General features: G+C 38.9%; 1 protein-coding gene across 3 annotated transcripts; it reads right to left on the bottom strand.

Moving 5' to 3' along the window:
- Window positions 1–18,751: 18,751 nt before the first annotated feature.
- Window positions 18,752–68,350, bottom strand: LSM14A (LSM14A mRNA processing body assembly factor). 3 transcript variants are annotated; one of them, XM_033127409.1, is made up of 11 exons: window positions 68,036–68,337; window positions 47,085–47,248; window positions 44,385–44,514; window positions 34,883–35,005; window positions 31,018–31,194; window positions 30,674–30,739; window positions 27,908–28,090; window positions 27,631–27,802; window positions 26,366–26,591; window positions 21,649–21,705; window positions 19,966–20,702 (listed from the first exon to the last, which is right to left on the bottom strand). In XM_033127409.1, exons 1-10 carry the CDS (start codon window positions 68,154–68,156, stop codon window positions 21,682–21,684), a joined length of 1,386 nt encoding a protein of 461 aa, XP_032983300.1. In that variant the 5' UTR covers window positions 68,157–68,337; the 3' UTR covers window positions 19,966–20,702; window positions 21,649–21,681. The 3 variants fall into 3 exon arrangements, with proteins under 3 accessions (XP_032983299.1, XP_032983300.1, XP_032983301.1); XM_033127408.1 differs by lacking the exon at window positions 21,649–21,705 and having other exon boundaries at window positions 18,752–20,702; window positions 68,036–68,350; XM_033127410.1 differs by lacking the exons at window positions 21,649–21,705; window positions 31,018–31,194 and having other exon boundaries at window positions 20,579–20,702.
- Window positions 68,351–121,820: the final 53,470 nt, after the last annotated feature.

Below are 121,820 nucleotides of genomic sequence, written 5' to 3'. Positions count from 1 at the left end.
GGAAGAAACCCAGCTGTCCACCGATGGATAAGTGGATAAACAAAATATCCACACGATGGAATATGATTCAGCCTTAAAAAGGAAGGACGTGCTGGCTGACATGCTACAAAGGGATCCGCCATGAAGACATTATGCTAAGTGAAATAAGCCAGTCCCAAAAGCACAAATATTCTATAATTCCACTTATATGAGTATCTAGAGTACTCAAGTCTATAGAGACAAAAAGTAGAACGGGAGTTGCCAGGGACTAGGGGGGCGGGCGGGGAGAGGGAACATGGGAAGTGTATATTTAATGGGGACAGAGTTTGAGGTTGGGAAGATGAAAACCTTCTGGAGGTGAATGTGGTGTTGGTTACACAACAAGGTGAACTTACTGCCACAAAGCTGAACTAATGTCAGGGCCTGGCATCTAGTCAGCGCTCAATAGGTCAGTCAGGAGGCTATTTCCATTGACCGAGCAAAAGGTGATCCTGATTGAGATCAGGACCGCCACTTTTTTTTGGTTCTTGAACATCTATCAAAAAAAAGCTTGATTATCACCTAGATCTTATTTATAAATTATATCAATGCACTGCACTACTAATATACTATTTACATTATGAAACACACATAAAAAAAGAAAATTTAAAAAGAACAGTATGTAGAGAAGTTCTGATAGTTTCTTCCTCTTCCTCTGCTGACACTAGTGGGTATGTGAACGTCACTTTCAAAGCCACTCAGACTATGTTAGTGGCAATGGGGAATAAAGCCAGCGAAGCAATAGATAGGACGGTCAGGAAAGGGAGGGAATCCTAAATCTCTCTTGGGCTTCTGGGACAAGCCATTGTAGTGGTGACACTCACAGTAATGGGAAGCCCCTGAAGACCATTTTTGGAAGCGTAGAAAATAGGAAGAAGGCCGTGAGTGCTATTGTGAACATGGCATCAGAGGAAGCACCAGGCAGGTGGTTGGGGATGGGGGTTTGGAGCTCAGGAAGAATGCTGGAGATGTCACCGGGGCCCACGTGGTCACTGAACTGTGAGTAGGAGCTGCAGGTGGGTGTGGGTTGAGGGGAGGCTATTTGGTGGTTGGTTGTTTAAGGTGGAAGAGACTTGAAGATGTTTCAATGCCAGAGAGGAGGATCTGGTGGACAAAAAGAAACGGTATACAGGACAGAGATGCTCTGGTTCATCTTGTGTGTTTCTGAAAAGGCTGGAGGGGCATCTAAAATGCTTGGCAATGGGTTTACCTCAGGCTGCAGCAAAGAGTGAGGGCAGCCTGTGGACAGAGGTGCGAAGAGGGGAAAAGGTCTGGAAGCATAAAGGTGAGTTGACAGGAAATGTGATAGAATTTCCAAAGTGTCCTGAGGATCTATTTCACGTTGATAACCATTAATTCAGAGTCCAACCCTCTTTCCCAATAAGTGACTTGCCCCTGGGAACTTTCAGGTAAAAGTGAAGAAGGCAGAGCAAAGATTCACCTGGGGGTTGAATAACAGAGAGAAGGGTAAGAGTGTTACTGACATGATGGGCTGCGGAACGGGAGGTACGGGAGGAGGGATATGAGGTGGAAGAGAGCAGCTGGGTTGGAGAAGCGTTCCTTGGTGTTGGTGTCATCTTACCTAGGCAGGCTGGAAAGGGCCCAGAGATGATGGCGGCTGGCTTCGGAGTGGGTCACCTGTGTCTCCTGCAGTCTCAGCACAAGCCCATCATCTCTTACTCAGAGGTCCTCCTAGCTCCCACTACAGGCCCCAGAAGGCTCCAGTGGCCATGTCTAAAGGCACCTGGTAAACACCAGATGAGACCTTAAAGAGGTTCCCTCCCCATGTGGCAGGTTCTGCCCACATGCCCAGCCATCACTGCTCAGTTCACTCCAATAATGGTTCCATGGTAAGGTGCTGGAAACCGCTTGTGACTGGCACCCTCTGGGCCCCTTCTATAGACTTCAATCCAGGGCCAGGAGGTTTTGGTGACTCTTATTTGAGCTCAGTGTGAACAGTGTCAACTTTGGGTGGCCTCTGTGGAACTCTGAGCACCAGGCGGCCTTGGACCTCTCCAATTAACTGAGGAAGTTTTGTATCATGGACATAGCAAGTCTGCTTTGTGAGCACATCTAGTTATCCTACTCCTAGAGGTCTGAAAGACTTGTTTTCACTTATCAAACACACATACATATGGAGAGGGAGGGGAAGACACCCACGGACCCACCACACAGGTGGTGATATTTATCACTTCATGTCATCTCTTTATTCTAAGTGCTCTTGCACCAGAGTGCTGAGAAAACAGGATGGACCCCACCGGGTCTGGAGATGGGGCCGGGCCATCCATCGGGGCCGGAGCACCGATGTTCGGGGACGGAAGCTGTGATCCTCCAGCTCTGCAGAGAGGGCTATGATTGGAGCCTCCACATGCACACAGGGATGGGATGGCACCCCAGAGACTGCTAGACCAACACCTCCATTTGCCACTTCAGAGGCCAAGAAGGCCCAGGCCCGGGAACAGGGTGTGTCCCTGAATCCACCCAGCACCCTGTGTATTTGGTTACAGGCAGAGTTGGAGCCAGATTCTGTGGATGGATGATAGCCTCGGAGGTCGTTGCCCGTGAGAAGAGAGCAGAAAGGATTCAGGAGCTCCTCAATGACCGAAGAGCCCTGCATTAGTGAGATGGGTCAGAGATGCTCCTTGACCTTGGCATGAGATGCCTCCCCTTGCTGAGAAAAAAAGAAAAAAAGATGTGTTATGGCCAGCTTTCATGAGGGCTTCACATTCCTCAGAATACGAACGTCCCACCTAGAGGGCTCATAAGGGATTAGAGACAGGATTTTCTTAAGCAGCCAAAGTTCTTACTGTTGGCTTGTGTACTCTTCATGGCAGGGCTTCCAAGCTGGGTTTTTACATGTTAGTTTTAGTGAGCCTGCCTGAAAGAAGAGTCTTCAGAGTTTTCACAGCCAAGTGTTGGGGGAAAGGGAGGAGAGGGGCAATGGGCTTGAGTTTGGAGAGAGTAACTTTTCTACTTTACCTTATCAGTCTCCCTTGGGTAGAGTGTGAAAACTGCAAGATGGGCTGTGAGCCCCAGGAAGGGTAGCTGCATTCCAGAAAGTCTGGAGAGGGCTGGCCAGACGTTCTGCACACAGAGCAGCTGGCTGTCTGCTGAGTACAAGAGGCTAGCGTGAGGCCAGCCAGTCCAGTCTAGCTCGGGTGGCATGGCCAAGGCAGGAAATGGGGTGAGCATGGCGTGGGTCATGTGCTGGAGAGGAAACTTCTCCCTCAGTCTCCAGATCGCCTCCCTGAGGAAGTCACTCCATACCCCTCCCTTTCCTCTGTATGTAGCTATTTGAGCATTCTGCTGTCCTGTCTCCACTCCACCCTCCACTGGCTGGGAATGGCTGTGCTGTGGCCAAGAGGCCCTGGCTACGCAGAACCACCTGCTTTTGCCTCACCCCCACCTCTGAGATCCCAGGTTGCCTTTGATTGTTTCGAGGGTTTCGGTTTGGCCGGGGGCCTGGAGATCCCTGATGGGTGGTCTGGACTCCAGGACTCCAGGCCCCTACCCCTGGAAGCAGGACAGGATGGCTGGTACCAACTTAGAGAACACGTAAGACACAGGCAGGAGGAGCTGCCAGGGGACTTCATGAGGGCTCTCCAGGGCTTGGTGAAGCAGAGGGACCTGGATGTATGGGCAGCTGCGGATGGACTAGGGACCACCCTGGAGGCTGTGCCCTTCAGCTGTGAAGGGCCGCACAGTACAGAGGATACTCTCCAGGCCCCACAGACTGTCGGGGGTCCAAGGGTTTAGGAACAGAAAAGGAAGGAAAGGTGTGCTGGGAAGGGAATTAGGCAAGGTTCTGGTGTTGCTGGAGCCATAGGGGCTGTAGCCTCAAGGTCAAGCTAGAAAGCCAGGGGCAGCTCCAGTCTATCTCCCAGCCGACAGAAGCCAAGGCCCTGCTCTCCTCAGTTTCCGCAGGCACCACCCTAGCTCAGTGTGTGTATCCTGCGGTCTCAGTCCAGCAGGACTCACAATTCTCCCAAGAATTGTGAGACGGTAATTTCCAGAGTCAATTCTGTGGCCTTATCAACTTGGAGTTCTGAACAATTAAATGAGCAATCCCTCAGATTTGTCAGCTCACCAAGGGGCCAAGATTGAGGGGCATAAGAGACCTTCTTGGGTCCATTTGGTTGGAGAAACCAGAACTCTGTCCCCTCTACTGAGTATGGGCAGACTCTCCCCTTGGTTATCGAAATGTAATAACCCTAACTCCTTGTCACGGAAACAAGAGGGGATTTATTAGCCCTCACAAAAAGAGCACTGTGGCCACTAGAATGGCTGTCCTTGGCAGCAGGCCCAATGCCTGGGCCTACTCACAGACTGCCACCCTGCAGTTTGACTGCTGCCTCTGGGCACAGTGGGAAAGAGGACCTCAGGGGCTGGGTCTTGTTTCTTCAACACATAATGTGGGAGTCCTCCAACCTGACAACTCTGAAGTTGCTATGTGGTCGTAATCAGAGAGTTTTACACGTGGTTGCCCCTAGTTACAGTCTAGTTAGCATCCCAATTGGGTCTTCAATGGCTAGCAAGCAGGAAGTGTAAAGCTGTCACTGGCTGAGTTTCTGGTGGCAATGGGACTTGTGCAGACTTAGGGAATGGTCACAGAGCCTGGACTCCCTCCCAAAGAGATCTGGGATACTCAGCTCAGGTTTGATGTAGGTGCTGGATGGCAGAACCACACACAAGACTCCGCTTCATCAAACAGATTCGGGGTGTTCCAGCCAGGTCAGACAGCAGTGTGTGTGTGGTGAATGGGGGGAAAGGGGTTTCCCCCCAGCGCACCCCCACTCACTCCATAGGGAGAGATCAGTTCAGAGCCCAGACCTCTAGCCTCCTCACTACCCTCAACACCCCATGTTGTGTGCAACCTTAATCCTAACCCACATTGCTGCCAAAAACTCACACCTTCCATTTAGGGGCAAAGCCGGGCAGAACCAAATAACAAGTTACTACAAATATTTGGGGCAAGGATGAGTTCATAAACTAAAATTTGGCTCTTAACCCACCATGGTTTCACTACCATGAAACATTGCTGTTAAAGCACAAACCAATGAAGCGTGATCACTGTACATTGCAACAAATGAGTCTGTGCAACACCAACCAGTTCTGAGATAACAATGAGGATCTCAGAGGGAGCTGATGAAACTAAAAGCCACCTCGGACTTACCTTAGCTCTGAGCTTCCGACCAGCCAACACCTACAAGAGTCACCAAGCAGATTGGGTTTACTGAAAAGGGAGCCAGGTGGCCTTAAAAATATATGGAGAAATCCTGAATGTAAAACATCACCTCGCATAAAGTCTATCAGCTCAGTAAGAAGAAATGAGATTACTTCTCAAAAATCCTGGGATCTCATAAAATTAGCAATTCAAGTTGTTTCCACATCTGCACAGGCGCAGTTACAGGCAAATCCAAGAGAACTGAGTCCAGAAGCTGTGACAAGTCTGGCTCCCTCCCAGAACGGGCCGCTGGTTGTGGGGCTCTAAGTTGTTTGAAAGCATGATCTCATGGGCCTCCTCCTCCAGGAAGACTTCTCTAAAATCCCCAATTCTATACTTTACCAGTCATAGTATTTGTCTCACAAAACTATAAGTTTTGCCCCTTCTAGGCTGTGAGCTTGGACAATATCCATCTTGTACTCACCTGCATCTCCAGCATTTGGTGCTGCATATAGCAAACAGCAAGAATTCACTAAATGACGTCATCATGTCTTCAACAAATTTCTGAGCACCTACTGTGGACCCGGCACATTGCCATGTACTGGGGATAAAGTGGTGAACGAGACAAAAGTGATCATTATGCCCACTTGATGGGGAAGACAGATTTGAACAAATAAAAATGACAAAGATACACATAACATGAACATGCAAGCACAATTAGGACAGGAAGAAAAAGTGGAGAGCTAGAAGACTATTGAAAGGAGAGCTTCACGCATTCTGGAAGGTGTTGGAAGGCATCCCTGAAAATGTAATGATTAAGTTGACTTTTGAAAAATGAGAAGCCGTTACATAGTTGGGGAAGAGATCTGCCGGTGGAAAAAATTGCCTGTGCAAAGGCTCCGAAGCAAGGGATTTGGCTCATTTTAGGAAGCCAGGGAAGGCTAGGGGAGTTTCCCAGGGACTAGATCTTCCAAGGCAGGCCCTTAAGAGAAAACAGAAAGTCACTGGAGAGTTTGACACAAAAATCTGTTTCCACAGCACTGGGGTGGGGAGTGCAGAAGCAGAGGGAGCTAGCAAGGCACTCAGGGGCACTCAGGGGTCCTGTGTGTGGTAAGGGGGCAGAGCAATGGGCAGAATCCAAGGTCCTCTTCCATGTATCTTTTATATTGATATTTTTTTTTTAAAGATTTTATTGGGGAAGGGGAACAGGACTTTATTGGGGAATAATGTGTACTTCCAGGACTTTTTTTTTCCAAGTCAAGTTGTTGTCCTTTCAATCTTAATTGCGGAGGGTGCCGTTCAGCTTCAAGTTGTCCTTTCAGTCTTAGTAGTAGTGGAGGGCACAGCTCAGCTCCAGGTCCAGTTGCTGTTGCTAGTTGCAGGGGGCACAGCCCACAATCCCTTGAGGGAGTAGAAACCAGCAACCTTGTGGTTGAGAGGACACGCTCCAACCAACTGAGCCATCCGGGAGCTCAGTGGCAGCTCAGCTCAAGGTGCCGTGTTCAATTTTAGTTGCAGGGGGCGCTGCCCACCATCCCTTGCGGGACTTGAGGAATCAAACTGGCAACCTTGTGGTTGAGAGCCCGCGCTCCAACCAACTGAGCCATCCAGGAGGCAGCTCAGCTCAAGGTGCCGTGTTCAATCTTAGTTGCAGGGGGCGGAACTCAAGGAGTTGAACCTGCAACCTTGTGGTTGAGAGCCCACTGGCCCATGTGGGAATCGAACCGGCAGCCTTCGGAGTTAGGAGCATGGAGCTCTAACCGCCTGAGCCACCGGGTCGGCCCAATATATTGACATTTAATTTACACAAAGCACACAAATCTTAAGTACACAGTTCAAATTTTCACTTACGTATATATATACTATACCCACCACCCCAATCAAGATATAAAGCACTTTAGCAGGCCCTGCCTTCTCCAAAGATAACTACTATTTCATCTCTATCGCCATAGATTAGTTTTACCGGTTTTGAGTTTCATGTAAATGGAGTCATACAGTATGTACTCTTTTGTGTCTGGTCTATTTCAGTCATGATGTCTGAGATTCATTTATGCTGTAAAGCAAGTTTTAATTTTTTTCACTGTATTCCATTGATAAACATACCACCATTTATTCTACTGTTGTTGGACATTCATGTTATTTTCAGGTTTCGGCTATTATGACTACTGTGAACATTCTTGTACAGTCTCTTGGTGGACACAAGCCAGTCACTTCTACTGGGTATGTACCCAAGGGAAACTGCTGGGTCATAAATACATGTATTCAGCTTTAGGAGATACTGCCCATTAGTTTTAGGAGATACTGCCCAAAGTGACTGAAGCAATTTACACTCTCACTATTAAAGTCTCAGTTCATCCACTTCCTGACACTTGACATTATGGTCTTTTAAGAAAAGTTTCATTTTTGTGGGGCTCTCTCTGTGGCTTTAATTTGCATTTCTTTGATGACAGTGTTAAGAACCTTTCATACGTTTATTAGATATTTGAATATCTTCACTTATTGTGTGTTAAAGATTAAAAAAATTGAATTGTTTGGTCCTTTTTAATTTTTTTTAAAAATGATTTTATTTTTTTTAAGGAGGGCACAGCTCACACTGGCGCATGCGAGGATCGAACTGGCAACCTTGGTGCTACCAGCATCATGCTCTAACCAATTGAGCTAACCGGTCACCCTCTGAAAATGATTTTCAGTTCTATATATATTCCCGGTTATGAACCCTTTGATGGAAGATTTTACATAACGTAAATTTCTTCTTCGAGGCTGTGCCTCCCATTTTCATTCTCTTGATGTCTTTTGATAAATTTTTAGTCTTCATGAAGTTCAGTTTATCAATTTTTTTTATCTTTTATGGTTATCACTTTTTGTGTCCTCTTTGCCTAGTACAAGGTCTTGAAGATATGCTCTTTTTCTCAGAAATGTTTTATAGTTTTCAATGTAGAGGTCTGCACATCTTTCATTAGATTGCTAGGGATTTGGTTTTTGGCAGGGTACTATTATATATGGTAATATTTAACTCTGCATTTTCCAATTGTTTGTTGCTTGTATATAGAAACTGATTTTTTGTATGTTGATAATTCACCTATTAATTGTAGTTGTAAACTTGACACCCGTCTCAAGAGGAAAAAGAGTTCAGTATTTCACCATTACATGTGATGTTGACTATACATTTTTTGGGTAAATATCCTTTATTAGATTAAGGAAATTTCCATCCATTCCTAATTTGCTTAGAGTTTTTTTTCTCTCTCTCCTCTTTCATTTTGAAAGGCTGAAGACTGTGTGCACACCGTTTGTTCATTTGGTGGTGGTGGTGGGGAATCAAACATGAAAATGTTAGCCTGCTCTAGAAGGCACGCTGGGACTCATGCCCGCAGTCGTGGGGGTACTGCCAGCCTTTCCACCAAGTCTCCTTAGGCGTATCATTGCCAGGTCATTTGGCTGTCCTTTTCTGGTAGTTGGCTGTGACAGACATTACTTGTGCTCACTAATATTTGATTCTATACTTCTCTGCCTCAAATGAGAACAAGGTAAGTTCAAGTTGGGATAATACAAAAATGAGCATGTCTGACAGCTCCTTTCCTTTCCTGAGGAAAGAAAAAGCAGCTCATTTGACCATGCTACAGACAGACACCAGGACAGTGTCCCATCTCAGTTCAATGGAAGTCTAAAGGCTCTAGGATTTCCAGATTTAACCTAAGTAGCAGCTGGAAGAGAGAAGTAAGCTAGCCCAGACAGACACTAGGTATGTTTTCAGCATGTCATGACCTAGGCTGATGAAAGCTGCAGAGCAAATCCAGCGACAATCTGGAATCCAGACACAGGGAGGCATCTGATCCAAGGATACATCCAGGGAGAGGTTGTACTAGTAAGTATGGGTTGGCCTGGCATTTCTCGCTTTGTCAAGAAGCCCTTTAGACACTTGCAGAGAATCGGCCTGGGGTTCTGGTCGTTCACAACCCAGAGATAAGCCCTGCTGGGTTATGAGCAGCTCCGAGGCCCACGTGGAAGCTGAGCTGAATCTCTAGGCTGTCCAGAGAAGTGGCAGCATTAGACATGGGGACTCATGGCTGCTGAACACGGGCAGGCCACAGAACCAGAGGTGTGCAGCTGCCCTGCTAGCTCATAGCCCTGTGACTTATTTTTAGATCTGTGACTCAGAAGCCTCGACCAGGACTGTGGCCTTGGGGAGAGAGGCGGCCCTGCTCAGGGGCTGGCTCTTGTGAGTATGGGTCTGGCTGGCTGATGCCACGATCACATCCTTATCAGACTAGATGCCGTAAAATGATTTCCAGGTGGACACCATCTCTTGAGGCCTCCAGATCAGATGCCTTCTGTCTAATTTGACAGTGAGATTTGTGTTCCCCAAAGTTCATTCTGGCTACTGCATGGAAAATGATTTGTGCTGTGTGGATGCAGGGAGACCCATGAAGAGAGAACACCACCGGCAAGAACTGAAGGTGTTTCACACTAGAGGCAGATTCCTGCTTCAAGATGGTAAACCAATTACAAATGTTTCTTTTCTTTTTAAAAAGACTATATTAAAATGTCAATAAACCAAATGATATTTATAATATAAATAGAATTGGACAAGGAGGAATCTGTGAGGTATTTTTCAACAAATTTCTAGATTGATGAGAACAGATGAAAGAAGTATGGTGACCTAGGGCAGAGCAGAGGGTGCTGCCACCGGCACCAGCCCCGGAGGGCTATTGTGCAGGAGGAGCCACTTGCTTGGAACTCTGAAATGTTTCAGACTCTTAGGCAGCAGGTATGGAGGTATGACAGGACAAAAGTGAGGAGGAGGCTTGAAAACAGGAACCCTAATCTAAGGTCTGACTGTACAACAAGCAGTGAACAATCCTGTTTCTCACTGCTGCAATTAGAATGATCTATAATTAGGCCACATCCTCCGAGGCAAAACAAACAAGTAAAAGGAAGACTTCTCTGTAGGTATCTGTGGGATCTGGGAATATTGGCACCTCTGAACAAGACCTTTGGAATTCAGAGATCTGAAGGATAAAGATCACTACCTTAAAGCAAACCCTGTCAGGTGACAAAGCCTGGCCACACACACAGCTCCAGGGAAACTAACTCTTCTGCTTCCTCCCATATTTGAATAAAGTGTACTACAGGAAGGAGATCAAGATTAACAATCAGGAGAAGTTAAGAAAATGAGGAAAAACTAAGACACAATGGAAGGATTTGACAGCTCTTATATCTGAGTAAGAGGGAGACCTAGTGAAAGGACATGGGGACTGGCACTGATGATTAGAACTGTAGGGAAGGCAGACCACTTGGTTCTGTGCGGCGGAAACCTTACAAAATCATAGCAGAATATTGTTTATTAGTTTTCAGCTTTTAAAGTCAACCAACATGTGTAAACACGGCAATTGTTAATGGCAGGAAGAATAAAACATTTGGTAAGAAAGGAAATATAGATGGGATTTATACTACTTAGCTCATTCATGATATTTACTTAGTTGTAGTGTTACATATTAACTATAATCAAGTATTATGGTAAGTATATTAATAAAATACAGAGCAAGGATGTGTGAATCTGTGTGCGTGTGTGTGTGTGTGTGTGTGTGTGTGTGTGTATGAAGACAGTGTATCTTCGTATCTGGTGGTCTGCAGTTGATAAACTGGTGGGGAAAAAAGTAAAGAACAGTTTGTATAGGCTCTTCCTACTGTCATATTAGTAAAAGGGGGATGTGGGTATCTCTCTCTCTCACACACACACATGCGCATGCACACGCACACACAATTTGGAGAGGAATTCTTTCCAGAATACAGATAAACAGTTAAAAGTATATGCTTTTAAGGAAGAGAAGTACTATACTATTTTCTTTCATTTGCAGTAATGTATAGGTATTATTCAATTAAAATTTCTTCCCCGGGATTCATAGATGATGTAATACAGAATTGTACACCTGAAATCTATGTAACTTTACTAACAATTGTCACCCCAATAAACTTTAATTAAAATTTTTTTTTTCCCTAATAAGAACTGTAAATAACTAAGAAAAAGATTAACATCTGAGGAGAAAAATAATCAAACAAATTTATATAAAGTTCACAGAAAACCAAGTACTAATAACTCAAATTTATGAAAAAATGTTCAACCTCACACAAAGTGACATGCATGGGGCACTGAGATAACATTTTACATTTATCAGACTGGCAAAGATTTTCAAAAGTTTGATAACACCGTACTATTGCCAATATGGGACAATAGGTACCCCTAAAAACTGGTTCAAGTTTAAATTGCTATAATCTTTATTGAGGGGGATACAGAAACGTTAGAATTACAAAGCTATGTCTCCTGTTATCCAGATTTCCAGTTACTGGATTGATTTTACAGATAAATTCACCTATTTGTGAAGTGTCTCATGAAGGTGCATTTCAGCACTGTTTGTACTAGCAAAAACTGGGACACCCTAGCTCCACGTGGGGAGGGTATCTTTACGCTAAGTCTGAGGGACACTGAGAAGAGGAAGACTTTTGACTGTATCCTATTATTTATTGTTTAACTGTGTGAATGTGTACATTAAGGCCTGGGCCAGAGGGTCAATCTCCTGAGGACACCACTGGCCCCTCTACCAGAGGGCTCCACCACAATGGCCTCTGCAACAGATTCAGGACTGGAAGTCCAGGTTCCATGTTCCCACTGCCAGGGCGCAGGGAGAACCACGCTGGACTCCCTGCTTCTTGCCCTACGACATGTAGTTTATTCTCAACCCAGTAGCCCGAGATTCTTTTTAAAATAAGTCAGATTGTCACTCCTCTGTTCCAAATCCAATTGCTTCCACTTCAGAATAAACAACGATCACGACACTTGCCTCCACTCCCTGCCTGACCTCCACTTACTCTCTAACCTGTTGTCACCTCCTCCCTCACTCCACTCCAGCCATGCTAGCTTCACTACTGTGTCAGGAACATTGCAGATACCATTTCTTCTGTTTGAATATCCAATCACCTTCTTGAGTCATTTCTCCAATGTCAGCTTCCCTAATTTATTTTAAATTGGAAGCAGAAATCTCCTCTCCAGCGCAAACATTCTTTCTTGTTCCCCTTCCTGGCTTTTTCTCCAGAGCAGTACCATGTTTCCCCGAAAATAAGACCTAGCTGGACAATCAGCTCTAATGCATCTTTTGGAGCAAAAATTACTGTAAGACCCAGTCTTATGTAATACCCAGCCTTGTATTACAGTAAAATAAGACAGAGTCTTATATTAATTCTTTCCCCGAAGATACATTAGAGTTGATTGTCCGGCTAGGTCTTATTTTCAGAGAAACATGGTACAAGCATCAACATGTTTTACCCATTTGTCTCCAGAATACAAGCTCCCATAAAGGCTGGGTTTGTTTTGTTCACTGCTGCTACTTTGCAGTTGGAACTTTACCTCTTCCACAGTAAGGGCTCAAATATTTGTTGCATCAACTATTTCCCCTTTCCCATAGAAAATCAGCAAAACTGAAACCAGAAGACTAGGGGTGGGAAGGGGTAAGATTATCAGCACGACTGCTGGCTTTCATTTATAAACCTATCTGAGGGGTTTAAATTAGAACACATACGTGCACACATATCTCCTATGAACATAATTAAACATTTTTTTTAAAATAAAAGAGGCATTGATATATTTAGGAAGTAGAACTGACAGCACTTCGTAACAGGTGTGATGATGGTGCAATTGAAGGAAAGGGAGTGTCAAAGGTGACTTCCGGATTTCTGGCATACTCAGCTGAGTAGATGGTGCTGCTACATATTGGGATCAAGAACACTGAAGAAAAGTAGAGGGAAACATTCAACTTCAGAAACTACTATAAGACCTTCAAATACAGCTAGCAAGAGGTCAGATCTAGGCTCAGAAGAGATCTGCGCTAGGTTTATGAATTTGAAAATAACACCATATAGTTAAGGTCAGAGGGATTGATGCCAGAAAGAATGCAGCTTAAAAGAGCAAAAAGCTGAAGCAGAACTCTGAAGAACACAATCATTTCAAGATGGGGTGGTGGAACAATCAGGTAAACAGACTGAGTAGCAGCAGCTAGAGGAGGAAAACCAGATGAATATGGCAGCCAGGAACGTTAAGAGTATTTTAAGAAGGAAGTGGTCAATTGTACAGAATGCTTCTGTAAAGCAACCAAGGGAGGAAAACTGGAAAGGCTCACTGGAGATCACTGGGGAACTGACCAAAAGGTGTCGATCAAGTGGGTTAAGAAGTGAAAGGGAGATCAGGCATCTTGACAGGTAAAGAGCTACATGGGAACTGGATTCAAGTATTATTTTCTTAAAATAATAGGAGTTCGTGTGCTACATAAATAATAGGAGTAAATATGCTACATAATTACAATTATATATTAATATATGATTAATCCATTAATATGTTATATGTCAGCATAAACAAAACTAGAAAGGATCCATTATAAAGAAGTTGAAGATATAGGTAGAAAAAGAGGTAAACTGATTAAGTCTGGCAATGGTGGGAATTAGGGAGCTGGAGCACATGCAGTTTTTTGATGTTTTTTTCCTCTATTTTTATAGGGTCACCAGGAAAAGGCTGGATGTAGACGAGGTTGGTTTATAGTGTGGTGTAAGTGCTTGAGGCAGTTTCTTTCCAATGTCCTCTAGTTCTCTTTGAAATAGATGGCAAAGCCATTTGCTGCTGACAGCAAAGAAGGGATTACAGAAAAGTACTAAGTTTTGCTGGCAACTGTCGTGGGCCCGGCAGAGAGCAGTCATCAGATTTACAGTGGTACTAAGTTCCTCAGCTGTGATTTCTCACCCGCAGGACTCAGCCCTCTGGGTGAACGCTGACAAAGTGGATGGGGGATGCTTTCAGGCGGGAGCACAAGAAGCTAGAGAGGAGTTTAGGGTATTTGCAAGATAGAGGGTCATGCAGTCTAGGCTGGTTGGAGATGGTGGTGGGGAAAGCAAAAAAAAGGAGGGAGCTAAGGAATCCAAAATAGAAAGATCCCTGACCTGGAGGTCTGCACCAGGCTAAAAAGAGTTACTGAGCAAGGGAGTGGTTAGATAACTGTTTTTTTTTTCACTGTACTTTAAAAAAAAGTCATTTCTTGAGCAAGCCAGTTGGAAGATCAAAGTGTGGGGTGACTGAATCCATGATTCAGAGGTGATGCACTTGAGGTTGATGGATAAGGTCCAGCTGTGTCCACAGCTTTGGGTGGAAGGGGATGAGAGGAAAAGATCACAGGATCAGGAACGGGAGGAACCAGGGTGTGGGATGGGTACATAGCAGGCTTGAGTGCTATTCTTTATAAGGCCTGCTTACAAGTTGGGCCCTAGGTTGACATCTGGAAACTTGGATTTCAGGAGGGTTCCCACCATTCCCAGAACTGATAAAAGCGGCTCACTGTGCCTAAAGTGTTTGTACAAACAATGTGGTTTACTTGTGCATTACTTCTGGGAGTCTGGGATTTTGGTCTGTGCCAAGCCAAGAGTGCCTACATAACCAGCCCCAAAGCACAACCCTGGGAAAGGAGTCTCTAATGAACTTCCCTGGTACACAACATTCTACACGTTGCAACAACTCATTGTTGGGGGGATATTTCGTGTGACTCCTTTCAAAGTCCCCTCTGCAAGTTTGAGTCTGGTTTTCTTCCAACTTTGCCTATTCAACTTTGCCTATTCATCTTTTCCCTTTGCCAAGCTTGCTTTGTTATCTTTTAGCTGTAAGAAATCATAGCCACGAGTATGGTTATCTTGGAGAATCCCAACACAGAAGCTGAAGTCATTTGGGAAGACAGAAGTGTAGAAGAAGACGAAGTCAGGTATCAGGTTTTTCAAGTTGACGGGCAGTAGTAAGATCAAATCAGGTGAGAGGATCACATGAGACTCAAGAGTAATAGAAGTTTTACCAGAAGAGGGGAGGAAGCAAGGATACCAAGCCCACATCTGAAACACAGGTTTGTAGGGCAAGAAAATGTTACCACTGAGAGAATCGTGGTGGGAGCAGTGTCCTTTCACAGGATTAACCCTGAATCTGCTCTACTATATACATCTATGTCTACATTGATAGCACATCAGGGTTTTCTGGTACTTTATGGTTAGCAACAAATCACTTGCAGTAGCACACTGGTATAGAGTGGCACCATAGCCGGGCACTGTCTTTCACCATACCCCAAAAAGTGTCAATCTGTTCCTCTCACCGGCTCTAGCTCTGGCTTCTCTTGTGGAGGAAAAGACATTGCCAGCATTATTTTAACAGCCAAAAGCTAGAAATTACGCAAATGTGGCATCAACAGAATGGATAAATTGTGGTCTATTAACAAAATGAAATATTATACTGCAATGAAAATGAAGCCCACAGCCAAATGCAACATGGCCGACTCCCACAAACGTAATATTGAGCAGACGCTAAGTACAAAAAAGTATCTATCATAATTCCATTTATATAAAGAACAAAGAAAAGCAACCTGTGCTGTTAGAAGTGAGGATAGTAGTTACCTTTGAGCATGCAGGGGGCGACTGCAAGTTAGTTGTTTGTGTGTGGTACTTCTGGGGATATTGTTAATATTGATTCTAATCTGGGTGCTTGTTATGTTGTCACTGTGATATGTTTACTTTTCTGTATGCATATTATATTTCAAAACAAAACGGTGCTGCTCAATGTATGTGAAAACGCAAGTTTCACAACAGTACATATACCATGAATCCATTTTGGTTGACAAGCACACACCTGTACAGAACGCCAGGCAGAATATACACTCAAATAGTGTTAAGTCTGGGTGGTGAAATTGTAGACGATTTTTTTTCTTCTTTTATTTATTTTTAAAAACCATCTTCAGTACTGCCTGTATTCTTTTTATAATGTATTACTTTTACAAAAACAAAACAAAACTATACCTAATACCATAAACTGCAACCTGGAAGGCTCCGCGCTCACTTTGGGACAAAGAAATGCAATTAAACACTGGGACTGGAACAAGGGATAACCATTATCCAACCAACCACTAAAGAAAACATTTACAGAACAATTTCGGCACAAGCAAAATCCTGAATTGCAATGTAGGGATTTGCATTCTCATCAACAATCCTTCACGAGGCTAACACCCAAGGATTATCAGGATTAGGTGAGGACCAGGATTACAGAAGCACACTCTAGACTTCTAGTAAACATGTCTCTGTCCTCTGTACTGGGATGACTGCAGACCATTTACTGGAATTCATTACGATCTTGCCTGGGCCCAGGCTTCTCATACCCCCTCAAGGCTGGCACTCTGCTCTCTCTCTTACTCCCAGACTGCTCTACAAGTCTGGAGGCAAAGGCGAAACTTTCTGAGCTATGAGCTCCTTGCTGGCTGCTCTCCGTTGTTTCTGTGCACCTAAAGTATGAGTCACCCTACAAAAACCTCATTATTGAACAGAAATATGCTTTGGTCTCACAGAGAGCTGCTTTGTTTCTTTATAAACCACAACATTGGACAACAGCACATTTTAAAGCATTTCCTTAAAACCAACATTCATTATGAACTGGAATCAGATTCAGGTCTATTTTGATATGTTTATGAGCTAAACCTAAGAACATTTTTATCAGTCAGCCAAGTTTGTTAAATGTGAACCCAGCTGGAACGTAAAGGACACCCAGACCACTGGCTCATGGCTCTGCACCATCACAGAACAGAAACCACATTACATTCAGTCTCACCACGTGCTCTTGGAGCCAGATTTATAAATGTCTCCAAACCACAAGCTTGCTTTTACTAACACTGACTCTGAAAAACAGGATAAGAACCTTTGCATCACTCGTCCTCAGACGGTTGGGATTACCCCAGGCGCAGGGACTGCGACCTGCATCTGCTTCTTAGTGCACACAGGCTGGCTGCTGCTGGCCTCTCCGAGCCTCTACTACTCAAAGCTACACTCTCCTTTACTTGCCTCACTTGACCAACTGCTACTTGGGATATCTCTTGCCAGAAATTGTCCCTGTGTCTTCATCTTGGGAGAAGCTAAGGCAGTCTGCTCTGAGCAAATCCCCATTTAGCTTCCTCTGATTCAGGGATAAATGGCACTACTTTACTTCCCTAAGTTTGATTCCAATTGTACTAATACTCGTCATCTTTAAAAACCAGAGTCAAAACAGGCAACCTAAGCAAATTGGTGACATCTGAGCTCCTTTAAGAAGAGATCACTCACCTTGATTACTTTATATTGTTGACACTCTGTCAGTTTAAATCAGCTTATAGTCTCTAAACTAGTAAGGCAGGGGCATCCTGCAAGACGGAATCCAGACATGCTTAGGTCTGAGCTACTAACACGGGCTTGCAGAAGAAACAGCTTCTGTCAGGTCTCTAATCCAGAGGCAGGGACAACAGCCATGTAAAACTGAGACACAGACACAACACACAGCCACTTCCTGTAAATTAGGAATAAAAACTGTCCCAAGACGCAAAGCAAACCCTGGAGGAAACTTCAGTCTCAATCTCTGTTCCCGATTCTGTCCTGTAGGAATCCCCCTCCTTCCACTTAGTTTTTTTCCTCTCTTCATGTCCCATTCACAACCTGGATACACTGGATTTGGAAGGATGGGGAAATGAAAAAGTCCTCCTACTGAGGCAACTACAAGGCCCTGAAAGGAAGGGCGCTAGAGTAGATGAACCAGCCGTGATGCTTTAAACTGTCTTTCTAAGCCTGGCCGATCAGAACTATCTGTGGGACTTAGACTGATTCCCAGGTTCAAGTACAGAACTTCAGAATCAGACGCACTACCTGTGGGACATGAGAATCTGTACTTTAAAAATACTACTCGGATGACTCTGATAAGTCACCTGTGCGCCACCGAGAGAGAACTGGATGGAGCAGTAACTCCTACCATGGTAACGGGTTTCCAAACTGTTGACAATGCTACTAGAAGTAAGGTCCCCTTTATACCTGTTCTTTCACGTCCCATGTAAATTTAGTGTTTTTAAAAACTTGTGGGGAGGGGAGAATTAATTCCCACTCAACGTCTTTCCATGTGGAGCATGGTCAGCTAGTATTTCTCAAAGGGGAAGCGCCACTGCTGCACTTTGGGCTGGATAACTGATTATGTGGCACTGTCCAGCAGAGTGTAGGACATTTACCACCCCTGACCCTACTCTTAAATTCCAATGGTGGTCCCTAGTCATTGTGACAACCCAAAACACATCCCCTCACATTCCTCAATGTTCCCAGGATGTCAGTTCAACCCGTTTAGGAGCCACTGAGCTAAATTAACATTCCTGACCTCTCTCCCTACACCTCACATTAAGTTCCGTTTTGGAGGGAGAAATGGTCCATTCAATAGGTGAATTGAGGAGTAGTCAGCCCTTCCCTCTCTCTTTTGCACCTGCCTGCCCACAGAGGGCGCATTCTAGCCTGAGGTTTCCCACCTGGCTGTCTCCTGTCACAGATTTTCACTTAGGTGTGGTGTGCACTCTAGAGGGGGAGGCTTTCCACCTTTACTTAAACACATATAACAATAAATCAATCTTAGAAAAAGAGAAATTTGGTTCTTTTAGGGAACATAAACACGATCAAAATTCCACCTGACATTTAAAAGATGCCTCTCATTATGTTTCTGTTGTATTACTGTTTAAAGAGAAAGAACTTTGACGAACATGTTTTTTATTGAAGAGTTTTATTCTGTCTCAGAATAAAAACCTTGCTTTAATATTGTAAGGTGCACTGCAGGTATGCCATGCTGCCAGTTATTATTGGGGCACCAAATGCCCTAGTCAAGTTGACCCAGAGGGCTTGGAAAATGCGTGAATTCATACTTTCAGAGCATGTAGAACTGGTATTTACAGTTTTTCTTCTTGAAATCAGCCCAGGACATCTCAGTCTACACAGGAATAGCCATAGCACTTGCTCTGATGTTCAAAATGGCTCAGAAATGTGTCGAATATCATGATTTATGGGTCCTCTGAAAGGTTTTGTTAACATGCAAGCAAACAGTATTAAACAATATTATCTAAATTATGGCTGCGAAGTACTCAAACTTAATAATGAAACCAAATTACAAAACATTTTCTTGTAGAGCTATACAAAAGATATAAAATTAAAATTAAAAATATCAGCCATCCTTAAATATTCCAATTCTCTCACAGTGCAGCTTTCCATATCTTTATCACTACTGAATAGTTTAAGGAGAAAGTTAACAAAAATCAAGAGATAAAAATATTTAAATCTTTGGATCCCTTTATTCCATGGCCTTCACAAAAACACAAAAGTGGCCAGACTTTTTATTTTCACTACAGCTTAAAATATCAAAAAGATTTACTAGTAATTTATAATTAGCAATGAACTCTGTACTGAGTTACCTGTGGGTCACAGGCCCAAAGACCAGTGCTATGATATCATAGGTTGCCAAAATGATTTCTAACACTCTGAATCCTCCTGAAATATAATGGAATGAGTCAACTTATATCACTACAAAATTCCAGGCATATCAGGAAGAACAGGTTAACTGATGCCTAGTTTTACTGTCTTAAAAGGGGGGGGGGTAACTTATTTGAAAATACAGCTAAGTACATTCTTATCTATGATTATTTACATTTTTATACTGAAAATATTTATTATTTGGACAAATCCTGTGATGTGCCATATACTACAAAATGAAGTTCTTATAACGAGCACAAGTAATTTAACCTTTTTAGATAACAAAAGAATGTATCAAATCTTCAGCTGTGTTCCAAACATTAAAAAACAAAATAAAACTAAAAATCTGAATCCTGGAAAGCTATGAATAAAAGACCCACCCATAGCTCTGCTCCTCGGCACATCAACGTCTGCAAGGACACAGTATGTTTGCTGACTTTAAAATGTTTATTCTTTAAAAAATTAGTTGCTTTTTATACAGCTATACAAAGTTCTTAATGTTTCTTTGGCAATGGAATATAATGGAATTTTACAACTATATAAAAAAGTTACCTTTGCCTAAGAAACAGTATTTACTGTGTATACATAGTTGACTGACAAAATTCTCTACCATCCAGCACCCTAACTAACGAAATAAGCTACCTCAAAAGGGATATTACAGGATTTCCAAAAAGAAAGGGTGAAAGACACACACACACACACACACACACACACACACACACACACACACACAACCTTCTGTGGCTCAAAACACAGTATCACGGCCCTATCTGCAGGCAACTTGCAATAATTGCCAAATACAATTTAGTGATAAGAAAAATCCTTTCAGTGATGAAAAAATACTTATAAGTCTCATTGAAGTACTTACTGCTTTACTTTAACTATACATAAGAAATTACTTAACCTTCTGCTATTCCAAATATATTTAATGCTCATTTTTGAAGATGAGCCATCCCCCCCACCCCCAAAGTAACTGCATCGTATCTTTGAAATTAAGCAGAAAAACAAACAAACAAAGAAACCCAGTGCTGGTGACAAATATACAGCGAATTCACTTCTTCATTCTTGGTAAAGACTGAAACCAATTCTCAGGACCATGAAGAGCTAGAAATTCACCTATTTTCAAAGACTTGTTTGTAGACTACGCAGCAACTTTGTTGTCTTTCTAAAAAGGAAAAAAAAATTAGTTCATGTTTCAAATTATTAGTTAATAAGTACTTCTAATTTGCTTAAGTATATTTTCCATCACATTTAAATATATCCTCCTTTTACTTTCATGTACAAATCTGTACCACTGATTTCTAGGAAACACTTTTTACAACTTCCGCACCCAGCAGGAGCTCATTATTTGTTAACTGCATTTTTCTAGTTAGTAGAGTTTAAAGCAGTGGTGCTGTGGGCTGGTCCCAGCAAGAACGTACCCCTCTCCCCAAGATATAGGCGAACCTCACTATCTTTGATTGCCATCCTAATAATCTTCAAGAACAATAATAGAACTTCATCAAACCTTCAACATACTAAAACTCATTAAATACAACCAACAACATACTTTGGAAGATTAATTAAAAATGCCTAAGTCTTTGATGTCTTTACTAAGTAATAAAGAATCTAGACAATAAAATAACATTTTTCTCCAAAGTTTTATGCGAGGAGAAAGCATGGTTTAGAAATTCATTTTAAAGGATAACTTTTAAATTTAAAATAAGTTCTGAAAATCACAGAGGTGACTGGGAAATTTTAAAACGTAACGAGGGAGAAAGCAGTAAAACATCTCCAGGAGTCTCTAACGTTGCCGTGAGACTAATCATCAGCCAAAGGCCTGTACCCAGCATCAGGGGGCCAGGGGATTCTATCTTCCTCAGGACTAGCTGTGACCACACCCGACTTTTCCTGCTGATTCTCACCCTGTTAGAAACACACATTTCCTATGTTAAAGACTGCACTTCATCTGTGCATACAACACCAAACCAGTCATACGATGTTATGAAGTTGGAATACACATGGCCTGGTGTCAGTTGGTGCTGAAAGAATGAAGCCGAAGATGACCCTGCTGTCCCCCACCAAAGCCAACCGGCACATGCCTTGATTTTTTTTTTTTTTTTTTTTTTTACCTTTCAGAAAGCTGTTCAATCAGTCCAGACCTTTTAGGGTCCAAAAGCTGTGGTTTTCTGAAAGGTTAAAAAAAAGGGGAAGGGGACAAGAAAGAGAGGGAGAGAGGAAAAGAGGGAGAGAAGGGAGGAGAAGGAAGGGGGAGACAGAGGTAGAGGGAAAGAGAAAAGAAAAGGGTGAAAAGGGGAGAGAGAGAACCATGCTGAGTCATTTCAGAAACCTCATTGTCTCTGGACCTCAGGGGAAACAGACTCAAACCGAGAGCAATCTGTTTCACCGACCCTGGCGGCTTAACATCTTAGCAGCAGCATATAAAATAGGAGCTGGCTGCCCTCTTATTATCCTGCCCTGATCTCCTCCCAGCCAAAAAAGAACGAACCATAGGACCAAACTCAACACAAGTTTATGATTCTAACATTGTCCTTAAGGAAAAGTGGTCTGCAAGTCAAAGAGAGTGAGTTTTGGCTTTATTAGCTTGTACCTAGATCAAGACAGTTAACTGCTCTGGGTCCTTGGTTTCCTAAGTATATACTGGGGGTAGGGTGGGATAGAGGTTCTAGTTTGGCTAATATTTTTAAAGAGTCCTAAAAATTAGCGATCATATCTTACCCATGTTTTCACTAAACAACCAGATTGCTGATGCTCACCCCAAAACTGGAATGAATCATGCCAATAGAGCATAGAGAACAAAGCCAACCATTACACGAAGGCTGCTGCAAATGCCACTGACATCCACCTCTGAGAAGTATGAGATGTTGTTTCAGAAATGAGTTTAACCCCTGAAAGTAAATCTCCTTTATGTAATAGTGATCACTCATTACTGCTACCTTTAAAGGTGTCAGATGGTATGATTTAGAAGGCACCGTCTCCTGAGAAGTTCAGGGCTCTCATGGCAAACAGAAGGGTCCTTCAACTTTGGAATGGACAATCAAGGGCTAGCCACACTGATGAACTTGTCCTCACTGAAGGCTAAAGTAGTGTATTCCTAATCAGCATGCTAAGCACTTACTGCAAGCCCGTATGGCTCCATGCTGAGCAAGGTGTTTCGGTGGAAAGTAGAATCTATCTATTCACTAATGCCAAGCAAGGGGCTCCCATCTAGCTGGTGATATAGAACAAAACACATGCAAAAGGGAAAATGAATGTATTTAAAATGTGTGATGAAAGCAGATACCACAGGAGGTAAGAAATAGAAGAAATCAGTGGAGGAAGGAAGAGAAGTTTCTGAGGACAGAGTAAATCCTGGGCAAGACTGTGACGGGTCAGTGAACGGGAGCCCGGCTGTGAGCTGTGTCTGACTTCCCACTGGACTACGACTATAAACACCCAGAAGGCTGGGGCTGCATCTGTTCTGCTCACCACCAATGTCAGAATCGTGCTTGGCATGTATGAAAAATGCACTATGTTTGGTCGATGAATGAGGTTAGAGTTGGAAGCAAGCACAGTGTGTATAAGAAGTGACTTGAGTCCACTTGCTTGAATCAGATAAGTGAAAGGGTGGTGAGAAACGGGGCTGGCTATATCAAGTCGGACCCTCATAGTAAGACGAGGAGGCAGTGCAATGTCATATTAGAACCTTTTAACCACCAGGGCAATGCCCAAGGGTCCAGTGAATCTATCACTCCTATAAACACCCAAGCAGAGGTTGGATTACCTGTTAGCGATACACTTGCAGATAAAGACTCATGCAGACAACCTCTACAATGCATTCTAATTCTGCAATATATGTGATAGGGGTTTCAAATAAAGGCCTAAAAAAACTGAACAGTGAGACATGGCTTCAAAAAAAAGTTTGGATTAATAAAGTGCATATAGTGGTTACTCAAAGATCAGGTAAAGTGAAGTAACAGTCTAGTCTTATACAGACAACACGACAGCTATTTTTTCAAATATCTGAAAAATTATGAAGAAGAGTATACATATTCTGTGTTTACAAAGGTAAACTAATAGCTTGAAAAAAAAATTTTCACTCAAATTGTGTGCATGTCTGTGAAATTCAAATAATCAGAGCACCCTGGGGATGGGATGCATGTTCTCAGGAAGAGTCCGCTCCCAGCCCCTGTGAGGGAGGCTACAGAAGAGGCTTCCAGCTTGGCCAGGAGGTCAGACCTCTCAGATGCCTTCCAACTCTTTCTTCCACCAATGTCAAAACTGAGCCTACGAGGTTTAATGACTCAACTGAGGTCATACTAGCAACAATTATTAAAATTCTCAGTGGGATCCAAGTCTAATTTAAATGTACTTTTTCTCAAACTGAGTTGACGCAATGTAATCTTCAACCAGTTGTCATAGGTTTTTCAACAGGTAGCTGATATGCCTGAAGTGAGGTAAGGGGAGGCTGAAGGTTTGAAGACCAATCAGTGGGCTCCTGTGGTAGTCAGCAGGGACATGTCAAAGGGAAGAATGTAGTGATGTGGAAATGGCCAGGATTACTGATACCCGCACTTCCCGGGAGACAGAAAGAATGGCATACCGTTAGCCAATGCAAACACGGGGAGGAGGCTGAGATAATGGGAAGGCAAGCAGATGATGAGGTCATTCTGAGGGAGGTTCAGTTGATCACAGGATACAATGCAGGTGAAGACAGAAATGCAGGTGGAAGCATACAAGGTCCAAGCTGAAAACTGACCAGAAACTATGAATTGATAAGCTCACAAAAGGAAGGGGGAAGGAGAGGGGAGAGGATGAAGAGGGGAAAGAGGGAGAGATAGGGGAAAGACGGAGAGATGGAGGAAGAGGAAGGGAGAGGGGGGAGAAGGAGAGAGAGAGAATGTGTGAGTGCACACAGGCAAGCTTGAGCATATGCAAGAGCGCAAACACGAGCATGAATGCTTGCAAGAAACTGAACATTCCAGGCAGAAGGAATGGGTAAAAAGGTCCTGAGATAGGAATAAGCTTGTTACTAAACAAGAGCAAGAGGCTCACATATCTGTGGCAGAGTGAATGAAGAAAAGAGTCCCATTGGCAAAAAACGCTTGAGACAGCACTAGACTTCTAACTTAGAGAAGCAGGCAGATCATGAGGTGCCTTATATATTTAAAAAAAAAAAAAAAAAAAAAAACTAGGAAGAAATACTCTAAGTTGGGTGGGTGGTCATCAGTGTCAAATATTGCAGAGGAGTTATGGGCAAATATTTGTGAAAGGCTACTGAATTCTGTAAACAAACAAACAAAAAAAATCAGTGGCAAGAGCAACAATAAGAGCAATAATAGTGAGAAGCAAAAGGCATTTTCTAGTTTCTAAGACTCAGTCTCCCAACCGGAATGGCGATTTTGCAAGTCAGAAGCCTGCAGCTCCATCAGACCACCATGGCTGGACAGTCTGAACTAATGACTTGAGGCTAATTTTTAGCAGTCTTGGCTGTGATGAGACAGTATCAAAGGCATCAAAATTAAGAGACCAGACCCAGAAGCCACTGACACTGACCCTTCAAGAGGAATCGCAACAGTGGCCAGTTTCAAATATTGGACAATGAAATTCCTGCCAGCAGATATTTTTGTTTCTAGGTGCCCTTTGCAATTCCAGGCAGACCTCTTTACAAGGGGATTTTGATCCTTTCTGTGACTATATACACCTTCCTCTCCACTTTCCCTGAAAATCAATAAACTAGGATACCGACACTGAGTTAATTTATAGACTCCTTTAAATAAATACATATAAACATACTATACAGAGCTATACAATTTTCTAGCAGCAGATCCCAAATGTCAACATATCTTGAGATTTTAAAGACCATGGCAAAATAAGAAAAACAGGGAAAATGTAGCTGAGTTTTCCACAAAACTAATTAAGAGCACTGACTCAGGAACAACTTGACTAGATTCAAGGCCCCACATCATCACTTACTAGCTGACCTAGGACAAGTTATTTAATATCTCGGGCGGCTGGTTAGCTCAGTTGGTTAGAGGCCAGTGCTCTTAACAAGCAGCTTGCCGGTTCGATCCCTGCATGGGCCACTGTGAGGGGTGCCTTCCACAACTAGAGTGAAACAACTACTTGACTTGGAGCTGATGGGTCCTGGAAAAACACACTTAGAAAAAAAAAAATCTCTATAGCTATTTCCTCATTTGTAAAATGGAGATTATAAAAAGAACCTACACTACAGAGTTGCTGTGAGGTTTAACTGAGTTAGCATGTGAAAAACATTTAGAATAATATCTAGTATACGCAAAATACTATATAAATGTTTGCTGCTATTAAATGTATAGGTTTGCTTTCCATTCTGAAGTATGTCCTTCTAAGACTCTTTTGGTGTTAAAGCATACTTTGTAATCTGAAATAAAGGTGGTATTATATAATTCTTTTTTTGGATAATGCTTTTAGTGATCCCCTCTGTCTCCAACAACAAAAAATTTTTTTAAAAGAAACAGAAAAATAAATAATCCTAAGTCAATCTCTAATAGTTTTGGGGAAAACTTTTACCAGTCCATGAAATCTAAAACCATGGTTCAATAATAAAAAGACAAAAAAAGAATATCTCATTTCTCTCTTTTAATTCCTCCAATTGAAAAGAAGATAGTTAAAAAAAAAAAATGGACTTATTAGCCAAGAAGTTACAACTCCTTAAAATTATATAAATATCCTAACCGGGTCAAAATGGAAGTTATACAAATGACCTAAAAATATTCACCCCAAATAGATAAAAGTAAAAACACTGTGACTTTCACTTGAAGGCATGCTGCCTGGTGTGCAGCTTGAGGAAAAGCACGCAATACTCACCCGATATTCAAAATCTGCAAACTCCCTGCCCCCACGGCCTCTGTATCCGCCCCGAAATCCCCGAGGGCTGGGAAAGGTGCCACCTCTGCCACCACCACGCCCTCGGCCACCACGGAAACCAAGACCTCTGCCTCTGTACCCGCCCCGGCCACGGTTTGGACGAAGTGGGATTCCAAATGTCTCAGCATTCAGTCTTCTTTCTTCAGCCCAGGTTGGTCTTCGTTCTCTGTTACGAGGACAAGTAATCGTCAGTAATCTACATTCAGTAATCTACATAGCAAAACTATGTAGCACTAATTCCCAAATTAAGACAAAGTAATTCCAAAAGATCAAATAAAAATAAGTACCTTATCTAATTCATCACATGCTGTCCATGGCAATATGTTCTATAATATTCTGTCAAACTTCATGTGAAAATGATTGGTATCAGATTCTTGCAAATATAGTTGATAAAACAAAGAAACACAGTAACAGCCCCAATATAATGGGGACTCAGATATAATGGGATTGGGAATGAACTCCGCCCTCCGCTCGGCCCCAGTGGAAGAGAAGGCAAAGTCAGGCAAGGAAACCCCGTCTCAGGAAACTGGGAGGCGAAAGGTAGGTCCCTGAGTTCCCAGCATGATCCCGGCCCAATTTCTGGACCTGATGCCTAAAGCACGTGTCTACATTGCTGCTGCTGCTGCTGCTACTGCGGCTGTCCTAGAGCCCAGACAACCCTCGTGCTCAGCATCCCCATCCAGGTTTAAATTGAAGTAGACAACTGCCACCAGGTGGCACTAAACTGCAGCCAGGAGGACAATTTGGACTGGGCAGCAGAAACCCAGGAACTCTGCAGTTTGCTACACCAGGTGGGTCCTTTAATTCACCTGACAATTTCTGGATCCACATTTACTTCAATGGGGCAGCATTTTACTGTATCAGCAAACTTCAAAGTGAGATTAGCACTCTTGGCCCTGCCTTTATTTGAACTATATTGTAGAGGGGTTAAAGTAAAAGATCTTATTTAGATGTTCAATGAATGCTTCTGTTTTAATCACTAATTTTCAAATGTGAATGCAGCCCTAAACCAAAGTGTGTGGTTATTTCTTCTTTTCAAGGAATCATATTTAAAATTTTAGCATAATTATTTTCTTTTAGCAAAATAAAACATTAAAATATTGCCATGACATATTTTTAAGTATTCATTAAACATGGTGAATTTATAAGAAATCATTTCACACTTCAACTTCCTAAGAGCTTAAGAGCAGCTTAAAAGACTGTACCTATTATCATCACAAGAAATATTATCAAAGAAGGATTTAGTTTTGTCATAATAGCAATTAGGTCCAAGTGGGTCTTCGTCATCAGCGTTTCCTTCACTGTTTTGGGTATCAACTCCTGAGTCTCCTTTATCGTCACCATTTACAGGTTTCTCCTGTTTCTCAAGTTTATCCTCTAATGAAAAACAAGCACATACCATAAAAGTCAAGACTTGTAGTAAACATTGATAATTCCCAAGTCAAGCGAAAGAATTTTCTGAGTAGCAAAATGAAAATTCACCTTTCAATTTGAGTTTATTATGAAATTCTCTGTCGATTTCCTCCTTGTTAAATTGTGCATTCGCACTTTCAAAGTCAAAGTCTTTCTCAAATTTCATAGGACCATCTCGTCGAATACCAAATCGTCCTCTGCCACCTCGATGACCCCCACGCCCTCTCCTTGGAGCTGAAGGAGCACCTGGAACTATGTTACAAAGAATAAGCTGATTTAGGACAGAACTATTATTGAGGTTTTTATATTAAATGGTCAACAGAAATGCTTACAAGTCTCTATACATTACTATATTTCTATTTTTTATATAAAAGAGAAATGAAGTTTCACTAACATTTAATATATAACAGACTAAGAATAGCATACATGAAATTTATAAACAGCACACATGGAAGTTGTATTTATGGGATCCACACTAATATATGTAACTGATAGAGTATACAACCAAACGATTTGGGGAGACTTCTGTACTAAATTACTGTATATTCCTTGAGGGCAGGGGTCTTGTATTGCATACATCCTTAATACCTACAAAGTGCCAAACACATAGTGGGTTCTCAAAATCTAGGAAGCCTTTCATGGAAAGGATCACAGGAACCGAGATTTATATTAAAAAAATTAAATGAACACCTATCAGAACAAACTGCAAGGTAGGAGGTGTTATTTCCACATCACAGATAACACAAGGTAAGAAGCACCACGTCTCAACCACTCCAACCACTTCCTGCTCCATTTCTGTGTCTCCCTCTAAATGGCTCCATATTATTCAAGTCTTCTTGTATCTATTCTTTCTCTACAATATATAATAGGATTTATAAAATATGATAAAGCAGTACCAAAGCAGCATAAATTATAGTGAAAATTTGAGAACCCAAATATCCAATGTGAAAGTAATAGCTAATAAAAAAATAAAAGAGGTACATTGAATAGTATTGGTGTGTGTTAACAAACACACAGAGCACAAAGTAGTATGAATTCAATGATTATAATTATGTATAATGTTTAACACATACTGACAAAGATCAGACGTGATTACAGAGTAACAGACAAGTTTTTGGTCACTCACAAATTTGGCAAAATGCCCAAGTCTGAGAAAACACAAAATTCCATAGCAGCATATCCAGACATTTATATCTATATAAGCAGGATGTTTAAAAATTTAAAACATTAAACTTTACTATTAAAAAGGTCTTGGCCACAGCAAGGAAGTACAGCACAATCTTCCTGTTTTTACAAAAAAAGAGCTTAAACATAGTCTATATCTGTAAAATCATTAAGGAAAAAATCTAAAATTTTCTGTTAGTGAACTTCTGAAGTATGAATTTTGAAGGGCAGTGAAAGGTACTTTTATTTATTATTTTATATGATTTTTAAATGATGGGAAGTATGGTAATTTTAAATTTTGAGACGGGTTCTTTTTCCAAATTAAAAGAAGTGAAAAAAATAAATCAAACCAGAAATTCTGTATTCTATGGCACACAGCACATACAAAAATGCATATAATGTATAGGACATTATATATAATGTAATGTATAATGTACAGGACAAATAAAGTATTTCTACATTTAAAATGTATCTAGTCTTCTAAAATTAAATGAAAGATCATTTTCCAATTATTATCTAAATAAGGTGATTACACATTGATTGCCTTTATTTTTTAATTTGGAAGGGTTTTAAATTGTAATTTATTCTCTACTGATAAATTAGAAAATATTAATAAAATAGATGAGTTTGGGATAAGTATTATAGATTACAAAACAGATAAAGTATACAATCTTATTGAATCAATAATCATGAAAGAAAGTTAAAGTTCTTAAACAATTACTTCAAAAAAAGGCTCAGGGCTTAAATAATTTTAATGAGAAAACTTCAAAATTTTAAGGTACAGATAATTCCATTCTTAGAAACATAGAAAACAATGAAAATTTTATAATGCTAACATGAAACTGACACAAAAACAAAGAAGTACAAAAAATAGTACAAAACAGGAAGACATACAGCTCTGTAAATATAAGTGTACAAATCCTACTAGCTGGTAACATTCAAAAATATATTAAAAGACAACTGCCTACCACCATGTAGGGTTTATTCCAAAAATGCAATGATTAAAAAGAACTTTAAAAATAATTAGTCACACATACACAAAACTGAAAGTACAGTACTGAGTGGTCCTTTTTGCCCACCACCTAGCTTCCCTTCCAAAGCTTACATTTTATTTAACTGCTGTACATTAGTAAAACCAAGAAATTGACACTAACACAAAATAATTAACTACACTAGAGATCTCATTCAGATTTCAATAGTTCTTGCCTGTACTCAGTGTTTGGTAGTCTTTATGTATAGTTCTATGACATTTTGCCACATATACAGAGGGTGCCAAAAAAACAGATAACACATTTTAAGAAAGGAAAAAATTACATCAAAATTATGCTGATTGTAACCACTTTGAGCACCTCTTGTAATTGCAGAAGTCAAATGTGACTTGTATTCGTCTTTTGTTATCTGTCTATACTGAGTATTATAATTTTAATTCAGTTTTTTCTTTTCCTAAAATGTGTATACATATTTTTGGCACCCTCTATAGATCCGCACAACTACCACCAAAAAATAAGATAAAAAAACTGTTCTGTTACCATAATGAAACTCTCCTGTGCTACTCCTTTATAGTCACCAACACTTGCCATTCATTTTTTATAGTAATTAATGTACCACACATTTCAAATGTTCTCTTTCTTGAGAAGCATAAAATATAGCTTTCAGATATAAGTAACTTACCTATCTGTCTCTTGCTATCATTTCTGAGTTGCTCATTTTCTGGTCTTGAAACTTTATGTACTTCAGCTATAGAAGATATACAAAGTGACAAATTAATTCAGGACATATAATCAAAAACTTCTGTGAAGTTAAAAATGAGAAAAAAAAATCCCAAAACAAATCCCCCAAAATCTATACCCCCACCACCATCACTACTTTGAGCCAAATTTGAAAGAATGAACATACTATCAAGTTCAGTTTAAACCTTCTAGGATCATTCAGATAAAATACCTTTTTAATGAAAATAAGGTGAATGGAAAATGTTGATGAGTCAATTAAGGAATAGTAAGTAGCTAAAGTTCTACCTCGCCTGTGCTCTTGATTCTCTATTGCTTTTTGGCTGGTAGATGGTAAAGGCCTGGTTGATACAGGGCTCCTTCTCCCAACAGGTGCTGGAGCAGGTAAGTGGGCCGAGGCGGTCTGTACTGCTTGTTCCATGGTTGGGCTTTTTCTCAAAGGGTCTAACTGAGGGCTTGAACGACCTAAAATGTAACCAAAAGATAAGAAACTACCCTATCCTTTGGGAATTTCAAAATAACCTAGACCCTAAAAAAAAAAAAGTCTAGCTTTATTTCTACCAATTTAAAATCCTTAGCACAAATTTGAATTCATCTACTTATTAGACCAGAATTTAAAACTGATTATCTTTACTGGGCTGGTCACTAGTTTAGTGAAATAAAATATAAAAACAAAACAAAAAACCCTAAACAAACAAAAAAAAACTGGAATTTTATCTTTATTTCTACCCAGTGAAATAAAGTTTAAAGTAAGTTTTTCAAAAATTACTGCTTGGTACAAGATTCTCCAGCAATATTATCAAAGATCATGCTGTAGGTCAGATGCAGGCTTTCCCCAACAACAACCATAATGTTCTACTGATACTTTAGCCATTATTTCCAGAGGCTTTAACTTTTTTCACATGGCTACTTTCTGAAGCTATGTCTAAAGTGATACCTTTATAGCTATAGATATTACCGCCACTAAATTTCTTTTATGAAGTAAAAACCTAGAAAGTTAGCTGCAGTTCTCTAATATCTTATGGGCTTGGGTAATTAAACATCAATACTAAAAGGCCAGCAACATAATAAACGCTTCAGATAGTTACACAGTAGTGATACTCATTCCTTGCCATTTGAAAAGTGTCTTGGCAAGTTTTTGCTCAATATAGGTTTTGTACTTACAAATTCCATTTTTCCTTTTATGAGGTCAGTGCCTGCTCATAGTATGTAACATTGTGTGCTCCCATCATACTTTTTGTCCCTATGTTTGTGGTAACTGTTCAAGGTGCTCTCATATCCCATGACATCACACCAAATCGTTTTGCTTAAAAAAATTTATGCTCATTTTATGTAAAAAAAAAAAATCCCAAATGTGCTGCAAATGTCACTATCCACCTGTGCACATCTGCACAGGCTCCAAACAACTGGTGATCTAGTAAGTGCTGACAAAGCATTGATTGTTGTGCACCAGATGCTTCAGGGACTGGTTATTAGTAAGACTCCCCAAGTTTATGGCTGTCTACAGTATGCAGTTGCATACCATTTCCAGCCATTAATCCCAAAGTTTATATTGATTATAATGGGAAATCACGGTGGTTTATGTAAGTTTTGGCCTGTGAGAAGACATTTTGCAATCACCACCTTATAAAAGGGATTTAATTTATAAAACAAATGCTAAGTTTTTTGAAAAGCTTATTGTTTAGTTAATTTTACAATACTATGAATACATTAAATGATCTTATAAGTTTATAAAACTTACTTCATTAGGCTTTCCTTTGAGAAAAGATCCCATGACTCCCAGGTATTACAGAACCACAAGTGATAGGGCAATTACAGCAAGTAAGAACTCATTGGTTGTGCACTTTAAAAACCTTTGTAATTAAAGTCTACTAGGCATGATGGCAATTTTATCATAAATAGGGAAATATAAATGATATTGGACATTAGGAATAAACACAAAAGCTTTTTCAACATAACAAAACACACCTCTTGACCCATCTTCATATTTTTATCACAGTTAAAAGAAAACTCTAGGTGTTTTAATTTTGTAAAATTCAGCAATTTTAGTTGGTGAAATTAAAATGCAGATCCCCAGGCCGCCTCTGCCATTGCTTTATATAAACATACCCCTTTCTTCTAATATATACTTAAAAATTTTTAAATTTATTTAAAATTTAGTTTAGTCCTAAGTATGAGGGGAGGAATCTAGTTATTTTCCCCAAATGATAAGGCAGTCATCTATCTCAACATCATTTACTGCATAGCTAGCCTTTCTCTAATTTAAAAATAATACCTTTATCATATACTAATTACTTATTTATACTTGGATGTTTCTGACTTTTGTTCTGTTCATCTCTAAACTTATTCCTGCACTGCTTTATTTTATGCATACTTTATTATTGAATACGTAAGCCTATCACATTACTTTTACTTTTAAAATGTCTAGCTATCCTTCCATGTTTATTTTTAATATAGTTTATATATCTGTTTTATTAAGTTCTTATACCATTCCATTGGGATTTATTGAAAGTACAGTAAATTTAATTAATATGAGAAGTAAAGCCTTGCCAGTACTTTATCTTTGTATCTAGCAATGTTTCTCTGATTATATTATCTTTTACAGCCTATTATTTTGTATTTTCATCATAGAGGTTGATCATAGTTCTTACTATGTATTTTACATATAATTTCTATTTTTCACTATTGTGAACATCTTCTTTTATCCCCATTATACAATTAGTGGGTTAGGTTTTAGAACAAATATTGATTTTTGTACGTTTACTTTACATATTATCTCTATCTAATTTAAGTCTCTTATTAGTTCTAGGTTTTTCAGTGAATTCTCAAGTCCAAACAGATTCACAGCATTGACAAATAATGCTAATTCTATTATCTATGGCTCTTATTTCTTTTTCAGGTGTTCCTAATTAAGCTAAAAATTCCAGAACAATGCTGAATAGCAATGATAAGAGGCATCCTTGTTTATGATTTTAATAAGAATTCTTCTGGCTTCCATATTAAGGTTAACATACTGATCGCGTTCCACATACTAGGCACTATGCTAAGGGCACTGCGTACATTTAAAAAATTAATCATCACAACAAGTCTGTGAGTTACCAATAAAGCCCTATTTTATAGTTTAGAAAACTAATGCTTTAAAAAGATGAAGTATTTTCTCTAAGAAAGAATTCTTTTAAAAAATTAAATAAAAACCCAATGCACATATACACTTAACCTAGAAAAAAAGTCTAGAACACAACAAAATATAAATATTTGTTATTTCTGGGTAGCGAGATTATTTATGCTTACTGTATTTCTAATTCATCTACAACAACAATCATTAGAATGTTAAAAAATTAAGTTATTTTAAATCAATATGAATAACAGTAACTACAACTATTTCAAAATAGCTGAAGTGAGATAGAATTATGTTTAGCATTAGCTTGATTGTACCCTCAATAGCTTTTAAAAACACTGTCCTGAGATTATAGCAACCTTCGGAAATGACTTCTCATTGTTGCATTTAAAAGTAAACATCCATATGAAGTAGTGAGCCAGTAACATTCACTTTGGCAGCAGATAAAAACAGATACGGGATCTTGGGACCACTGGAGGTTATTAAACTGGGTGGTGGAAAAATATAATTTAAAAAAATGAAACAGGACAGTTTAAGAAGCTTATTAAAATGTAGATCCCTAAACTCCAGGGATTCTGATGTAGCAGTTCTCAGGACCTACATTTTTAAGCGCTCTAGAGGATTCGGTTGTGGGTGGTCCAGACTGAGAACCACTGCTCTAGCTCCTGTGAGGATGCTAGGAAAGAAAGATGCAACAGCATAACGATAGTTTGTTTTTTCAGCTGCTATTTCAAATTCATCAAGGAGCGTTCATCTTCAGGAGTGAGTCTGGGATTAAAGTATTATATACAATTTATATACTTGCCTTGCAAAAAAAAGTTTCAGTTTTAGAATCTAAGAATTGTTAAAAAGTCTAAATAGCGGAAGTCATTCAATAATATACCTATTGCAATGGCAATTAGGAGAAAAAAATTTAAAGAACCAAATAGAAATTATACACGTGATTTACGAGCTGCAAAAGCTCTTACATTCAGAGAAAGACACAAACCACTATAGAAGTTCAGAATAGAAATATTTGAAAGAAAAACACCTTACCTTGAGATAACTGTGTTTTTAAAGATCTTGTCTCCTGTGTAAAGGCAGAACCAACGGCACTACTTTGGGACAGGGTACCGCTGTTGGATGTTTCTGTTCCAAAGGATGTCAAGGAGCTTCCAGCTTTAAGAGATTTTTTTAATGACAAAAAATTTTTTTTTTTAAATTTTAAATCCTTCAATTATATAAAGCAATATACCATTTTAATGATGATAATTTTCACCACCCCCTAACACTTGTGCCAATCAATAATCCTGGAAATTAATGAAAGTACATCAAAAATTAGTTTGAGAAATCTTTGACAATACTGTAGAGGAAGAAAGCAAGCCGATATATATACTCCAGCATCCTAGATGCAAAAATTTTTGTAACGTATGCAGTGCTGTCCTAGGCAGTTATGCAGATGGGACAGCAAGGACCCACATCAGACACAGAAATAGCAGAGATGGTACATTCTACATCAAGATCAAGGTTCGATTATTTTAATGCCAAGTGTCTGCACAAATAGCCAAATCAACAGGTCTATGAAAGGCTTTCCTAGCATTTCCAAGGCAACAGATAATGGACTCCTGTCCATTTTAATGCTTCTGCTCAGGATGGTACTATGGGGATGCATTCTGCCTAAAGCAACCACAAAAGTTTTGGTAATATGAGTAACACATCCTTAGAAGGAGCCCAACCAACCCTTTGCTATACTAGGTTACGTCAATCTTCAAGTTTCTACAGTACTTATGGATCACTTTTCACATGCTTACTTTTCTCCTCTTACTATTTAATTTATGTAGGTTTTCTCTAGCAGGAACTATTTCCATAGTCCTTCTCCCACCACCAAATCTAAAGATGGTAGTCAGAATAATCTTTTATGAAATACAAATATAATCTCATTACTACAATGCTTAGAACCTCTGAGTTTTCCACTGCCCTCAAGATAAAAGTTCAAACCACCTACACCTTGGTTTATTTGGACCTCCCCTTATCTGCCTATCTCTTCCCACACCCCTTTCCTTATTTTTATATTAGTGAAACTACTCCATATTAGTTTATTCATCTACCCTTAAAATATCTGAAGACTATGATCGTATCCATCACAATCTTCTCATTTCTAAACTAAGCAACTCCAGTTCCTTCAACCATTCTTCATCTTCACATTGTATTTACCTCCACTTCGAGTCCTAATTTAATGAATTCTAGTTGTTTATATCCAGCTTAAAATGGGGCATCAGAGCCTAACACAGTATCTCAGATGAGAACTAATGGGACTCTCTTAGAGGTGCAATCCAGTCAGGCTGGAACCCCAGCTGGCTCTGGAGAGGCCTAACATAACCTCCCGTAACATCCCCAGAAATGTCGGGACTAGTGCTCTCAATAATTCTGTGGGAAACTGAGTCCATCCCATTATCCCTACTATTTCTGGGCAAGACCAAGACATAACCCACTCCGATGATATGCATTTATAGCTCCATGATGTTCTGAGTTTCCTCACGTGACTCAACCTCTCACCACTTGCCCCTGGTTAGCACACTCTTCTATATCCTTCATCTGTTCTCTGAGTTCCTGGTCATACCACACCCACCTCCTGACCCCAGCTGTATTAATTTATCTCAAATTACTTTTCATGTATGTTATGAGGCAGGGGTCAAGGTTAATTTTTTCCAAATAGATACCCAGCTACTGCAATATCATTTGTTAAAAAGATTTCTCAGATTAGGAAGTACAAATTGGTACTCACAAAATAGTCACGGGGATGTGAAATACAGTTTGGGAAATACAGTCAGTAACGTTGCAAAGACTATGTAGGGTGTCAGATGGGTACTGGATTTACTGGGGGGATCACTTCATAGATTATATAGATGCCTCTCCACTGTGCTTTCAACCTGAAACTAATAGTCAACGTCAACTAATATATACATGTATTCTCACAGGATGTAAAGTACAGCATAGAGAATATAGTTAATGGATTGTAATAGCTACGAGTCTGTACGGTGTCATATGGGCAGTGGACTTGTTGGGGGTTATCTCTGTGAGGAGTATAAACATCTAATCAGTATGCTGTTTTGTACACCTGAAACTTAAAAAAAAAAAAAATAAAAAAGACTTCCCCCTCTTCATTGTATTGAGCTGGCATTTTTGTTTTAGATTAGTATTTCTGTACTCCCTATTCTGTACTCCTGGTGCTATAAATCTGCCAATAACTCACTGTTCTGATTACTATAACTTTATAGTAAATCTTGAAACCAGGTAAAAACCTCAAACTTTCTTCTTCAAGATTGTTTTGGTTATTCTGGGTTTTGTATTTCCATAGAAATATTAGAATTTAGCACGTCAATTTCTATTTTTTTTAAATGTCTGATGGGATTTTGATCAAGGTTATGTTCAATCTGTAAAACAATTTTGGGGTAAAAGTCATCCTAAAAATATCGAACCTTCAAACCTATAAGCATGGATTAACTCTCCATTGATTTAGAGCTTTAATTTCTCTCAGCAATGTTTTGTGGTTTTCGTTGTAGAGCAGTTTTCTTAACTTCAGCACTACTGACATTTTGGGCCAAATAACTATTTGTTGTGAGGGGCAGTCCTATGCACTGTAGGATGTTAAGAAGTATCCCTCGCTTCTACCCACTAGATACCAGTAGTAGCCCCCAGTTGTGACAACCAAAAGTCCCCTGGGGGAGAGGGTTAAAATTAATCCCCCTCCATTGAGAAGCACTGTGATAGAAGTTTTAAAATCCCTTTTTCATTCCTGGTTTCTGATGTTATTCACGCTATTGTATAATACGCTGTGCTGCATGTTACATTTCGTTTCCCAATAGTCTATTCTACATCAGGTATCAGCAACTTTATCTGTAAGTGGCCATATGGTAAATATAGTATTTTAGGCTTTTTAGGCCATATGGTATCTGTTTTAACTACTTACCTCTGTCCTCGTAGTGTAGAAGCAGCCATAGACAACATGTAAATAAATGGGTGCGGCTGTGTTCCAAAAAAAATATTTACAAAAACAGGAGGCTGGATTTGGCCTACAGGCCATAGTTTGCCAACCTGTCATTCTAGCATTCAAAAATACAGTTCATTTTTGTATTTACCATGTATCTCCTTACCACACTAAATTCACTTATTCATTCTAGTGGTTTGAACGTTCCTTTGCGTTTTCTATGCAGTCATGTCACCTCCAAATAAAGACATTTTTATTTCTTTTTTTCTGTTCTTCAAATCTTTTATACATATACATATTTTTTGCCTTACTGAATTCACTAGGATCTCTACAACTCTAAATGAAATGTTGAAACAATTTTGCCTTTACTTTATTTCTTACCTCAAGGGAAACACACTCATTATTTCATCAATATGTATGTAACCTTTTCATTTCACTGATCTAATTTAGGATATTTCCTCTCATTCTTTAGTAGTGGATAAATGGGCGCTGAATTTTATCAAATGCCTGTTCTGTATTGTCTCTCCTGGGATCGGAGTTTTTCTCCTTTATTCTGTTAATGTGGTAAATTACTAATGATTGTCAAATGTTAAAACAGCCTTCATTCCTGACAGAAACCTCACTTTGTCATTATGTGCTACTCTTTTTATGAACTGCTGGCTTCCACTGCTAATACTGTATCAAGGATTTTTACATATATGTTCATGGGAGATAGCGAGCTGTAATTTTCTTGTAATGACTGCATTAGATTTTAGTATCTCAACTTGCCTTAGTTATCTGGTTCCGAAGTGTTCGGCTTCCTCTATTCTCTCAAAGAGTTTTTATAAGACTGGTAAAATTATTTCTTCTTTAAATGGTAGAATTTATCAGTAAATCAAACAGTCTACAGTTTTAACTTCTTTAACAGACACAGGGATAGTAAGATTTTATTTCCTCTTGTGTTGGACTGGGAAAGTTGTATTTTTTCAAAGAATTGCTCTATTTCATCCAAGATGTCAAATGTATTGACATAAAGTTGTTCAATATTTTCATAGCATTTGTTTAGATCTATAGTGATATCTACTCTTTCATTTTTGGTACTGGTAATTTGGTTTTTTTCCCCTGATCAGTTTTGCTAGGAGCTTATTAATGTTATAAAATTTTTCAAAGGAACAATTCCTGGTTTTGTTGAAGTTATATAGGTTATTTTAGCTTGTTTCTATTTCGTTGACTTCTGCTTTTAAAATTTTTCTTCCTTCTACTACTTTTGGGCTAATTTTCCTTCCTTTTTTTCTAGCTTAAGATGGCATCTTAGAGCACTGATTTTAAAACATTCTTGTTTTTCTAATACATGTACTTAAAGGTATGAAAATTTCCCTAAGCAATTCTTAAGCTCCACTAATATTTTGCTATGTTGCAATTTATAATCATTAAATTTAAAAATATATCCTAATTTCCATTATGATTTTTGATTCATTAATAATTTACAAGTTTACTCAATTTCCATTCGGACATTTTCAAGTTATCTTTATTATTAATTCCAAATTTAGTTTTTTTGTGGTTTGAGAAGATACCATGTAATCGTGTGCTTTCAATCCTTCTGAATTTAATGTAACTTGCTTTATGATTTGATCTAGCCCCTTGAGCAGTCCATGTTTACTTGAAAAGAATCTATATTCTGCAATAGTTGGGTATACTATTTTATAAAAGTTACATACACATTTAGGATTGTTATAGCTTCCTGATGAACTGACCTCTGTGCCATCTTAAGAAACCCTTTTATCTCTGGTAGTGCTCCTGATCTTTAAGCTGCTTTGCCTGATGTTCATTTATCTAACATAGTTTTCTTGTAATCAGTGTTTATATGGTATGTCATGTCTTTTTCTATTTTTTGACTTTCTTTCAGTGTATCTCCTATAAACATCATATATTTGGATGCTGTTTTTCTTTTTCTAAATTCAGTTTGATGATTTCTGCCTTTTAACTAGAATGTTTAATTCCTTTACACTTTACTAAAGTACATCTTTAACAGTCCTTAGTCTGTCCTCCCTACTGCATGAAATATTCTCCCGCTTTATACCAACTGTGAAGTTCACAAGCATGCCTTGTAAGTATTCATCAAACTCAGTGACTAAAAATTAATCTGTATAAAACACTGGAGACCTAAGAGAAGCATTGTGCAATATAGTTTGATTATTTCACCAACTAAAAAGTATCCATTTGTCTGTCTGTTCAGTCAATATTCCTCCATCTTGCCCATAAGAATACTGAGACTTAGCGTGCCAAGGCTATTTTACTGCTTGATTTATTGTGAGATAATTAATTTTTCCTAAGGGTCCACAAATTAAAGTCAATAATGACCTCATTTTTATACATAAGAATTATGTTAGCATCAGCTTAAAAAACAGTACTTTGATTCTATCTGGTACATCATTCCTTTCAACGTATGAAGAGTTATCTGTTTCCCACAATCTTTGCAAAAGAGAATATACTCAAACTTTTGGTTTTTGCCAAATTGATAGCAAGAAATGGTGTCTTGGTGTGGATTTAATTTGTATCTCATCATAAGCAATATTTAAGCATCTTTCTATGTTTAATGGCCATTTGTATTTCTTTTTTTTCTTGAGAATGGCAAAGTTAGTGCCTAACACTTGCCTATTTTTCTGCTGGGCTGTAGATCTTTATTTTGAAAGCTCTATAGATATTAAGGATATTAATTCTTCATCATATAAATTGCAAATGTGAAAAGACTATAACAACATATGAAAAGTAAAGTGGAAAATTCCTCCCCCCCAATAAAATAGCAATAGTGTAATCCTAATTTAGTTAAACTTCCTTTTTAAATCAGAATCCCGTGTTTCCCCGAAAATAAGATTTAGCCGGACCATCAGTTCTAATGCATCTTTTGGAGCAAAAATTAATATAAGACCCGGTATTATATTATATTATACCGGGTCTTATATTAATTTTTGCTCCAAAGACACATTATAGCTGATGGTCCGGCTATATCTTGTTTTCGGGGAAACACGGTACTAGGGACCAAAAATGAAAACAAGGGCATAGATTAAAATCTGGCTTCATTTGTGCAACACAAACTATATTTGAGTTAATCAACATTGCAGTTTTCCTCCTCTTCATTTAACAACCTTTAAATATTATATAGAGGTTCCCTAATTAGCCACTCTACAAATTATCCTATCAATATAGAAATAAAAAAAATCAAAAAGGATCTGCTACTGTAAAAATTACCGTACTAACATGGAAAACACAAGTAAAAAACCTTTTCTACTTTTGTGATACCTAAAGAACACAAAACCAGCAACCTCCAGTAACATTAAAATTAGATAGAACCATTTACAAATATACATTTCACTACCACAACTACTTTGATTAGAGGAGCAGGCTCTGAAGAATGGGATAGGCAGTATTTATTATGTGAGATACTACCGTGTTTCCCTGAAAATAAGACCTAACTGGACCATCAGCTCTAATACGTCTTTTGGAGCAAAAATTAATTATAAGACCCGGTCTTACTTTACTATAATATAAAACTAGGTCTTTAATATAATACCTGGTCTTATATTAATTTTTGCTCCAAAAGATGCATTAGAGATGACTGCCCGGCTAGGTCTTATTTTGGGGGAAACATGAGGTATGTGCTAGATCCTGTTCAAATGCAAACTCCACAGCAAAGTAGGACATAAGTACAATAATAATCCCCATGTTAGCCAACTATTTGAGTTAGTGGAAGGAGTCTCAAAAGGATAATACAATATCAATTGTTCCTTATTTGAATTCTCAGAATAAGATTCTAACAGTATAGCTAACATAGGGTATATCTGAATTTAACATGTGTAATTTTTTTTCCTATAAATTTTATTGGGGAATACTGGGAGACTGTGTGTTTTTCTCCAGGGCCCATCAGCTCCAAGTCGTTGTCCTTCAATCTAGTTGTGGAGGGCGCAGCTCAGCTCCAGGTCCAGTCGCCAGTTTTCAATCTTCAGTTGCAGGGGGCGTAGCCCACCATCCCATGCAGGGATTGAACTGTCAACCTTGTTGAGAGCTCACGCTCTAACCAACTGAGCCATTCCGCCACCCCTCTGGAAGATCAGCGGCAACTCACTGTCTTCAATCTAGCTGTGGAGGGCACAGCTCACTGGCCTATGTGGGAATCGAACCGGCTGCCCTGTTGTTCAGAGCTCGTGCTTCAACCAACCAAGCCATCAGGTCACCCATAACGTGCATAATTAACATTAGTCTTACTACATGAATAGGTTTGGGAAGTACATGGACCAAAATCACACTATTTCACCTATCTAAGAATAAAAAAGGAATTAAATATTTAGTTTTTAATTTTGAAAAATGTCAAATTGAAAGAGCACACTTGAATACTGATATATTCCTTATCTAGACTCATCAACTGCTACCGTCTTGCCAGGCCTATTCTGTCTCTTCATTTCTGTATATCCTGATATACACACTTCTCTTTTGCCTAGATAGGGTACAATTTGACCCTTCACCCTTAAATATTCCAAAACCACCTCCCCCAAACAAAGACATTCCCCTGTATGGTTAACCACAACCCCATTACCACATCTGTGAAAATCAACAATACCACCACCATCCAACATTTAGTCCGTGCCCAAGTTCCTCAGTAGTCCCTAAAATGTTCTTTATGTGAACTTTTTAAAAACACCCAAATCCAATCACGTATTATATTTGGATGCTATGTTCTTCAGTCTCCTCAAGTCTAAAATAGCCCTGTTGCCTACTGCGTCCTTTGAACAGTTTGGCCTTCTGGATGGTCCATTTCTTCATGATTAGAATATGCATTTTCAGTAAGAACACCACAGAGGTGACGTTGTGTACCACCCTCCTCCCTACATCATCACATCAGGAGACATAACATTATTTAACCACGGCAACGCCAAACTTGATGAATTGATTAAAATGGTGACCATCTTACTGAATTAATCAGATCACTCCATTATAAAGGCACATGTCCCCCCTTTGTAATTTTTAATAACCGTGGGATGATATTTTAAGGCCATTTTTAATACCCTATTCCAATACTGCTCACCCAATGATTTTAGATCCACTGATAATTTTTGCTGCTAATTATTACACCAGAGATTATAAAATGGTGATTTTCTATATCCATCACTCCTTCGATTTATTATTTGGCATTTTTCTGTTAAAAAAATAGCAGTTTCCCTTACTTCTTTTTTCAAGGCTCCTTTTAGTGGTAAAATGGTATTTAGAAACCAAGAACTGGGTCTACATGTGTTCTTTGCTACTGGATATCACTGCTTCTAGGTCCTTTCTATGGACAGAGTCAGGAAATACCCAGTTTTTAAAAAATGAGTTCACACTCGTACTTCCAATTCACATTCAATACCACAGGGTTCTTCCTTACCTTTTCCCATTCCTTATTTGTATCTCCCTTCTCCACAGTAAGAACACCATTTCCAAACAGTATCAATATATTACTAATTTGCCATATCCCAAAACAGTTTCAAAATCAACACCAATACCACTACCAATTACAAACCCTAAGTCAAGTCTTTCTTTTATAGTCTATTTGTTCTTACAATATATCTTAAGAGTGTAAAAGTTACTTGAATTAATCTTTTTTCTACGTGACTATGTTATCAATTTGATATATACTCAGCACCAGTTGGTTCAGCTTATATTCATTCAATTTTGGGGATTCATTTTTTCCCCCGTCCCTTTTCATTTTGTGCATAAGTCAAACATTTACATACCTGAAAAGTTACAACTATATAAAAAAGTATATTCATAGAAAGGAATTAATTTTAACAAAATTTGTTAGAATAATGAGTTTCAAGACACACTTAAAAGTGGATTCATGATTCAGTGAAACAAAATAAACTGATAAATGGTCATTGCAATGAAACTAAAAAGAGATTAAAGGCTAGAGTCTGAGATTTAAAAAGTTATTCTGTACTGTGGGGATTTCAATAAAAGTGTATTTAAGACAAAAATGCACAACTATAAAAACAAAACAATACTGAGCTGCTCTGATTAAATCTAGCTTTTGCACACAATGGACGTGTTTTTCAACCATAAGTAGGATTGTTATTAGCCCAGCCCTCTTACACATTCTCCTTATAGTGTTATATTTCTAAAATATTGTTATAATAAACAAAGCACCAAGCCCCCAAACCCCTATATATATCTGAGAATATCTCATAGGTGGTGTTAAATGGGATAATCATCCACATTTAACATAAAAGAAATACTCCTTAATGGCATTATTATTCCCTAATAACAATGGCATTATCTTCAATCCCCTTTTTGAAAACCCATCCTGTTGGGTAAAATATTTATTTTAAATGGATATATCTTATGTAAATTTAAAATAACATTCAATGAAATTTGGTAATTGGGTATATCCATGTTTTTTTAAAAAATGACTACTCTGAGAGATGACTTTTTTAGAAACACTAGTCAACGAGAACATTAAATAAAGCCTTTGAAATAACAGGTTACAAAAAGAATACCAAACAATATATCTGAAAATTTCTGGTAAGAAAAAGAAAAGGTTAAAAAGCAAAAAGCAAAACGTACCAACACCAACAGCACCAAACTGCTGCCCGACTAATGAACTTGGACTGAACTGACTGTATGTTGACATCCTGCCAAAAGGTCCATAGGAGCCCACGGACTGGAATGAAGAAGTAGAAGAGCCTAGTGAAGACTGAAGAAAGACTATAGGTTATTTTTCCACGCTCTAAACAAAATGCACATAATGGAAAGAAATTTGGATATTTACATTTTTAAGACAATTATTAAATTGTAACTACTAGACACAAAAGCAATTATAATAACTTACAACTTGCATTTAACATTACAACAGTCGAATAACCTTCTGATTTCATTTATTTATATATACAGTTGACCCTTGAACATGGGTTTGAACTGGGAGGGTCCACTTGTGTGTGGATTTTTTTCATTTTGCATTTGTGGATTCAACCAACCATGGAGCAAACTTTCCATCTGTGGTTGGACATTCACAGATGCAGAGGGCTGACTGCATCCATTGTTCTACACCATTTTATGTAGGGACTTGCGCATCCATGGATTTGGGTATCTGCAAGAGGTCCTGGAACCAACCTCCCTGCAGAATCCGAGGGATGGTTAAGTTTTTGGGGAGTCAAAAGTTATATGTGGGGGCTATGGGGGGTGGGGTGGGGGATGCCCTTAAGCTCCACATTGTTCAAGGATCAAGTATATGCGGCAATTATACCAGTGTGACTTATACTTTTTCCTACAATAAACTCCTCCTTTGAGTAAAGAGTTTCATAGCAGATTTAGGGAAGAACGGAAGAAAAGTTTCTTGAATAAGTGAAGTAACTTTGCTTAGAGAAAAACTGTGAAAAAAATCACATTTGGTTATACTGAGTTTTAGTCTGGCACTGACATAAATAAGGCATCTCACTTTTGATTTTACTCTTCAATCATTTGAAGTGTACTAGTCACTTCACAGGAAAGAGATGCAGAAACAAACTATCCTACACAAACCATTTACATTTTAAAATATAGTTATCATTAAAGGAAAAATTTAAAAACCTTAACTTACTAAATCTAAAATATATTTTAATATGTATATATGTAAATGTTATATATTAACTGATTTTAATATAAAGTATTTCATAATATGAAGATGAAGCATACATACTAACAGCTACTGGGGACATAAGCTCACTGATGGCAGGACCTTGTCTGTGCTAGTGCAGGCACGTGGCAGGTGCTCAATAAATACTACTGAATGAATGAATCAAAAAATCAAAAGTCAAAATTTATAGTAGTTGGAAGAAGTTATTCAATACCATTTTGATTTGTGCTCTCTTGGTTTTGCTCATTCCATATAGCCGATTCCTTAAAAAAGAGGTTCCCTGGAGATTTATTAAAACATGCGAGTGTGTGTGTGTGTGTGTGTGTGTGAGAGAGAGAGAGACAGAGAGACAGAGAGACAGACAGATGGGGAGAGAGAATGACAGATAATACCACTCTTTAGTGCAGGCAGCTATCTCTACTAGAATGTCTCTTCTCCCTCAATTTAAGAAGTTCAGATTTCTTCAGACTTAGGAGAGGATGAGTGAGAATAGAGAATTTCTCTACTCTCTAGTTTATTAGAAGAGTTCATGAGGTATTTTCTTTTAATAGCTGGAAGTAAGACAAATCCTATGCAAGATAATATATATTTTAAGAATTTGTTTTGTGACAAACTAAGATTTTATCACTCACAGCATAATAAAAGGAAAGTTAATTTGAAAGTATTACACTGATAAATCAATAGGCATATTTTAGTGCAGATGACTAAACAAAGACTTCTAACAAGAAATAAGGTTGAGAAAAAATGGATTCAGGAAGAAAAACAAGGGGGACACAAACTTTTAGTCAGTTATGCCCTCAAGTAAAAATACTCGCAGGTGAATCTCACTATTATAGCTGACATTCAGTTTCTATATGCTTCCAATTAACATGTAAACAGGTATTGTAATAGACATCTTCTTTAATTCACAATTCAAAAATTTTTAGACATCATGTGTGTCTGTTTTTAATAAAATACACAGATTTTTAAAATTTCTTACTGAGAATATTTAGAGTCTTATTTAGAGAACTGAACAACATATCTGTATGTGTTAAAATTCTTTTATGTTTGGCTATCTTATTACATAACATTGTGTGTATATTATAGAATATATAATGTGATTCAGTTTGTTTTGCCCATTGAACCTAATAATCTTACCGAAGAGTAGCCAACACCACCCTGGGTTGTAATATGAACCTCATGAGAACAACATAGTAGCATGGATCCTGGATCCAGAGACAGACTGCCTGGGTCTGTTCCAATTGTGGCTCTACCTCAATTTCACTTACGAAAATGAGAATAATCATAGTAACAAGCTCAGAGGGTGTTGAGAGGATTTACTTATATATGCAGTGGTATGAATAGGACCTCAACAAATATTAGCTATTTTAACTGTTTTTGAAATTAAAAAACATTTTATGACAAAAACAAATTCCTCAGCTATTTCTTACTTTATTTAGTCCTTTATGACCTAAAGAGAAAAAACTAGGTGAAGATATTATCCAGGTACTTTAGGTATAGAGGGGAACTAGAAAATGGTAAGCTATATGAACATTCAACTGAGAAAAATTAAAAACAAAAACCAAAACCCCCGAACCCAGGTGGGGCGAAAGCCAAGCTAGCCATGTGCATCAGATTTACTTGTATTCCAAGACAAATTTACTACCAGGTACCTGAACGATAGCTGGGTCCTGAGGCAAAGAACACTGTGGTTTTGGTGGCTCACAAACAGTGAGGTCTTTAATATCACTTCCTCGGAATATAATGTATTCAAAGACTTCATCTCGAGGTGGTATTGGACGATCTGTCGGTCTGTCTTCTGTACCAAAGGACCGAACTGGTGAGAAAAAGATGATATGAGATATGTGTCTACTCATCATTTCAGACAGTGCCTCTTGTAAGTATACTGTTCCAAGTATTAAGCAGTTCTTAAATGTCATTCATGAGAAAGTACTCATTAATCTGTAGCTAAATGATATTTTTAAAAAGAGAACACAGTGAGTTTCGCCTAGAACTAAATGTATTCAATTTAAAAGACTGTATTATCTTTTAAATTGCGGTTGTGTTCTTCCCACATTTTTATTTATTTATATCTTTGGTGGTTGTGGTAAGAGGAAGTGTTAAGAATGTCCTTTATTTCACCATTGATTTATTTTTCATGTCCTCATGCAACAAAATAAAACATTGGAAAACTGATATTTCTCAGTGGGGGGCAGTGAGTGAAAATTTACTCAGTCCACAAAATTCCAAAGCTGTGAAACTGAACTTCAGGATTAAGAGAAGACAATGAAGCGACATCTATCTTGGTAATAGGTCCTCTAGAAACCGAGCCAGCAGTTATTAGCGATTCAGCCCCATGGGACAGCCTGAAGTGCCCGGGTTACCTAAATTATCTATCTCATAATTAAATCTGATTATTCAAACACTTAAGATAGCATTACTCAAAGTTAAACTATGGACCACCTGCAGGCATCAGGGTAAGCTTAAAAGATTTCTGGGATCCTATTCAAATACACTGAGTCAGACTTTCTAGGGAGAGGGTCTACAAATCTGCATTTTAAACCAATTCCCCAAGAGTTTCTTATGAATATTAAAGTTTCATGTTCACTGTCTTAGGAGACTTCTGGAAATGTCTGCATCCATATAGAAGTTCCAAATAAGAAAGTTTGAAAGATCACATATTGTCCACTTAAACAGTACCCTAGAGGAAGTAAACTCCTCAACATTATGCAAATTTTTAAATGTATACATTTTTCTGCAGAATTAATCCTGACCTAGACTGAAGATGAATGTTATTTTAGTTTAAATGATGACTTGTTTTTAATCCTAAAAATTCTTTCTATGAGACTTCAAGGAAAGATGGAGGCATAGGTCTAGGTTTGCAGAAGAGTATCCTTCCCTAAAACTAAACAAAGTTAAAAAGTTAAAATATCCCTAAGCCAGGAAAAGATCTCAAACTCAAACCATGAAATTTTATTAAAAAGTATCATTCAGATGCTGAATGAGTTAGTCCAAACTGGAAGACCAATCCCAGAATCCAAATGTAGCAAGCATGCCCTGAGAAATTTTCACTGGCACCCACCAACTTGGTAAATGGGGGTACAGAAACAAATGTGTTAAGGGAAAAAAGATGTGGAAAAACAGCTGAAACTCCCCTTCCCCTGGTAGCCAAACAGTACTTTATCAGGGTAGGAGTGTGACAAAGTTCTACATTTTGTCCTTTATCCAAAAGGAAGGCTAAAGAAAAAGCAGGGCTAAGAAAGTTACAAATAAATCAATCTCACCCCTGACCTCAGCTGCGCACAATCTGTTATATAACTTGCCAGCCTTGTGAGTAAGAGATTAGCTTATCCTGAAGCAGAGGAGGGGAAAAGCCAAAGGCCCTTTCTATTATATCATAGAGAAGCTTCCACTGGGCTTTCCAAGGGCCAACAAAACCTTCCTACCTATACCCATGCAGTTAAAAGACAGAGGAAAAATCCATTTGGAATTAATATTTATCACAGGGAACAGAAAAATTCAGAAAGAGTTGCTTTATGTTCTTAAGAAAAACAAAACTCTTATGATCAAAATAACACTGAAAAGAGTTAAGGAAAGAGAAAAATAGACAAGACAAATATAGTAGCAGAACTAAAATACATCAACCACAAGTTCAAAGCAGTAAAACCAAGTCATTAAGAGAGAACAATTTTGACAAAAAGCAAACAAGATGTAACGTACAACAATCACATGGTTAGAGAGAAGATGCCTGTTATGCATATCTAAGTTAGTTAACTGCTGTCTCTGAGAAAGACAACGAAATAAATAAGAGAAAATATAATGAAAGATATAACAGAAATTTCCTGACATGGAGACCTAAATTTGATCAAAAGGTTTCATTATACTTCCAGAACAAAATTGAGTGTACTGTAAGACATACAGAGACTTATCCTTTGCTATATTAAAATAACTCACAAACAGTGGTATCAAAGGTAAGAGATGGACAATAAATTCACTTAAGCACATAAATGTATGTGACAATTTACTAGGTGGTCCTAGAACAAATTTAATAGTTCTGAAAAGTTATAAAGTGTGACAAAATAAGTCAACGGTATCTATATCACATAGTATTCTAACAAAAATTGGGGGATGAAGAGAGGGAAAAAACAAAAGGAAATACATAAACTAATACTCTCATCTTTATAGTAGGAAGTTACTCGATAAACATTATGTCAGTATAGTCAGAAATCACATTGGTTCATCCCCAATTTTTCATAACCTGTTATGTATATTTTGCACTTGAAGTAACAGCAGCTAAAAGCAGCAAGCCATGGAAGAACAGGATATGATGCCCACTCACCCCAAATTTCCTCTGGGCTCAATTTGGCTACATACTCAGTCTTAGAAGTGCTTACTGCACTGTTCTCCCTGATCTTGACACACTGTTTCCTTTGTCTCCAGCAGCAGCCCCAACTCCTCCTTATTCCTTCTTCCATCAAGCGACAGGCTACCTTAAATTTCTTCTTTTAAGCTGACCAACAACTTAATTGTTGGGTATATTTCACCAGCATTTCTGTTAATACTACTATTTCAATTATTTTTTTAAATTGTGGTAAAGAACACATAACATGATATCTACCCTCTTAAATTTTTAAGTGTACAGTACAGTATTGTTAACTACAAGCAAAATGTTGAAAGCAGAGCTCTAGATAGAACTTTATCATCTTGCTTAACTGAAACTTTATACCTGTTGAACTGCAACTCTTTATTCCTCCCACCCCCAGCCCCTGGCAACCACCATTCTACAGTATTTGTCCTTCTGTGACAGTGGAAAATAAAAACGGAAGCAGAAGACCAGTTTGGTCGTTACTGGGCAAGTGATGATGAAGAGGTACTTAAAGAAAGGGGTCAGTCTTAAAGAGATTCAAGCTCACCAAAATACCTGGCTCTATTGAGTGCAATTTCTTAAAATTCTACAACTCTGGCCACATCTCCCCCTCCCCACAATAGACTGCTATATTATTTGCAACATCATAAAGTTAAGTGAATATACAATAACATTAAACACGTCATGTATATGAGGCAGATTACAAAACTTTCAAAAGATTACAACTATCTAAAATAAAAACGTGAGTGACATCATGAAAATGGCAGAACAGAAACAACTATTGAGCTGGCAAGCACAGTCTGAATAAACCATTTTGGAACTATAGAGTCTAGTCAAACACTTGGGAGTATCTGTGGGAGTACTTGAAGAGAAAGGCTGGTGACTTTTGGCATTTTGCATAGTGGCTGGCTGTTACCATTCATCGTCTCCTATCTTCAGGACAGGCAGCTATGAGGACAGTGGTCCATGTCCCCAGGTACAGCCTGTTGGTGACAGGTGGGCAACAGGTACCTTGTCCTCTAAAAATCGGGGTTATATGATCTGACCTGCCTGACAATTCACTAAGGGATGTATCTGCACAAAGCATGGTTGTTTTTTCAACCCTTACGAGCGAAAGCAGCTTCCCCATGTGTCGGTGAAGGCATTTAAAGGAGATAGAAAATGCTTTTCCCCTCAACAGCAGCAGAATTTACATTATTCTCAATTGCACATGGAACATTCTCTAGAGTAGACCGTATGTTAGGCCAAAATCAACTTCTCAAATAGACTGAAAAAGATCGAAATTTTACAGAGTATCTCCTCCAACTACAATGGAATGAAGCTAGAAATAAATAATAGGAGGAATATTTGAAAATTCACAAGTACATGGAAATAAAACAACATATTCTTAAACAACCGATCAGTCAAAGAAGAAATCATTAGGGAAATCAAGAAAAGCTTTGAGACAAAGAAAAAGAAAACACAACATGCCAAAATTATGGGATGCAGGGAATGCCATACTCAATAGGGAAATTTGTATTTGTAAATGCTACATTTAAAAAAGTAAATCAACTTTACACCTTGAGAAACCAGAAAAAGAGCAAACTAAACCCAAAATCCGGAAGGAAATAATACAGATTAAAGCAGAGATAAGCAACATAGAGTACAGAAGAACGGTCAACAAAAGTTGGCTCTTTGAGGGGCTGGCCCCCGTGGCTCAGGTGGTTAGAGCTCCATGCTCCTAACTCCGAAGCTGCTGGTTAGATTCCTACACGGGCCAGTGGGCTCTCAATCACAAGGTTGCCGACATGGCACCTTGAGCTGAGTGCCACTGATCTCCTGGATGGCTCAGATGGTTGGAGAGCGTCCTCTCAACCACAAGGTTGCCGGTTCGAATCCCACATGGGATGGTGGGCTGCGCCCCCTGCAACTAGCAACGGCAACTGGACCTGGAGCTGAGCTGCGCCCTCCACAACTAAGACTGAAAGGACAACTTGACTTGGAAAAAAGTCCTGGAAGTACACATTGTTCCCCAATAAAGTCCTGTTCCCCTTCCCCAATTAAAAGAAAAAAAAGTCGGTTCGTTGAAAAGATCAACAAAACAGACAAACCTTTCGCTAGATTGACTAAGGATAAAGGTGAGAAGGTGCAAATAACTAAAATCAGAAATGAAAACAAGGACACTACTACCAAACCTTATGGAAATTAAAAGGCGTATAAAATAATACTACAATTGTACGCCAACAAACTGGACAATCTAGATGAAATAGAAAAACTACTAGAAACATACAAATTACCAAAAGTGACTCCAGAAGATGAAAATCTCTCAACAGATCTATAATAAGTAAAGAGACTGCACAAGTCATCAAAAACCTCCAAAGAACAAGGACCAGATGGTTTCACTGGTGAATTTTACCAAATATTTTAAAAAAGAATTAACATGAATCCTACTCAAACTCCTCCAAAAAAAAAAAAAGGCTTTCTCACCCATTTTAAGAGGGTAGCATTATTCCCGACACCAAAGTTAGACAAAGATACTACAAGAAAACTACAGATCCATCTCTCTTATGAGTACAGACACAAAAATTCTTAAAATACTAGCAAACTGAATCCCACAGTATATTAAAAGGATTACACACGATGACCAATTGGCATTTTATCCTAAGAATGCAGGGGTGGTTCAACATAAAAAAAAAAAATCAGTGTCACACACCACATGAACAGACTGAACGAGGGGCACCCCACACGATTACCTTAATAGATGCAGAAAATATTTGACAAAATCTAACACCCTTTCATGATTAAAAAAAAAATACTTAGCAAACTAGGAAAAGAAGGGAACTTCCTTAACATGAAGGGCATATATGAAAAGCCCACAGCTAGCATCATATTCAATGGTAAAAGACTGAAAGCTTTCCCCTAAGATCAGAAATAAGAGAAGGAAGGCCACATTCACCACTGCTATTCAACAATGTATTAGAAGTCCTAACCAGTGTAATTAGGCAAGAGAAATAAAAAGCATCCAAATTGGAAGAAGTAAAACTATCTCTTTTTGAAGATGACATGATTCAATACATAGAAAATCCCACAGACATTAAAACTACAAGAGCTAATAAATGAATTCTGCAAAGTTATAGATACAACACCAAGACAAAATTTAGCTGAGTCTACATACTAACAAAAAGGAAATTAAGAAAAACAATTCCACTTATAATAGCATCCAAAAGAATAAAATATCTAAGAATAAATTTAACCAAGGAAGTGAAAGACTTGTACATTGACAATTACAAAACATGGCTGAAACAAAGACCTAAATAAATGGAGTCATCCCGTGTTCATGGATTGGAAGACTTAATACAGGTATTAAGATTACAATGCTCCATAAAGTTATCTAAAGATTCAATTCAATCCCTATCAAAAATGGAAAAGCCAACCCTCAGATTCATATGTAACTTCAAGGGAGCCTGAATAGCCAAAAGAATCTTGAGAAAAGTTGGAGGATCCATACTTTCTGATTTCAAAACTTAGTACAAAGCTACTATAGTCAAAACAATGTGGTACAGCAATAAAGATAGACTATATATATTTAAGGAATGGGATAGAGTCCAGAAATAAACCCAAACATCTACGGCCAATTGATTTTAGACAATGGTCCAAGACCATTCAATGGGGGAAAGAATAGTCTCTTCAAAAGATGGTCTTGGGGCAAATGGATAACCACATATAAAAGAATGAGATTGGAACCCTACCTTACTCCAGATACAAAAATTAACTCAAAGTGGGTGTGATACTGTGATTACATAATAAGAAATACATATTTTGGTCTTTGTCTCCAGTTCCTGGCCAGAGTTCCTAAAACCTTTGTACTTTCCAAAGACATAAAGGTACTAAGAGCATCTTTTGTTCTAATATTTGGTCTTGGACCCCAGTTCCTGACACAGAGCTCCTAAATCTCTTGGAATTTCCTGAATGACAAGAGCATTTTTTGTTCTAATGAGAAGACTGTTGGTGGGCTCCTGGATAGGTTCAGGAAAGGGGCTGGTCACCAGAAACACGAAGCTATGATTAAAAGCTTGGAACATTCAGCCTCACCACCCGTCCTCTGGGGAGGGGAGAGGGACTGGAGACTGAGTTCATAACTGATCATACCTATATGATAAAGCCTCCGTAAGTCCCTGAACTACGGGGTTTGGAGAGCTTCCAGATTGGTGAACACGTGGAAATGCTGGGAGGGTGATGTGCCTGAAGACGTCATGGAAGCTCTGCACTCCTTCCCACCTGTCTTGCCCTATGCAGCTCTTCCACCTGACTGTATCTGAGTTGTATCCTTTTATAATAAACTGGTAATCTAACAAGCAAACTTTTTCCCTGAGTTCTGTGGGCCGTTCTAGCAAATAAAACACTAACTTCACATAGTGTCAGAATTAAACTGTAGGACACCCAGTTGGTGTCCAGGGAGTTGAGAACTGGTGGATGGTGGTGGAAAGCTATATTGAGAGTAAATTGGTGAGTAGAGGAGAAACACAGAATTTTTCTTTTAATGGGTCAATAACCTAAATATAAGAGCCAAAACTATAAAACTATTAAGAGAAAGCATAGGAAGAAGTCTTTATGGCCTTGAAGTTGACAACAGATTCTTAAGATTGGACACCAAAACCATGAGCAACAAAGGAAAAAAAAATAGATAAATTGGACTTCATAAAAATTAAAACCTTCTGTGCACTAAAGAACAATATTGAAAGTGTTAAAGACAAACTATGGAATGGGAGAAATATTTGGAAGTCATATATAAGGGTTTAACATCTAGAATGTATAAGAAATTGTGAACAACTCAACAACAAAAAGACAAACAACCCAATTAAAAATCGCCAAAACTTAAAAACACTTATCACAAAAAGATATACAAACAGCCAACAAGCTCATGAAAAGATGTTTAATATCGTTGGTCAATATGGAAACGCAATATCAAAAGCATCATGAAATAACATTTCACAACTACTAGGATGGCTTTAATAATAAAAACAAAAATAAATACTAGGAAGGATCTGGAGAAATAGGCATCTTTGCACATTGCTGGTAGAAATGTAAAATGGTGTTGCTGCTGTGGAAATCACGTTGATTATTCCTCAAAAAAATTAAACACAGAATTACCAAAAGACTCAACAATTTCACTTATATATATGTATGAAAACCTATGTCTACAGAGAAACTTGAACACGAATGTTTAAAGCAATATTACTCATAATAGCTAAAAGGTGGAAACAACCCAAACACCCATCAATAAATGAATGGATTGTGTTTGTTAATATTCTCTCTCTCACACACGAATATTATTCAGCCATAAAACGGAATGAAATGCTGACACACGTTAAAGCTAGAATGAAGCTCCAAAGAAAGCATGCTAAGTGAAAGAAGTCAGAGACAAAATGTCACATATTGTATGATCCCTTAAATACCACGTTCAGAACAGGAAAATTCATAGACTGAAAGCAGATTAGTGGTTACTGGGGGCCAGGGTAAGTGGGGAGAAATTACTTAATAGGTAGGGGTATTCTAAGGTGATTAAAAAGATTTGAAACTAAGGGGAGGTGATAGTCGTACAGCGCTACACCTACACCACTGAATCATACACTTTATAATGGTTACTGTGTATTATATGAATTTCACCTCAATAAACACATACACATCCCCCCAACAAATATAGCCTGGAAGAGAATACACAAAATGATAATAATAATTGGGTTAGAATGTTGAAACTAGAGGTGGTCGCCCTCTATATTTCTGAACTTCATCATGCTGCCACATTGCTTTAATAGATATTCTACTTTTTCTTATTTCCCAAACTAGAAAAGCCTACATTTTAGGCCAATGTCTAATAAAAGAGAGGGGAAAATAATTTTCTCTATTAGCCTTAAAAAATATAACCAACTCCCTGTTTCTGGCTACAAATAGCACAGGTTTATTAATAGAAATTCACCCCATGATTGCCTTTTTTTGGTTTTTTTAATAGATAGGGTCCAAGTTCTGGCAAAATCATTTATCTAAAAAACCTCGATTTGCAGATCAAGGCAAGTTCAAACATCACACTAATGCCAAACCTGGTTACCAGCATATTAACACCTGTATATAGAAAAGAGCGGTAGCGACCAACTTCCCAATACAGTGTCTACATTTATAAAATACCACAGCCTTGTAAGTTTAAATATGATAAACATATACATAGTTAAGTAGAGTTAGTGTCCTCCAATGACATCATTAATATTTTCCAAAAGCCTTAGTATTTTTACACAAACTTAAAATTATAAATTAAACTCTACTATTAATTAGAAAGGACGAAAAATAAATCTGTTGAATATCAAGACGTGACAGCAATAAACCAAAGGCTAAATTAGTTAAGAAATGCCCAAAAGTAAGTTAGGAAACTGAGGCTAAAGTTCAAATGAAAAATTAGAATAAGATTTATGATGTAGTCTTAAAGTTAAAATTCAGTGCAAGACTTGGTCCCAACCCACTTATCCTAAAACTTAAGTTCCAACCAAGCTCATTATTCTCAATACACAAAGCAGGTTTTCTGTCCTCTACCACAGCTCCTACCCACACCTAACCGATCCTAAGTTTCAGCTTAGATGCTACTTGTATTTGTCAGGGTTCTCCAGAGAAACAGAACCAACACGATGTATGTGTACGTGCGCGCTCACACACACACTTATTTTACAGAACTGGCTGTGAAAACCCAAGACTTGCATGGTAGGCTTGCAGGCTGAAGACCTAAGAACCACACAGTTCAGAGTCCAAAGGTGGTTTGCTAGCAGAATTCCTTCTTATTCAGAGGAAGTCAGTCTTTGTTCTAGTAAGGCCTTTACCTGAGATTGGATGAGGCCTACCCACGTCATGGAGGGTAATCTGCTTTACTCTAAATCCACAGATTTAAATATTAACCTCATCCAAAAAACATCTTTACAGAAACATCCAGAATATTTGACCAAATATCTGGGCACTGTGATGCAGTCAAGTTGACACAAAATTAACTGTCATAACTCCACCAATAGAAGTAATATGTTCTTCCTCTAAAAATCACACAGCATTCTAGCATTCTCCCCTTTCTAGAATCAAAAGATCTTCTGGGAGAAGGATCTGTACTGAATTCATATTTGCAATTCCTACAGTATTTAACACAGTGCCCTATATATTGTTGACATTTGAATATTTCTTCAATAAATTTCACAGTGGAAAAAGCTACCAAGTTAGCTATTTCTAAAATTACTGAACATTGTTTAATATCAAGGGAATTTAATTAAATTATACAACAAACCTATTTAGAATAAAATGGGAGAATCACTACAGCAAAAGGAAATCACAACTGGATATCAATAGGATGGGAAAACAGAAAAAAAAAACCCAAAATAAAACAAAACACAAAACCCAGCATACTTAAAAAACAGCACATAGGCAAAAGCATCAAACGAGGGGAAAAAGTGGTAAAAAGGTGCACTTGGTATTTTTTCTCTCTTTCTGATTATCCATAAGTGCAGTTCATGTTGCACACCCAGGATTATACACTAACTCGCTGAAACCATCTGAAATAATGCTTATTTGGAATAAGCTGTTATATATGGGTTTAATACAAGATTTAATTAACTTAAAATACTAAAAGAGCACCATTTATAAAGCCATCTCTTCTACAATACAGTACCCTTACACAGACCCTGACAGCAGGATGATAGTAAACCAGCTCTGGATTGTTTACTTGGAAGGGGAACTTTAAAAAAATGAGATTCTAGGGGCGGCTGGATGGCTCAGTTGGTTAGAGCGCGAGCTCTTAACAACAAGGTCGCCGGATCAATTCCCACAAGGGATTGGTGGGCTATGCCTCCCGCAACTAAAGATTGAAAATGGCAAGTGGACTTGCAGTTGAGCTGCGCCCTCCACAAATAGACTGAAAGACGACAACTTGACTTGGAGCTGAGGGGCCCTGGAGAAACACACTATTTCCCACCCCCAAAATTAAAAAAAGTTAAAAAAAACAAAAGCGATTCGACAAGCCTGCTCTTTGAAGCCTACAGCTCTACAGCCAGCCTCCTCAAACCTCCACTTTCTGCACACCTGCACTCTCTTCTTTGGCCCGTTCTTCACCCTTTCGGACACTACTTTCTTTCTGTGAGGGATTATTACTGCGAGTGAAGACATCTGTCCCCATCCTCTATCATCTCTTCCTGTACCACTCGAGACTTGTCACCTCTATTAGAGACACCTACTACTGACCCCCTCTGCAATATTCTCAATCTCCTCAGCATGTATCACATGTCAATCACTGGTGACCAGAAGAAAAAATAACCACCTCCACCTCCAGAATTTGCAACCCAGGTGACTTTGCTCTCAGCTTTCCAAACATATTCCTAAAACCAACTCTTTACCAACTTAAAACTAACTCATTACCATTTAACTTTAAAGCTTGAAGTAACCTCCTGTTTGACTAAAAAGACAAAGCCATCTTGTCCTTTGCATTATACATTTCACCATCTTCACTCGTGTTCATCTCTTCCTTGCAGTCTTTGGGTGGGGGGTGGGGGGTGGGGGGAGAAAAGACACTTATATTTCTTTTAACCCAGTCATCTCCCAAAATTATAGGTTTGAGACCTTGCTCAATTAGCTCGTATCACTTGCTTCCTCCTCGCAGGATTCTTCCCCTTGGATTACTAATACATGCAGATTTACTCAGACATATCTTTCCTCAACCACGAGAATTTCAGACTGAGAGTAAAGGAATAATTACTAGTGAGAATAAGAATTTAGGAGAGTGGCATGAAGAGAGAATTGCAGAACCAAAAAAGCAACTTGAAAATTTAGATGGTGATGCAATAACAACAAAACAACAGTAATAATACAAAACACATTTACAAGGACTTCTTTGAAACTAGGTAAGATCTTGAAACATTTCTATAAGGCACAAGATGGCAAAAGAAAATTGATCTATACTCATTATTACTAATCCGAGAGACTACAATATCCTTAATACAGTCTTCGTTTATCACACTGTCTTTTCCTATTAAATATTAAGTTGTTCAACTACTCACATACATTTTCTAAGGAAAATTTTCAGAATAACCATTTATACGATCAACAAATAGTTAATTTGCAATATACAAGGGACACAAGGGAGGAAAAGACGCTGATGTCTAGTAGTGAAACATAAGAAAAGCTTGATAAGCACAAAAAGAAAATAGAAGATAAAGTTGAGAACACAGAAGGTGCACCTAACATTTCCTGGCTAGGAGACTCGGAACGCATTGCAGGGGTGATAACGCTCAAGCAGAATCCAAAAGGATAAACCCGATTCCCTCCTGATCCATTACCAATTTTGGTTGATAGAAACCACTATATGGACCATCCCTCAATTCCTCCCTGGTCCTTCGCCAGTCAATTTTTAAAAGACCAACTCATTCTCCTAATTTATCATGCGTATTTCTTTCTCCCTATTTTAACTCGTTTAGGCCTACATTTTCTCTTTCCCAAACTCTTAAAGGACTCCAACTGACCTCACTTCTCCGCCTCCCCCAATCAATTTTTGTACAATTCTGTCAGCGTAAACTTCCTAAAGCTGGACTCTGGTATGTCACTTTATTGACTAAACACTTTCAGTGGCTCCCACCAATCCACCAAAAAAACAGACTTGTTAGCCTGTCATTCAAATGACAAACTGAATAAATTAAGATAAATTTAGCAGTGGAAGCTAAATTAAAGGGAGTGTGGCCCTGAATCTGTTATGACATATTTTCATTGGCACTTGAGCCTACCAGAGCTGTTAGTTCTTTTCTTTCCTTTGTGACTTCTCAATCTGTTTCTTCACTCATTTCTTCAGTAACAACCATGTAAGGAGTCAGGGAAGAGCATTTCACTTCAAGGGAAACTTCTGAAAAGGCCCCAGATCTGAAAGACCTTGAATGACCTGAAGACCTAAGTGACAGCTAGTGTGGTCCCACCTTAAATGACTTGCAAGGTGTTGTGGGTCAGGATAACTCCTTGTGGCCTGGGACCAGACACTTCTTCCTAGATATCCTCCTACTCTAGCTAATTGTGACTTATCTGTCAGGCCCTCGTTTAGATGCTGTGTCATCAAGAACCTTGTCTGTATTTGCTCTTTTGTTTCCTAGCACTTGGCCAAGTGTCTAGCATGTAGTCATAGGAGGCACTCAGTAATAATCCTGAATTAATAACTTACTAAATAATAAGCACCAGCAATACAAGCTTCCTCCATTTGCCCCATTCGCTCCATGCTGTCTTTAGCATGGTAAGACCTCTGCTCTCAACTGTGTCTAGCTTTCTCCAGAACCCCTATCTTACCTTCTAGAAAGTTCCAGGGTTGGAGAGGAGTAGCTTATCCAGTTGTGTGAAATGCAAAAGGGGATTGGAAATCTGACCACTGTTGAAACAAATCCTGAGTTAATCTTCCAGTTTTTAGTTCTATATTCACCTCTAATTACTTCATAGTCTTCTAGTTTCCGTTACACCTGGTGATGCCAATTCCTGAGCCTTTTAGGAGTTTAGGTACAAATCAAGTTACTTATTGACTTTACCCCACTGACTACTTAGGTTGCAGGTTTCTCAATTCTGCTAAGAAGTCATTTAAAAGCATCCATTTGCCTTTCAGCCTCCAAAACTCTGTTGCTATTGTCTCCTTTCAAAATCAACTTAGTTCTTTATGGGTTTATGCCTTTTAAAAAGAAGTTCCTCTCATGTAGTTTTAGTAGGATTTATTAACAGGAAGGAAAAATTAAAAAAGCATGCCAATTTGCAGTCTAAATTTAATCTTGACTCTAAGCTGCTTTCAACTGGGCATTCTTCCTTGTGGTTAGTTTTATATTTTAATCTCCCAAACTATAAAACCAAGAGACAGAGATATGAAAAAATGGGAAAAAGAGATAAGTACATTCGATAAGAATTAAAAACCAAAACAAACACTGGGATGGGAGAGGAGGAGCAGAAACAAAACAGAAACTAACATGAGAGAGTAAATTTATTAGGTTAAAGAGATTTGAGTCTTCAGGTTTACAAGGTCCACAGAGAACCATTAGGAAAAAAACACACCAGTATGGTAAATTCTGAATCTCAAAAATAAAACTTCCAGAGAGAAAAATGACTGAGAATCAGATTGGCATCAGTGACATCAGAATGTTAGACAACAAACCAGTAACTTCAATGTTCTATAGAAAAAGAATTCTTCTAAATTGGGAATAATTTGGCTGACTCATCAATCAAGTAACCAAGAAAAACACAGATTCACTAAGAAAATTTGCCACCTACACAGATGCACTAAAGCAATGTTCGGGGGTGGGGGGTGGGGGGAAAATGGGAATCAAGTAAGAGGCCAACACTGCCAACAAGAAAGAGGAATCCCTGGGTGACCTGAATAGACTGGTGAGAGGTAATGGACCAGAGTAGAGCAGCAGAGGTGGTAAGGTCAAATTGTGGATATAGTTTGAAAGTAGAGCTGACAGGAAAAGAAACACATGCGATGTGAGACGAATAGAGGAATTAAGGATGACTCAAAGGTTTTTGGTCTCACCAACGAGAAGAGTAAGTTGTCATTCAATGAGATGGAGAAAGCTGATGGAGAAACAAGTTTGGGGCACGCTGAATAGAAGGTGCCTAGTAGACATCCCTCCAGGTGGAGACATTAAGGAGGCAGCTGGATATACACAGCAGGTCCTGGAATAAGACTGTTTTATTATAGCACTGATGAGATGCTATAGGAATTTACCTCTTGTTTATATCAGTTAGCCGATGGTAAAACTGGTTTCACTGTAAGTTGTTTCACTTCACTTAAAGTCGCAGAACCTATAGACAACATAAAGTGAGGGCTTACTGTATGAGTCAGGAGTCCGAAGAGGTCCAGGTTGGAGATGAGAGTCACTAACATACAGGTGGTACTGGAAGCCATACACGACATGAAATCATCAAGAGAAGAGTGCAGATTATAAAAATAAATATTTTTTAAAAGATAGAGGGAGGGAGAGAGAGAAAACTAAGCCCTGGAGCTGATCCAACATTTGGAGGTTTAAGAGTTGAAGAATCAACAAAGGAGACTGAGATGCAACCAGTGAGGTCTACGAGAAAATCAGGATAACGTCAAGTGAAGAAAGGGCTCCACGAAGACCAATTGTGCCGTACGCTGCTGATCAGTCAAGTGGACCGAGGATGAGAACCAACCACTGGATTTAGCAACACAGAAGTCTTTGGTAACCTTAGTAAGAAGTTTTTTATCTATGGAAATAAAAACCTAAATAAAGTTGTGTTCAAAAAATAATACAAACAAACAAGTGGTAAACAAAACCTCTTCAAGGAGTCTTGGTATAAAGGGAAGGATAGAAAGGGGGCAGTGGGTAGAAAAGGGGAAATGTAGTTAAGAGCAGTAGCGTTTTGTTCTTCTTGTTGCTGTTTTTTAAGATGGGTGAAATAACAGCCTATCCATGTAGGCAGGAAAGGTCGGGTAGAGAAGGAAAAACAACACATAGGAGAGTAGAGAACTGATGCAACAATGTGCTTGAATCATCAAGAGGAGGTAAAATCGACTGTACAAGTGGAAGGGTGGCCTTAGAAGAAAACAGTTTACCTATATTGAGAGAAAAGGTAGAGGTTTGGAGCATAGATGCAGGTGACTGGGTACACGTGGGATGAGTTGATCACAATTCTGTTTGCTACTCTTTTCTCAATTCCATAGAAAGCAAGGTTCACAGGTTAAGTGAAGATGGGCAGGTCTGAGGGAAACAGAAGGAATGGATAGTCATGCAGAAAAGTGGAATGAACGGACTATGAAAATATGACTACTAGGGTTAATGAACATACATATTTAGAGTGAAACTGGTCAGCATGTCTAGGTTTCTCAAGCTGTGTAAGAAAACAGAAGAGAAGGGAGGTTGAGAGTATATGCTTGGTTCTGAATTTAAGCAGGATAAACAGGGAAGTAAAGTTATGAGGGTAGTGTGGGACAATAAAAAGTACTCTTCCTGTTTCCTTCTTTCTACTATGATTTTCTTCAGGCTTTATGTGATTTTCTCTACTTCTGATTCACCAAGTCTGACTTATCTTAACTCTATTGGAAGATGCAGTTAGTTTCTGGAACCTGTCTTCAGACTCCCAGAATTACCAAGTATTTCTGTGGACTACACATCAGTACACATTTCTAAGGCTCCAAGTTTTGGCAACCACATTAAAAAAGGCAACCAAAAGAAATTACAGCTTGAGGTTTCACTAATCTTTGACATTCTAGGTAGTGATTTTGTGAATTGCTAGATTTGGGTCCTCAACTCACGTGAGAATACAAGAAATCAATAAAGCACTTTATAGGTATTTCATCCATCATACAAAGCTTTCCCACTCTCTCACTGGAATTTACGACTATGTGGCTAGTTAACAATCAAGTGGGTAAGCTATGCCAATGGACAAGACAGCAGACGATTAAGGAAATACTCCATTATCAATTTACCTGTTTTTATATTCCTCCACCAATCCCTTGATTCTTAAGGACAAATCATTTTAAAAGCTGCTGGCTAATATAATCATTTTCTTCACAAAGTCTCTTTTCTTAATGCAGTGGCAACCAGGTTTTCATTTGAGTAGTGTATTATCCAGATATAGCTAACTAAATATGGTAGATAGAAATTTCATTCATTTCAGCCCATTTTATTTAAACAGTGTTAAAATCTTTATATATAATACTTATAGGAAAATGTGTATTTCCTCTTATTTTGAAATTCCCACAATTAAAACTTTCAGTAACTACATATATCCTTTCATCTATTCAAATGTTACCAAGGACCTGCTCTGTGCCAGACACTGTTCTAGGCACCGAGGATAGAACAATGAATGAAACAAAAATCCTGCCTTCATGGAGCTTCCACATGGAGAATCTCTTGGTATCCAGGATCTAGTAGGTGCTTGGGCATCATATCCACATACATAGCTAGAACTATTCCACAAGCCATTCATGCATGTCACAACTTTGCAATTCTCTCAAACATCCTGAACTGATTCTTCCTTTAAACTTTGAATGAAAATTATAATTGAGCTTGAGCCATAAGTTAAAACTGTCCCCCCAACAATATCAATTTTGTCATAAGATTTTATTCTCTTGTATCCCCATTCTCCAAAACCTCTTATGTTTTCGGCAGGCAACATATGTTAGGTATTTTAAAGAGAAATACAATTGTGAACATGGAAAAGCATTATTTGGAGATATCACCAGGAGATTTCTACAAGATTAATAAACTAAATTGTTAAATAATTTCCATCTACTCATTCACTAAACAAATATTTTTGTTCATCCCAGGAGTTGACTCTAGGGTGGGAGAGAAGGTCAACACAGACAATAAACACATGCAAATACGTAAAGATTACTATTAAGTGTAGGTCATGAGTGCTAAGAAAAGACAGACAAACTGCAATTCAGATTATCTATTAGCAGACTGACATCAAAATCTCATAGGTTGGTGCAAAAGTAATTGCAGGTTTTGCAATTATTTTTAAACTTTTAAACCACAATTACTTTTGCACCAATCTAAGGTCGCCTTTAAGACTTCTTGACATTCATTTAGAAGATGCTGAGTTTCAAAGTCCATCAAACTTACCTCACTTTCACTTTTACAGAATTAAGAGCTAATCTGTGAGATTTCTAGCAGAAATAAAGGACATCACCCATTTAGCAATACCTGTGGGATTGGGCTTTTGATTATATTAATATATAGTGTGACCATACAAATTTATTACCCAAACTTAAACACTCTCAAAAGAGAAAAGAGATTGTTTTAATAATTATGCCAGAGCCACAGGTATAAACAGACTTTCCACCAGGGCAAACCAGGCCATATGGTCACCCTAATTATATACCACATCAAATGTAACTAATCCAAAATTTCAAGTATTTTATTGTTTCAGATGGATTTAAATTGTAAGTAATATCCAAGTAAAGGATCTAAATTATAATCTGTACCATAGAAACCAAGTGAATCCCTTACTAAATTTAAAGATTTAAATACTTCACACCACACACAAAATCAATTTCAGGTGCATTAGACCTAAGTGTGAAAAGGCAAAACAAAGTTTTGAAAAGATAATCATAGCATCTCCATGACCTTGGGGTAAGGAAAAATTCTTAAAAGAAAAAAACAACACTAGCCATAAAGAAAAAGTGATAAACATATCTACGTTAAAATGAAAAAATTCTGTTCACTAGGAGAAACCGCTAAATGAGATAAGGTAATCGCAACATTTAGCAAAGGATTCATATTCAGAAGACCAACTCTAGGACACGCATTTCAATAGAAAAATGGGTAAAAAATGTCAAAGGCACTTCAAGAAAGATGAAATCAAAATGACCAAGATATGAAAAAGTATTCACCTCATTAGTAATCAGGGAGATTAAAACCAGGTAGCACTACATATCCACCAGATTGACTAGAATTAAACTATCTGATACTAAGTATTGTTGGTAAGAATGTGGAACAATTAGAACTCTTACATACTAATAACTGAAACAAACACTAGGTAAACAACTATTTTGGAAAACTGCTTGGCATTACCTAATAAAGATAAAGACATACATTCCTCATGACCCTGCAATTCAAAGTATATACCCTCAAGAAAATTACAGAAACGTGTATCAGTGCACTTAAATACAAATTTCATAAAGGTATTGTTCATAATAGCCAAAAAGTGTAAACATCAACTGTAGACTATCCAAAACAACTGCTGAATAGATAAACCTGTGTTATAATATAATGGACTACTATGCCACAACAAAAGCCAAAATGAAATATATACAAGTTGATTCCACTTACATAAAGTTCAGAAATGGACAAAATTAAACTCTATTATTTAGGGATGTAAACTTAAGTGATAAAACTATGAATGTCAGAATAAACGTTGTATCTAGCTTAAAAGGGTAATAGTCATAATGAGAAGAGGCAGGGGGTGGGAGGCTTCTGAGATGCTGGCGACGTCTGTGGTATTTACAAGGACCTCTGTATTTCATTTTTATCTATGTATCTTTTCAACATGTGTGATATTTCACAATAAAAAAAGGAAAATACTATCCCCAGAAGGAATTAAAAAAAGTAATCTCCTAAAGAGAATTCTAACAATGTCACTCAAAGAGATTAACTCAATCTCGTTTAAAAAGAGTAACCGGGATCTCTAAGTCCAATTACGTACTGTATTCTAAATTCCATGATTAAATTTTTGGCTTTAATGTTAGACTGCCATTCTTCACCCAAATTTTGAAAAAATGTGGAATTTCAGATATCAAATTACTCATCAAGTTATGTAAATTCTAAAATTTTTAATATCAAACACCCCACTTTTAATTTTGAAATTTAAGTAGGTGCCCAGTGTTGACCAGACTGTTATGTAGCAGTTTTAGATTAAATACTTCTAAGTAGAATAATATACCAAATTTTGGTAACTCAGTTTTTGCAAAACAATTAAATTCCCAAACCTGTTACACATTAACTCATACTGCTTAAGAAAAAGCATATATTATGTATGTGGGATTAAATATCAAGGCCATATAAATCCAGTGATTAAAAAAATATTTTCATTGCTGTACTTATGTATTTATCAAGTTATGATATAAGGAACAAATTATGTTTGACATGAATTTAAATATTACAGACTAATAAAATTATAAAAGCAGTTGAAAAGAAAATTATTAAAAACTGTGAGTCATTAATAAACTATAGATGTTTTTTAGGTTCTCGCATAGAAAAGTATATTTATAGATTTTTTAAGAGATTTACGTTAATACATTAGCAATCTTTTAAAAAGTATGGATTTTTTTCTTTGTGAGGAGTAAAGGTAGTACAGTCAACTCACTGCTAAGTCACTAGCTAACAACACACCTTAAAATTCAGATTAGGTAAAACTGATTTTTAAAGTTATTAAACCACTTTAATGAGAAATACTGTTTTCAACTTGTACGTGGCTCTCACCAAGAACTTTAGAGAGCCTTTTCCATAATGTCATAAAATCATAAAAACTAAAACACTATACAGCTAAAAATATCCATATGGGGGAAAAAAATAGAAAAGGAAGCTAAGACAAAATAAGACTCCCTAACCAGGAATAAAATTTATCCCAACACAAGTGCTATTAAAAAGGATCTACCAGAGTATCCAAAAAAAAATATCATTAAATAGATGCTTGATGATGTAAAATGACTCTCTTACCAACTAAAGATTATTATTATTATTATCATTTACATATTTAGAAGATTTCTTCTTATCCCTGGACCTCTGTCCCGACCATGCGATTTATTCTGTAAGTCTATCAGCTGTGCTGGGAAAATTACCTTAGTTATCTTGCCTCCCTCTCATAAGTATTCCAAACTTGTGAGATTTCTTTTACTATCAGGAGCTAGAGTTTATTTTCTTCCCGGTTTCCTGGTGGAAAGAAAGCCCAGCACATGTGGAGCGGAAACAAAATCCGCAGACTGTGGCGATGCTAAACACTATGGGTAGAACACCTTCCTCCTCCACACCCAGAACTCCTTGTTCCAGCGAGCCTTCATGGGGTCCCTCAGGGTCCAGAGACGACTCACATCTGCCTTTGGAACAAGGGTCCTGGATCAAGCTTGAACCCTCCTCCCTGCCGGGCTTCCAGAACCAGGGTCGACGTGAGTGCATCAGGCATTTTTAGAAAGATGGTTGCACAACAGGCTTTGAGAAAGATTCCGGTTTAACAGGTAAATACCACATAGAAGACAAGAGGGATACGATCTGCTCGGGACCGTCTGCGTCGCGGAGCAGACCCAAAGTTTTGGCACATTACTTCCAGTTCACCTGAGGAATACCACCACACACTGAAATTGAGAATGTGAGAAAATGGTACTGGAGACTCAACAGATCAGCACTAAACTCAAGGGAGGCGGAAACATTCTTTGACTACTCAGGCTTTGTTTTGTGGTGAGACGACAGAATCACCGAATTTCGGAGTTGGAAGACACGAATCTCTGTGTTCTCCTGCCCGTTCTGGGACCTCAGGGCCGCCCCACCCGCCCCGCTCTCGGTCCTGTAGTTCCCGGATGGAAGGCGCGGACCTCGGCGGTGGAAGCAGGGAGCCCTGGGGGGGAGGCTGCGGCCCAGCCGCGACGCCGGGGCCCGGAGGGAGAGAAGGGAGAGGCCTCCCGGAAGACGGCGGAGGGGGCAGGGAAGGAGCGAAGGGGCCGCGACCCGAGAACCGGGTGCAGTCCCGAGCGGGTGCCCGGCCGGGAGCCCCACCCTGGAGTACCTTTGGCGAGGGCTACGGTAGAGTTCTCGGTGTCGATGGTGTAGAGGATGCCCTCGTAGCGGATCTCCGCCTTGGAGATAAGGCTGATCTTGCTGCCGATGTAAGGAGTGCCCCCGCTCATGGCGCCCACCGCCGCCGCCGTTCCCGGCCGCTTGCAGACAGGCAGATCCCACGCCGCGGTTGCCGCTCCGCACGCCCGCTCGCTCCGTCGGTGCCTACAGCAGCCGCCTCAGACCCAACATGGCGGCGGCGCCGGCTCCGCTACCCTCCCCCAGCCTCCCGCCCTCAAGCCGCGGCGCGGCGGCGGCGGCGGCGGCAGCGGCGGCGGCGCGAGGCATGCTGGGCCAGCGAGGCCGCGCTCTCGCGAGACTCCGCCGGCTGCGGGCGGCTCAGCACTTCGCGGACTCGGCTGTCCCGGTGGTGCCCCTTGGCCTGCCTGGTCTAGCGCGACCCTGCTTGGGCCGGCTGGGAGGAGTTTACGGGAGAGGCAAAGGCCGTCTGGCGCTAGGACACTGGGCGTGCGGGGCGCCCTCCTGACTTCAGCCGTGGCTTCCACCATTTCCAGGGCCGTCGTATCTTGTCCTGAGTCCCGTGTCTTTGCAAACGCTGATCCCTTTGCCTGGAAAGTTGCCCACCCAAACTCCTGACAAGCTCCTTTCAGACCCGGTCCTTTCCGCGTTGAGGCAACTGTGTGCCTTATGGAGCTCTCATGGCCCCATTACAGCATCTACCGCCAACTCCCTACCCCCCCCCCCCCCCCCAGTTCCTGGAGCTGGGACTCTGTACAGCACTTTCAAATGGTCCTGTTCAGGCTCATAGCTTTCAGTGCCTCTGTACTCAGACCAATCCTGACTATTTGCAGCTTTGATTCCTTTTGTGCACTCTGGATTCGTATGAACAATAGTCTCCAAACAAATATTATTTGGAGAAATAATAGACATTTCTCCAAAGAAGATATATAAATGGCTAAATAAGCATAGAAAAAGATGCTTAACACCCTTAGTCATTAGGGAAATACAAACCAAAACCACAATGAGATACCACTTCATACCTACTAGGATAGCTGTAAGTAAAAAAGACAGAAAATAACAAGTATTATTGAGGATGTGGAGAAATCGAAACACACATATTGTTGATGGGAATAAAAAATAATGCATCCATTCTGAAAAAGAGATGGACAGTTCCTCCATAGCACCAGAGAGTTACCATATAATGCAACTGTTCCATTCCTAAGTATATTCCCAAGAGAACTGAACACACATGTTCCCACAAAAAGTTGTACATAGATGTTTATAGAACATTATTTATAATAGCCAAAGTGGAAACAACCCAAATATCCATCAACTGATGAATAGATAAACAAAATATGGTATATTCATACAATGGGATATCATTTGGCCATAAAAAGAAATGAAGTAGTGATACATGCTACAACATGGATGAACCTTAAAAATGTTATGATAAGTTAAAGAAATCAGCTACAAAGACCGCATATTGTATAATTCCACTGATAGGAAATGTTCAGAATAGGAAAATCCATGGAGACATAAAATAGATTAGTAGATTAGTGGTTGCCAGGGGCTGAGGGGTAGGGATGGGAAATAGGAATGGGGAGTGAGTGCTAATGGGCACAGGGTTTTTTTTGGGGGGGGTGATGAAAATGTCTTGAATTAGATAGTGGTGATGGTTACACCACATTATGAGTATGATAAACCCCACTAAATTATACACTTTGAAAGAATGAATTTTATGGTACGCAAATTGTATCTCAATAAAAATATTCAAAGTCTTCTCATATTATGACCCTATTATTAAACCAAGGTTATGTAGCCACATGGGCACATGCTTATATTTAAACTAAAAAGCCGAATACAAAATTGTATGGGTATAAAAGACTTTTAAAAGAAAAACATAGGCAGCATATGAAAATGAATCAGAAAAATAATAACTTCAAATGCTATTGTATTGAAGTATCAGGTATAAGATTTTATGGTAATTTTTTCTCTGTATTAGTCAGGAGATACGTTCTGACTATCTATTGCTGTGTACGGTGGATGTGACTTTGATTACTCCTCTAGTACTAGAACTAAACTGCTGCTGTCCCGTTCTTCATATTCAGTTGTTGAATCCATGTGGAAACTCAAGGGAGCGATGGCTGACACATCAGAATTAAGGGCTGTGGCTCCACTATTCACTCCGAAGACCGACCCTAAAGGAGGCCTAAATACATTGGGCTCCACTGGTTCATCTTACTTAGGGAGAAAAAAAGTTTATGAAAGCTTTTTTTAGATTTTGACCAATTCTAGGTTTTGTTATTAATGATTGAACATCAACCATCAACATCTTTCTTTCCTTCTTTATCAAGATTTCTATTAATAATATAGCTAACATACAATATTGTATTAGTTTCAGGGGTACACCATAGTTACTCAACATTTATATATTTAAAGAAGCGATCACCATAAGTCCAGCAACCATCTGACATCGTACTATACTATCACAATATTATTGACTATATTCCCTATGCTGTACATTACATCCCCATGACTTGTTTTATACCTGGAAATTTGGACCTCTTATTCCCTTCACTTTTTCCCTCCTCTTTAAAGTTTTCAATTACACTTGACATTCAATATTATTTTATATTAATTTCAGGTGTGCAGCGTAGTGGTTAGGCACTTATATAATTGAAGAAATGATCCCCCTGACTAGTCAAGTACCCACCTGGCACTATACATAGCTACTGCCTATTATTGACTGTATTCCCTATGCTTTACTTTACATCTCCATAATTATTTTGTAACTACCAGTATATACTTCTTAATCCCTTCACCTTTTTTGCCCTGATCCCCAACCCCCTCTCATCTATCACCCCAACAAATCTAGTACCCATCTGACACCATACCTAGTTATTACCATATTCTTGACTATATTCCTTATGCTACACCCTACATCTCCATAACTACTTTGTAACAACCAATTTGTATTTCTTAATCCCTTCCCCTTTTTTTACCCACACCCCCAACCCCCTTCCCATCTGGCAACCATCAAAATGTTTTTTGTATCTATGAGTTTGTTTCTGTTTTGTTTATTTTGTTCTTTAGATTCCACATAAAAGCGAAATCACATTGCATTTATCTTTCTCCATCTGACACTCCACTTAGCACAATACCCTCCAGGTCCATCCATGTAGCTGCAGATGGCAAGATGCCATTCCTTCCATGGCCTAGCAATATATGAGGCCTGTATATACCATGTTTTACCAAAAATAAGACCTAGCTGGACCATAAGCTCTAATGTGTCCTTTGGAGCAAAAATTAATATAAGAACTGGTCTTATATTATGTTAGATAAGCACCAATCTTATACTGTAGTAAAAGAAGACCAGGTCTTATGTTAATTTTTGCTCCAAAGACTCATTAGAGCTGATGGTCCAGCTAGGTCTTATTTTCGGGAACACAAGGTATGAGGTCTGACAATTAAGTTTGTGAACTCATCCTAGAAAAAGTGCTACATACCTCATTGCTGAATATCACTATGGTCACCTTCAAAGTACTCCCTTTGGGAAGCTATGCACCAACGCCAGTGCCTAGTCCACCTTTTAAAGCAATTTTGGAGCTCTTTTTCTGGAGTGGCTATCAAAGCTGTTGTTGTATTTACCCTTGATATCCTGAATGTCATCAAAATATCTTCCTTTCAATATTTCCTTGATCTTTGGGTAAAGAAAGAAGTCATTGGGGGCCAGATCAGGTGAGTAGGGAGGGTGTTCCAATACAGTTATTTGTTTACTGGCTAAAAACTCCCTCACAGACAGTGCTGTGTGAACTGGCACATTGTCGTGATGCAAGAGCCATGAACTGTTGGTGAAAAGTCCAGGTCATCTAACTTTTTCATGCAGCCTTTTCAGCACTTCCAAATAGTAAACTTGGTTAACTGTTTGTCCAGTTGGTACAAATTCATAATGAATAATCCTTCTGATATCAAAAAAAGTTAGCACCATCATTGCAACTAGTTCACGAACTTAATTGTCAGACCTAGTATTACCACCTACTCTTTATTCTGTAGAGGCCAGGCTGCCCCCATATCTTGACAATTGTAAACAATGCTGCAATGAACATATAGATGCAGAGGTCTCCTTGAAGTAGTGTTATGGGTTTCTTTGGATAAATACCCAGGAGTGGAATCACTGGGTCCTTCTTTTTCTCTTGTCTTTTTAAAAATCTATTTTGTCTGGTATAAGTGTTGCTACCCCAGTTTTTTTTTTTTTTTTTGTTTCCATTTTCATGAACTAACTTTTTCCATCCCTTTACTTTCCACATGTGTGTGTATTTCAATCTGAAGTGAGTCTCTTGTAGGCCGCATATGTAAGGGTTTTGTTTTCTTATCCATTCAGCCCTCCTACTACGTCTTTTGATTGGAGCATTTAATACATTTACATTGAAAGTAACTGTTGATAGATACGTAGTTATTGCCATTTGATTATTCATAATTTTGACCCCCCCCCCCATTTTAAAGGAGTCACTCTAACATTCCTTGCAATACTGGTTTGATGGTGATGAAGTCCTTTAGCTTTTTGTCTGGGAAGCTCTTTATCTGTCCTTCGATTTTAAATGATAGCCTTGCTGGGTAGATTACGCTTGGTTATATGTCCTGGTTTTTCATCACGCTGAATATTTTGTGCCAATCCCTCTAGCCTACAAAGTTTCTGTTGAGAAATCAGCTGACAATCTTGTGGGAGATCCCTCATAAGTTACTGATTTCCTTTCTCTTGTTGCTATTAGGACTCTCTCTGGGGCAGGGTCCCAACAGAGTCAGCAGGGTGGAGCTGCGGAGCTCACCAGACCAATCAGCTTCAGATTTGGCTGTAAGCTTAAGGAGCGCCTGCCTGCTGGTTGCACTGGAGAAGGCTCCCTGAGAGGGAAAATGGTGACTGTCCTACAGCCCTCACCACCTATCAAGTCTGCTCTCCGTATGCCTCTGACACCCCCCGAGTCACCGTCCCTGCGCCGGAGCCGAGTGAGACTGTGTATGGACCCTTTCAGAGGACGTGTGGGTTTCTGCAGTTCTCTGTCCCATCCAGATAGTCAGAATCCCCACTGTCTTTCACAGATAGATGTTATGGGGGCCCCTCTTCCTGGCACCAGCACTCCAGCCCAGGGAGACTTGTGTGGGTTTGGATGTCCCGCACTACTCTGGGGGGAACCTCCACAGCCGAGCTTTCCCTCTTGATTCTCAAATGCCACATGGACGTTAGGGGCCAAACTGTTTCACATCTCTGCCCCTCCTACCAGTCTCAATGCTGCCTCTTTTTTATATCCTTAGTTATAAAATAAAACTTCTGTTCAGCTAGACTTCAGATGATTTTCTAGGTTGAATGTTCTAAATTTAGTTGTAATTTTAATGTGTTCATGGAAGGCACAGTGTTTATCTACTCCGCCATCTTGGATCTCCTCCAACCACCAACATCTTGATCTATTGAACAATTTAAACCAAATCTATTTGAACAATATGAGTCCTACTACTCTGAAATAAACACTAGGAAAGTTGCTGGATGATTTTGTGCACTATTTTCTGGTCCCAGAGGTAAAGTAAAGTATTTTGATCTGAGTGAGGCTCTTTAACATATTTACAAAAGTTATTTTAAAGTTCTTTTCTACTAATTTCAGACCTGGGTCATATGCGAATGTGCATGTATTTTTTTCCTCTTGATTATGGATCCATTTTTCTGTTTCTTTGCATCTCATAATTTTTATTGTACGTTGTATTTATTGACATTGTATTTAAAAGAACCAAGGTGACTGGAGCCAATAGTTTTTCTCCAGAGAGGACAAACCAGTCAGCTAGAGTGAGCAGCTGATCATTCAGATCCAGTCAAGAGCTGAGCTGAATTAGGGCTGGAGTGTGGTTTATTAGTTTCAGTTCACCTGGGCTTCAAATGTCTTAAGGACAAGATCTAATCTGAGCTTCTTAGGGGCCCCTCTTTCTAGTGGGACTTGGATCCAAGCATTAGGAGTCGAAGGAGATCTTTCTCTGTCTTTCAGTCCAGGCCCCAGCCTCCTACACTGCCACCATTGAACCAAAGAGAAGGACTAGCTCTGTGTTTTGGGGTCTTATATATTCTCATCTGTTGCTTTAGCCCAGGGGTGTCCAAACTTTTTTCAACGTGTTTTACCAAGGGCCATGTGCGGTAAAATACACAAACAGCCGGGCCACTCACTCGAGGTGAAGTACGTATTGCCTCACCTGGTTTATTTAAGTAAACTAAATGTATTTTTGGAATTTGTTGCGGGCCAATAAAAAATGGGTTGTGGGCCGCGGTTGGCCCACGGGCCGCAGTTTGGACACCCCTGCTTTAGCCCATAGAAATGTTTAAAGTATCAGTGGTTTCTTCTGAGCCAAGCAGAACACTCTGACTGTGGCAGGCACCACCATCTGCCTTGCCCATGCTCAGACTTGGCAAATCTCTTCTTGCTTATGAAGTCTTGTCCTCTAGAATTTAGTTCCTTTAGACGACTTTGTGATATTTGTAAAAATAAATGTATTTTACTTTATCCACTCTTTCCCCTATTATTACAGTGGAAGTGGTTGTCTGTTGTGACCTTTTACAGTTTACTTGGAAGTGGAATTTGGAAGATTTTTTTTGGCCATGTTTTTAGCCTTTAGGGTTATATCCATTATATCCTTAGAGGGGCCCTCACAATCAGTTTTGCCTCCAGAGTTGGGATAGACTGCTAGTCCTTCAGTTAAATAACATATGACAATTGTTGGCTTGCAGTTAAGGGTTGTTTTTTTTTTTTGAAAATTTGTCCCTTCAAACACCAGACCCACTCTCAGTGGAACGAGGTGCTCATTTATGAGAGACACACCGAAATTGAGTCTAACTAATAGTGCTATGGACGCTGTCTCCCATCCCATATTTGCTCTGGGGCGCATGCGCATTGTGTGGAACTGTTACTGATTTCTGTCTCTCTCTTTTCAGGATATAATCATTGAATTTACATAGTTAAATGCACGGATAATATAATTTCGTTTTTCCGCCTTTTAATTAACAATAGCCCTCTGAGTTATATGTTTTTATTCCTAATTTTAAAATGATGAAACTGAGGCTGAGAGAAATCGTAATTTAGATCCAGCATTGAGGTAGGAACTCATGAATTTGAATAAAGTCTGTATGATTCCATAATGTATGTGCTTTATACCATTGTAGGAGAACATTTTTTATTAAGTGTCAACTCAAGTAGATGGCGCTGCTTGCCTGGAGCTTTGTGTTGAGACTTTTGAGGTTGTGTCTGAGATAATCAGGACCTTGTGTCGTGAGTTAGTAATCAGTGTCTTCCATGGGCACAGGGTAGAAGAGTGGTGAAACCGGGCCCAAATCTCTGTCCATACCATCTGCCTCCTAAGTCTATGCAGTGAGAATACATATGGCAAAGTTCTTTGTAAATCTAATAACTCTTTATAATTATTACATAATTCTTATCTTTACTCAAATATTTGTCCAATGACCTTAACAACAATGGAAATGGATAAAAAGTATGGATGATGGGAAAGTAAGGAAAATAATAGAATTTAATCTACAATAAATTTATAAATTTCTAAAGTGAAAATCTAATGATACCAGAGCTGGTCCTCAAACCCCACCCAAAATGCCTTATTATTGCTCTATGTCCTTAAAATAACCTGGGGTATATTGTTTACAAAACATAAACGTATGAATGGGCTCCTGCTTCATTTGCCTATCTCACCTCTTGCCCCTCCCCCCATTTTATTCCTCCTCCCCGCCCCCCACCAGCCTTAGTCCTTCATTCCAGAAGCCATAGTTAACTTCTCTCAGATTCTCCTGCTGGACTCTCCGTTGTCACTCTCAGTCCAGATAGCACTGCAGCCCTGGATCCGTCTCACTGCTGTCCTGAGCGCGGCCACCTGAGATCATTGTTCCTCCCACACGCAGTCCTATCCAACCTGTACTAACTCTGCCACTGTGCTAATCACATTGTGGTGAAATTGCCTATTTACTTATCCGTACTCTACACTGGATTGTAAGTTGTGCTGAGAACAGGGACTGTATGTGCCTTTCCACCATTGCATTCTTAACACCAACTCAGGGCCTTGTACAGAGTAGACATGCAAAACATCTCTGTGAGATGAATTAATAGGTTAATAATTTTTTTCATTTTGTGAATTTACAACAAAGATGTTCCCAGTAAGAGGTGACATTTTTTAAAAATGGAAGATGTGGAAGAAACCATTTCTAGTTTTAAAGATTGTATTTTAAAAGGGCTTAAGATGAGTTGTGCAGGACATTCATTACTGCACCTATATTCTATGTTTGGTCTTTAGAGGGAAATGTTTTCCCCAATCCATGCATTTTTATTCAATTCTTGTTGTGTACTAAGTTAACATGCAAATTTCAATTGCCAGTTGAGTAGTTTTGTGTGATGTTTTCTTGTTACTATATGGAAGACACCCATGGCTTTCTCATACACCCCATCTGGGCCTCCAGTGTGGTCTAATTATCTTGAAAAGCTGAGACGTGTTAGAGCTGAGCTTGATTACTCTAATGGCACACAATGTTTTTTGCAAACCTCCCGATTCCTGAATAATTATCATTATCATATGTATGTGTTTAGCCAAAAGCTTAATTGGAAAATTCCAGAATGAAACAATGCTACACAAGAAAAAACCTTCCAGTCATTTTCTTTGGAAAAAAAAATTAAAAACAAATCAGAGTACTGCTCATACATGCGTAAGGTTAAATCATCAAATCATGCAGAAGGGCTTACGATGCAAAGCAATTACTCCTGGCCTACCTTTCCTCATCTGTGGTTCTATGGCATCAACCATTTTTAACTCTTTCAGCAGTTCCTCTTGGTGGTTATCTCTGTCTCTAAACAATGTGCTTACATCACCTGCTTGCTTCATCCATGTTAGACATTATCTTCATCCATGTTAGACATTATCTATTAATTTACAGCTATGATAAAGGTTTATCTCAGATGGCAAGTACTTAGAGATATTTTAAGTTATTTGCCATTCCCAAGTTGTCTTTATTTCCTCCATGTAGGACTGAAGTCCAGGCTATGCATTATAAAGTGGGCCCGTTATGTCCGGGTGGTGCCTCTTCTGACTACGTACGTATAGCCTTGGCAATATCGACAGTTCCACAGTATGAAGATGTCTCTTTTTTGGTTATGTTTTTGTTTGCTAACCTTAGAGTCTTCATGTTGGAGACTTTCATGAGAGCATAGATGAGAACAAGATCATAAATCATCCCAGTGATGGGTCCTGTGTGTTTGCAGTGGACTTGCTGATGGAAGGCCTTCACTTAGGGAGATCAGGTGGGAAGCCACTCTGTAGACATTGAATTGGTAAACCTCTAAATGACAGATTGTGGAAGTTTTGGGGTGTTCAATTCTTTTTTAGAGAAGAACCTCTGCAGTTTTTCTGGGGGTCGATGTCAGGCCACCACATGACTGCTAGGTGAGAGTGGTGGGGAGGAGGGTGAGATTCAGCCCCGCGTCTTACTCCTACCCATTGTTGTAGTAGGCGCTAGTAGGGGTCCAAAGGATCATTTGCTCCTGTTTAGCTGCTCTTCCCCTCCCCACCCCCCCACTATGTGCATTCCAGTTCTTGGCCTCCTGTACTTGGATTGATCAGTTACCTCCCTGTTTTTGTGTGTCTAATGAAATATATGTAACATGAAATTTAATTTTCACTGTTTTTTTAAGTTTATTATTATTATTATTATTATTGGAAAATATTGTGTTTCTCTAGGGCCCATCAGCTCCAAGTTGTTGTCCTTCAATCTAGTTGTGGAGGGCGCAGCTCACTGGCCCATGTGGGAATCAAACTGGCAACCCTGTTGTTCAGAGCTCGCGCTCTCACCAACTGAGCCATCTGGCTGCCCCAGATTTTACCATTTTTAAACATACAGTTCAGTGGCATTAACGACATTCACACTGTTGTGCAACCATCACCACCATTCTCCTCCAGAACTTTTTCATCTACTCAAACTGAAACCCTGTATCTATTAAACAATAACTGCTCATTCCCCCTCCGCACAGCTTCTGGAAACCACCATTCTATTAGGATGTTGCAAAAGTAATTGTGGTTTAAAATGTTAAAAATAATTGCAAAACTGCAAGTACTTTTGCACCAACTTAATACTTTTTGTCTCTATGAATTTGATTACTCTAGATACATCACATAAGTGAAATTATATATTTGGGGTTTTTTTTGTGTCCATCCTCTATTTTACATTTTTAATAAGCCTGTTGAAATTTCTTATCTCTTGTTATGGATTTGCATCTTTTACCTCCTTTCCTATTATTTTAGCAGGGGGAGGCATGGAGATAAAAGTGTAGGGTTCAATAGCCATCTTTAAATCAGGAACTCTCTCATTTTGAAAAAGGAATATTTCAACAAAACGATACTGTATGATTCCACTTATATGAGGTATCTAGAGTAGTTAGATTCTAGAGACAGACAGTAGAATGGTGGTTGTTAGGGGCTAGGGATAGGTGGGTAGTGGGGAGTTCTATTTTTTTATGGGTATGGAATTTTAGTTTGGTATGATAAAAAAGTTCTGGAGATGGATGGAGGTGATGGCTGTACAACAATGTGAATACACTTAGTGCCACAGAATTGTACACTTAAAAATAGTGAAAATGGTAAATTTTATGTTATGTATATGTTACCACAATAAAAACTTTTTTTTTTTAAGATTTTTTTTATTTTTATTGGGGAAGGGGAACAGGACTTTATTAGGGAACAGTGTGTACTTCCAGGACTTTTTTCCAAGTCAAGTTGTTGTCCTTTCAGTCTTAGTTGTGGAGGGTGCAGCTCAGCTCCAGGTCCAGTTACCATTGCTAGTTGCAGGGGGCGCTGCCCACCATCCCTTGCAGGACTGGAGGAGTTGAACCGGCAACCTTGTGGTTGAGAGCCCACTGGCCCATGTGGGAATCGAACCGGCAGCCTTCAGAGTTAGGAGCACAGAGCTCCAACTGCCTAAGCCACTGGGCCGGCCCCACAATAAAAACTCTTTAAATGAAAGGGCATATTTAAGGTTTCTATCTTTCCTGTATATAATTTTATTATTATTAAATGTCTGAGGAAAGGTAGCTCCTTCAAAATGTTATGGAAGGTGAGGCTTTAATTCTGGGAATGACAGTATCTTATATTGGACCTACTTACCTGTTGTTAACAATGATTAACCCTGGACAAAAAAATAAATTAATAAAAATTAAATGCTATTGCTTGAAGGCAGTGGTGAGCAATCTAAAGCAGGTAGGAACTGAAGGGAGCATGAGTCTTGTAAGAAGGGAAGGAAACTGGGTTAGCTCTAATTTATCAGGCTTTTCCTCTGAGGGCACTTCCAGTTATCGGCAATACATGACACGTGACACTTGACACATGGTACAGTAGAGCTAAAATATAAAGTGATGGTCTTACTAGCTGAAGAAATTGAGGTTAGATTTTAGGGTTGCAAAAACAGCTGGAAATTGAGGAGGGGTATCCCAGAAAGGGAGAGTCACAGGGAGAAGCTACAAAATATGCCTCTAAATTCCTGTCAAACCTCTGGCTGACTCCTGAAGGGAACATGCATGGGGCAAGATCTCAGGGAACCCAGCTGAGAGTATTCGCTAGAATTGTAGGCAGAAATTTCAGTACTAGTTTGAAATTCAAGTTCTAACAAATAGGATGGGCTTGGTGAACTCCTAAAGCTTTCTTTTGAGACCCAAAAGGGCCATGTCTTACAAGTAAGCCCAGGGTTAAGGGTTATCAGAAATCAAAAACATCCATGGGATAGATTTAATAGCAGACCAGAGAGTCAACTTGAAGACAGGTCAGTAGAAATTATTTAAATGAAATTAGGGGAAAAAATGATTGAAAAAGATGAACAGAGTCTCAGTGACCTGTGGGACAATATCAAATGGTTTAATGTGTGTGTATTCGGAGTCCCAAAAGGAGAAAAGAAAAAGAACGGTATAGAAAAATGATTTGAAAGACCAATGTTCCACATTTTCCCAATTCAGTGAGATACATTAACCCACAGGTCCAAGATTCAAAAGAGAATCAATCTATAGTAGAGCTTCATAGCTGCCTTTGCACTTTTTCCTGAAGTGTATGCGCAGATATAAAGTTTTCAGAGAGGGGACTGAGTTTCTGTGGGCAGCCACAAGATGGGATATGAAATTAAAATCCAAAGACTTCTAGGCCCTCTGTCAACCCAATGCAGAGGAATGTAGAGGGCCAACCCCTCTATGAGGGAACTTCAGTAACCAGAGCCCAGTGGGCCAGGAAACGATTACAATGGCATATTTCTGCATCTGCAGTCTTTATAAGCAGCTCTCTCCAGGGCCGGGGCTAGGGTGAGGCTAGGTAGGCACCTAGGGTGCAAAATTTAACAGAGCATTCATTGTCAAGGTGCAGTTCTACTAAAGGTACTGCTCCACCACACTCTGCCTATGCAGGGAAGTCAAGATAACATCTGTGAAAGGAAAGCAATATCATACAGCACTAGGGATTATGAGCCAATGAACTGACTTTGCATGCTGTGAGATGATAACAGCTAGCACATTGATGTCCTGTTAACAAAGCATTTTATCCTTTGATCTTCGCATGTCCTATGTTGTAGAGCAGAGAACCAGTATTATCATACTCCTCTCTTTACAGTGGGAAAACCAAGGGCCGGAGAAGGTGATGGTTTTGACCTCAGGCGGTCAATGGCTAAGCCAAGACTTGCACTTGTCTTTTCAGTCCAAACCCCAACTCTTTCTATTACAGCACCCAGCTAGAAGAGAAAGTAATCTACTCAATTACTAATTCAGCTCTATTTTGTGTGCAGAATTCCTGTTCTTGCTGTACCTCATAGTTTGACTAATTATATGGTCTGATGGTTGACCTGAGTTGTAAATAAATTGTATATAAATAAGTAAAGTATGGTAATAGGCATAACTACTGGCAAATAAAAGTGGTAGAGTAAGTAATCAATATATTATTACAAAACACTTCCATAAAAATTGGCTTTTTCTAGAGGTTCAAAGCATTATAAAAAGAAACAAATTACAGTGGAACAACTTTTAGAGTATATTTATAGAAAACAATTTTAGGACAAAAGTAAAAAAATAATTGAGCAAAATAATGAAAACAATAGTAAATTATTACTGTATTATAGTAATTATGTAAATTACATAGCAGTAATTCTTAAATTTGCAAGTTATTGGAGGCCTTACCAAAAGTATCGTATTATTGAAAGTGATATTTAGATAAATGCACACCACTTCTAAAAAAATGTGAAACGTTAGAGGTACTTCATGGGGTATCATTTTAAAGAATTGCTCGTCATCCCAGATACACTTCACTACTTACAAGATCTGGGCACCATATTGGTGTTTGTTGGAATTCCAAAGTGTCTTGGACATGAGCATGAACTAGTGTCAGTAAGATGGCAACCCTCTACAATGTCTTCTGGCTTTGACGTGTTCTGGGTAAGGGAAATGTGCCGCTGGCCTAGTGGTGGGCATTGTGGTGATGGCAGAGGTGGCGGTGGTCATGGTGGTGGGGTGGTGGTGTGTTAAGTGAATCAGAGAGGGAGTCAAAGAAACCTCCAGAGGTCTTAAGTCTGTCACAAGAAATGTGTTGTTCAAGTATCAAGATTAAAGAAATTAGTTAGCTAACCTAGAAAGAAAAGACATTCCAGAGGGAGAGGGTGAGAAGAATGAGGAACTGGCCTGCTCGGGGTCTTCCCTGTTCTGTTGTTGAGAAAGTGAGCACTGAACCTGGGGCCTGTTGCCAAGGTGAGTGGCTGCAGGCAAGGGAGGCCGGGAGGCATTGCCACAGATTGCTCCTGACTCTCCCAGGGGCAATGTGGAGAGAAGAGCCAGTTTGCAGATCCCTTTTCAGGTGAACAGCTGTGGGGACCAGCTCAGCCTGGCTGAGGCTGTTCTGAGAAGTGTTTGGGATTTTACAGAGACTGCCCCTTGCATGAGGCGTAGGGGCAGATTACAAACGGAGACCACATACCATATACGCATCTAAATGTTTAAAAATTTTAATGCAAGCAATTAATGGTTAAATAAAATGTTATATCCTTTTTCTCTGGATAAACTATACTTTCAAACTGACCTGGCAGGCCAGGTTCAAATGTGGAATTCTCGGACTCTCTAGAATTCCTCACCAGAACATGGTAAAGCGGGGAGAGCCAGCCCCAACTGTGGCCTGATCCTTCCTCTCTTCCCACTCTCAGCTCTTTCCCACACTGTGGAGGCCTCACTTTCACACTCAACTGTGTCTTCACATCTGTTTGTACTCCTCAAAGCAGTCATCTTTTGTCACATTCAAGCCTGGGGAAATGCACGCCTTAGTGGCAATATGCCATGCGTCAGCGTGGTAGACAGGGAAGAGAGGCCTACCCAGGCCCACCAGGAAATGGGCTTGAGGATGTTTGGGCAAAGAATTCTGAAGTTCTTGGTAGTTGGGGCATGACTTCCAATAGGGGTCAGCAAACTCATCTCATGGGCCAAATCTGGGACTTCCACCTGTTTTTATAAATGAAATTTTATTTGAATATATCCATGCTCCCTCATTTACATATTATCTATGGCTGTTTTCTTGCTACAATGGCAGAGTAGTTGTGACAGAGATCATATGGCCTGTAAAGCCTAAAATATTTACTCTCTGGCCCTTTAAAGAAAAAGTTTGCTGACCTCTGGTCTAGAAGGGGAGAGTGGCAGGCTCCAGTGGGCTTGCCTCCGTGGCTCTAGACTGGAGAGATATGGCTAGAGGAGGGCCTGAGTGACAGTCCCCAAAGTGTGGAGCCCTAAACCTGAATCTAACTGTGAGGAAACATCAGACAAATTTAAACTGAAGGACATTCTGCTAAAACAAGGCCTATACTCTTCAAAATGCCCATGTCACAAAAGACAAAAAAGGGGTAAGGAGCTATTCCCAGTTGAAGAAGACTAAAGAGACATGACAACTGAAAACAATGAGATGACTAAAAGATTGCATCTGGGACGAGGAAAAAATACACTATAAAGAACAATATTAAGACAACTGACTAAATTTTCAGTGGTCTGCTAATTAGGTAATAACATTGTATTAATGTTAATTCCCAATTTGAGAATTACGCTATGATTATGTAAGTAGATGTCTTGTTTTTAGGAAATTTACAATAAAGTATTTAAGGGTAAAAGGATGAATGCAACTTACTCTCAAATAACAACAACAACAACAGTGCATATACAGAGTATATACATTTTAAGAAAGGAAAAAAATATATTAAAATCGTAATACTCAATATAGACCGATAACAAAAGATGAATACAAGTCACATTTGACTTCTGCAATTACAAGAGGTGCTCAAAGTGGTTACCATCAGTGTAATTTTAATATAGTTTTTTCCTTTCTTAAAATGTCCTGTTTCCCCCAAAATAAGACCTAGCCGGACAATCAGTTCTAATGCATCTTTTGGAGCAAAAATTAATATAAGACCCAGTCTTATTTTACTATAATATAAGACCGGGTCTAATATAATATAATATAATATAATATAATATAATATAATATAATATAATATAATATAATACTGGGTCTTATATTAATATTTGCTCCAAAACTCGAATTAGAGCTGATTGTCAGGCTAGGTCTTATTTTCGGGGAAACATGATGTATACACATTTTTTTGGCACCCTCTGTATATACTTGTATAGAAAATAAAAATAAAGCAAATGTGGCAAAATGTTAACAACTGGGGAATCTCTGTAAAGTCTTTTTGCAAACTTTTCTATGAGTTCGAAATTATTTCATAATAAAAAGTGAAAACAATAAAATGTGGGGACAAGGCATTTCCTTTGTCGTCTTTACCCACTGGACCCTGTCCCCACCATTATTTTTGCTATAATTCAACAAATTATAACAAATAAATGAAAAGGAAATGAGTATAGTTATGGAAAGGAAAAGAAAAAAATGGTCATTTTTGGCAGCTGATGTAATTACCTATGCAAGGTCCATCAGAGGTGTTCTTAGATTTATTCAGGCTTACAAGATTACCACAGACCATCTATTTAGAAGGATATAGAGCAGGAACCACAGCAATCAGCAGGGCAGCTTCTGGCATTCTTTGCAGCCAGGGTCCTTGCCACAGTTCACTCAATAGGTGCAAAAAGCTGAGGTCCATAGCAGGCCTTTACAAGAGCTGCTCTGATTTAAAAGCCCCATGCCTCACAGGAGACAATCTCACAATTCCATAGGCATAGATTCCAGGGTTTCTGCTAGGGACATGTCCAGTTGTACGAAGTCTAAACTCAGGAAGCCAAAACCAGTGATTTCCCCATAAGGTAGTTATAGGTCTGTTAGTCCTGATGCAATTTACCAATGATCATTTTTACTGTAAGCAATGTTGCCTAAAAACATAGTTGATACATACATTCAGGGAAAAAAACCTAAGGTAAATTCTCGTGCAGAAGAGTTTTGTTAAAACTTTGCCCATAGTCCACTGCCATGACTTTGGTTTTAATACTTTTAATGTAGAATATGACAAGTTAGTACATTTTGCGATCACCAAAATTTGTAATACCCAGTGGAGTAAGGATGTCCCCTTCATATCCTATGTGACTGGAATAGTCTCTGGCCATCTGTCTTCATAGTGCCTACAGCACCCTTTTTATTCTGGGAATTCTAGGCATTTCACATCAAATGATATAACACAATAGTTTTTAGCAAACCAAAAATACTACAGTAAAATTTATTTAACCATTTTAGAAAAAGTTTCTTTTTTCCCTATATACCATGTGTAAATCAAGGGTTTTTATTCAGTCTGAAGGAGACAATAGGCCTTTAAACTAACCAATTAATTGCTTTAAAAATCTCTGGCAGTTTAGAAGATGTTTGCATTTCCATAAATTTTCACTAGATGGCAGCAGAGGACACTGGTCAGGCTCCAGTGTAGCCTTGTATTCACTCAAGCACTCTTGGTCTATGCATGACTTCTGTCGGACTGTGGGGTTGGCCCGGCATTGACACATATGGAGAGCTTTCTTAAACCTTTCATCGGTGAACCCAAATCCTATTAAACTGCTGTCATTGTAGCCCTGCTTGACCTGCTGGCCATCACACAGCCATTTGTCTGCTTTTGCCCTCTGCTCTTTTGGGTGCTATCAAACATTTCTCCATGTAGATTAAAGTTTGAATGGAGTTGAAGTCAATTTGGCAGTTCCACCTGCTTTATCAGATGGTACTCCTATCACAAGCCTGGGGTTTTTGGGTTCATTCTCTTGTTTTTGCAGCCCCCTCCCTCCACCAACCAGCCAAACTTTAATATGTGCCTGTAGCCCAGATGCCATGTCCCTTTCATGAACAGTGAGCAATTTCTCCTCTCTGTATGAATTTGATTTTACTCCAATCTGCATTTGCCCAACAAGGGGATGATTTATCCCCTGTCAATGGGGTAGGGTTTTCAACATCAGAGAATGGGCAAATAGACTCTCCTACCAAGGCATTCAATGCTTAGTCAGCATTTCCTTCCCCATTCCTTTATCTCATAGTCCATTGGTCAAATTGAATTGAGGGTCTGGAAGTTTACCCTACTATTGCCACCACTCCAATGCCCATGGGACGGTCTTAGATTCAACTAAACATTCAGACTCACAAGACTACTGGGGGCCACACATGACACTAGCCTATTTGGAAGGACATAGGACAGGAGCCACATGTGCCAACAAGGCAGTGTCAGATGTTTCTAGCAGTGGGAATCTTTGTAGCACTTTATTCAGCAGATGTCTCAGGTGCGAGAAGGCAAGATCTACATTGGGCAAGTGTACAAATTGTCCTGATTTCATGCCCTCCAGCAAATACTATTTCTGGTAACAACTCCATAGGCATGGCTTCCAGAGTCCCCAAAAGGGTCTTGCAGATTAGAAAAGGAACCCAAGGCTGTGGTGACTCCCAGTCCAGATAAAAGTTACAAACCATGGGTTATTTTTATTATAAGCAATGTTGCCTAGTAACATAGTTGACACATACCATCTTTATCTGTTTCAAGGAACACATAGAAAATTAATCAAAAGCCAGATTCTCATACAAAGGAGAAATGGTGTTTTTTTTTGAAAATATTTTAATACTTTACCCACAACCTAGAAATTAACAGAATCAAATGAAAAACTACTAAAAGGAATGAAGGCATTCAGATGGTTATATTTTTAAAAAAATCTTTTTATGTACCAGCAATGATTAGAGAATGTAGTTGGATAAACATTTCTTTTATAACAGCAGCAGAAACCATAATTACTTAACATACATCATATACATAATATGCCAAAAAATATCCAAGCCCTATATGAAGAACACCTTAAAACTTGATTGAAAATTCCTGAATAAATGAACCATGTTAATTGGATAGAGAGTCAATATTGTAGAGATGTACAAGTAAGTACCCTCCAAATAAACTACAAATATGGTGTAATCCCAATAAATGTCCCAATAGAATATTACTAAAGAATTTGAAAAATCGATTCTAAAGTTCACCTGGAAGTATACATGTGCAAGAAAATTTTGAAAGAAAAAGAGGTGGACTTATTTTGTAGATATCAAACTTACTAGAAAGTTATAGTGACCAATTGTGCAGTTTTGGCCCAGAAAATAGACATACATATCAGTAGAATGGAATAATTATGTTCAGAAATAGACACTTTAGATTTCTTTTATGTTGATATAACTTCCACACACGAAATATAAATATGTGTACAGAACAGTGGATTTTTCCATGTGTATATATGTGGTTAGCCACCACACAGATCAAGACACAGATGATTTCTGATACCCCAGTAGCTTTGCTCGTGCTCTCTTTTAGTCTTTATTATTCCCCCATCAAAGGTAACCTTGGTTAGTTTTGCCTTCCTACGAACTTCATATAAATTGAACCATACAGATAAAATCTTTTGTGACTGGCTTATTTTGGTCAACATTATATTTGTGATAGTCATCCATGTGCTTGCATGTAGCAGTAGATTGATTTTTTTATTATTATTATAGTACAGTAAGTCCTCACTTAATGTCATCCATAGGTTCTGCAACTTCAAGTGAATCAAGATATAACGAAACCCATTTTATCCTAGGCTAATTGATATACACAAGAGTTCAGTTTCCACAGCATCTCTTGATGTGACAACAAAGGACACTGAACAAATTGATGACCTGCTGTATTCTATTCTATAAAATAATCTACCATTTTATGAATGCAACACAATGTAATTATCCATTCTATTGTTGATGGACATTGGGGTTGTTTCCAGGGAGTCACAAACAAGATGAACCAAAAAGGCCCGCACCAAGACACATCATAATTAAAATGCTAAAGGTTAACTATAAAGAGAGAATCTTAAAAGCAGCAAGTAAAAAGTACTTATGTAGTTACCTACAAGGTAGCTCCCTTAAGACTATCAGCTATTTCTCAACAGGAACTTTGCAGGCCATAAGGGATTGGCAGGAAATTTTCAAAGTGATGAAAAGCAAGGACCTACAACCAATAGTACTCTACCCAGCAAGACTATCACTTAAAATCAAAGGACAGATAAAGAGCTTCCCCAACAAGAAAAAACTAAAGGAGTTCATTATCACCAAACCAGGTGATGTTAGAGGGACTTCTACAAGGAATGTTAGAGGGACTTCTTTAAGATGAAGAAAAACAAAAAAGATAAAAAATACGAATAATAAAATGGCAATAACTACATATCTATCAACAATTACTTTAAATGTAAATGGATTAAATGCTCCAATCAAAAGATAGGGTGGCTGTAAAAAAGAATGAAATCTTACCATTGGCGAAAACATGGATTGACCTAGAGGGTATAATGCTAAATGAAGTAAGTCAGACTGAGAAAGACAAATACCATATGATTTCACTTATATGTGGAATCTAAAGAACAAAATAAGTGAACAAACAAAACAGAAACAGACCCATAGATACAGAGAACAAACTGATGGTTACTAGATGGGAAGGGGTTGGGTGAGAAAGGTGAAGGGATTAAGCAGTAGAAATTGGTACTTACAAAAGAGTCATCAGGATGTAAAACACAGTATGGGGAATATAGTCAATAATATTGTGAAAACTATGTATAGTGTCAGATGGGCAATGGATTTATGGGGGGGATATCACTTCATAAATTATATAAATGTCTAACCACTACACTGTGCACCTGAAACTAACATAAAATAATATTGAATGTCAACTATAATTTAAAAAAATAGTCACGGGGATAAACCGGGGGCGCCAAAAAACTGTATACAAATGGACACTTTGGTCAACGTTGCTCAAGCAGTAGTTTGCCATAATCAGAACTGTCTGGGCGCTGATGGTAACCACTTTGAGCACCTTTTATAATTGCAGAAGTCAAACATTCACCTTTTGTTATCATTATATATTGAGCATTACAATTTTAATAGCTTTTTTCCTTTCTTAAAATGTGTATACACTTTTTTTGGCACCCTTTGCATATGTAACTAGTATAGTGCCAGGTGGGCAGGAGAGGAAGCATCAGTGGAGTTTTCAGAAAGGGCAGGTGGCCATAGATGAACCACGCCTGGAAGAGACTTCTGCAGGTTGCTGTGATCCAAGGCAGAAAGATGGGCATAGCATGGGTGTCCGGGGTTGAGGGCCACAACAGGAGCAGCGACAACACAGACTTCCAGAAGCTCAGGCCAATGTCCGAACAGAGAGCAACAAGTCACGCGCTCGCCACCAACCAAAGCGTCACCGGCACCTCCCAACCACCCCTAGAGTGCGGGCACTAAGGCAGCGAGGTGGACGGCAGAGGGCACGGCCCCGAGGCTCGGTGGGCGTGCCCCAGACACTAACCCCGCCCCGGCCCCGGCCACACCCACACCCCACGCCGGGGCCGCTGTTCTGGGCCGCCCTAGGAGGACCATCTGCCGGGGTGCTGAGCTGCTGTCCGCCCCAGGTGAGTGCGGCGGAGCTGTCGCTGGCGCCCGGGCTTATTTGCACCGGCTGGTTTGCTGGAAGAGAAGGCGGGGCGTTGCCGGTACTGTGTAGGATGATGTTCCCTAGGTCCCTCCGGTCACTTGGGACCAAGCCCCCGAGTCCGTCGGGAGTGGGGCAGCCAGTACCCAGGAGGTGCTGCTTTCTCTATTCTCTTGCCGGCTTCAGGCGCACTATTGCAAAAGAGATGCAGCACCTGGGTAGTTTGCTTCATCCTGGGTGGGGAGTTGTTGGTTTAAATACAGTGATTCCTTCCGGAGCTTGTGAAAGATAACCTGTTTTAAGATGAAAAGAAAGTCCCCCAGTCCCATCTGGAAATGAAAAAGTTCTTAGGGGCAGCCCCATTAGATTGCCACTGTAAAGATATAGATTGCCACAATAAAGATATGTATTCGTATTTTTTCCTGATGCAAAACAAAATAAAATATATTCTTTTCAAAGGATTGTTCTACTACTCAGTTTCCTTTGTGAAAACCACCTTAAAATGTAATGTGAGTGAGAGTTTAGTAAGTGCATGAGGAAACAGGCACAGGAGCAAAGTTGCCTCGCAATGATCTCACACTTATGTGGCAGAGTCAAGATTGGGATCTCAACATTTTGGCTTCAGAGTTTGTGCTCTTCTTGACTGTTCAATATTGCCTCCAGCCCAGTTTCTTGTCAGATTGTGGTTAGACATTTACTTCAATTGCTTTTTTTTTTTTTTTTTTTTTTAAGAATAAACTGTATGGATCCTGGATCCTGGATCCTGGATCTTAACTTGCCTCGCTAATAGATGAGGCTAAAGTTACCCACGGTAACCGGATGTATTCTAGTCATACCTGAATTTAAAAGACATCGGTTAGGAAATTGTTATTTTACTTGAGATCAAGTTATGAAAAACTTATTTATGATTCAAAACAATCCTCATTTAATTTTTGTCTTAAAGTAGTCAAATTTATCTGTGAGAATACCTGCAATTTTTGGTAATTTTTGTCCACTCCTTAGAGTTACAGACACTCCCTTAAAGACGAAACCCATCTTCACTTTTGGCTGGCCCCACCTCCTCGCCAGGGCTAAACGGTGTCTGCTAGCCCGCTGAATAGACTCATAAGGGACCATGACTGTCAGGCTTCTCTTGATGCTTGGCCGGTTGCTGAGTTTTGTTTCCCCAATATAACAATGTTGAACACTGTAGGAACTCAAATAAAAACTCCCAATCGATGACAAACTCAAGCACAAACTTCCCTTACAAAATAGTACTACAGCTTTCCTTCTGTGTAGGCAAAGCATTTTAGGTGGACCTTAGAGGTTCTGGTTATGTTTAATTTCAGTAGTGTATTTTTTGTGTGTTGTCAGGAACAGATGCCTAGTTTTACGGATGAGTTTTCTTTTTCGCTCCTTTCTAGTAGTTTTATGATTTTACAGTTGCCATCACATATTATCCTCCTCGCGCGCCACCCCACACCCCACCCAGAACCCGATCTTCTTATGATATTTTGCTGCTCTTGTTCTGTGATTATATTTGGGGATCTCAGATCCAGCGTGGCTTAAAGTCTCTGTTCTTTACCTCCCCAGGCCCATAGCTTCCTGTGAAGTTAGGCTACCTAGCTCCAGTTGGCAGCTGTCTTTTTCAAGCTCTTTTGAAGAGGAAGGGCCTCAAGCCTCAAGTTTGGCTTGGAACTGTAGTCTTGCAGAGCAAAACTCCTCAACCCTGTAGGAACTCAGTTCCTGGCTGCTAGTGATGGGCGCCACCCCCAGGCCCAATACGCCTGGGGGTGTCCTCCTGTCACCAGTGTGTATATCTGTACCTTGTCTACTGAGTTGATTTCCTTATTCTTGAGCCCAACGTGGCTTATTGGTTTTTTCTTTTTATATTTTATCACTCATTGTAAGCTCCCAGAGGATAGGAACTGTCAGTTTTGTTCATCACTGTATCTCTAGCATTCAGCATGGAACCCGCCACGTGGTAAGTATCCAATATATATTCATTGGATAAATAAATAAATGAAAGACTTTGTTTTGAAGAAGAGTTTGTCAAAGCGTGAACTTAGGAGTCATCCAGAAGCAGAATTTGACATGTTCTCCAGGATGTATATTCTAAAGAGCAAAATGTGGTAGTATTCCAATATTGACGTCTAATTCTCTTTTTAAAAACCACATGCAAACTTTCCACTCTTGTCTTTGTTTCATATCTAATATATTTACAGTTTCGTAAATATATCTGAATAGTATAACCAGATTTTTTTCGTTAGCAATAGATTTCTATAGGATGAGAATTTGTTTAAAACTTCTAATTTTATCAGGTTTTTATTGTACCAGTGATCAATCTCTGGGTAACGAACTACTCCACAACTGAATGAGTTAAAACAACAATCATTTCATTATTTTCTTACAGTTTTGTGGGACAGGAATTCAGACAGAACACAGTAAGGAAGATTCATTTCTGCTCTATGATATCTGAGACCTCAGCTGGGGGCTGGCTGGAAATCTCTCTCTATTCATGTAATTTCAGGACTTCCCTATATGTGTCTCTAGCATGGTGGCCTTAGGGTAATTGGAATTCTTACATAGTGGCTGAGGGCTCCAGGAGTGACTGTTTCAAGCACAGCTGCTTGTCTCTTAAGGGCTGGACCCAGAAACTGGCATGGCATCACTCTTGCAGTAGTCTACTGGTCAAAGCAGTTATAGAATCTGTCCAAATTTAAGGTAAGACAACAAAGACTCCACCTATAATGGGAGGAGTGTTAATTTATGACTATCTTTAATCCACCACATTGAATATTAGAAAAATATCTTCACTAGAAGGAATCTCAGAGATAATATCTTCTAACCTGCCATACTCTGGGCATTTCTTTCATAAACAGCATCTCCAACAAAAGCAGTTCAATTTTTGGGCAAATGTTTCCAATGAAGTGAAAGCAAGCCTTTGTTTTGGTGTGGGATCAGCCTCTGATGTTAACTTTGAGAGAAAGTGAACCACAAAAATGGACAGTTGATTTGATCACTAAGAGTTCTCACTTTTTCTCTAATCTTTTTAAAGTTTGTAATACAAAACTCCAATTAAAGCAACAGTTATGATGCTACCCAGGAAAAGTGGGACTCTCTGGGATGCTGAAAATCTAAACCATGACTAGATGGGGACTAGACGATTTCAGGTCTGAAAATCCTTTGGGCATATTTATAGAGGAGACCAGGTAGCTAGCTCTTTGCTTGTTGTTCTGCCGGTAGTTTAGATATTCTTTTACAGGTAGCGTAAATCTATTGAAGAATTTTAATGAGGGAGTGACATCACAAATTAGGAATTTTAGGAGGATCACCCTGTAAGTATTGCAGAGAATTAATTAGGAAAGGCTAAGTCCAGTTATAAGTCTATTTCTTTAGTCCAGGGCTGTGAACTGAGCCTGGGTCATTAGTGGTAGAAACGAGGAGACAGATTTCAGAGTCATTTAGGAGATGGACTTTAAAGGGTTTGGTGATAGAGTAGATGAAGGTGGTAGGAAAAGGGAGAGAAAAATCTAGGATGAGTTTGACTTGAAAAGTACTAAATAGATGGTGATGTGTTAATTAAATTAAAAAGTAGGAAGAAAAGGTTGGAAAAGAAGGATGAGTTTGATTCTTTATCCTATACAGGGTATAATTTACATATAATGAAATGCGTAGTTCTTGAGTGTATAGCTCAATCAATTTTGGCAAATGTGTATACTCATGTAACTCATAGCCCTGTGAAGATACAGAGCATATCCCTCACCTGTAGAGAGTCCCCTGTGCCCAGTCCTAGTCAATCCCTTCTCCAGAAGCAGCCATTACTCCGATTTCTAGCACCATCGATTAGTTTCGCCTGTGGTAGCCTTCTGAATGGAAGTATGCTCTATGTACTATTCTGGCTTTTCTCACTCAGCATAACGTTCTTTAGATTCATTTACGTTGTTATGTGTATCAATAATGCATTCCATTTTATTACTGAGGAGTTTTCTCTTCATATGACTGTGGACACCTGGGCTGTTTTCAATTTTGACACTGATCTAAATAAAGCTCCACGGACATTCTTATACAAGGCTTTTTTGTGGACTTACATTTGTATTTCTCTTGACTAAATACCTAAGATTGTGGGATTATTGGGTTTAAGTTAAGAAAAAGAGCCTAACAGGTTTTCAATGTGTTTGTACCATTTTACATTCTACATTCATCTTTACCAACACTTGGCGTTGTCAGTCTTTTTCATTTTAACTATTCCGATAGGTATGTAGAGGTATCTCATTGTAGTTAATTTCCTTCCATTTTGCTGATGATTTATAAAGTAGAGACCTTGTCCTGTGCTCACTGGCCATTGATATATCTTTTGTTAACTGTCTACTCAAGCCCTTTTAAAAAATTGGATTGTCTGTTTACTACTGAGTTGTAGAAGTCTTCATGTATTTGTCAGATACATACATGTATTGAGAATATTTCTCCCAGTCTGTAGGTTGCCTCTTCATATTCTTAATGAAGTGAGAGTTAATTCTGTGTCCTGGGAAAGTGCTTGCGAATGGATAAACCCTCCCTTCTTCAGTCTATGTTCCGGTTCTCCTCATCAAGCACTCTAGAATCTAATCTCACAGCACTCTCCTGCTTTTGCTGGTATGTGCTGGGTAGGTTTTATGGTTCCTTTAGGGTATAGTCGCTTTTCTTCTTTATCAGCCTCACAGGCTTATGTTGTGACTTAAACCTAATTTTAAGAGTAAATTACAGTTGGGATTAAAATCCTGGTGGCCAGAAAGGACAGATTCTGAGGATCCATACCCCCACTGGGATGGGGGTAGGGGGGTGAACTGTCTTGTCAGGGAGTAGCCTCTGCATCATCTCCAAGCAAGGGGGACAAGAGGAGAGCTTTGAGTGGGAAGGAGTGGGTTACTTCTGTAGGTTTGGACAATTCAGGGGAATCTGGGGATTCAAGATTTTCAGGGACATCGATCCAGATAACTCCTTCCCATTCTTTGCCATCTGGGCCCCGACCTTGACCTTCATGCAGCAGACCTGTTTTCGTTGGGAATTTATCCTTCTTTGGAGTTTGGCTCTTCTGACCAGTAAGTCTTGGAGCTGGTCCCCAGTTTCTCTGCCTTCCCACAGAGGAGATGAGAGACTGTATATTACCAAGGAAGCTGTGGTGGTTTTAAGATATGTCCACAAATCCATTGACACTCCTCTCTTCAAGAGATGGAGACTAATTCCTCTCTCCTTGAGTGTGGGCAAGACTTAGTTACTTGTTACAAATAGAATAAAATGGAAGTAATGTTGTATGTTTTAGAAACTAGGTCATAAAAGGCATTTGGCTTCTTCCTTGCTCTCATATGGCTCGTCTAGAAGAAGTCAGCTGACATGTCACGAGGAAACTCAGGAAACTGATGGAGAAATCCTTGAGTTGAGGAACTGAGGCCTCCTGCCAACATCCACACGAGTGAGTTTAATCCTTCAGCCCCAGTCAAGTCTCCAGATGATTGTACCCCATGTGATATCTTTTATTGCTTTCTCTCTCTCTCTCTCTCTTTTTCTCTCTGTTGGTTGTGGGATATTGGTTGCAAGTAAGCTCATCTTACTAATAGAGGCAATTCTAACAATTACAGAAAATTGTTTTGATATACAGATAAAAGGAGAGCGTGTTGGGAAAATAAAAAATAGTAAAGTTAGACTTTGAAATACTGGACATCAACGATGGTCTAGAATGAGAAACTCAAAAATAATGGTACATTATTAGAGTAAAAGAGGCATCAGCAAACCATGGCCTATGCATTCACAACCTGTTTGTTTTTAAAAAATCTCCAGATGTTATGACATTACAGTGGTACAGTTTTTATTTTACAACATTTTTGATACCTATTTCACATACCATACGGTTCACCCATTTGAAGTATACAGTGCAGTTCTTAGTATATTTACAGAGTTGTACAACCATCACCACAGTCTAATTTTAGAATATTTTCAGTACCCCAAAATGAAACCCCATACACATTAGCAGTCACTCTCCATTCCTGCCCCACCCCTTGACCTGGCCCTAAGCAACCACTATTCTGTCTCTAAGGGTTTATCCATTCTTGACCTCTGCTCATTGAGTTCTGTGGATCTTCCAGAACTCTGTATCTGATGATACATTTCATTATACAAAAATGAAACAAAGCAAAACAAAACAAAGCAAAAAACCCTAAATTAATTAAAGACTTTTTCACTGACTTATCAGAAGAGTGTTAAAAGTAGTAGGAAGCTGTCAAGCATTTTGTGTCAGAATGTTTTCCAAAATAATTTTTGCTATAAGCTTGAGTTTTATCATTGCCAACAAATACTGTCAGTTGTTTTCCTTGAAGTGATCGGCTCACTTAGTTCATTTTTGAGAAAATGTATCCTTAATACCCAAGACTGAATAACCTGTTTGTCAATCGTTCTTTAAGTGAAAATGACATTCCATCAAAAGAAAGGCTAGGTCAGCTTGCAACTCAGATTGTCCACAAGTGATTTCCCTTGAGACAACCACTGTACCTCAGTATGTTAACAAGTGCTTCCTTATACTTCTCATTTTATCTCATAGTACATATTAAATCAAAATGTTAAAAAGATGTGTATTCGAGGGCAACATTTAACAAAGTTGAATAGTATTTACTACTTCATCAAGAACAGTCTTTAGTGAAACTGGATTTTTTTGAAGCTTTTTTTCCCCCCTCTAATGTGAGGCATGGCTATGAAGAACACAATGACCCTTTGGTGCCACTGCCTTGATTTGTACTAAGACATCAGCTCACTTCCACTCATATCTATTCTCCTCCACCCAGGGGCAGATAACCCCTATCCTAACTTCTAATATGATAGACAAGTTTTGCCTGTTTTTGAACTTCATAAAAATGGAATCAGAGAGTATGTATTTTTTTGTACCCAGCCTCTTTCACTCAACATTATGTTTGGGAGATTCATACGTGTGTGTTTTTCCAGTTTGTTCATTCTCATTGCTATTTATATTTTTCTGTATAAATATTTATTCTTTCTGCTATTGATGCACATTTGGGTTATGCCTATTTGTTGTTTTTGACTCATATGAGTAGTGCTGCTATGAATATTGTACCTGTTTTTTTGATGAACGTATACACACGTTTCTGTTGGCATTTACATAGGACTAGAATTGCTAGTTGTAAAGTATGTGTATATTCAGCTTTAACAACTACTGCTAGTTGGTTTTCTATGATGCTATTTTTTTGAAATAATGAAATTAGATGGGAGAAACAACTTTGATTTACACATAACAAAATAAAAGGTGTGAAAATGTGTACTAGGTTGAAGAGGCACTTTGGGGCAACACTGTTCAGAGCCTGAATGCCATGTGAAGGCAAGGTGGGTCAGGTAAGACCTGAAGATGGGGTTAGATTGGATCCCAGGTCCACTTCTTACATCCTATGTTATCTTGGCCAAGTTACTTAAACCTTCTTCAACCTTTGCTTCCTCTTCTGTAAAATGGGGAGAATACTCACCTAAAAGGGTTGTTTTGAAGATTAAATGAATAATGTTTGAAAACTGCTTAGAAGAGAGCCTGGTACCTAAGATACCTCCCAACATATTAGTTTCCTTCCTCCCGAAGGATTTTATTTGGAGATATTAGGAGATATTGGTAATATTTGAGCAGAAGATATATCACTAACTGTTGTATCCTTTAAAATGTTTAATAGTATAATGGTAAGTCTGAGACTGAGTTGTGATCTCCTGGTTTTCTGCTGGTGGGTATATTTTATGCCACCTGCAGGGTGGGAGTGGGTGCGGTTTAAGCTTCTTTTTCAAGAGGCTGTTTTGCAAAATGCACAGCCTTGCCCCCACATTTACAGCACTTTGAAGAGTAGAAACAACTTGTCATCTAGTAGCAATAGCATTTCTGCATTCTTCTTTCTGTAGCATCTGCCCCAGAGGCTGAAGCCCTAAAAGGTAAAGTGATGAGGCTAACATGCAAAAACTTGATCTTTGTCTTAGGGTAAAGAGATGACCATTGTTGTCACAGCCAAAGAAAGGCAAAGCAAAGGATCTGAAGCCTCAAAGTCTTGGACCTAATAGCATGGGCACTGATGGCAGGTACAAGCAGAGGTTAAGGAACAGTATTAGGATCTTGACATTATACTCACAGATCTCATTTAAAAATTAACAAATGAATATTAACAAACAGAAGTCAGCAATACATGAAAAAGATCATACACCATGACCAAGTGGGATTCATTCCTGGTATGCAAGTTTGGTTCAACATCTGCAAATCAATTAATGTGATACACCACATTAACAAAATGGAAAATAAAAATAATATGATCATATTAATATGCAAAAAAGCATTTGACAAAAACCAGCAGCCATTTATGGTAAAAACCCTTAAGAAAGTGGGAAGAGAGAGACCCTATCTCAACATAATAAAGGCTTTATATGATAAACCCACAGCTAACATCACACTCAATGGGGAAAAGCTAAAACCATTCCCCTTAAGATCAGGAACAAGGCAAGGTTGCCCACTTTCTCCACTTCTATTCGACATAGTTCTGGAAGTTTTAGCCACAGCAATCAAACAAGAAAAAGAATAAAAGGCATCCACATTGGTAAGGAGGAAGTAAAATTGTCATTATATGCAGATGACATGATACTATATATATAGAATCCTAAAGACGCCACCAAAAAACTATTAGAATGGATAAATGAATTTAGTAAAGTAGCAGGATATAAAATTAATATTCAGAAATCAGTTGCATTTATATATACCAATAATAAACTATTAGAAGAAGAAATTAAGAAAACAGTCCCATTTACAATTGCTTCAAAGACTATAAAATACTTAGAATAAATTTAACCAAAGAAGTAAAAAAACTGTAGTCAGAAAATTATAAAACACTGAAGAGAGAAACTAAAGAAGATACAAATAGATGGAAACACATACCATGCTCATAGATGGGAAGAATTAATATCGTTAAAATGTCTGTACTGCCTAAGGCAATATACAGATTCAACACAATTCCTGCCAAACTACCAAGGACATTTTTCACAGAAGTAGAACATATAATCTTAAAATTTATATGGAACCATAAAAAAACCGCGGATAGCCTTGGCAATCTTGAGAAGTAAGAACAAAGTGGGAGGTATCACGATACCTGACATCAAATTATACTACAAGGCTACAATAATCAAAACAGCATGGTACTGGCATAAAAACAGACACATAGATCAATGGAACAGAATAGAGAGCCCAGAAATAAATCCGTGCCTATGTGGTCATTTAATCTATGACAATGGAAGCAAGAATTTATGATGGAGTAAAGACAGTCTATTCAATAAATGGTACTGAGAAACCTGGACAGACTCATGCAAAAAGTGAAGCTGGACCACTTCCTTACACCATATACAAGAATAAATTCAAAATGGATTAAAGACTTAAATGTAAGATCTGAAACCATAAAACTCCTAGAAGAAAATATAGGAAGAAAGTTTATAGACATTACCCAGAGTAATATTTTTACTGACATATTCCCTCGGGCAAGGGAAGTAAGAGAAAAAAAAAACACATATGGAATTACGTCAAACTAAAAAGTTTTTTCACAGCAAAGGAAACCATCAATAAAACAAAAAGGGAGCCTACTGAATGGGAGAAGATATTTGTCAATGATATATCCGATAAGGGGTTAATATCCAAAATTTATAAAAAACTCAACTCAACTCCAAAAAACAAACAACCCAATTAAAAAATTGGGCAGAGGACATGAAGAGAGAGTTTTCTAAAGAGGACATGCAGATGGCAAACAGACGTATGAAAAAATGCTCAACCTCACTAATCATTAGAGAAATGCAAATAAAAAACACAATAAGATACCACTTCACCCCAGTCAAAATGGCTATCGTCAATAAATCAACAAACAACAAGTGCTGGCGAGGATGTGGAGAAAAGGGAACCCTTGTGCATTGTTGGTGGGATTGCAGATTGGTGCAGCCACTATGGAAATCAGTAGGGAGGTATCTCAAAAGCCTAAAAATGGAGCTACCTTATGACCCAGCAATTCCACTCCTAGGTATCTATCCAGAGAAATCCAAAACTCTAATTTGAAAAAATTTATGCACCCCTATGTTTATTGCAGCACTATACACAATAGCCAAGACATAGAAACAACCGAAATGCCCCTTGGTAGATGACTGGATTAAGAAACTGTGGTACATTTATACGATAGAGTATTACTCAACTATAAAGAAGAATGAAATTTTACCATTTGCAGCGATATGGATGGACTTAGAGAACATTATGCTAAGTGAAATAAGTCAGACAGAGAAAGACAAATACCATATGATCTCACTTATATGTGGAATCTAAAGAAAAAAATAAATGAACAAACTAACCAGAAACAGTCTCAGAGATATAGAAGAAAAACTGAGGGTTGTGGGGGTTGGGGGGTGGGAGATGAGGGTAAGGGGGATCAAATATATGGTGATGGAAGGAGAACTGACTCTGGTTGGTGAACACACAATGTAATTTATAGATGATGTGATACAGAATTGCACACCTGAAATCTATGTAACTTTACTAACAATTGTCACCCCAATAAATTTAAAAACAAACAAACAAAAAAAACCCTGAGGGTTGCTAGATGGGAGGGGGTGGGGACGAGGGAGAAGGTGAGGGGATTAGAAAGCACAGTCGGTAACCACAAGATTGCCGTGGGGATATGAAAGTCAGGTTGGGGAATATAATCAGTAACGTTGTAAAGATTTTGTAGGGTATCTGATGGACACTTGTCTTATTAGGGAGACCACTTCAGGGATGGTGTAGATGCCTGAGCACTGCGCTGTACACCTGAAGCTGAAGCTGAATAATAATGATTGTCAACTATAATTAAATATATATGTGTATATATATATATACATATATGTATATATGTATATATATATATATAATTGTATTTAGTTACAAGAAGTGGAGTACAGAGTTAGGAATAGAGACAGTGGAAATGTAACAGCTGTATGCAATGTCAGAGGGGTAGTGGATGGGGGGAGGGGGATTATCACTGTGTGAGGGGTATGAATGATAGATGTCTAACTATTACATTGTTTTGTACACCTGAAGTAATAAAAATAAAAATTAACAATTGGACCTGAATGGAATGAAATGAGGTGGCCTAGAGATGCTGGTGTTTGGTCTGCGTGCAGGGGAGGAGGGAGCAGAGTGGAGGGCAGCTCTTGCCTGACCAGTGGATACGGGCTGGGTAAAGACATGTCTTCTTCAGCCTCATTGTGAAGCAGAGCTTGAATGTGTCAGCCTGTGCTTTAGCTATCTGTAGTCTCTTGCAATTAAACAAGGTATGTGCAGCAGTGAACATCCTGGAGGTGTTCATCCAGAAACTGTCGTTGGGGAATAACTCTCTTCTCAAAGTTTATGTGAAAAAACCGGAAAGCTCCTTGCAGGGAGGCTGAGTGGATTAGTGACAGCTTCCTCCCATCCTTCGTTTTACACCATGCCAGAATAATCTTCCTAAAATACCACGTTGAGCTTGGAAAGCCCTGCATTTAACCTTTAAGTGGCTCTTGTTACCTATAAAATAAATTTCAGACTTCTCATCCTGGCATTAATGGTCCTCACTGAGTTGACCTCATTCTGATGTGAGCCTTCTTTCTGATTGCTCACTAAACCATATTCGTTATTTTAGCAAAACTAGTTTAGTTGAGCATTCATGACTTTTTCATGCTTTGTGCTTTTACAAATCCTGCTCCTTCTTCAAGGACTGATTCAGATTCATCTTCTGTCTTCCTTAAAGTTTTTTCTTACCAGCCCAGCTTCAAGTGTTTTTCTTCCTGTGAATTTCCAGAGAAGTTGTTCATATTCAATTTGGCAACTAATCTTGTGCCACCATGTGCTATTTTATATCAGACTGTTATTTATATCTTTTTCTCTTTACTTTTTAAACAAATCAAGTTACTTTTTATGTCTCATTATATTAAGTTAATGATTTGCAAATAATAGGTCCTTAATAAGAATGTGTGTTAATTAACATAAAAATGAAGATAAATAAAACTATATGCCAGGAAACGTCAAAGGTACCTTACAAAACCAGATTTTCATAAGAAAAAACAGAACTGAATTTTTCTGGAGCCCGACCTGATAGGGTGATGCATAGAACTGAGGACGCCGTGTCTTCTGGAAAGCAAATCTTGCTTGAAGACAGTAACATTGGGTTGATGTCTTGATCCAACCAAGAGTCTCAAAAGTGTATCACTTCCGGGGCCGGCCCGGCCCGGTGGCTCAGGCGGTTAGAGCTCCACGCTCCTAACTCCGAAGGCTGCTGGTTCAATTCCCACATGGGCCAGTGGGCTCTCAACCACAAGGTTGCCAGTTCAATTCCTCGAGTCCCGCAAGGGATGGTGGGCTGTGCCCCCTGCAACTAGTAACGGCAACTGGACCTGGAGCTGAGCTGCGCCCTCCACAACTAAGACTGAAATTCAGGACAACAACTTGACTTGGAATAAAGTCCTGGAAGTACACACTGTTCCCCAATAAAGTCCTGTTTCCCTTCCCCAATAAAATCTTTAATAAAAAAAAAAGTGTATCACTTCCTAATGCCCCATATGACTGTAAATCCTAGCTGTGCTATCTCGTGAATCTTTCATTCATTCATTTCATTTTTACTGCCTGCCTGCTATGCTTTGTACACTGCTGGAGTTGTTGGTGATTGAGCAGAGGACAAGATAGAATAGTCCCTACCCTGGTGGAATATACTCACATGTTCTAGAAGGTGTGTTCAAAATGAACATATGTCCATTTTGTTAAGTATTGAGGGAGGAAGAAGGAGACAAACAACATGTAAAATAACTTTGGAAGGAAGTAATAGGGTGATAGGATAGTAACGGGGTGGAGTGAAGTAGGGATAGTTGAACGGGTGTCAACTACTTTTGTCACATATTGTGAGGTGAAGAGCCCCCTGAATTTAGAGCCAAGGAGACCTGGACTGTATCCAGCTCTGCTTCTATGAGCATGTAAAATGCTCAGTATCTCTGAACTTTAGTACCTCACTTGTAAAATGAAGACAGTAATAATTGCCTTATAGTGTAGTGAAAGTTAAATGAGATGATGCATATGAAAAGAAATGTTTGGTACTTAAAGAGAGCGATAGAATTATGATGTAACTCTATTTCTCAAATGACTGGTTGGATTTCATGCAGTAATGATGTTTGTGAACCAGAGCCCTTTGGTGGGACCTCGAAGCAGACACCTGGGTCATATGAGCTTCTGGATTACTGGCATTCTCAGGAAAGCTTTGGGTGTCTGTCCTGAGAAGGCAGCTGCCTGCCTAGCAGCCAGGAAACAGAGGTCAGGCTAAGGGGACTTCTAAGGTGGGAGGAGAGTAGCCACCAATTCATCATTTAGTGTCTGCATTCTGCTCTGGGTGCTTATGGATCCATAATGGTTTTAATAAAAATCCTTTTGGCCTTGTGGATCTTTTCTTTCTCTCATATCTAAGCAAACATTGCTATTAAATGCTCATGAACTTACACTTCATTTAGGCAAACTGAATAGTTAAAAAAAAAAGTATACAGTTGACCCTTGAACAACATGGGGGGTCTAGGGGTGCTAACCCCCCCATGCAGTAAAAAATCTGCATATATCTTTCAACTCCCCTAAAACTTAACTATGTACTAATATGTACACTATTTGGAATTTATAACCAAGATTAAACTGTTTCTGTCAACGCACAGAACTTTCTCTTTTGATTCCTGACTATTTTTGATGTTTGAAAGATGATAGCAGTGTGTCTTGGATTTGTGTCCTGAAAAGGCAGGCAAGTGCTGCCATCTAGTTTTATATGTTTGACTATTGTCCTTCCTGACATTGGGAATGGTTTCTGGAGAAACTTTCTGAAACACTACTCAGAGACTGACATGTAGGATGAAACTAATTTTTCACTTGCAGCTTGTTGGTGTCGATTTAACAATATTTTAATTTTGTGACATGTTTAATATCTTTAGTATAACTGTCTTACTCAAACTGTCCTAGAACACAGGAAAGGCTATTTGAAGACAGAAAGGTGCTATCGTGGACCGAACTTTAGAGTTGTCTGTGAAGTGCACTGCTTTGGCGACGGAAGTGTGCAGACAGCTCTGAATATTGTAAATTTTAAGTATTTAAAAAAATATTTCCAGTCATGGGCAGAGGGTGGAAAGTGCAGTTTTTGGAGTGGGTTAAACTTGGATCAGGGCAAAGCTGTTATGTGACATTCCAGGTCTCCTGCGTGGCTGGTACTCTCTGGAGGTGGCTTCCTTCCCCTCTGCCTCACTTTGTGGGACTTTCTTTTCCATACTGGCCTTTTAGTTGCTGGCTGATACCAATCTCCTCCTTCCCCTAGGTTCTGCATATATGCCAATTCTTTAGCTGGGAACAGTCTTCTCTCTGCTCATATTTATTTATTAAACTTTGAACATTAAAAATGCCTGGCAAAGTCAAAGAGGAAAACAATAATCATCCACATTCCTGTCACTTAGGGTCATCCACTGCTAACATCTTTGCCTACTGGCTTTCAATCTTTTTTTTTTTTTTTTTTTTTTTGAAGAAAAACCACCATTGGTTTGATAACAATGATATTTGTTCATTGTATTAAAGAGTTCAAATAATGCAGAAAAATTGCAATGATAAAATTTGAAAACTATATAACTCTCCACAAACTCTGCCGCTCAGAAATAACTCCCATTAACATTAAATGAGCATCGAATCAGACACACACATACACACACATACACACACACACATTGTTCAACTATTGGAGGACCTGTCTGTGTTGTCTTCTGGATATAAATGCTGTTGTGGGAACTCTGAGCTCATCCTGATTCTTCTACTGGTTATCTGAGGAAGTCTTTATAATTGAAAGTCAGTGGCTTTAGTAGAACACTGAGCTCTTGATACCAAATGTCTTGTTCTGTGATATATCCGTATTTTCAATATGCAGACTTTTATTTTATTTTATTTTCCTAATTCAGGGAAATTATCTTGTGTTTTATCTTGGAAAACTTCTGTTCCATTTGTTGGGTTTTTCACTGCAGGGACACCAATCATCCTAACACAGGACCATCTCCACTGACTGCCATAGCTGTAAGTTTCCCACTAATGGCTTTAATTGTTTGACTTTTGAATCTTTGTTCACTGTTGTTCCTGTAAACCATTACCTCCAACCCCCGTCATTAATTTGATCATCAGCTGTGGTTGAGTCAGTTGCTCGCCATTTTTAATGTATTGATTAGTTCTGTAATGTCATTTGAGTCCTCAGTTTTGTTAAGTTTGCAGTCTTCATTTTCATACCATCCTGTTGTTTTTCATCTTGTCCTTGAGCTTTATTGAATTCATGTTCTTTTTGACTTGCTATAGTAAGGAGCAGTTGTGGGGAAGTGTTCCTGTGTCCTGTGAGTTACTTTTTTTCAGGGTTGGTTTTGTATGCTAAACTCCTGGGAGTGTGTTTGCTTATTGCATGCTCATCCGCCTGCTCATGCTTGGGGAGCTCTGCATTTGGGCAGGCCTGCTCCTCCGTCAGTGAGGTGACCCGAGGGAAGTAACTTCTTGGAAGTCTTACAGTATCTGGGCAACCTATTTTCCTTCGGGAGGCAGAGTGAGGGCTGGATATTTCCTGTGTTATCCATTTTTCTGTGCCCTGAAGAAGTGACAGATGAAGGTGGTGTGGAGGTGTGAGTGGGGCAATTGCTCAATTGAGGACTTGACGTGCAAACAAGGCTGACTACATAATTTGTGGGGCCCAGTGCAAAATAAAAATGTGGGCCCTTAGTTCAAAAAGCAGGGAAAAAAATGTACCACTAAAGGTACCAAAATATGAAGTATTTTCCTTTAAAATTTTTTTATAACTTATTATAATATAATAATAAGTTTTTTATAACTTATTATAATATAATAATATATAATATAATAATAATATTATATAATAATATAATAATATAAATATAATAATAATACTATAATATAATAGTGGTACATGAGTAATAACATAAACTTACAAATTATAGAAAGCAATATTTTTGGTGTCATAATGTTTGATAATTTCAAGTTTTGAGACAGAGCTTTCTTTTGATGCAGTGGTTACTGGAGCTGTTAAGAGTGGTTTATGGGCTGTGACAACCAGGACTGGCTGCATAATTTTCAGGGCCCAGCACAAAATGAGAATATGGGATCTGTGTTAAAAAAAAAGTAGGATAAAAGTGCCATTAATGGTACTAAAATACAACGCTTTTTCCTTCTATGGTTTCTCTCTTGACTTACGGTGTTGTTTTTGTCAGATATTTAATCTACTAAGTAAAGAAAATAAAAAATTTAAATTATTAGTGCATTTTACTGGTCATCTTTATATTGTACAATGCTAGTTTTAAATGCAAATATACAAATATTTAATGTGGAATCGCCAAAACTGTACGATTCATATTTCATAGCTTGTACATGCATATGTATTTTGTTCTTACCAGAACAGTGGAAAAACTGCACACAATTAACTGAACTGTTTTTGCTTCACTTATCTTTATGTGCACATTCTACTAACTCTCTCAGCCTTCAGGTTGCTGATGAGTAAAAGAGGATTGAAAGGAAAAGGAACTTTGGATTGCCTTATCTTTCTCTTCCATATCATCATTTTCAGCATAAGTGCTTGGCTGATACAGGGCAATTACACAAATAAGAAAGGTTACAATAAGGTTTTTTGGTCATTCATATTTTGAGAATATCATTGCCTTCTCTCTGCATTTGAAGCAAGTTCTAATTTGAATGGAAAGTGTGACCTCTTGGGGTTATTAGTGCTCCTGCTTATTCAGTTATAGAAATAACATACTTATCTTGTATGTATATAGAAATAACATACTTACATGCTTTGATTCTCACTGAATTCTCAAACATTACGGGGTATCATGAACACTATTTGTAAATGAAGAACAAGAAATGGGAAGCAAGCATATTGCATTAAGTCCTCTGCTCATGTGCGTGCTCAATTGTCCCATCTGACTTCACTTTCAAAGATAAAATTATTGAGAATTTCATGAGGGTGACAACAGAGCGTTAAAACAAACTTGGGGTCCTTCTGAGCACGGGCCCTATGTGAATACACAGGTTGAATGGCCATGAAGCCTGCCAGACTGATGGTATTCTGCCAGACTCGATATCCATGGCCCACCAGCTTTTGAAGTTACTGTGGTACATTACTGTGTTTCCCCGAAAATAAGACCTAGCCAGACCATCAGCTCTAATGCGCCTTTTGGAGCAAAAATTAATATAAGACCCAGTCTTGTATCATATTATATTATACTATATAAGACCCGGTCTTTTTTATAGTAAAATAAGACTGGGTCTTATATTAATTTTTGCTCCAAAAGACGCATTAAAGCTGATTGTCCGGCTAGGTCTTATTTTCAGGGAAACATGATAGGTGACGTGTATTATGTTATATTAGGAGCGTATACCTATTTGTTTCCTGATGGAGAATATGATTAATGGTTTTTGGAGTTTTTATTTAATTTGTTTGGTATTGAGAGAGGAAGATTTGGTGATGTAGTTTCAATCCACCAACCTAATGCCCTCTTCTGTCACTCCCCGCTTCTCTTGACTAACTAATCCTCCAAATTGCAGCTTAAATCTCCCATCACTATCTCAAGAGAAATGAAAAAAAAATACACAGAGCTGAATAAAAATGAAAATACAGCATATCAAAATATGTGGACTATAGCTAAAGCAGTGCTAAGAGGGAAATTTATTGGAGAAGAGGAAATATTTAAAACCAATAATCTAAATTCTTATCTCAGGAAACCAGGAAAAGAGCAAAATAAACCCAAAGAAAGCAGAATTAAGGAAATCATGATGAGCAGAGATCAATGAAATTGAAAACAGGAAATTATGGGAGAAGCCAATGAAACAAAAACGAATTCTTTAAAAAGCATCAATAAAATTGATAAATCTCAAGGAAAACTGAAAGAGAAGACATACATTACCAATATCAAGAATGAAACAGGGGACGCTACTACAGATCATTCAGCCATTAAGACGATAATAAAGGAAGACTACAAACAATCTCATAAATTGAATGACTTTGAATAAATGAATCAATTCTTTAAAAACCACAAGTTAACCAAACTCAACCAAGATGAAATAGACAACCTGAATAGTCCTATAACCATTAAATAAATTGAATTTGTAATTAAAAAGCTCCCCAAAAAGAAATCTCCAGGCCCAGATGGTTTCAATGGAGAATTCTACCAAACGTTACACCAGTTTTATATACTTTCTTCCAGAAAAACAGAAGAGGGATTAACTCATTTTATGAGGCTGATTACCTTGATGCCCAAACCAGACAAAGATACTACAAAAAGTAAAACTACTGACCAATATTTTTCATTAACTTAGATATAAACATCCTTAACAAAATACTAGGAAATTCAATGGGAACCAAAACTAAAAGCACAATTATATTTACTGTTGCTCTGAAGAAAGTGACATACTTAGCTATAAATGTAAAACACATACAGAGTCTGTATACTGAAAATTGTAAAATGTTGATAAAATAAATCAAAGAAAATCTAAATAAATGGAGAGACATACTGTATTCATACAACAGAACATAGGAGAGATGTCAGTTTTCCTAAATTGGTCAATACGGTTAATGCAATATCTAGTAAAATCCCAGCAAGGTATTTTGTAGATGCAGATAATTCTTATTTTAAAATTTATATGGAAATCCACAGGCTCTAGAATAGCAAAAACAATTTTTAAAAATAAGAATAATGAAGGAATCACCCTAATCCAATATTAAGGCCTATTATACAGTGTCAATAATCAAGACAATGTGGTATTGTAGGAGAGATGGACACATAAATCAATGGAACAGAATGGATAACCCACAAATAGACCGACACAAATATACCCAACTTATCTTTTGACAAAAGTGCAAAAACAATTTCATGGAGGAAGCATAGCTTTTCAACAGAGTTGGAGCAGTTGGACATCTGTAGGCCCAAAATTAATCTTGACCTATAACACAAAATGTAAAATGAAAACCTATAAAGCTTTTAGGGGAAAACCATAGGAGAAAAACTTCAGTATCTAGAAGTAGGCAAAAACTTCCTAGACTTGATATCAAAAGCATGGTCCATAGAAGGAAAAATTGACAAATTGGACTTTATGAAAATTAAAAACATTTGCTCTGCTAAAGCCCATGTGAAGAGGATGAAAAGACAAGTTACAGACCGGGAGAAAATAGTTGCAAACCACATATCCAGCAAAGCACTAGTATTTACAATATATAAAGAACTCTCAAACACTGAACATTAAAAAAAGAGATCTCTCTTTATTATCTTTATCACTGCCCGAAAATCTATGATTATCTCAAAATGAAAAGTTTAATTTAAAAAAATTTTTCATATCTTGATTGCATCCTTTTTTCTGACCCTCCAGACTAGCATTCTTGTTGAACCCTGAACTTTTCCTTTGGAGCATTTGTCATGGTTTTGTAATTATTTGAGTGGTGATTAATTTAATGTCTGTCTCTCCCGTTAGGTTGCAAGCAATATACTTCTGTATCTCCAGCTCTGAAACAATGCCCAATAAATATTTATTGAATGACTAAGAGTTAATGCCTTGCAGAATTATAGAAGGGTTTGAAATTGCTTTGTGTTTATCAAATTCTTTAAATCCGTCCTCCCCTGCTTTCTTTTTGTTGAAAAACGAACACCTTATTTTATTCCCAGGACACCCCTCATACTTCGAACCTCCCGGCTGAGCCCTGCGTCATCAGCAGCCTCTGTATAACATCTGCTGTTTCTCCAGACTCTTCAAGTTGGACAGCTGCCGAGACTATCCGCCCCTTTGGCCTCCTCAGGGCTGTTTACCCAGTAATTGGTCTCATTACACTGTGTTGGAGTTTTAGAAAGACAGCATGATGCTGTTATTATTCAATGAATAACAACATCTAAATTGATCCAATGCTCAGTGAAAATGACATTTCTAGCCCTGGTTATAACAACCGATTCAAACATTTTGACTTATTACTAAAGACAGTTCAAGTGCCTTCAACTTCTCAAATGACAAATTATCTTCAGAAAATATATTGAAGGGAATCTCTGTGCCAGATAAGGCCTTATAACGAAGTGACTTACGTATGTGACAGGAAAAGTTAGTTTTAGAATTCTGTTTGAATTCTTAGCAGTGTTTGCCTGAGAAAGAAAGGGCCGTTTGGGAAGTCACAGGCGGGCAGCATTCCTGTTCGCTGTTCCTTGAGCTAGTCTGGTTGTGAAGAAGTCAGCAGGATTGTCTCATGCAGTGTGACTTTGCACAGCATTGTTCAAGGCCTACGAGGCCTGACAATTAAGTTCGCGAACTCATCCTAGAAAAAATGCTACATGCTTCATTGCTGAATATCACTATGGTCACCTTCAAAGTACTCCCCTTGGGAAGCTATGCACCGACGCCTGCACCTAGTCCACCCTTGAAGGCAATTTTGGAACTCTTTTTCTGGAATGGCCATCAGAGCTGTCATCATATTACCCTCGATGTCCTGAATGTCATCAAACTGTCTTCCTTTCAATATTTCCTTTATCTTCGGGTAAAGAAAGAAGTCATGGGCGGGGGGCCAGGTCAGCTGAGTAGGGAGGGTGTTCCAATACAGTTATTTGTTTACTGGCTAAAAACTCCTTCACAGACAGTGCTGTGTGAGCTGGTGCATTGTCGTGATGCAAGAGCCACGAATTGTTGGCGAAAAGTTCAGGTCGTCTAACTTTTTCATGCAGCCTTTTCAGCACTTCCAAATAGTAAACTTGGTTAACTTTTTGTCCAGTTGGTACAAATTCATAATGAATAAGCCCTCTGATATAAAAAAAGGTTAGCAACATTGCTGTAACAAGTTTGTGAATTTCATTGTCTGACTCGTATACATATTCTCAAGACAACAGAGAAATCCCCCTTTATAAGGGCAGAAATATTATATACTCAGTGCAGAAAACTAAGAAGAGTAAAAAACGAATCCTCCCAAATATCAACACCAAGAGATAATCACTCTTTTTAAATTAAAAATTTGGAACTAATTTAGTCTGAGAGAAATGTTGCAAAATAATTGGTAGGAAAACTGGTCCCCAAAGATATTCATTCCCTAAACTCAGAAGCCTCTGAATATATTATGTAATATGGGAAAGGAAACTTTGCAGATGTATTTGAGGTCACAAACCTTAAAATTGGGAGATTAGCCTGGAATATCCAGGTGGGTCCATCTAATCACATGAGTCCTTAAAAGCAGAGAACTTTCTCTAGTTGAGGTCAGGGAGATTCAAAGCACGAGGACTCAACACATTTTCTCTGGCTGTTGCGACGGAGGGGGCCATGTGCAAGGACTGGAGAGAGGCCTTTAGGGGATAAGGGTGGCCCCTAGCTGATAGCCAGCAAGGAAATGGAACATTTTTCCTATAACTGCAAGGACCTGACTCCTGCCCACAGCCTGAGTGAGCTGGCAAGAAGTTCCCTGAGTCTCAAGTGAGAGCCAAAGCCTCCAGGAGTACCTGGATTTTAGCCTCTTGAGACCCTGAGCAGAGAATCTAGCGATGGCACGCAGACTCCTGACCTATGGAACTGGGGGTTGTTGTAAGCTGCTAAATTTGTGGTAGTTTATTATGCAGCCATAGAAAACTAATACAATAGTACAAAGAGTTCCTGTATATCCTTCACCCAGTTTCCCTTAATGTCAACATTTTACATGTGATAGTACAATTCTCAGAACCAGGACATTGACACGGGGACAACACTACTGACTAAACTACGGACTTTATTTGAATTTCAAATAATTAGTTTAGTTTCCACTAACGTCCTTCTTCTGTGTTAGCCTCTGATCTAAGATTAAACAGTGCATTGACTCATCATGTCTCCTTAACCTCTTCTAATCTGTGACAGTTCCCCAGTCTTTCATGACCTTGACACTTTTGATGAATACTGACTAGTTATTTTGTAAAATATAACCATTTGAGTTTGTTAGATGTTCCTATATGATTTCAATGAAGTTGTGTACTATTGGCAAGACTACCACAGTAATGTGCTTTTCTTAGTGCATCATACCCAAGGGTTCGTGATCTCAACATATCTTATTACTGGCTTTCTTCACCTCGATCGCTTCGTTATGGGGGTGTCTGCTGGATTTCTCTACTGTAAAGTTGTTACCTTTCCCTTTGTATTAGTAAATATCTTTGAAACTATGCAAATCTTGTTTCTCTTTAAACTCTTGCCTATTAGTTTTAGAATCCATTGGTGGATTTTGTCAGCAATGAGGGGACAATGGAAAGACTCAATAGTTTAATCAGTATCACATATATATATATTCCTCTGTGTGTGTGTGTGTGTGTGTATCAAATAGGGTATATTTGTTACATATCATAATGCTATTTTATAACCAGCTGTTTACTTAGCAATGTATCATGAGCATTTTTCCTTATTAATAAATATTTTTTAGAACATGAGTTCTAAAAGTAATTATTAGTAGTAGTAGTAGTTAGATAGCATTTCATTTTATGATTCTATTATTTTTCTAGCCAGTTTACAAGTCTTGGATGATTGCTTGAAATTATTTTCTAATGTATATAGGGTGCAGTGGATATCTTTGTACATATGCCTTTGCACACATCTCTGTATTTCCTAAGGATACTTTTCTTGAAATCAAATTGCTGGCTGAAAAGGTTTGCATGTTTTAAAAACATTTGATACGCATTGTAAACTTCCCTCTCTTTGACCAAAAATGCAGATGTGTGGCAGCTTTTCCCATTCATCTGATGCCGAGCAGGATTTTATATCAGGATTTTCAGCATTCTTGCTCAAGGTGTAATCATTTAATAATAATTATATTCCCACAAAGCCAGTTCTCTATTTTCAGAACCAGTGATTGTGAGTGGAGACATAGGCCACTGCAGACACCAGTCTGTGCAGAGCTGGGGGCAAGCGGAAGGCTCAGCTCAGTCTGAAGCTAGCTCACACAGTGGACTGCCTGTTTGGACAGGCTGCTCTGGGGGTCCTCAGTATTTGGTGGTATCAGAATCACCTGGGAGCCTTATTAAAATATAGATGTCTGCTTTCAAATCTAAACATCAGAATCCTTGGGAGAGGGTCCCAGTCATCTGTATTTTCAACAATCTCATCAGGGGTATCAAAAGGAGGTGGTCCTTGGGACATACTTTGAGAAACACCCCTTTTGGCTCTAAGCAACCTTAAGAGATTATTCTTTGGTGGCTCTAAGAGGAATAAACTGGACACGTGAATGTATGCCTTAATTTTTACCATGTGCTTTCTCTAGCCCTCTAAGGCAGGCTTTCTGTAGCTTTCTTCTCACAATTATCCACTTTTTAGTTAGTCCTCCTTTTTCTTTTTCTCTTTTTTTTTCTTTTTAATCCAAGCCTGGTTTTTTTTGGATAAAGTGTATTTGTCCAAAATAGAAACATTTTCTTTGTATTAAATAAATGATCATATCACTCCCACCATTCCATCTCTCCTCCAGCTTCAGAGACAGTGACAGTATCTTGCTCTGGTGACCGTCTGGTGACTTCGTATTGATTTCTCCGGATTCTCACAGCATCTGTTCAGGAAAAGGGAAGCTGGTATTAGGAGCCACTGCCCATTTGTACACATTAGGAAACCGGCTTAGAGAGGTGAAGTAATCATGATAATTACATTCATTGAGTCTCTGTTGTGTCCCAGCCCCTCTGCAGAGTGGAAATTAATATCCATCGGCTCATGTCACGAGACTGACCTAGTGAGCTGATGAGAAACAGAGCTGAACTTTGCATTACAGTCTGGTCGAGGCCAGATTCTCACTGTAGCCCATCAAGCCCGCTGCTCCTTGATGGCAGGACTGGGATGAGGGTTCAAGAGTGCTGGCTCCTGGTCTAGCACAGTCGCCCCTGAGCCACGACATCTTCAAGTGTGTGTCTGTGTGTGGTGGGGGTGGGGGACAGGACCCTCCCAGTTCTGGGGTCTTGATTCTTGGTGTAGTGCAGTTCCCGTCCACAGGTGTATTTACTTACAATCTTACTGTGTGTATGGTGAGGGTGGGGGAGCTGAATACACACAGTTCTTTGGCTTTTAGCGTGTCTTGGTCCCCTAACCCCAACACCAACCAGGGTGATGAAAATCCACTCAGAAGCATCCATATATATTTATAGAATTATAAACATATTTCCATATTTATGGAAGCTGTTCATACATCATGTATGAATGGGCTGTAGAGACCGGGCTGCCATGGAGGAAATTAACCTTCAAGGTCAATGCCGAAAGCTGCATTATTTGCTTCTGAATTTCCAGGCTGTTAGCTAGTTGTTTATGTGAACATGATGAATTTTAAGGTGTAATATTTAAGACTTAAGAGGCATTAAATCATAGTTCTGCTCTTAACATACTTTATAGAGAAGCTGGGACATGATTTTCTTCATATAGATTATTAGATTTATCTCTTTAAAAGGGAGTAGCTCCCTAAAGTAATGGGTTTGATGTGTACACGGATCAGTTTGTCAATTATTAGGTAGCCCCTAAACTATGCGGTTGAGAACAGAGAGAGGAGGGAGTGCAGTGAAATTCCTTTATGTAGGACATGGCCATCACTTCTGTTATCTCATGGTAAAAAGTAAGTATTTACATTAACTGTAATATATAAACACATGGGAACCCTTTTCATCAGTTAGGGTACTGAGAGCGGCAGGTCCTTAAATTGGCTCGATTTCTGTAGGTCAGAGTAGAGGGAAGAGGGCAATGGAGTTCTCCTAGATGACTCTTTAACAACTTCTCCTTTTTCCTGAAACTTCAAATACCTTCCCTTTCATTCTCACCTTCAACAATTGAAGAACACCTGCATATGAGGTCTGACAATTAAGTTTGCGCACTCATCTTAGAATAAGTACTGTATGACATACCTCATTGCTGAATATCACTACGGTCACCTTTAAAGTACTCCCCTTGGGAAGCTATGCACTGATGCCAGCACCTAGTCCACCCTTCAAAGCAATTTTGGAACTCTTTTTCTGGAATGGCCATCAGAGCTGTCGTCGAATTACCCTTGATGTCCTGAATGTCATCAAAATGTCTTCCTTTCAGTATTTCCTTGATCTTCAGGTAAAGAAAGAAGTCATTGGGGGCCAGATCAGGTGAGTAGGGAGGGTGTTCCAATACAGTTATTTGTTTACTGGCTAAAAACTCCCTCACAGACCAGTGCCCTGTGAGCTGGTGCATTGTCGTGATGTGAGAGCCATGAATTGTTGGCGAAAAGTTCAAGTCGTCTAAGTTTTTCATGCAGCCTTTCAGCACTTCCAAATAGTCAACTTGGTTAATGGTTTGTCTAACTGGTACAAATCCATAATGAATAATCTCTTTGATAGCAAAAAAAGTTAGCAACTTCCTTGCAACAAGTTCGCGAACTTAATGTCAGACCTCATACTTCCCATCACCTCACTGGCACAATGACTGCGTCCCTCTGGGTACATGTTGCCTTTCTTCCTGTTACTTTGGATGCCAACTTCCTTTGCCCTCTCAAGCACTTTGCTCCAACAGGTTTTCCCTTCTCTTTTTCTTCCCCACAAAATAATATTTACCTTTACTACATATAGATTACTTTAATGTTTTCTTTCTTTTGTAGAGTTTTATATTTTATTTATTTATTTTTTTCAATTACAATTGACATTCAATATTATATTAGTTTCGGGTGAGTTTTTCCCTTTTCTGTATCAAGTTTTCCCTATCGACTGGATCATTCCCATCAGCATATATATATTTGCTACAATATTGCCTATTTTAAGATAAAAAAGGCTTCTTTATCCTATATCCTTCTCTAGAGTTGACTTACTTCTCTCCTCCCTTTATAGCAAAACTTGAAAAAGGAGTAGGTATATGTTTAACTTTTTAACAAAATGCTAAACTGCTTTTTGAAATGGTATTTGCATTTTACACTCTTTCCAGCAATGTATTAGAGTTCTGGTCCATATTCTCTCTGACATTTAAAAATTTTAGCCATTCTAATGGGAGGAGTAGTGAAGAGTAGTGGTATCTCATTGTGGTTTTGAGTTACAGTTCCTTTTTTATAATAATGTTAAGCACCTTTTCATGTGCTCCTCGGCTATTCAGAAACCTTCTTTTGTCAAGTGTCTATATTTTGGAGGAGGTCATGGGGAGGATGTGACCCCTGGGTGACCTGTGAGCTAGACCTGGGCAGTTGGAGGCTCCTCACCCCCTCCCCGTCCTTGGAATGTATACTCTGCTCTCCATTCCTACAGCAGAAGCCAGTTCAAGGACGCAGCCTTGCAGGCTTGAGAGAGCAATGTGTTGTTGAGACCATCTGGATGTATACGTGACTGAACCCAGCTAAGGCCGCTTTATAAACTTTTAAGATTCTGGCAGGTGGATTCAGAGATCTACTTGTCTTTTGGTGCCCAGGCAAGCCTTTTAAGTTCCTTTGCTTTTATTAAACCTGCTATAGGAGTAGCCTATTATTAATTTTGCTCATTTTTAAAAAATTGGATTGTTTGTATTTTTATTCTTGATATGTAGGACTTTTCTCATGTATCTTCTGGATACAAGTCCTTTTCAGAAATGTGTGTTTTATGGTTTGCTTTTCTTTCTGTTTTTCTTTCCCCCCCCCTTCTTCCGCCTCCTACAATCAACCTATTTTGTCTGAAAACGTCTTTATTTCAACTTCACTTTTTAAGGATATTTTCTCTGGATATTAAATTTTGGGTTGGCAGGTTTTTCTTTCTTTTAAAATTTTAAAGATATTATCTTATTATCTTCCAGTCTTCTCACCTCTGAGGTTTCTGATGAGATATGACTGGTAATTTAAATTATTGTCCCATTTTTCTCTGGCTGCTTTCTAGATTTTCTCTTTATTATAGGTTTCACCAGTTTGACCATGATATGTATAGGGATGTTTTCTGTTTTGTTTTGTATTTATTCTATTTGTGCTTTGCTGAACTGCTTGAATATGTAAGTTTATCTCTTTTACCAAATTTGGGAACGTTTCAACCATTATTTCTCCAAATATTTGTTTTGACTCTTTGTCTTTCTCCTTGCTTCTGGTATCCTAATTACACCTATGCTAGACATTTTTTACTTATTCCACAGGCCCTGAGGTTCCATATATGTGCCTCGGAGAGGGTGTCTGGTGATTCTCCTGCCCTGTCTCCAGTTTTTCTCAGACATACTTAGTAAAACCCATGGAGTAGAGCTGGCCATAGGTACAGACTCTGTAGGGATCTAAACCTTTGTTTAATCTCCAGAAATTCATTAAAAGTTAAATGCTTTACCCATTTATGGTGGCCTCTTCTGCCTCGTCCTGCTGTACTAAGGATGAAGGCAACTATGGTATGTATGTCTGTTTCTGGATTCTGTTTCACTAGGTTTAATTGCATTCTCAGCTCTCTGTTATACCTGAAGAGACTATGATTTTGTGGTTAACCACCTTTTTCTTGTTGTTAGGGTTTGAGCAACATTCTTTAACAACTTTCTATATCTTAAGTGGAAGTGCAAGTATTCTACTGGTTTTGACATGCTGTATTTAAATTTATTTTTTTCCATTCTAAACACTTTCTAATTTCCATGATGATTTTTTTCAATGAACGGTGTGTATTTCTGGTATTTTAAAATTTCCAAATATACAGATTTAAAAAAAATATTTTTGGTATTGATCTCTAACTTAACTGCCTTTAATGAGAATAAGGCAGGTATGCTTCGGAGTGTTTAATATTTGTTATGATCTGTCTTACATTTTGAATGGTCAGTTTTATAAATGCTGCACGTGAATGAAAAGAGTATATATTCTTTAGCTATTGGTTAATTAGGTCAAGCTGTTTTTCAAATTTCTTTCTAAACCTTTATTAATTTTTGTGCCCTTGATTGTAAATTGCTGAGAGAAGCTTGTTAAAATCTACTATGATTGTGGATTTGCCAGTTCCTCCTTGTATTTCTTTAATTTTTGATTTATACATTCTAAGCCACATTATTAGGTGTGTACAAGTTTAAAATCGCACCTTTTATTATTCTATGGTGACCTGCTTTATCTCATATAATGTTTTTTGCCTTCAAGGCTATTCACCTTTAGTTTATGCTCCTCACTCTGGTTTCCTCTTTGTCTCTGGTATGTAGGAATTTCCCTTTTTTTTCTGTTGAACTCTATTATAGATTAAACTTCCCCCTTCCATTTTGTTTAGCATGTCAAGCAATGCGCACGCGCGTGTGTGTGCGCGCGCGCGTGTAGTTGCTAGGGTTTGCTCCGTGAAGTCTGTTTATTCTGGCCCCTAAGTCCATGAGGGCATCTCTAGCCTCTCTCCATCATGACTTTTGACCTTTTGGCCAGAAACTGGCGTTTTGGAAGGACTTTTGACTTTCCTCTCCCATCACTGACTGCTTTGTTTTCAAGTTCTCATTCACATTGCCCAGCAGGGCACCCTAATTGGCCTAGCTTAGCATTTTGCTCCGGATCTCACCATAGGAGACCTGGCCTGCCTATGAGTTAGCTGCCCTTGGGACACGTGCCCATCCCTAATTTAACTGGGTCTGTGTGCTGGGCAGTTTTATATCCAGAGGGCTGTGGAATGGCAAACTGGCCAATTTGGCCCTTCTGTCGGTGGGCTGTTAGTGAGCCGGTCCTTGTTTGGTTGTTAGCCTCAGTTTCTGTGGTAAAGAGCATTCTGTTCAGAATCTGCTGCCTCATTGCACTGCAGCATGGTGCCTCCCTGCATTTACGGAGCCCATCTGGAAGCCGGGGCATTTGCTAAGCTCTGAGGAAGGCTTGAGATTCACGTTTAGGAAAGGCTGATCAGTGCCCTTGCCTCTCAAGCCAGCTCAGTGTTCCTTATCAGGCCTTCTCCCACATCACTCCAGTCACCTGCCCCAAAGTTCCTTTTATCACAGATGGAGCCTATTAGATCATGTTGGTTCCGAAATTGGCTGCTAGGCAAAGTCTTATAAAGCAGAGCATGGAAAACAGGCTCTTATGATTTTTAATGTAAGAGAAGTCTTGCCTGTCTGGGACCAGTGAGGTTCTTACATAGCTTGAGAACCTGTCCAAGTGTGGGAAAATTTCCTTATTTGACATAATTAGGATCTATTATTTACTTCATGTCTAAGGATCTCTGTGAGCAAGTCTTGGATATTTGTCTCATTTACCTGTTTATCAGACACCTGGTGAGTGATATGGGAGATTCACTAACCTTCAATCACTGAGTGATAGGTTATCAGAGCTGGAAGGAATGTAGGAAATGTCCTTTAGCCCTCTCACTTTACCATAGCGTAACTGAGCTCCAGAAAGGGGAAGGGGCCAGCCCAAAGTCTCACTTCAGCTGGTGGCAGAGGTGGGACAAGGACCCTGGTTCTTTAACCCTCCCAGTCCAGAGCTACTTTCCTCTGGTCATACTCTCCTCAAAGGCAGAGCACTAAATTATGCTTGAAGTTTTAATATTGTTTTGTCAGAGTTGATTTAGGATCTTCAGTGATAGGAATTTCTAGAAATTAAAGCATAGGAGAGCTGTGGTCCCTTGATGTGTAATTGTGGACAGGGGTAAATGACTGAGTGGGGGGTGGATCCATGCACAGGGCCTGTGGGGGAAATTATAAATGCTGTTCTAAGCCTCGTGTTGTCTCATCCTGCTCAGGGTGAGGATAACGGTACCCCACATCTTGTTTCAATGTTATGGGTTTCCCTTTTCCCTCTTTGTTAGTCCGTTTGCTGCCTTCTTCCTTCTTCCACCACTTTCTTATATACCATTAACCCCTCGTTTCTGTAATCTTTGTTTCTTTCCCTACTAACCTCTGACATAAAGTATTAATTTTTGGCATTTCCCCCCCCCCCTTTCTTTGAAGTGCTCCTTCTGGCTACAAAAACTTCCAATTAAGTTTTTTAAATAAAAGATAGAAGTTAAAAGCAACTGCTGCCTGGGGTTAGCAGGATGGAAACTTGTAGTTGCTTGAAGCTGTACTTCAAAAAGAGAAAACTCAATTTTAAAAGTGTAGAAGTTTATTCATAAAATACATTGTGTTCAAAAAATGACTCTGGATACTGCAGGCTGTAGAGGAGTCAAACTGTAGGTCACTTGTTCTGTTGTATTTATTTATAAAATATTCTTCTTCTATGGAATGTTTTTATTCTAAATAAAAGTAAAGGACATTTTTAAGCATTTGGATCCTTGTTTATTCTGGTCTCAGAAACGTTAATTTAATATTGAGATTCCCATCTTTTTAAAGTAAAGAACTTTTACAGAGTTCTTACATATATTTCATTTGTGTGCTATTGCATACATACAAAAGAATGTATGAATGTATCTCAAACTTCTATTATTTTTTTAAGCAATTTTCCTTATTCCTAAATTCCATTTATAATAGACTCCCCAGAAAGTGTGGATGTAGTCTGATAGGAATCACAGGGCCGAGGAGTGAGTGGGGCCAGGAGCACTTCTGATTACCAGGCGGAAATACCCATCCAGAACTCCCTTTCCTTCTGTTTCAGGGCTGTCCTAGCCAGGAAGTTCTAGCCACCCCTTTAATTCAGCATTTGTTGGCCCCAACAAATCAACGAGTGGAATTCCGGGAAAATCTGGAGCTGACCAGCAACATGGACGAAAGAAGGGAAACTTCTGAAAAATCACTTTTTCCTCATTTTCATCTTAAATCCAAGGAAATAGTCAAGGAGGAGAAAAATAAACAATCATCACTAAATGCAATGTTTTTCAAATTGCAGGCTGTTACCGTTGATACCTAGATCACGAAATCAATTTAAAGGCTCAGGACCTGCATTAAAAGAAAAAGAAGTGAATAGAAAATACAAATACATGAAACAGTGAAGATAACTATAGCTTTGTGAATTTTTATAGGTATATGTGTGTACACATGCGCGTGCGCACGCACACACACACACACACACACAGGAACATTATAGAGAATGTATTTCTTACCAGGGATTGATGTGAAAGAAGTCTGAGAAGCAGACTGGCTTAAAGGTGCAGAGCTTATTCTGTGTGCTAGGCCCTCTGGGTAGGACTTCCATGTTTACCATGGAAACGGAACCCCCGCTTTATACCTGTGGTCTACAAGTCCTACTGACATAGTGATTTTTGAGGGACAGGACCACCTTTTCCAAATTTCCTTATCTGTGCTAACATTACGATTCTTTTATAGATATGCCTCTAGAGCTCCAAACCCATCCACCTTTCTCCACGTCCACATCCCCTCACTCTAGTCCGGCCATTGACATCTTTCATCTGGGAGACTGTCTCCTACAGAGGGCTGGGGGGGATTTGGGGCTGAGCAAGGAAAATGATATGACCACATGGTGGCAGTGGCACACACAAGCTTTATTGGGCGATTCTTTGATGGTTCCCAGCGGAGGAAGTCCCTCTCAGCTGGAGTCTGTCCAGAGGCCAGAACCTGGGAGTTGCTCTTCAGACGGAGAGGTGGGGCAAGGGGCCTCTAGGGGCCGGGGGAATCCATATCTAGGTGGTGTCCCGCAGCAGCCCAGTGGGGAGTCTCTGGGTCAGAGCAACTTGAAGTCTCAGAACCACGAGGCTCTGTCTTATCAATGGCCTTCAGATGCTGGGTATAGTTTTGTTGACTATGAAAGGCAAGGTGGCCCCAAATGGCTGAAAAATCTGCTTGATCAGGCTAGTTTTAAACGATTGGATTTGTACACATTTGAGCTTGGTGCCAGTAGGCTTTTGAGCTAACCGGTCTCAGCCTACAGTGAAGAAATAAACCTAGTGGCCAATGTACAGAGGTCATCTTTGGCCTATTTATATAACACCCTTCAATCCATCTTCCCTACACAAACCTGAGACATGCTTTTAAAATGCAAATCAGGCCTTGTTACTTCACTGCTTTCTTACTGTTTCCGTTTTCCTGTTATACCTTCGCTCATCCCTTTATTTTTAGCTTTTCTCAACCACTTTGTTCATGTGTGTCCCTTATATACAGCATACAGTTGAATCTTGCTTTGGGAGCCAAACTGGAAATCTTTTTCTTTTAATAAGTTAAATAATTCTTTCAATGGACTTAAGCCCGTACACAGTGATGGTCACATTAGTGATCTCAATGCTGTCATATTATTTTATAATTATTATGTGTATTATATTTGCTGTATTCTCTACTTGATATTTTCTTTGTTTAAATTTATTTGGATCTTTAGGAAGGTTGATATTTTTGTTCTAGTAATTACCTTTGTACTTAAAAAAACCCCAAACATGCTATTAGGATACTGCTTTCTTATTTAACATTTTAATATCAGGTATCAGGCTTTTCTTTCTTTTTTTTTTTTAAAGCTTCATCGATATATAGTTCAGAGCATGCAATTCACTCATTTAAAGTATGTAATAATACAGTGATTTTTAGTATATTCACAGATATGTGCAACCATCATCACAGTCAATTTTAAAACATTTTCATCACCTCCAAAGGAAATCCTGTACCCTTTAGCTATCACCCCCCTAGCCCTCCTGCCTGCTCCCCCAATTGTAGGCAACCCCTAATCTACTTTCTGTGTCTTTAGATTTTCCTGCTATGTACATTTTATATGAATGAAATCATGTAATAGGTAGTCTTTTGTGACTGGCTTCTTTCAGTTAACATAATGTTTTCAAGGTTCATCCATGTTGTAGCGTGTATGAGTACGTCACTCCTTTTTATAGTCAAATACTATTCTACTATATGGATACCCAACATTTTGTTTATCCATTTGTCAGTTGATGGAAATTTGGGTTGTTTCTACTTTTTGGCTATTATGAATAATGCCAAGCATTCATATACAAGCTATTGTGTGATATATATTTTAATTTC

The sequence above is a fragment of the Rhinolophus ferrumequinum genome, chromosome 15, assembly GCF_004115265.2.
Source record: "Rhinolophus ferrumequinum isolate MPI-CBG mRhiFer1 chromosome 15, mRhiFer1_v1.p, whole genome shotgun sequence".
Taxonomy (NCBI): Eukaryota; Metazoa; Chordata; class Mammalia; order Chiroptera; family Rhinolophidae; genus Rhinolophus; species Rhinolophus ferrumequinum.
The sequence above is the reverse complement of the archived record's forward strand: the minus strand, read 5'-3'. Positions and strand labels throughout refer to the sequence as shown.

Excerpts from the sequence above, each read along its gene's own strand:
- LSM14A (XM_033127408.1), bottom strand. The coding sequence starts at position 68,156 with ATGAGCGGGGGCACTCCTTACATCGGCAGCAAGATCAGCCTTATCTCC. Across the intron at positions 47,249-68,035 it reads TACCGTAGCCCTCGCCAAAG|TTCGGTCCTTTGGTACAGAA; the intron begins GTACTCCAGGGT and ends TTTTCTCACCAG. Across the intron at positions 30,740-31,017 it reads GAATCAAGAGCACAGGCGAG|CTGAAGTACATAAAGTTTCA; the intron begins GTAGAACTTTAG and ends TATCTTCTATAG.